The sequence below is a fragment of the Hippocampus bargibanti genome, linkage group LG12, assembly GCF_051943395.1.
Source record: "Hippocampus bargibanti isolate YZ-2025 linkage group LG12, ASM5194339v1, whole genome shotgun sequence".
Taxonomy (NCBI): Eukaryota; Metazoa; Chordata; class Actinopteri; order Syngnathiformes; family Syngnathidae; genus Hippocampus; species Hippocampus bargibanti.
The window spans coordinates 12,700,764-12,802,500 of NC_142745.1; the positions used below are offsets into that span (position 1 = coordinate 12,700,764).

Genomic DNA, 101,737 nt, shown 5'->3' on the forward strand with positions numbered 1-101,737 from the left:
ATCTGTGGGGTGAAACCATAAAGCTCTTTACACACTTCACAGTTCCTATACAAACACACCGCATGAGTGCCAAAGAACATTTTTTGCAAAATAATAGTTTCCATTTGTAGTCATTGGATTGGATTAGCCTTTATTAGTCTCGCAGTGGAGAAATTTACATCTCACAACAGCAAAGTGATGAAAGGAAAGGAAGAAGTAGAAAAACGAAATATGTGAGTTGCTGTAAAGGCAGCCACTCTCGTGGCGCCATCTTAAAGTCAAAACAACACCAAAAAACTAAAACTGAAAACACAAAGAAACAGTCATTCAATCTTCAGCACTTTGTGCACCCTCTTTATTGTATGAAGCAAATCTAGGTGAACAAGATGCATCCTTTTCACCAGTGGCCGTCATGGTGAAATGTGCACGTCTGCTACAAGCCAAGTGTTAAAAGCAAACACCAAGCTGTATAGAATCCATTGACAAAAGAGACTGTCTCAAATCTCCGTGCCACGTAAATCCGCTTCAATTCCAAGCCGCAATCCTCGTTTTTTTTTTTTTTTTTTTTTTACTTGTGAAATTGGGGTCTCAAGATAGAATCAGGGTTCAAAATCGGGATGCCAGATTGGGAGACGGTTTAAAATTCGTGTTTTTAAGACTATATATCAGATTTTAAATGTTTTGATTACGGTGTTGGCGTTTAAAGCCAGGATTGGTCTTTCAGGATTCAAACACAGAATTTACGATTGGTGAGGCTTCTACACTAACCGCCACTCCATCATGCCGGCCTCATGTGAGCGACCGCGCGCAGCCCGATTGCCGATAAGCACTTGAGCCGATGCTGATCTTCCGCTGAGCGCAGCAAAGTCCCCCTCAAGTCTCTCGTCTGGTTCACCTTACAGACCCGAATCTTCTCACCTCCCAACCCTAAACCTCAACCACTCCTGTCCTTGCTCCCCATTGGTCAGCTTCTGCATCAGGTGGGTTGAGACGACGCCCGCAATCCTCTCCTAAATCGGGAAAGGAAAATACTCCCAAAGTTGTTTACTGCCGTCGATCCAGACCAAAGGTCCGATCCCCCTATCAAAGGGTTGTCTTCTCCTGAAAGGCTTTCGGCTTTGGCAGAGGGGACTGAGCCAGGACCAGGATCATGGGGGCGGGAGCGAGTGCCGAAGAGAAACGCTCCAGGGAGCTGGAGAAGAAGCTGAAGGAGGATGCCGACAAAGACGCCAGGACGGTCAAGTTGCTGCTGCTTGGTAAAAGCCATTCGCACGCAACTCGGACATAGTCAAGACGCTAGGACCTGTTACAGTTTACGAATGAAATGAATGAGTGATTTCAAAAAGTTGCAAATGGATGGATGGATAACTTACTAGATGGACACTACTAGATGGACACTACTAGATGGACTTACGAGACGGATTTACTACTAGATGACTTACTAGATGGATGGATGGATGGATGGATGGATGGATGGATGGATGGATGGATGGATGGAATGGATGGATGGATGACTTACTATAGGACAGAGGAACCACCTGAATTTTCTTAGCTAACTGACAGACAGCTCATGATGATAACGCCAAATATTGAATTAGTCCAATCACTGGTATTTAGATGTTACTATTATATGATATTGGATTGGATTAGCCTTTATTCGTCTCACAGTGGATACATTTCCAGTTCACAGCAGCAAAGTGATGAAAGTAAGACGAAAGGAAAGAAAGAAGTAGACAAACAAAATACAGGAGCTGCTGGAATTGTATGCATCAAAAGTAAAAATGCTCATCTGTGTTAGCTCTCAGTCGTACAGGAGTGGTCCATCGATGAGAAGGTTTCTTCAGCCGTCATCTGTACTTTTTGAAGGTGTCGGACGTTTCGCTTCTTATCCAAGAAGCTTCGTCAGCAAACTTACTTGTAGTTTCGGCCCTATATAGATCCCTAGTGTCCAGACGTGGCGGCGCCGGACACAGCTATGATAGGTCCCTACTCTCAGGTTGGGGGAAGCAGAGGACCACTCCCTAACACCTTCAAAAAGTACAGATGACGGCTGAAGAAACCTTCTCATCGATAAAAATGCTCATGACAAATGAAACGTTGCACGTTGCCATTCTAAAGGTCATCAACGATAAAAAAAAAATTCTCAAAATATAGAAACAAAATATTACATTTTTTTAAATGGGGGATTATGATATAAAACAATAAAACATGATTAAAAATACAGTCACCATTTCCAACCATAACTCATTCACTGCCATTCACAAATGTATCCGGGAATTGAAACTATGATGTAGAGTCATTTTGAATTTGTTCTGGTTTTCGTTTTTCTTGCTGGGGTGCCAATAAAGTGCGGGCAAGACCTCTGGCAATTTTCTGTGCTTCCATTGTGTATTGTAGTCACACGTGTTCAACCAACTAAGATTATAACAGCGTTACATTTTGAAATATGATAACTTTTCGATTGTGTCTATTCTCGATCATGAATCTACAAAGCATTTTATCTTGTTTTATTTTTGACAAGAATCATGTTTGTTTTGTGTAGGTGCTGGCGAATCGGGGAAAAGCACAATTGTCAAACAGATGAAGTAAGATGTTTATCTTTTTCATATGAAATAGTAACTGGATATTTGGAAGACGTTTGGAATCATTTTTGCAGATTTCCAACAGTGTTGTGATTATTATAATGCCATAATTTCCGGACTAAAAGGCACACCTGATTATAAACCTCACCCAGTACTGTACATTTATCAAGAAAAAAACCATGTTGTACATACATAAACCGCAGCTGTCTCTAAGCCGCATGTTTATAAAGAAAGACGGTAGACAGAAATAGTTTTAATAATGTACCTTCACTTTTGTTTCAAAAAGGTGCCTATTACGCGGCAGCAACACAACATGCATTACGGTAGTAACACGGCGCGAACAGAGCTGGTTAAAAAAAACATGCCGCTACAAGTGAGACAAGGCAGCTACACGTTAGCATTCGCTAACAGGCCTGGGTACAAAAACCTACAGAAGAAGACACGAAAGAAATACGTTAGCAGACAAAAGTTGCTCTTTGCATACGGCCAGTTTTGGTAAATGATTTCTCGCCGCTGGTTATCCAGCGTAGTTACGAGTGATGTGTCGTTCGCGAACGAGCCGGTTTTCCGAAGTCAACGAAGAGAGCCGGCTCCTAACAAGGAGCCGGAAATTGGAGCCGACTTTTTTTGTCCTCTATACCCCGCCCCCAGTCTTCGGTTAAAGCCGCACGTGATTGGTCGATATCCGTGGTAGAGGAGGGTGGGGAAGAATTACAGACACATGCAGCAGTGAGGAGAAGTGTGGAGGGGGGGGGGGGTAGGGTAGATATGTGGACAAATGTTATTACATTATGCTGTTATTATTATTCAATGAGTATATTTTTTACTAGTTGGTATGATAGAATTATTAATATGAAAAGCAAATTAGTGACAGCTGATCCTCACACCAGAGTAACCGGAGGGAAAATGAAAGTTAGCACCCACTAACTCGTATAACACGTACACGTATAAATCTAGCCATATAAATAAAAATATTTGATATATTGTATTTTTTACATGAGTAATTCATTTTTCACATAATTTTACAGGATTTTTGGTAGTTAATTAATTAAAGCAACAAAAAAAAACTGAGGAGCCATTTGGGAGCCAAAAGAGCCGGATCTGTTTAGTGAGCAGAGCCAAAAGAACTGGCTCTCTGAAAAGAGTGTCTCACTCTCATCCTTAGTGCTCGAGCGCCCCTTGGCGGTCGTTAGAAAAAAAATGCACGAAATGGCCGCATCGTTGCATAAACCGCTGGGTTTAAAAATTGTGACAAAGGTCGTAGTTATAGTCCGGAAATTACGGTAACGATTGCCAGATGCAGTCCAAACCAATGTTTTATTTTTTTTTAATCTTTAGAATTATCCACCAAGATGGCTACTCTCTTGAAGAGTGCCTGGAGTTCATCTCCATCATCTACAGCAACACCCTGCAGTCCATCATGGCCATCGTGAAAGCCACGTCCACGTTCGGCATCAATTACGGCCACCCGGATCAGCAGGTGAGAGAGAAAAAAAATGAGCCGGAATCACACTGTGAGTATTCCTTGCTCTGTTTTTGATTTTTTTTTTCAGGATGATGCCCGGAAACTGATGCATCTGGCGGATACTATCGAGGAAGGCACCATGCCCAAGGAGCTGTCTGATATTATCTTGCGCCTGTGGAAGGACTCGGGCATCCAGGCGAGCTTCGACCGGGCGTCCGAATATCAACTCAATGACTCGGCTGGATAGTAAGTATGACTTGTTCACAAACTGAAAGTGAAAATCGTAAAAAGAGAAAAACAAGACAATCAGCTCTACCTCTCTCTCTCTCTCTCTCTCTCTCTCTCTCTCTCTCTCTCTCTCTCTCTCTCTCTCTCTCTCTCTCTCTCTCTCTCTCTCTCTCTCTCTCTCTCTCTCTCTCTCTCTCTCTCTCTCACTCACTCACTCACTCACTCACTCACTCACTCTCTCTGTCTCTCTCTCTTGCTCTCTGTCTCATTCTCTCCTCTCTCTTCATCTCTCTCTCTCTCCCTCTTCTCTCTCTCCTCTCTCTCTCTCTCTCTCTCTCTCTCTCTCTCATTCGCTCCACCCCTCTCTTCACCTCTCTCTCTCTCCTTCCCATCCCTCTCCTCCTCTCTCTCTCTCCCCTATCTCTCACTCTTCCCCCTCTCTCCACTTTATCTCCCCATCTCTCCTCCCCTCTCTCCCTCTCTTTCTCTCCCTCTCTCTGTCCCTCTCTCTCTCAGCTACCTGAATGATTTGGAGCGTCTGATCCAACCAGGTTATGTGCCCACCGAGCAGGACGTGCTGCGCTCCAGGGTGAAAACGACCGGCATCATCGAAACTCAATTCTCCTTCAAAGATCTCAATTTCAGGTGCGAGGAAGAAACGAACGCTCCACAATGTCAAAAGCGTTTTTGTTTTTTTTTTTTCGATTACGGTTTCCGTGCCTCTCACGCAGGATGTTTGATGTCGGCGGGCAGAGGTCGGAGAGGAAGAAATGGATCCATTGCTTTGAAGGGGTCACCTGCATCATCTTTATCGCTGCTTTGAGCGCCTACGACATGGTGCTGGTGGAGGACGACGAAGTGGTGAGACGCTTGGAAAGCTTCGCTTCCAAACAGTCATTCCGCGTATCAACTTTTAACATCTTAACCAACTACCGCTATTAAGATGGAGGAAATCGCTACTCCGAGCTAACTTATTCATTTTCTTCTTCTTCTTTTCCTTTCGGCTTTTCCCTTCAAGGGGTCGCCACAGCAAATCAGTGTCCTCCATTTTAATTCACAAAAAAATAAAATAATGAAGTAGAATAGCACACTGGCAGTCTATTTTCCGCCCTGGCAGTTTATTTTCTCCACAGAACCGAATGCACGAGAGCCTGCACCTGTTCAACAGCATTTGCAACCATCGTTACTTCGCCACCACCTCCATCGTCCTCTTTTTGAACAAGAAGGACGTGTTCGTCGAGAAGATCAAAAAGGCTCACCTAAGCATGTGCTTCCCCGACTATGACGGTAAAGTCTTAGTCAAGTAAATAATTTATAGTCTGGAAATGACGGTAGTTACTGTGTTGAACTACAGTTTTCATTTATGTTATTTTTTCTTAAAGAACATTTCAGGGTCTGGACAGTTTCACCTTTACTTAACTTTACTTTTGTTTTTTTTAAACACATTCCTTCCTTCACTCATCATGTGCTTCTTTCCATGTCGCTACTTTAAGGTCCCAATACCTACGAAGATGCCGGTAACTACATCAAAGTGCAGTTCCTAGATCTAAACATGCGCCGAGACATCAAGGAGATCTACTCACACATGACCTGCGCCACCGACACGGAGAACGTCAAGTTCGTGTTTGACGCAGTCACCGACATCATCATAAAAGAAAACCTTAAAGACTGCGGCCTCTTCTGAAGGAAATTAACTCATGTGAGTCCAAGCAGGGTTCCAAAAGTGGGATTTCAGTAGGATTTTAAAGGACAACCGACGCCTGCGGACAAGTTGTGTCCATAATTTGTCAAATAGCTTCAAATGACTTCGACTGAGCGTATTTTACAAAGATTCCACCGCATATAACTATATTTTACGTTTTAAGACTCGCGCTGAATATTCAGGAAGTCTTGTTTTCGAGTTGGTGATGTGACTTCACGTCTGGAACCGAGAAAGCCACACACAATGCATTTTGGGTACTTTGTTTGGTCTGAAAACTTTGTGTTGATGTCGAAATTAGAAGGAAAACACATAGATAACACGATGGTGAATCGTTGTGTGTTGCACCAAGACTACTATTTGATACTAGTTGACACTAATTCCCAGCAGACAAATCAGTCCATTTCCAACGGAGCTTGTGCGCCATCTTGTGCATGTTCCTGGATGCTACACATGCGTCCTGACTCCTCAAAATGACACGGAGGGACTTCTTTAATCGATTGCAAACATTTATGCTTTCCTCTTCAGAACTATTTGAATCATATTCATAACTGGATGAGAAACAAGAAAGCATCTTCTCGGAATCTGAAGCCATTGTTTTGGTTCTAGAGCAAGGCAAGACGTATTGGCGTGACGTCACGAACAAGGGGGCGGGACCTTCTGAAACTCGGCATCTCCGAGGTCATTTTGAAGTAGTTTTGGGACACTTTAAGTCATTTTTATTGGTGTTTTGCATTTGACTAAAAATATCAGCCTGCATGTTTTGGGTATTTTAGATGCTATAAAACGTTTTTCTGATGTCAGTTAGGAAACATAAAAATGGTGTCGGTTGTCCTTTAATGTACTGAATTTTTCAAGCTAAGGTTTTAAACAACAGTTTGAATGAAAATGTTAACGTTTAGAGTTTCAATGGTTACAATTAGGTTTTCAAGGCTGAAATCTAACCAGATTTTACATCATATTTTCCTACCGCTAACCTCAATTTTTTTCCCCCCCTCCAGAATTGTGTACAAATACAATGTGTGTCATCTACTGAGTGGACATCATCTACTGAGGGCAATAAACCGTCCCATCATAACACCTGTAAGAAGTCTTAACTTTCACTTCTTTGGATTGAACAGAAATTATAAACAATTTTCTCCCTTTGTGTTTTTTGTTGTTGTTTTTTTGTTTTGCTGGGAGGCTATGCAACTTGTAGCAGACATCCAAATAAACGTTTCTTGCTGAAATGCACATATGCACTTCAACCTCTTGTAGACTAATAATTAACTCACTCACTGCCAGATGATGTGCAAAAGTGTGTCCACTCCAGTGCCAGGGTTTTTGTCATTGTCACTTGAATTACCGGACCCACATAAAATTGAGTTTTAGGACTACATCAACATTCAATGCGCCGTAAGAAACCTTAGACTCTCTTCTTTCATCAGAAAAAAAAATGAGTTAATTCCTAAATGATCCGGGTCTGGAGTTATATGAGCTTGAAATGAGGGTGGCTGTCCAAAAATAATGCATTCCATACATATTGCTTTATATAGCGCTTGAACAAGAGCTGAAGCTGGAATAAATCGCTAACATAGGAAAAAGGGAAATTCTGCCCCCTTGTGGCAGGGAAAAACATTACCAGAGGTCTGGCCAGCGCTTTATTGGAACCCCAGCAAGAAAAACCAAAACTAGAACACATGTAGCTCTTTTCAATTCCCTAATTCCGGAATGGCAGTGAATGAGTTAATACTTTCTTTGTATAATTATGGAATAGATTTTTTTTCTTTTTTAGATATCCTAATTTTAAATTTAAAAACCAAAGTCGACGCAACCAGATCAAATGCTAAACAGTCCCGTGCAGATATAACTGTGTAAAGCCCGACTTCCAATATTAAAGCTTCTGTAGCGAAAACCATGTGACCAATATTGTTTATTTATTTGTATGTTTGAATGGGAAAGAAGAAATAAAGAAAGCAAATTAGAACTGCTGTGAAACCTTCTGAGCCAAGAATACTTTTTTTGTGTATGTCGGAGGGGAGTCCTGGGTGGGTTGGATGGGCCGACAGGCGAACCTGAGTCATTGCTTGGGGCCTCCTAAATACAGGTAACCTCCGACTTACGACCAGCTTGACTTACGACCACCCATACTTACGACCACGACCTCCATTTTAAAAAAAAATAATTCTACAACTGGCACTGATACGCACTAGTCGACAATTTTGGCCAGCCACACACTCTCACACAGCAATTGACCGTGTGATGGCACCAGAGGGGGGAGTTCCGGGTTGAGTGAACGCTGGCGCATGTGGCTGCCGCTGCTCACCCGCAGAAAAAATATCCTATGACTGTCAAGTGTCCTTGAGAGTTCTGAAAGGCGTTTAGAAATGAAATGTATTATTATTATTGTTGTTATTTTGCCTCTGAGTCTCTATTCAACATTTTGACTGGATTTCGACTTACGACCATTTGGACTTACGACCGTTTGGTCAGAACGGAACCGGGTCGTAAGTTGGATGTTACTTGTATCTAATGGAATGCGATGAATCGAATTTTCTTCTTAGGGCTTTCAATCAGGTACTTAGGAGAAAAACAACAACTGAAGCTGTAAGAAAGCGCTAACACGGAAAAAGGGGAAATACTGCCCCCTTGTGGAAGTGAGAGAAAAAAACATTGCAGGAGGTCTGACCAGTGTTTTATTGACACACACATACCCCCACAAGAAAACTAAAACCCGAACAAATTCGGGAACGGCGCTCCACGTCATATTTTCAATTCCCGAATAAATTTGGGAATGGTAGTGAATGAGTGAAGTTAGTGATTCAAGTCCACGTAACGGTTTTAAATGTGGGTTTCAACTCATGATTAGCGTTTCAAATGACATTTTGAAACCAACCTCTACACTTCAAGTTTTGGCTCAACCTTCAAACAATCCGACTAAAGACTCTCAAAATAACAGACACTGACTCAACTGTGCTCTGATTCCTCTGCAGCAAGTTTACTCAGCAAATGAACACATTTGACAAAAAAGTGCCACTTCAAAAGAAAATAATAAAATAATACCATATGGCCTTAGAGGCAATAACTAAGACATCATTTTGTGAGATTGTTCATCAATTTGTTTTTCTTTCAACCCTGAGTCAATTATATATCAAGCAATGACAATAGTCCACGGATATCGGGGGTGGGGGGGGAGAATGTTAGAAAATGTTTGACGTCAAAACTATGGCTTGAGTTAGTTGTAAACATGAGGATGGTCACAAAAAAATGACAGAAGGCACTTCTAAAAAAAGTGTTCAACATGTATCTGTTTGCATTTGATTTGATACATTATCGAGAAAGAAATGAAAAACTCCACAACAGAAGCACAATTTAAAGGACAACCGACACCATTTTTTTCTTTCCTAACTGACATCAGAAAAACGTTTTATAGCATCTAAAATACCCAAAACACGCAGGCTGATATTTTTAGTTAAATGCAAAACACCAATAAAAATGACTTAAAGTGTCCCAAAAGTACTTCAAAATGACCCCGGAAATGGCGAGTTTTAGAAGGTCCCGCCCCCTTGTTCGTGATGTCACGCCAAGACGTCTTGCCTTGCTCCAGAATCAAAACAATGGCTTCAGATTCGGAGAAGATGCTTTCTTGTTACTCATCCAGTTATGAATATGATTCAAATAGTTCGGAAGAGGAAAGCATACATGTTTGCAATCGATTAAAGAAGTCTTTCCGGATCATTGAGGCGTCTGGACTCCAATGTAGCGTCACAGAAAATGCACAAGATGACGCCCAAGCTCTGTTGGAAATGGGCTGATTTGTCTGCTGGGAATTTGTGTCAACTAGTATCAAATAGTAGTCTTGGTGCAACACACAACGATTCACCATCGCGTTATTTGTGTGTTTTCCTTCTAATTTCGCCATCAACATGAAGTTTTGAGACTAAACAAAGTGCCCATAATGCATTGTGTGTCGCTTTCTCGGTCAGGGGCGTTCCAGACGTGACGTCACGTCAGGCATTGTCATCAACTCGAAAACAAGACTTCCTGAATATTCCTGAGTCTTAAACGCAAAATATAGCTATCTGCGGTGGAATCTTTGTAAAATACGCTCAGTAGAAGTCATTTGAAGTGATTTTACACATTATGGACACAACTTGTCCAGAGGCGTCGGTTGTCCTTTAAAACAAGGGATACAGCACTTGTGGTCAACTACAAACAGGCACTGAATGCTTCATCTAAAGACAGACAGACAGACAGACAGACAGACAGACAGACAGACACACACTTGGAATCATTCCGTAAGTGACTGGTACACTGAAACTAGCAAAAAAAAATAGTGAAATTATGTTCAAGTGGAAAAAGCTTCACATGGTAGTTTTTAGTGCACCTGAGCAAATAGGACTCACAGTAGCCCTACCATTTGATCGATCTGCCTCATGTAGACGCTCTTCAAGGGCAGCGTATAGCGTCGCGCCTCAGGAATGCGGATGCACTGCGCGGGATGACCACCAAAATATTATTCGGGATCCAATCCAAATTGATTTTTCATGTGTCATAAACTAATTGTCATCATCCAGATTGTGACGACATCAAATAAACACAGTGATATCTTGGCTTACAAACTTAATTGGTTCCCAGAAAGTGTAAGGTGAAAAGTGTGTAATCCAAACAATAATTTCCCATAGGAAACCATTAAAATGAGAATAATCCATTCCCAGGTCCCCATAAAACATAATTTTCAACTAAATAAGCCTTAAAACTACACACAATATACCTTATTTAATGTATAATAAATGTGCTATGGTATTGTAATTAAAGAAATAAACTACTGTATAAAGTCGTTTTATTTACCTTTGTGATGGCCGTTGGTGGCCTGATGGAATGGATAGCTTTTTGCATCGTGTCTCAAGGAGCTCTGGGTTGTACATCTTAGAAGTTGTGATATTGCAACAGCAACAGATGCAGGCAGACACACTAGAAACATCATTAATAGCTGGTTCTCTTGCTTGTCTTTTCTCTGCTGTCTACACTATGCCTTTGAACTATCAATAAAGTTGAAACAAGTCCAAATTTCACTGTGTTTTCGATCTATTTTCCCACCATTTCACTTTTGGTTTTTTTCAGTTTTGTTTTTTTGTTTCAAGCTCTGTCGTCTCCCTTTCGTGTGTGTGTGTGTGTGTGTGTGTCCTATACCACGGATCTTGACCAATCACGTGCGGCTTTAACCGAAGACTGGGGGCGGAGAATAGAGGGGAAAAAAAGCTGGCTGCCATTTCAGGAGGTCCAAGAACCGGCTCGTTCGCTAACGACAAATCACCGTGTGTTTCCCAAAAATAGTTTGTATGCCAAGATTATATTCTCGCGAATTTAACATTCGTAAGGCCAAAAGTTCGTTAGCTAAGGCGTTCGTAAGCCGAGGTATCACTGTACATCAAAACAACATCAACCAAGATGCGGAATCTTACATTGCTGGTGTTTTGAGAAGGTTGCTCAGTTGTTATCGTCTCCAACGGCGCGTCGACTTCACGCGGACATTTTCTGCTTACTCCTTTCTCCCGGAAGCGCTTGTCAACGGGCATCAAGTGACCCTCGGTAGTGAAGATGTATTTGTTAGCCGATTTGTGAAGCGGGTTGTCCTCATCAAACAGCTGCAATAAAAAAAAACAAAAATGATTCAATCGGGTTTAACATGTGTGGAATTGTGAGTGACAGGTCGTACCAGATAAAGATATTTGCACGTCTCGCTGAGGAAGAAACTCTCCATGCGATCTTCTTTGGATTTGTGAACAACATGATGGAGGGTGGCGTAGCCACATCTGGAAACCACGCAGATCACATCAATGCCATGACAGTTAAAGAGTGGCGCGAAACCGCAAAGGCACACACCTGACTTTGGTATTTTTTTCAAGGCTCTGAAGGATGTCCATTCCAACGTGTAAGTAAAAAGGGTTTTTGGTCGCCTGCAGAGGCAAATCAAAATCAGAATCAGAAATCCTTTAATAGTCCCACAGTGAGGAAATTTGCCATCGACAGCAGCGAAATTGAAAGGGGTGGGGTGGGGGTTGAAAAGAAGGAAAAAAAATCTGAGAGTGAGAATGACAATGAATACAAGTGGTTGAATTTTGAAAAAGGAAATACGGACATACATCCAAACATATACAGTATATACATATATATAAACACATATGTACATGTATACACATATATGTACATACACATATATACACACCCACACACATACATATATATACACACACATACATACATATATATACACACACATACAGCTTCACATATAGACACACACGTACACATGTGTATACACACATATATTCATACATATCAATATAAACATACATACATGCATACATACACACACAAACACATATACACACACACATGCACACGTATACACACACGTATACACACGTATACACACATATACACACGTATACACACATATACATACGGATACACATATACAGACCTACACACGCACGCGTATACACACGTATACACACACATATATACATACATATCAATATAAACATACATACATGCATACATACATACACACAAACACACATATATACACATACACACCAACATACATACATACATACATACATACATACATACATACATACATACATACATACGCGCGCGCGCACGTACGCACGTACACACACACACACACACACACACACACACACACACACACACACACACACACACACACACACACACACACATACATACATACATATACAATCCTGTATTAAATTGCAATATATATTCAAAACACTTTATGTTGGATGGCAGGTCACCTGGTAGAGCAAATAGGTGGACTCCACCAGCTCCGGCCTGAGCGGGTAAAAAAGGACATCGGGAGCTTGCCGCTGCCAGTTGTACCTCTCTGGCAAAGCTCCAAAGCGCTTCCAGATGGCATAGTAGAAGGCGTGGAGGCAAATGGCGTTTTCCACATCACCATTTAGCACCTAAAAAAATTAAAAAAGACATTTTCTTTGGATTTGTATCACAAATTCCATCATGTTTTAGTATGTACACACGCTGACCTGCAACCCGGGAAAGAAGGCCTGCAAGGAGTCAATCCACGTGTTCATGATCTTGCCGCTCATCATGTTAACGTTGACGTAGATAGGCGGGTCCCCTTCTCCTTCATTACATGATTCTCGCCTATTGGAATGTCAACAACATGCTTGTCATACAGCTAACCAGAAGGTTACAACTTCGCTGTCAACTCTCGAGTCCTCACCCTCGCCTCAAGTGGTTCTGGATGCTGGCGTAAGCAGCTTGAAACATGATGTAGTCCTCCTCCTCGCCAAAAAGGATGTAAGACTTGAGCAGGTACTCATAGAAGGAGTCCATGCCCGCGCCCAAACCGCTCTGCTTCCCCACCCAGTGTCCCGTTTGGATGTTGACAATGTTGCCTGATGAGAAAAAGCAATTGTTTGGGTACTGATAAAGCGCTGGCCATGTTCTCTGGCACTGTTTCTCCTTTTCTACAAGGGGGCAGCATTTTTTTGTGTTTGTATTCAGGAATTGAAAATATGACGTAGAGTTTATTTGGGTTTTGTTTTTTTTCTTGCTTGGGTGCCGATAAAGCACAAGGAGGCAGGGTTTCCCTTTTTTCATGTTAGCGCTTAGTTCCAGCTTCAGCTGTTGTTAAAAGTGCTATATAAACCAATTGTATTGTATTGTATTGTATTGTATTGTATTTTGGACAGCCACCTTCATTTCAAGCTCATATAACTCCAGACCCATATAACTTAGGAATTAACACTTTTTCTAATGAAAGAGGACAATCTAAAGTTTCTTACACTGCATTGAATGTTTATGTAGTTCTAAAACTCTAGCAATGTTTTTCTCTTCCACAGTTCTCGTTTTTTCTTGCTTGGGTGCAGATAAAGCACAAGGTGGAAGCATTTCCTTTTTTCTATGTTAACGCTTTGTTCCAGCTTCAGCTGTTGTTAAAGCGCTATATAAACCAATATGTATGTATTGCATTGTATTTTAGATGGCCGCCCCCATTTCAAACTCAGATAACGCCACACTCATATCATTTAGGAATTAACTATTTTTTCTGATGAAAGAACAGAGTATAAGGCAGGGGTGTCAAAGTCATTTTTTGCCGCGGGCCACATTGTAGTTATGGTTTCCTCTCGAGGGCTGTTATGAATTTTGGGAAGCCATTCGATGTTTAATCCCCTCCAAGTATTAAATATAGAGCGCACAACAAATTAATGGGTCACTCGTTTTCAAATCTGGAGTCAAGAATAATGACTGTTATTGTGGTTTACATCCAAAAATATGACATTTTGGTGAGGCTTTTAGCAAGCATCACGGAATTTCACAAGTTTGATTTGCTTTCGCGGGACGAAAAAAAAACATGTGATGGGCCGAATTTGGCCCCCAGGCCTTTCATAGGTGTCAAAGCCTTGTGGTCTCTGGTTTCTTACATATAATTTACATATAATTTGTTTCTTACAAATAAACCAATATGTATGTATTGCATTGTATTTTGGAAAGCTGCCTTCATTTCAAGATCATATAACTCCAGACCCATATAATATAGGAAATAATAGGTTTTTTTCTGTTGAAAGAAGAGAGTCAAGTCTTTCTTACGCTGCATTGAATGTTGATGTAGTCCTAAAACTCAATATTCTGTGGGTTCTCGGATTTCGTGACAATGACAAAAACCCCGGCAATGGAGAGGACACATTTTTTGCACATTTGGCAGTGATTTTCTCCCCTACCTAGCAGACCAGTTTCATTATTCCTCAGTTTCCAGAGGGCTCTGACAGCTTGTCGAGCCATAGCTTCAAATGTGAAATCTCCCGTTAACCGGCTCAGAATTCCAAACTCCACAAGCAGCGAACCAGCTCCCGCAGTACATGTCTCGTTTATACTGCCGGAAGGCACTCCGGTTTTTAGATTAACCTGGATTAAAAAAATAAATAAATACAATTATGAGAAATAAAGACAATCGAATGTGACAACCTGAGATGTGTTGAACTCACCCTGGGGTAAGGGATACCTGTGCTAGTGTTCTCAAAGGCGGGTAACAAACGCATGGCCAGGTCGTGTGCCAAGCGTAGCAACTGGTTGTCATAGTCCTCAAACTTCACTCTTCCAAATGGATGTTTGGAGTCCGTCAGCAGAATGTGAGCCGAGATCAGACTGCCTAAAATCCTTCAGAAAACGAGACCAATAAAAATAATCATTCAAGGAATAATAATAATAATCATAATAATATAATAATAATAATAATAATAATACATTGTATTTATAAGCACCTTTCAAAACTCTCAAGGTCACTTTACAGTCAGAGGCTAAGTTTTTTCTGTGGGGGAGCAGCGGGAGGCCCACGCTACAGCCTTCACTCACCGGTAACTCAAGTAACTCAAATGGATAAAAAGCTAGCTAGCTAAGAGATAGCTAATAATAATAATAATAATAATAATAATAATAATAATAACATAATAATAATTTACAAGCGCTCTTCAAAACTCTCAAGGTCACTTCAGAGTCACAGGACAAGTTAGATAGCTAGCTAGATAGCTAGCTAATAGATAACTAGCTAGATAGCTAGCCAATAGATAACGAGCTAGATAGCTAGCCAATAGCTAGCTAGATAGCTAGATAGCTAGCCAGCTAGATAGCTACATGTACAACTCTTTCAATCATCGTGAGGAAGCGCTAATGATTCTTCCGACAAATTTCTCCACTGTGAGACAAATAAAGGTAAATCCAATCCAATCCAAGGAAGTATATTAAGCTTTTTCAGGAATGGTCCATCGATGAAAGGTTTCTTTAGCCGCCAGCTGTACTTCTTTGGCTAGCTACCTAGATACCTAGGTAGCGAGCCAGATAGCCAGGTAGCTAGCTAGCCAGCTAGCTAATTATATCTATGAACTATCTATTAGCTAGCTAGCTCGCTTTCTATAATAAATAATAATAATACATTTATTTTGAAAGGGCTTTTCATCGCACTCAAAGATGCTTTAAAAAAGCTTAAAAAGCAAAATAAAATGTACGCCTGAAGACAAGCATACAAAATTGACATCAAAATAGATCTAAAAGGAAGCATGGGTAAAAAAGACAATTTTGTAGTATATAGTCCAGGGGTGTCCAAAGTCGGTCCTCGAGGGCCGCCGTCCTGCCTGTTTTCCAGCTCTCCCAGGAGCAACGCACCCGATTCAAATCATCAGGACCATTTTGATGCTGCTTCAGAGCTGGCTGATGAGCTGATCACTTGAATCAGGTGTGTTGCTCCTTGGAGAGCTGGAAAACAGGCAGGACAGCAGCCCTCGAGGACACCCCTGATATAGTCCAATGGAAAATAGTTAACGATCATGTTGGCAAACTAATAGCTTATTCATTAAAAAGATACATTGAAAGATACATACATACAAAACTACATTGTTGCAGATTACTCAACGATGATCAACCAACTCCAAAGGTATTTCTGAAACTAAATGTCATATTGTCCTTGTGGTTTTGTAGCAGGTACCTGATGTTGGCCTCGAAAACCTGCACCGTTGAATCCTTGTCAAAAGAAACGGTGTCGATAACCAGTTGGACGGCCCGCCGGAACTCTGTGACATTTCCAAGCACCTGGGGAAAGAACTCCCAATGAGATTTTGCGAGAGAAGGGATTCATTAAATTATCCACACAAAAAAAACACTCACCAGCAGTGTGTCCAAGGCATCAATGAGGGTTAGCGAGTAGTTTCCCAAAACGTCATTGATGTTGATGTTAGAGCTGTCATTCAAAGCAAAAATAGTCATGAAACAATCATTGACAGAGAAAGTATGAATCTGACATATGAAATATCAATCAATCAATTTTATTAACCAACATGTTGCTATTTTAATCACCGATGAACAGGGTAAATCCTAAATTACTTTTGGCAAGAGAAGATGAAGAGAACATGCATGATTTTTAGAACATGGGAGAAAGTCAGAACACAATTGATGAACTCGGTACAATTATCACAGAGAAAGCACCTACAAGGGATTATTCCTAAAGATGGTGAAAGAAGGTTACATTCCTCAAGTGTTAATGCTGATGAAACCGGCCACTCCATTCCATCACGCCATCAACGACCATCACAAAGGTAAATAAAACCACTTTATTATACCGTACAGCTTATTTCTTTAATTATAATACCCTAGCACATTTATTATACATAAAATAAGACATATTTTGCGGAGTTTTAAGGCTTAGAAAATTAAGAAGTAGAAAATTATGTTTTATGGGGACCTGGGAACGGTTTATTCTGATTTTAATGGTTTCCTATGGGAAACTAATTTTTGGGGATACACACTTTTCGCCTTACACACTCGGTCTGGGAACTAATTAAGTTCGTAAGCCAAGGTATCACTGTACATTAAAAAGTGTGAACCAGTAAAACGGTGGGTTTGAATGTGATACAGTGGAAATTTTGTACAGATGTTCCTCAACTTACGAACATTTGAGTTAGAATAACAGTAAAACGAACATTTTTGTTTTGTTCTTATATGTCATTGTACTACAGTAGGTGTGAATTTATTTTACTACTGTTAGAGAGCGTCTGTGTTTTATACTTCCCGGTTCAGTGTTTGACTTAAAGAAACATTCCATACAAAATAAAGCACTGAAGCAACTTGCGAACAAATTCACTTTACGAACGATCGCTCAGAACGTATCTTGTTTGTAAGGTGGGGAGAGTCTGTATTGGTTGGCTACTTGAACGAAATAAACTTGTTTTGATGCATATAAGTTATAGGCACGTTCAATGTATTAATTGCGTTATAGTATAACACAATTAATACAGTGAACGTGATTTGGTAATTCCACCGTTATCATGATTATATACAACATTCATTCAAATATGAAGGGGTCTGTCTTATTCCCTAGATTTATCGTTGCCTGCCGAACCAAAATGACCAACTCACGGGTTGTGTACGTCAGGACCCCTGCCCTCGCAGTCAATTGGGTTGAGTTCGTCTTTGGGGAAAGCATATTTCATGTAGTTGTCATAACCAAAGTAGAACATTTCTCTGGCCTTCTCCTTCATTGTGGTTTTCAGGGTGCCCGGGAAGGAGCTGTATCTGCGGACGTAATCATCCTTGTTGCCGTCGAAAAAGCTCATGTAGGACCTTTTTGAAGACTCGCCCACCACCACGGTAAATGTCCCGGTAGTGTCATCATGTTTATAACCGCTTATCCGCTTGGACCACGAGTCGCCTTGACCTTCTTTCCTCTCCCCAGTCGAGGGCTCATCGGCGTCGCCGTCGCTGTGGCTGGTGCCCAAGCTAACGTACGCTCCAAGTCCGAAGGCGAGCCATAAACTGACAGACAGTCTCAACACGAGCAGACCGACTACGATTGACCGCCATTGCATCTTTGCTCCGGCTCGCTATAAAAAAACATTATTTATGTACGTACACCTGCGTAGACGAAACGAAACCGATAACTTCGACTTGTATCAGAGCAGCTTGTGGAAAGAAGTGTCCAGATCTACACATTTCCTGTCAACAAACCAGCCCCTCCCAAGATCCGGGCCAGTGATTGGAAGTCAGAGTATGACGTTACCCCTTTTCGTGAACTGATTTGTTCCTGAAAGCTGTCAATCACGCGCATGTGCTTTTTCGCTACACTGCTGAGTCGTCTAGAACACGCGAAGCAATAGGAAACACCTTAAAGCGTGACAGACTGAGACACGTTGCATTTTATCTACATCCGGGGACTCCGGGGTCGACTTCCCTGAGTTTTAGGTCAGCCTCAGAATTGGCAATACGGTAAATTAACTCAAATAAAAGTTGTGATTTAATTGCTGTATTTTTTTACGTGTCTACTAAAGATGTAATCCCCATTCAATCATACACGTACACAATATAATAATTTTCCAAACCATCTTCTGGGTTAGCACATTAGCTTCACAGTGCAGAGATTTATTTGTGCTGCATATAAAAATAATAATTTGGGAAAACACTTATTGAAATATTTGTTCTTTGGGTAATAAGCATTTTGGTTATGAATAAGATGCATGAATCCCTAATGGCCCATTTCCGAAGCAGTGATTTTTGATAAGATGCAAATTTCAATCTTTTATGTACAATAATTAAACCACTTTTAAAATAACTAAAATTTCTTCTTTTATGCTTCAAAATAAATATATTAAACATATGTTTGACATTCAACATTCAAAAATAAATTTTTGGGTGGTCTAAATGAAAGCAAGAAATATGGCGGAACTCTTGGTAATGTATACTAACAGGGCCAATTTAAAGAAACGGGGATGATGAAGGGTCAAATTTCTCCTACACCATCCAACCGAAACCATCTTTTTGTTTCAGAAAAAGGTTTTATAGCAACTAAAATACCCAAAACACGCAGGCTGATATTTTTAGTCAAATGCAAAACACCAATAAAAATAACAAAATGACAAAGTGTCCAAAATCTTCTACAAATCAGCTCGAAACTGGGGATTTTCAGAAAGTCCCGCCCCCAGTTGGTGACGTCTCGCCAAGTCGTCTTGCCTTGCTCAAGAAACAAAACAATGGGCTCACGGAGTTCAGATTCGGAGAAGATGCTTTCTTGTTACTCATCCAGTTATGAATATGATTCAAATAGTTCTGAAGAGGAAAGCATAAATGTTTGCAATCGATTAAAGGAGTCCTCCCACATCAATTCGAGCTGTCAATGACAGCAATGTATTTTTTCCGTTTCCGTACCGCTTATTCCACATTAGGCTTGCGGGGGTGCTGGAGCCAATCCCAGCTGTCTTCGGGCACGAGGCGGGGGACACCCTGAATTGGTTGCCAGCCAATCGCAGGGCACACAAGGACAAACAACAGTCACTCTCACACTCACACCTAGGGACAATTTGGAGTCTTCAATCTGCCTGCCATGCATGTTTTTGGTTCCACACAGGGAGGCCGGACCGGAACGCGAACTGGCGACCTCTGCACTGTGAAGCCGGTGTGCTAACCACTTTACTACCGGGCCGCCGACATAATGTAGTGTCCCAGAAAATGCAAAAGATGGGGCCGAAGCTCCCTTGGAAATGGGCTGATTTGTTTGCTGGGAATATGTGTCAGCGAATATTAAATAGTAGTCTTTGTGCAACACACAACAATTCACCATCGCATTATTTATGAGTTTTCCTTCTAATTTCGCCATCAACACGGATCAACACAAAGTTTTCAGACCAAACAAAGTACCACAAAATGCATTGTGTGTCGCTTTCTCGCTTAGGGGCATTCCAAACGTTACGTCGGGATCGTCATTAACTCGAGAACATGACTTCCTGAATATTCAGCGTGAGTCTCAAAACGTAAAATATAGCTAAATGCCGTGGAATCTTATTAAAATACGCTCAGTAGAAGTCATTTGAAGTGATTTTACAAATTATGGACACAACTTGTCCGGTGGCGTCGGTTGTCCTTTAAGTTAGCCATAACACACTTTAACAAGAAAATAAAACAAGAGTTTTGTTCATATATTAAAAATCAGGCCTTTAATTAATACACTGAAGTGATCTGTGTTTTTAAATCCCCCATTCGGCACATTTAGCATGCCATGTTGCACAAGGCACTTTAAATGTCACCACTCTCATGGCGCAAAAAATAAAATACGATTGCTGAGAGGCTTACTTACAACGCAGACTACAGTATGCAAACCAACCCTGCAGCAACATTGTTTTTGATCATTCAGACTTTAAATAGAATCACATATTCATATGAGCAACTGCGGTGAAAAATCATACAAGCTGGATACTATTCGTACAGACCTGCTTGACTGCATAATTATCACAAATAATATACAAGGAAGGATTAGCAAAAAGAAGGCTGCTTTACCATTTAAACCAATACATTATCGTAAGTCACATCGTACAAATTTACAGGACAAATAATGCCAATTACATGTCATTCATTTGGTACCAGGATTACATTTTTGGGGTAGTGCATTCCCCAAGTTTGTGGGTGATGGTGTTGGTACAAATGGAAAAAGAGAAAGAAAATAAACAGAAGAGTGCATCTGGTGAGTTAAGAACAAAGTCGATGTGGCATGACGGTTACATGGCAAACAGCTGGCATAAACATTTCCTCCCCTCATTGTTTTCAGCTCCTCCGGGACTTCGAATGCTGAATGAGCCACTGAAGGGTGATGTCTGAAATGTGCACAGAAAACAAACTTTCGTAAATAATTGCATTTTTTTGCTGAAAGATGGAAGATTCTTTTTTTCCCTCAACTCACCAATGTTGTCTTTTTCTTTGCAAGACACTGAGTAACAGCATATTTCCCGATCTTGAATGGCCGCCAGATTCCTACAAAAGGAAAAGGAGCCGTTTGGACAAAAACGTGAAAATATGTATACTGCTTAAAAAACAAATGTACAAAACCAGATTTTATACATGTCAGTTTTAAAGGACAAACGACGCCTCCGGATAAGTTGTGTCCATAATTCGTAAAATCACTTTAAACGACTTCTACTGAGCGTATTTCACAAAGATTCCACTGCATGTATCTATATTTTACGTTTTAAGACTCGTGCTGAATATTCATAAAGTCTTGTCTTTGAGTTGGTGACGATGCCTACCGTGACGTCAGGTTGGAACGCCCCTGACCGAGAAAGCGACACACAATGCATTTTGGGTACTTTGTTTGGTCTGAAAACTTAGTGTTGATGGCGAAATTAGAAGGAAAACACATAGATAACGCGATGGTGAATCGTTATGTGTTGCACCAAGACTACTATTTGATACTAGCTGACACAAATTCCCAGCAGACAAATCAGCCCATTTCCAACGGAGCTTGGGCACCATCTTGTGCATTTTCTGGGAGGCTACATTGGAGTCCAGATGCCTCAAAATGACACGGAAGGACTTCTTTAATCGATTGCAAACATCTATGCTTTCCTCTTCAGAACTATTTGAATCATATTCATAACTGGATGAGGAACAAGAAAGCATCTTCTCCGAATCTGAAGCCATTGTTTTGATTCTTGAGCAAGGCAAGACGTCTTGGCGTGAGGTCACGAACAAGGGGGCGGGACCTTCTGAAACTGAAACTTTCTGAGGTCATTTTAAAGTAGTTTTGGGACACTTCAAGTCATTTTTATAGGTGTTTTTCATTTGACTAAAATATCAGCCTGCATGTTTTGGGTATTGTAGATGCTATAAAATATTTTTCTGTGTCAGTTAGGAAACAAAAAAATGGTGTCGGTTGTCCTTCAAATGAATATTTTTTGGCCATTATTGTGCAGAACTCTTTTATAAACTATAGCAATGCCCTGAAGTACTGACTTACATTTTCTCAATAAGCTGTTTTTCATCCAAAGCTGTGGGTAAGTCTCTTTTGTTTCCAAGAACCAAAACCTATTGAAACAGACAAGCAACGCTTGGTAGAACAGGTCACCAGAGTCTTTTATGAGGGGCCGGTGAAAAGAGGAATACTCACGGGGATCCCTTGCAACTGAGGTTTGTCTAATAGATTATGAAGCTCATTCCTTGATGCCTCCACTTTATCTCGATCTGCTGCATCTACCATGTATCTGGAAATGAGCACCACAGAACAGGACGGTTCATTTCAGCTCCTGAAACCCTCACTTGCTTTCAAAACACCCAACTTGATATGTTTAGGTCCCTTACACTGAAACAAAAAAAATGCCAGGATCATCAAAAAAGTTGCTGATTCACTGCCATTCCAGAATTTATTTGAGAATTGAAAATAAGACGTAGAACGCCATTCCCAAATTTGTTCAGGTTTTGTTTTTCTTGTTTGGGTGCCAATAATGCGCTAGCCACGGCCTCTGGCAATGTTTTTTTTTCCCTTCCACAAGGGGCCAACATTTCCCTTTTTTCCCATGTTAGCACTTAGTTCCATCTTCAGTTATTGTTAAAGCGCTATATAAACCAATATGTATGTATTGCATTGTTTTTTGCACAGCCGTCCTCATTTCAAGGTCATATAACTCCAGACCCATATAATTTAGGAATAAACATTTTTTTCCTCATGAAAAAAGAAAGTCAGAGGTTTCTTACACTGCATTGAATATTTATGTACAGGTAACATCCAACTTACGACCGGGTTCCGTTCCAACCAAATGGTCGTAAGTCAAAATACATTCACAATGTTGAATAGAGACTCGGAGGCTAAATGACTCGCAAACTCCCCCCTCTGGTGCCATCACACGGTCGATTGCTGTGCGAGAGTGAGAAGCTGCCTGGTTGGCTAAAATTGTCGTACGTGTTTCCGGCCTGCTAGTGCGTTGCGATGCCAGGCGTAGAATTCAAATGTTAAAAATAGGGTCTGGAGGTCGTGGTCGTAAGTACGGGCGGTCGTAAGGCGAGCCGGTTGTAAATCGGATGTTGCCTGTAGTCCTAAAACTCAATATTCTGTGGGTTCTGGAATTTGAGTGACAATGCCAAAAACCCTGGCACTGGAGTGGACACATGTTTGCTAATCGGGCAGTGAATGAGTGAATTTTGAGTAAAAAAAATACCAAATATCAAACAGTCTCCTGAAGTGTCCCATAAAGTGGTTCTGTTTGAATCAAAAGGTCAGCTCCCTAAATACAGAAGCACACTTACACAATGGCATTGACTCCCCGACAGTAGCGCTCCCACATGCTTCGAAACCGCGGCTGCCCTCCAATGTCCCAAATCTGCAGGAAAAAAAAGATGTTTGTCATTCAATGACTTCCTCTTGCTAAACAGCGCAATATTAATGTTTGCAATAAAAGCAGGAAGCTGAAAACACATACCTTGATGGTGACATTTCCTTTGGTGACCTTCCTCATATTGAAACCAACTGTGGGAATCATGTCTTCGCTGAAATGGCCTGACTGAAAGGAGACATAGATAAATTGAAGGCTAAATCTCGGTGTTCTATCTAACGTATGTTATTACACTGAGGGCAAATTATATATAAAGTGTTGATAAATTGCTATAATTTGTTACTACAACAGTTTCAAGAGTGTCACTGTGTTGTGAACACAGAAATCGTTCATTCATCTTTTTGCTCTGCGTGAGCACGACATCTAGTGTTCAAACAGACACATTACACCCACCCACACACATGCAGCACATGACAACCGACACGTGGTCACCTGACACAAGTAAGTGGAAATGAATGCAACGGTCTTGTGACTGACTGACTGAAGGAAGTCCCACAATTACTTGCTGAGTGGAACAGAACCCCATTCTGAGCAAACAATTTCGGGTCCAAGTAGATCACACGACTAGGAGGAAGAGGTTACAGCAAAGTGTAACCTGGGTTTCCCCTCGCAGTCTTATATTGGTATAATAAATTACATCAACAATATATTACAATAAAACAGACCCAGACAATGATATGAAAATGATTGAGCTATCACAGAAATTCCAAGAGTAGGAAATGGAGGTACGTCAGCTACAGCAACAATGGATTGTTCATTCATCGTGTAAATTTTATATTAATGATTATATATTATTATATTATATTATTAATTTTATATTAATGAATTGTTCCTCTCCTGTTAATATACTTTATTTTAAGCATACAATTATTTTTGCAAAAATATCACCAATCTTTCTTGGAGAAATGTCGTACATTTATAGTATACATTTTTAAATAATACTTTTCTCCAATAAAATTGTTTGAAGTGTTCTCTTAAATGAACGTTTTTAACATGATAAAATGTTGCCTTCTTTATTTTAAATTGTGTAATGAAAATATTTTTTCACAAAAATATCCTACTTTTTCATAAAAAAACAAACCTTGTTGTGAAAAGATCACGATTTTTAACCAGGCTGACTTTACTCCTGTAAAGTACGGGAGCGAAAACAATTTTTTTAATCTCAAAATATGTGATTTTTTTCCCCCTGAAATACTGTATATGAAACATTTACTTTAAAATATAGTACCACTCAAAAATATAGATCTCTCGTAATACAACTACAATGTTTAAAGGACAACCGACGTCTCCGGACACGTGTCCATAATTTGTGAAATGGCTTCAAATGACTTCGCCTGGGCATATTTTAATAAGATTCCACTGCATTTAGCTATATTTTACGTTTTAAGACTCACGCTGAATATTCAGGAAGTCTTGTTTTTGAGTTGGTGACGAGTCCGTACGTGACGTCAGAAAAGGACCGCCTCCTGACCGTAAAAAAGACGCATTGTAGCGTCTTTACATCACGTCAATGTATTTTGCTGTACTGTTTTTTTGAAAACCTTGTGTTGCACCCAAAAGCCGCCAGCAGAGGGAGTCCAAGCTCCATGGAAGGAATTTATCAGCCTGTGGAAACGTGCTGATTCATTCCTAACAGCTCGGGCGCCATTTTTCTGCCTCTTTTGTGGGACGTTACATTGCAGTCCAGATGCCTCAAAATGACACGGAAGGACTTCTTTAATCGATGGCAAACATGTATGCTTTCCTCATCAGAACTATTTGAATCATATTCATAACTGGATGTGTAACAACAAAGCATATTCTCCGAATATGAAGCCATTGTTTGGATTCTCCAGCAATGCAAGACGTCTTGGCGTGACATCACCAACTAGGGCGGGACTTTCTGAAAATGCCCAATTCGCAGCTCAATTTTTTGCAGATTTTGGACACTTTAAGTCATTTTTATTGGTGTTTTGCATTTGAATAAAAATATCATACTGCGTGTTTTGGGTATTTTAGATGCTATAAAACGTTTTTCTGATGTCAGTTAAAAAACAAAAAAGTGACATTGGTTGCCCTTTAAAACAATGTGAAAAAGTATGGGACTCTTCTCAATGCAAATCGTGAAATTAGTAAAATTAAGCACTTAAACTAGTAAAATTAAGCACTTAAGCAAAAAACTAGACTTTAATAAATACCAGTAATCTTAAATTTAAAGGCCTTTTTTTAGAAATTACGGGGTTAACCTTGAAAATATGTGCGAAACTAACTTTATTCGAGTAAAAATCCACATTTAATTTGTTTTTTTTCTTCTCATAAACAGGTGGATAATTAACAGTCAACAATAAACATTACTCAAAGATCTGCATTTCTCTCAACAATATACATTTAATGTCCAAATATTACATGCTAATTTGAAAAATAATATCAAGCAAACAACGAAAATATGAAATTTAACTCTCATAGCGTCATGGCTTTAAAAATATATACATTTTTAAACAATTCACGTTAGAGAAGAATCTTGATAATATAAAATTAGAGAAACAGTTCTTTGGAATTGTTTTTCTTCCAAACTTCAGTTACATATCCACAATGACACAAAATATGGACATTGATAGTTGAAAACGTGAAACTTGTAACTCTCGTATATCATTCTTTTGAAAAATGACCTTTTCTTAAATATATGTACTGCTTTTTATGTACCCATTTTGTAATGTAATGTATAGTATGTTGTTTTTATTTTTATTAAAATGTGTCGTTTTATGTTTGAGAGCACCATACTCATCCCAAAGCAAAACAGCTTTATCCTGCTAGCTAGCCTAACTCATAGCAAGCCATGAGACGCGTTTATTTGCATATGATTTGCTGTTATTACCGCAACGGGGTAAAATAATGTGATCTTTATCGCATATTACAAGGACGATTTCTTTCGAGTCATCGTTCTCCCGTTATTAGCGTTGTTGTTAGCATTAGGCTAGTTAGCCGTAGCTCGCAGGTGGAGACTTACGGCGATTACGTTGACGAACGTCGTTTTTCCCGAATCCTGGAGGCCCACCAGGGTCAGCTCCATTTCCTCCTTCCAAAAGAGGGACTTGAACCAGTCTAAAAGTCGGTTTATTAACGCCAGCATCTTGGGAAGTCCGTAGTGTTTCTCCTCTTCCCTCCCCGTTCGATGTTTGGTTGTGCTTTTCCAGCTCAGGAGGGGAAGAAGGGCGGGGAATTGGGAGGCAGTCAGACCGTCATGTGATCACCGGTATGGTGCAGTCAGGGGGTACGCTAGCGCCCCTACAAGCGGAAGAAGGAATTAGAGGTAAAAGTGGGCCCAAAAAATTCAGCAGGAGCTCGAAGCAAATGCGAAATTTCACGTCATTCGTGAAGGAAGACTCGGGAGCATTTATAATAACAAATGAAAGCCTTTGTAACGAAATCTAAGTTAAACAAGACTGTATAACCATTTACATATTTTATATTTCTGTGGAGGTTACATTGACCAACTGTTTTCTATCGTGAACGGAGTTTAAAAGTTAACGGAAATTTTAAGGTCATCCGTCATTTTGACGTGTTGGCAAATATTAAATGTGAAAGCTGCTCTGTCAACTACTTTGAACTACAGTAAAGTCTTGTTATGTCGATAGTACTGCTTATTACGATACTATTTCTATGAACGCAAGGAGAAAATTTACATGCCGCAGGATCGGATATATCGATAGTCCGGTTATATCGATATTTTTTTCCGAATCCCGAGAATATCGATATAACGAGACTTTACTGTAATTGAAATGAAACGACAACTGAACAAGAATGAGAACCGGCGACATCCAACACAAATGGATGTGTTCTCTTCAACTGGAACTGTATCTTGCTTGGGTTCTTTTTTGTTTTTTTTGGGGGGGCAATCCCTTTTCCATTTCCACATTCTTGTTGGAAGCAGCAAGCAGACACCGTCAGACGCTAATTTGCGCTTTCTCCAAGCAACCGCAATTCCAAGCTGGCAAAATCAAGGCATCCGAAAGCTTTCAAGTGTGCTTTTCAGAGCGCCGGCAAGAGCAAAGCGCAAAAGCCCGCCGAGCTTCCTGCTCATCTACGGAGCCCACGAGCGCTGGTCGCGCCGGTAGCGCCGGCGTCATGTTCTCTCTCCCAATCACGGGGATGAGCGCGAGGATTTCCTTTGGCGTTCTTTGGAGTCGGCGTGGACTGCCGGTGCCGTGCGGAATCCCTTTACTGAAAGACCTCACGAGTCTTAGGCCTTAATCTCATGACATAATATGTGTTTTCATCTGTTTCATTTATCTCTGTCTCTTTCTCAATATGTAAATAGTACAACTTTCCATACACATGTATATCATATTTTGTCCCACCTTTTGTCATTAGTGCATTTTTACCTACTTTAAATATCACTGTTGCCCCGTTAGTGGTTGCCTTCTTTACAGACAAAATGTCTTGGGGGTATGAAGGAATGTATAAAGCGTCTTTCAGCGTTGCTTTATGTCTTTGTCCTTTGATGTCTATAAAAGAGACCTCAGCATCTCCCCTTTTATGTGCGACTCCGCTGCATTGTGTGCCGTCCGCCAGCTCCACACGGTGTCTTTCCGGTCTGAACGTGCTGTCGAAAGTCTTGAACATGGTCATGACGGTGATGATATGCGAAGTGGCTCCCGTGTCCACCATCAATCCTCTCTCTCGGATGTTGCGACCCAACTGCTCCCTGGATCTGGTCTTGCCGTCCCTCATCTTGTGCACCTTGTCAGTGTCGCCATTTTCTGACGCTTTCCTGGCGTCATCTCGTCTGTCCTTGTCCTTATGCCTGCACGTTGCGTCTTTTTGAGTCTTGCTTTTGCAATGACTGCATCATGTCTTCTGTCGACATTCTTTTGCTTTGTGGCCTTTGATTCCACACTTGAATCACACTATGCTTGTGTCATCACTGTGCTGGTCACGGGTGTTGGTTTTGGTCGTGTGTCACCCACTCCGACCCTTTTTGCGTCTTCATCACACTGTCCCCTGACTCAGTGTTCAATTTCTCAGTGGCTTCAAAACTCCGTAGCTTCATCTTGAAATCTGCAAACTTGATTTCATCATTTGAATGCGCTACATGGATTGCAAATGGCTTGAAACTTGCTGGTAGTCCTTTTAATACCATGGCAACAAGTAGTCCATCTCCCAAAGTTTCACCCGCATTTCGGAGTGCTGTGATGGCGGTTCCGGCTTTGATGATATAGTCTGTAACACTTTCATCGTTCCTCTTTTGAAGCGACGTGAGCGTGGTGTACAGATTTATTGTCCGTGGTTTTCCTTTCCCGGCATGATATTCTCTCAATATCTTCAAAGACTTTCTTCCATCATCAGGTGCATCCCTCATTATTAGTGAGAGGCTCTTGTCATCAAGCATATTTATCAATTCGGCATACGCATCGGCATTTTCTCTGCATCAGTAGCCATTTCGGAACTCGTCGCCGGCTCGCTTAGCACGGTCTTCTTTAGTCCCAATAAATGAAAATGTCCGAGCATTTTTGTTTCCCATATCTCGTACTTATCTTCATCTCCGTCGAATGCCAGTCGAAGGTGCCTGCTTGCCCTTCCTTGATCCATCTTGACCGCTGTTTTAGCCGGTTAGCGATAGCCTCGTTTGCTCACCGCTCTTTCAAGTCTGGATACACTTCTGGTTTCACTTTCTCTCCCAAACGTCTCCTGGGCCCATAACCTGTTGAGATCTTCAGCGCTTTCGCGATGCATTTGGGAGAATAAAGAGTCGAGATGGTCCTCTTGTTTAGATCATACAAGTAGGATATTTATTTGCCAGAGCCAGAGAGCAGCCGCTGCGCTCATCGTCGTACGACAAGTCAAAACGCATAAACATACACTGGCTTTTATCGCTGTCAAGTCACGTGATGTCGCGTAGTGGCTGTCTTAACACGGTGTATACCGAATGGTACTCATAATTGACAAATTAGCGTTTTTTTTTCGTACAGATTTTCTTGTACGGCGTACATGTCTTAAAATGCATAATAAATGTACTTTGTACGGCAAAAACGTGCAGGTTGACAGGTATGTTCTTTTAAGAACCCACACACGCCGAGCATGCATCATTTCACCACAGGAAATCTAGACAACACGAACACTTTGACTTGTTGAAAGTCAAAACAATCGAACCACTTCCGTTGAGATCTGACTTGAGCCAGTGTTCTATTGTTTTCTTATATTATCTAATATTTTCAATTCCCGAATCAATTCCTCAATGGCAGTGAATGAGTTCATTTATAGAATGGTCAATCTGGTGCAGAACAAAATTCACTTACTAACTTTGCCAGTTTTATAATTGGCTCTTCATTTATGTCCGATGGTTATTTGTCCAAAACATGCACATGTTGTTTGACATTTTCCGTTCAACATAAAAGGAAGAGACCAAAAACCCCACACTCATTCCTAATAACATATGCAGCATATGAATTTACATGTCTTGGCAGACTCAACATAAACTCCTCATGTTTATGGAGCAAAGTTGTAGAGAAAAATGCATGAGTATAAACATTTTGTGAAGCGGAAAAAACACATTTGATGGAATTCAGAAAATTCCCCAAGCCCACACATTGTTGAAAACACACTAAGCACATAAGACAACACAACATTTGTGACAACAGTAGAAGAAACTGCAGCAACTTTAATATCCATCCAGTAGCAGTTAAGTGAGGTTGGACACAACATGCAGACATCTTGGGTCATTCTCACCATAATATTAAAAAAGAAGGTCATATGAAATTGTGACCGTATACTGTCCAAGTGATTAAGGCTCCTTTGGATTCAGGTTGCAGTGAGTGCCATCGCCGATTTCTTCAACAGGTCTGCTGTACAGCGAATCGCCTGATAGAAACATACATGATAAGGAAATCCTTTATCTGAATGAATGTAATTTTGCTTGGCTTCGAAGCACCTGTAATATTTCTGGGATTAAAATATGTTTCTGCTGTATGTTCATATTGGTGTGCAAACATGGGACATCAAAATCAACCCCATTTTGGATAATAAATACATTTTTTTTTTCTGCTTTTTGTTCAGCTTGGTTAGTTTTTTGTTTTTGTTTTATGTACAACTTGTTTCACTCTATTGCTTTTCTTTTGGTTATTAATATGAGCTTTATCTATGATTATAAATGTTGTGCATTATATTAAAAAAAAGTACATTCTGTAAAATTCAAATCATGACGCAATTGGTAAAGCTGTTAAAATATCTAAATCAGATAAGAAATTAAGAACTGACCATTTTTAAACCCACAAAGATATGAAAAATACATTCAACATATTCAAAAGTAAAATATTAAAAAAATATGTATGTGTCAAAAATATTGACTGTATTACACAAATAAGAATTGACATGAATGTTCAAAATTGGGAAAAAAATGATGAGGTGCTAAAAGTGGGTTGAAATGTTACAAAGTGGAAAAAACTGGGAAACTCAAGAAATAAGTTACATTTTGTTTACAAAGGACAATGTCAAAAAATAAATCAGACAGGATGTAAAAAATATCAGGATGTGTGCACCCCAATTGATGTGGGAAGCAAATCCAGGCTTCTAAATGAACAAATCATATACCTATTAGGTTGAACTTTTTAACATATCAAATTGCCATAAACATACCTGCTCTACGTTTCTTTGCAACACATATACCGGTGTGAGATAAAGTCACAAGAAGAATCAGAACCAGCAAACCACATCCGATGCCAAGGATGATACAAACATCTCTTTCTGGTGAGGAATGAAGTCGTATTTCAGCTAACAATGTATTTTTTGACATCCATTATTGCAAACATCAACACTGTATTAGATGTGGGAGCTTGTTGTTATGAACTGAGACCAAATCTGATTGTGATCCAATAGACACAATAGCACACATAGACAAAAAAGATGGCAGAAGTCATCATACTATATGTACAAAAACCCTAATAGGCAATGACCATGCTGTTTTTTTTTTTTTTTGCTTGCCAATTTGTTTGAGACAGAACTGCCCATTTTTACCATGTTTGTGGGAGAAAGTGTGAAAACAAGTGGCTCCTACTAGTAATTGGTAATTTAGAGTCTGAAGTTCAGAAATAACATTTTCAATCTTAAAGTGAAGTATCTTCGGGTCTGCCATATTGGTATTGACTTGTCTTTGAGATAAAAGAAATTAAGAGTCATAAATCTGTTATACAAATGACGCATGTCAAAGTTGTCCAAGATTGATTTTACATTCACATACCATGTCTACGACAAACTGCGTTATGGGTTTTGTTTCCCGGAAACTGCACCACAAGTCCTCTCTTGCTGCACCTGTTGACCAAAAAAAAACCACATACTTATGACTGTCATTCGGTCATATTTAGCTAGTCATTTTACTTACTGTATCCGTTGCCTGCAGATATTCATTTTTACGTCCAAATATTCATGATCGCGGCATGGCTGGCACTTGTACGGCATTGGTCCTACATAATATCATACAGATTTGCACATTTGATTGACAGCTCATTATTCTTTTTTTTTCACTGTTGTATTTTTCACGTTTTGATACTGAAATATAAAGTGACTGAATGACTGTGTAAGCTCTCAGTCGTACAGGAGTGGCCCATCGACGAGAAGGTTTCTTCAGCCGTCATCTGTACTTCTTTGAAGGTATCGGACGTTTCGCTTCTTAACCAAGAGGTTTCGTCAGCAAACTAAAAGCCAGAGCTACCAGCAAAATGTTAGTTCGCTGACGAAACCTCTAGGATAGGAAGCGAAACGTCCGACACCTTCAAAGAAGTACAGATGACGGCTGAAGAAACCTTCTCATCGAAACTGACTGAATGGAAATGCAGTATCATTAAGAAAGAAGAAGAGGATCAAGAGGGGCGTGTGTAATCATAGATTAAAAGTCACCAATGTATTCATTCTCTATCCATCTATTTATCCAATAGCTAGCCAGCTATCCATCCGATAGCTAGTGTCCGGAATGTACCCCCAAAAGAAATGTGAGTTTCTATACATGTGCATATATATACAGTAAAGTCTCGTTATATCGATATTCAAGGGAGTCCGAAAAAATATCGATATAACCGGGACTATCGATATATCCGACCCTTTTTGCATGTAATTTTCTCCGTGCGTGCATAGAAATAGTATCCATATAACCGGGACTATCGATATATCCGATATCGATATAACGAGACTTTACTGTATAGCATTTCAAAATTGACCTTTTATATCAAACTCAAATCATCAGTCTTACCTGTCTTAACCGCCTTCTCGCCAACATCACACATATTTTCCACACACTGTGAGCAGTCATCATCCGAACACAAGAAACCAGGGTGACACAAACATTTGGTGTTTGTGGTTGGGGAACATTTCTCTTCATATTCTGTCCAGTGACAAGAAATGCAACCACTTCCTGTGAGAAGTCTTGTTCCCATATCCTGTTTTTTTTTTTCTTCAGAAATCATTTTACTCTGGTTTGTTTATCGATAATCTTCTTCTTGGCTGCCATGATTTTCACGATAAATTCTTACCTCTGTGGGCTCCTTGGCACAACTGACATGGCGTACATTTGTTAAAGGCGTTATAATGTTGAGAGAAGAAGTTGTCAGGACATGGGCGGCATACAGTTTCTGTTGTTTCTGTGCAGAATCCCTCCAGATATTCCCCTTTGTATTAAAAATGGCTTAATTCAAACTTTTGTATTCATTTTGAAGGCATCAATTGACCTGTGAAGAAAACATTTTAACTTATTTTAATAGAACATCTTACCTGGTGGGCACATTTTGCAGCATCTCCCATTCATAAAAGTTGTCCGTGAATCAGAACAGATTATACCTATGGCGTATTTAACGATCCAAAAGAACACAACATAAAGAGCTGCTAAAGACCAGTGAAGACAGACCATGATGGACTGAGCTCCACTTATGAGTGAAGTTTTTTTATAGTGGCTGTGGGAGGAGTCTAAGATGGTCGCTTTCAGGGTGGGAAAGGACATCTTTTTTTATCAACAAAAAGTCTAAACTCCAAACTAGGATCAGTACTTCTGTGAAGAAAAAGCTTACAGTAGGATAGTTTGTTCAATTTCAAATGCAATTACATATGGAGAAAATGCCTATGTAGATATTAATATGCTTTTTGACCCTGTGATGGTTTTCCAGAGAGCACTCTTTTGAAAATAATATGGTGAGCTCTGGCGCATCTGGTTACCGCTGCTCACCTGCAGAAAAATATATCCTGTGACTGTTACATGACAGTTACATGTATCATTTCATCGCTTTGCTGCGGTGAAATGTAAATTTCTCCACTGCGAGACTAATAAAGGCAAATCCAAATCCAAATATATACTTGTATTCTGTATTTTTATAATTATCACTATGTACAGTTCTTTTAATGAAACATTTTGTGCAGTTGTACATTTCAGTCTTCTTTCACCCCAGAGGGGCGAAAAGGTCGGCTCCTATGGCTCCCTATTAACACCAGGACGCAGTCGTTCGCTTCACAAAGCTGGCTCTGAAAACCGATTCGTTCGCGAACGACACATCTCTCGGGTACAGGTCGATTCCTGACCTTGGTAACAAATTATGGCTGAAATGTGATTACATTCTTAAATACGAAAACACACATATGAAAGCAGCACAACAGGGGGAAAGCCAGGAAATGAAGCTGAAAGACAATTTGGAATTATTTAATAAGAAGTCATGGACAAAATATAATGCACATTATTCTGGTATTCAGATGTTTTTAGGCCAGCAGAGAAGGCTTTGCGGGCTCTGACGGCCAACCACTGTTATACTGCATACCTGTATATCTTGTCAGTTTCACTCTGAGTTGTTTGTTGGTACTGGTCATTCCATTACAAGATTAAAACTGATGCTCACACGCTGCTTCGTTTCTTCAAGCTTGTAACATTTTGTGTGACGCAAACTTCTGTGAGTGGAAAATAATCAGAAAATACATTATACTTCTCGAGATCGAATATGTGAAAAATAATCTGCACATGTTATTCTGTTAACATATTTCCCGTTTGCGACGTATATAAAGTTTGACTATTTTAATTTTATGACACGATAATACAGGATTACTGTCATAGTTTAAAGTGGGTTATGGAGATGGTTACGACTCCAGCCTTCGTCATACGACATGTCGTAAAAACCAGCTGGGCGAGGTAAGGCATCGCTGAGCAAATATGAGAGCATTTCTTGATGTTGGACTTTTTGCATGATTTGCTGTCACGTCACACGCCTTCGAGTAAGTGGACAACACTCATTATCTTTATTTTAGCTTGCATTTCGTTTGACTGCTGCGCTGCGTGAAGTACGCATGTTCCTGACCCAAATCCAGTATGTGCATGCGGCGTTCGCATGCGTAAGTAAAGGAAATGAATAAGTGCCTTAATGTTGCAGCGGTCTGTCAACCGATTCTGTTTCCAAAATTAAGCGATGCTGGTCACCGTTTTCTGCGCGCCGAGGGATCGCCCAGAAACCACATTCGCCCTCGATGTTTCCCCGGAGCTTGAACTGAGAGACTTTGTGGCACTTTGTGAACTCGAGTCGGGAATCCCGGCGGGGGAAATTCAGGTAAGGACACCCGCCGGCGACGGGCAAGACGCCGAGCTAGCATAGCATTTGGCTAGTTAGCCCTACCGGCTCTGCTAGCATGAATCATACTTTTTCTTGTGCTTTGGAAACCAAGCAGCGTTGAAACTCGCCAACTGTATGTCATTTTTTATTAGGCGTTCGTAACAATACGTACTCGGTCGGTTGCCATTCTATTTTTTGGGGGGAGAAAATCACGTCGTTTACACACATTTTCGTTGGATTCACGTCAGACGGGCACGGATCTGTTGGTAAAGGCTAACGGCTTAACGCCGTTATAAACAAATGGCCTAAAGTAAAAATGTCTGCTTCAGATAATTATTTTCATAAAAAGTACTTGAGGGGAGAAAAAAACTAAAATTTTCCAGTGCTTAGTATCGGGCAAATAAACTACATTTTAAGCCCGTAAACCAGGGTATGGTCATAAAATAGACAAACTCAAATTGGATTGCATCATACCAAGAGCTGCCTCTAATATTGCAGTTGCCTCTTTGGCCATGACCGAGTGTTTGTATGGAGCAATGCAGTTCCACCATATGAACCCCTACACAACCACAATAATAAACATTTTCCATAGAGCTTTGTCGATGTTAAAGGTGGTTATACTGTTGTGGTTGGTTGCTGTGTGTTTACAATCTTTTTTTCCTTTTTGTCTTTTAAGATCTCCTATGGAGAGCAGCTCCTAAAAGACCCAACACGTGCCTTGGGGACCTATGGTGTTAAGGATGGAGATGTGGTGGTCCTCAGGCAAGCCGATAGAAGGCCGCCAACCACTCAGCCTTCCTTCCCAGGTGAGAACATGTCGTGGAATACATGATGGAGTTTGTTCTTGTGGTCTGTACAAGAAGAGCAAATCAGAGTGAGAATGAAAGCCATTTCAGTAAAACTTGAGAACTTCTTAATTTATACTGAAACTAAAGTGCCACTCATAAGAGAGGAGCTAGCGGAGTGTTTTTGTGCTATTTAATATGTAACAACATGATGATTGCTTCATAAATGCGTGCTCAGCCTGAAATATACCTCAATGTCATATTGGTGGGACTTTTGCTCATACATGAGATCACCCATGTTAAGAAAGTTACATTGTATCCTCATTTGTGTAATGCTGTAATACTGAGCTGATCTGGCAACCCAGCCACTACGCGACATCACATGACTTGACAGCGATAAAAGCCAGTTTATGTATATGTGTTTGACTTCTCGTACGACGATGAGCGCAGCGGCTGCTCTCTGTGCTCCGGCAAATAAATATCCTACTTGTATGATCTAAACAAGAGGACCATCGCGAAAGCGCTGAAGATCTCAACAACCCATTCCAAGTTTATGCCAAGCCATTTGTTTTTTTGTTGTTTATATCCTTGGTCTTAAAATGGGCCTTTCTTTTTCTCATCTTATCGCGGTCTGGTCAACTTTCCACTTAAATCACAGGTAGTTTCTGTTTTTACTTCTTGGTGCTGCTACATCAATGTTTCAAAATATGAGCACACTAGCAACCAGGCTACCGTCAATAGTCCGTGTTGCTCTGGGACCCTTTCTTACCGAGCAAGTTGCTATGTAGAATGGTTTAACTCTCATCCCTGCCACACAAATGTGCCTTGCATTGGTGTGGTTAACAGACTATGGCACATTCCCAATTATATACGTGCAAATTTGGATGATGCCATTGTGGCCGGAATTAAAAGTGAGGGCTCCTTGTGTTTTTATTGTTTTTGGCAATCAACCCTTTGCTGTTGTCAAATCTCATTAACCTTCTAACTTTTCATCTTCTCACCTTGTAGGTCTGCCCCGTATCGACTTTCGCTCCATCACAGTCCCCGGCACTTCGACTTCAACCGCTCCCCATAGTACCATCAGGCCGCGGCAACAACAATCCGCACCGCCGCCGCAGAAAGAGCAGCAACTACCACCACCTCAGCCACAGCCGCAGCAGAACGCGCAACCTTCCAACCTTAACCTCCCGGCCTTTCGCGGTTCCTCATCTCAGGGGCTTGATGACCCCGCCTTACTTCAGCAGATGCTCTTATCCAATCCGCATGAACTCTCCCTCCTGAAGGAACGAAACCCTCCGCTTGCAGAGGCTTTGCTGAGCGGAGATCTCGGTAGATAAAACTGCTGTGATGACATTCAGTGAGCCTTTACTGTTTTCAGCAATTAGGGACAAAGCCACGTAAGGAGTAGGAAACTTCAAACACAAAATTGAACGCCCAATAAATGGTTACAATTGCCTCTGGTGGTAGTTTAAACCTTAAAAATTCCCCTCACTACATTCTTGAAACACCTTAAAGGACAACCGACACCACTTTTTTTGTTTCCTAACTGACATCAGAAAAACGTTTTATAGCATCTAAAATACCCAAAACACGCAGGCTCATATTTTTAGTCAAATGCAAAACACCAATAAAAATGCCTTAGTCTCCCAAAACAACTTCAAATTGAAACCGGAAGTGGCCAGTTTCAGATGCTCCCGCCCCCTTGTTCCTGGTGTCATGCCAAGACGTTTTGCCTTGCTCGAGAATCAAAACAATGGCTTCAGATTCGGAGAAGATGCTTTCTTGTTACTCATCCAGTTATGAATATAATTCAAATAGTTCTGAAGAGGAAAGCATACATGTTTGCAATCGATTAAAGAATGTATTCCGTGTCATTTTGAGGCAGCTGGAGAGAGATGTAGCACCCAAAAAAGGCAGATGATGGCAACAAAGCTCCGTGGAAATGGGCTGATTTTTTTCTCCTGGGAATTTTTGTCAGCGAATATCAAATACAGTAAAGTCTCGTTATATCGATATTCAAGGGAGTCCGAAAAAATATCGATATAACCGGGACTATCGATATATCCGACCCTGTTTGCATGTAATTTTCTCCGTGCGTGCCTAGAAATAGTATCGATATAACCGGGACTATCGATATATCCGATATCGATATAACAAGACTTTACTGTACTTGTTCGATGCAACACACAAGGAATCACCATCGCATTATTTATGTGTTTTCCTTCTAATTTCGCCATCAATACGAAGTTTTCAGACCAAACAAAGTACTGCAAAATGCATTGAGGTGATGAAAGGACTGCTACAGTGTGTCCTTTCTTGGTCAGGGGCGTTCCTTCCATGACGTGAAGACTCGTCACCAACTCAAAAACCAAACTTCCGGAATATTCAGCGCGAGTGTTAAAACGTAAAATATATTTATATGCGGCGGAATCTTTGTAAAATACGCTCAGTAGAAGTCATTTGAAGCTATTTTACAAGTTATGGACACAACTTCTCCGGAGGCGTCGGTTGTCCTTTAAATCTAAGTCAGACTTCTTTCAGCTGTTCAAAAGTAAAAGATGCACCCAATATTTTATTTCAAGCTTGTGAAAAAAAGACTACTTTCTCGGCCGTTATTACATTTGTCTCAGAGTTAAATATGACTTAAGTCATTCAGAAACTCAGAGCCTTGCTCAAATGTGCAATTTGGTTATTCAGAGTGCTCCAAAAAAAGGAGTGCCAGACCTCACTTTGGACTTGGAACACGGTGTATCCAGTGTGAGTGACCTTACGGGTGTGTTCTCAATTAAACATACCACCACCATATTCACCAGTGATGGGACATTGTGGCTTACAAAGAACAATTAAGAGAAAAATAATGTTAATGTTGATTGGATTAGCGTAGCTTAATTTAGCCAACATTTCTTAACATCCTGTTTAAAAATCTCATTGATTTTGTTACATGGCAATATTTCAAAAAAGGACATTAAGATCTGTCATTTAAAAACTGATATTTTTTGCTCACAGTTTTCAACCTGTCAGACTGTCATATGTGTTCTTCTGTGTATGCCATCAGCTAATCTTGGCGTAAACGTTTTTTGTTTTCAGAGCGTTTCACCAAAGTGCTGCTGGAGCAACAGCAGGATCGAGCCAAACGGGAGCAAGAACGAATACGACTGCTGACTGCCGATCCTTTCGATTTGGATGCGCAGGCTAAGATCGAGGAGGATATCAGGTTTACTTGGGTTTTTATCTATCAATGGCAAGAAAACAAATACTATAATACCTCGGCTTCCGGACGATTTAGCTCATGAACTTTTTGCTTTACGAACATTAAATTCGCGAAAATGTAATCTTGGCATACAAACTAGTTTTTGGCGGACAAACCAAACCACACAGCGCCACGGTGGCTGGTGGACTAGTTTTCGGCAGATGAACACCAAACCACATGGTCGAACAGCGCCACGGTGGCTGACGGACTCGTTTTCCACACCCCCTTTGAGTGCAGACGTGGGTTGCTATCGAGTGGAGTACTTTTGCTATTATGGGACCAAAAAAGACCCGACCACAGGCCAGTGTTAAGCCGAAGAGGACACAAAAAAATTACGGTCGAGCAGAAGGAGACCATCGAAAAACACATACGAGGTGTGCATTTGTGTCACTTAGCGTACCAGTACGCTAAGTGTGGGAAAGGGTGTTTCTGTGTTGTCTAAGCAACAGTCTCAGGCAATAGAAGAGGTTGAAAAGGTTGATTTGGATTAACGAAAAGCAGCTAGCAGGGGACCGTGTGAGTGAGGGTGTTATCGCTGAGAAAGCACAGCAACTTCACTCGGACATCAAGAGGCAACTACATCAACGACCATCACAAAGGTAAATAAAATGACTTTATAATACAGTACAGTTTATTTCTTTAATTACAATACAATAGCACATTCATGATACATAAAATAAGGTATATTTTGTGTAGTTTTAAAGCTTATTTAGTAGAAAATTATGTTTTATGTGGACCTGGGAACGCATTATTTTCATTTTTAATGGTTTCTTATGGGAAATAAATGTTTGGCAGATGAACTTTGCGCCTTACACACACACTTTCTGGGAACCAATTAAGTTCGTAAGCCGAGGTATCACTGTATAATGTATATTTTTATTCTGGTTCAACACTGGAATCTTTACACATTCCAGGCAGCATAATGTCGAAGAAAATATGACGATTGCCATGGAGGAGGCCCCAGAAAGCTTCGGACAGGTTGTTATGCTCTACATTAACTGCAAAGTCAACGGGCACCCTGTGAAAGCTTTTGTGGACTCAGGTAATTCTTGTTTGGTCAAAATGTAATCAGTTTCAAAAAAATTAATTTCCACACATGTATTTATTTAATAAGTTTAAAATCAAGGCGGCCCGGTAGCCGAGTCGTTAGCACACCGGCTTCACAGTGCAGAGGTCGCTGGTTCGCGTCCCGGTCCGGCCTCCCTGTGTGGAGTTTGCACATTCTCCCCGGAACCGCGTGGGTTTTCTCCGGGTCCTCCGGTTTCCTCCCACACTCCAAAAACATGCATGGCAGGCAGATTGACCACTCCAAATCCTAGGTGTGAGTGTGAGAGTGACTGTTGCATGTCTTTGTGTGCCCTGCGATTGGCTGGCAACCAATTCAGGGTGTCCCCCGCCTCGTGCCCGAAGACAGCTGAGATAGGCTCCAGCAACTCCCGCGACCCTAATGAGGAATAAGCGGTACGGAAAATGAGATGAGAGAGAAGTTTAAAAGCATGAAACGGGACTCCTATCCTCAAACTTCCTCTCTTGTGGCCTTGCATTTAGAGAGCAATTTAAGAAAATTGTTAATTGCAACTCAATATCTGTCTGAAAAATTTCTATTTAATTTCTTTGCCTGAAATCATCTGTCATGTACAATTAGAATCAATCTTAGCTATCTCTATACTTTTTATTATTTTGTTTTGCTCTCAGGTGCCCAAATGACCATCATGAGCCAAGCCTGTGCGGACCGCTGCAACATCATGCGATTAGTAGATCGCCGCTGGGCAGGCATCGCCAAAGGAGTGGGCACGCAAAAGATTATCGGCAGGGTTCATTTGGGTGTGTATTTTTGGGTGTCGTCGTTTGCTGAGAAAGACGGTACAGTACTGCGTCATGTGCTGACAATTCATGATGTGGCACTTGTGTCCATTCAGCTCAGGTTCAGATTGAAGGGGACTTTCTTCCCTGTTCCTTCTCCATTTTGGAGGACCAGCCCATGGACATGCTGCTCGGCCTGGACATGCTCAAAAGACACCAGGTGCAAGCCACTTCTCCGCCACTCTCAATCCCTGATTTTAGGATGCAAAATCTAACCCTACACCCAATTTGACTTTATTGTCATGTAGTGCTCCATCGACTTGAAGAAAAGCGTGCTTCTCATTGGCACAACAGGCACCGAAACACGCTTCTTGTCTGAGGCCGAGTTGCCTGAATGCGCCCGGCTGGCATACGGGCCTGAAGGACGTGAGGAAAACCGCCCCGAAGAGATAGCGGATAGGGAGCTGGCGGAAGCGCTTCAGCGATCCATACATGAAAGCGGTATGCTTGGTTTCTGCAACTATTGGCTTTTTTGTTTTCCTTTGAGCACCCACCCCACCACAACACCCTACCTACACCCTCTGTGAGAATGACCATTGCATGGGCCACATCAATGTTATTCCTACTGTGTCACATGATCATGTCATGCCATCACCTGAGATAGAGGAGGCCTCGATTTATGAAAACAGGTATGGACATGCAAAACAACTGAGTTCCACAGCTCAATTACGATGTTACATTTTAACGTTGAATTATTATGGCTCAAGTTGACGCTTTTATGTAAGCATTTGTTTACATTTGCTGATATGTATAGTAAATGTAAAGAAGTGGCAATATTAATAATAATAACAATAATAATATAAGCGCCTTTCAAAACTCTCAAGGACACTTTACCGTCACAGGATATTTTTTCTGCGGGTGAAAAGTGCTTTTCATTTCAGAATCAGAATCAGAATCATCTTTATTGCCAAGTATGTAGAACACACAAGGAATTTGTTTCCGGTAGAATTTGGAATTTGTTTCCGGTTTACTACATTTATTAACATATGTAAATAAAATAAAATGATATCTGTAGAAGTTTATGCTGAGAAGGAAAAAATGCCTAAAAGCTTTAATCTCAGGCCAATTAAAGGAAATCCCAGAAGCAGAAAAAAAACAAAAGTAGTTAGACTTCTGTCATATCCTAATTTGAGGGAAATAAATATTTTTTGTAATTTACTCATTCACTGCCATTCCCGAACTTATTCGGGAATTGAAAATATGACGTGGGGCACCATTCCTGAATTTGTTTTGTTTTTCTTGGGTGCTGATAAAACGCTGACCATTGCCTCTGGCAATGTCTTTTTCTTTCCACAAGGGGGCAGCATTTCCTTTTTTTTCATGTTAGCTCTTTGTTCCAGCTTCAGCTGTTGTTAAAGCGCTATACAAACCAATATGGATTTATTGCATTGAATTTTGGACAGCCCCCCTCATTTCAAGCTCATATAACTCCAGACCCATATCATTTAGGAAGTAACTCGTTTTTGTCTTTTGAAAGAAAAGAGTCCAAGGTTTCAAACGCTGTATTGAATGTTTATGCAGTCCTAAAACTAAATAGTCTGTGGGTCCTGGAATTCAAGTGACAGTGACAAAAACCCTGGCACTGGAGTGGACACATTTTTGCACAGGTCTGGCAGTGAATGAGTTAAATAGAAAGTAATTATCCATTCATTCATTCAGTGAGGAATAAGCGGTTCGGAAGATGAATTTATAAATATCCATGTTGACATGTGTATATGCTTGAACTAATGCCTGCTGTGCCAACATCCAATTAAACCAGGTGTGTGGTATGTTCATATTTGTTTGTAGCTTGTTTAATTCTTTAAAGGATCTCACCGAGAGCGTCACCTCAATTTTGAAGGGGTCTTCTTAGTACAACAACATCAATGAGGCTAAAAAGATGCAAAAACAAGTGATTTTGTTTGCTGCATGTTATGAGTGCCACGGCTAACTTTGTCCGTCCCTTTGCATGATCTGTGTGGTGTGTGCCTTAACCATTGAGCAGGACAGCAATGATGCAAATGGAGACAGCTGGAGAGGGGCCAAACAATCAGGTACTGCAAAAAAACTCAGAAGCCATTACCAGTGCTGCAGTCCATTTTATTTTTCTATATCTTACCACACCGAGTATTATTTGATTTGTTTTTTTCTGCTACTTTATTTGGGTGTATTTTTGCATGTAGCTTGAAAATGGTTTAATGGGTCCTCAAGAAACTAACTTTAGTAAATGTGCAAACAAACAGTGGAGTCTCTGAGGTTGAACCGAATTTATTTTGATTTTGAAAACTGTTCAACCCATCCAAACATTCTCTTGTTCTTGTCTTCATTTGATTCAAGGTATCACGTTTGATCTTAGAGAAAATATTAGATACAAGTCTATGCCATGCTGCGTTTTGTTCACCACTTCACACACCTTATTCATTGATGCATTTGAAATTATGATGTAACATAAACAATGGAAAAAGAGACTTCTTGATACCTTTCAATGAGGCTCCACCTTGTCATGTTTGTCCTTTCTAATCTCTCCCCCCAAAAAAACTCCACAGAAGGGACAGACTACCTCACCGCAGCCGCCGACATTGTCACTACCCACAGCCTCAGACCAAATGTCCTCAAGCGTCCATCTCCAGAACCCAGACTCTGATTCCTCAGAGTTCACCCAACTTGACCTTCAGGAGCCTCAGGAGCAGCTCAAGCATCACTCTCTGGAGGATCACACTGACCTTGTAGGAGAAGCCCTGGCACCTGGTCAGTCAACTGAAGCCCCCGCAGGTCCAGAGACTGGGGAGAAGGAGACTACAGAACCATCCAAGTTGGAGAACAGTTCAAACCTCCCCTCTCCAGAAGTAGAACACAGTCAGCCCATGGAGCATGAGGCAGCAGGGTCCGAAATGATGAATCCCTGCCAGCCAGACTCTGTTGAAATGGACTCCTCATGCAGGGATCAGCCTGGGGGCTCTGACGGTATTCCATCTCTGGCCGCCGCTCTTTTAGAGCTCCATGAACTGCTGCTCTCCAACAAGTGTGGCGCCCCCAGCCCCTCAACACATCCAGAGGGGGAGGATCCAACACAAATTAGATCAGAACCAAGCAATGCCAAAGCCAAACCAGCTGTTACCAGCGAGAGAGAAGGTGCAGACTTTTCAGAGGGCGGTCTGGAGTCTCCATCCAAAGCCAGAGGCTCCAACATTTATCATCCAAAATCACAGAGTCCTCCAGAGTCCCCTGCTGAAGCCAGAAACCCCCGAATTTATGATCCAGAGTCGGCAAATCCTGCAAAGTCTCCAATTGAAGCCAGAGGCCCAAGCATTTATAATCCTGACTCTGCAAGTCCTCCAAAGTGTGACGGGGGATTCAAGGAACCCCCAGAAGGGCAGCAGGAGAGCGGGGACGTGAACGGACCAGCCTCGGACACAAACACCTCGAACAGTCTTGTCTCTGGCACGTCCGCCTCCCGACAGGTCGGAACCTTTACAGAACAATTCCCAGCCGAACATATCCAGAGAATCCAGGCTGCAGGTTTTTCTGCGCATGATGCTACAGAGGCTCTAGAGCAGGCGCACGGGGTTGTGGAGCTGGCTCTGCTGGTGCTCCTGGCCCGCAGCATCACTGTGCCCACTTAAGACTCCAAGCCTGCCCCCCAACAACATCTTGTCTCGTTTTATTCCCCTTCTTTGAGGGGAACATGTCTTAACAGGGATATGCTGTCACACTGTACTGATTATCCTTTTTCTTGACCTAGCTGATATTTGTGGTGGGTATCTGCATGCCGACATCTCCGGCGAGCATCCAACCCATTGGTTTTTTATGATGAATTGATTTTGTTTTCTTTTGTCATCCATCCATGACCCATATATCGTTTATTATAATACCAAAAACAAAAATACAGCCTACCCTTTGTTATCCTGAAGCAGGGTATCACACATCTTTTTTGTTTGTTTTTTTGGTTAGAAACCAACTTTCAATGTCCATCTTGGCACACCACAGACAATCGTGAGTCTATTCCACTTTCAGTCTCAAGACCGGTCAGTGAGAGTCAGCATGGTGCCGTCGGACATCCAAACCGCTGGAGAATACAAACAAAGATTGGTCATAGAAATAAAAGAAGAACGCAACTTTCCAAATTTGCCACCACTGGCCATCAGAAAATCAGCTCTTTGCAGAATTTGATTGCAGGGGGATCAACAATTCTCTAATTTTGCCAGATTATTGGTTGGGGTGTACCTCATTCTGATTGTCAGCACTGACCATTTTTGAGAAGGATGAGCAGGAACAATCACTGAAAAACACCATATCTTTCAGGCTAATAAGCAATCCGATCTTGATTGAACAACGCTCAAGCCAGGGTTTATCTTGCTTTAAATGATTACTCCAATTAATTGATAGCATTTTTTTCATCAAAATTGCCTTTTCTTGCTTTTTTGAATGGTAGTGTACCAAGTGTTGCTGTTGTATCAGTAAATTCTCTTAAAAAGTTGCCACAATACAGCAGATTCAACAAGTTTACAAATCTACCAAAAAATAGTGCACAGATATCCGAAATGGGTGTTAACCATTTCATGTCAGATCAAGACAGGTGCACGTTTTTCCTGTGCATTTTTTTCTTTTCTGTTTGATAACATGGCATGAAATTATGAGTCATCACATGGCTTTATGCGAGACGTCTGGCTACAATCTGTTTGTTTCATTTTAATCTTGTATGCGATTTTGAATGACAAATAAAACCGGGATTAGTATTTGTATACTCTGTATCCTTGTGTAGGCGTTTGTAGAATTAAAAAAAAAAGCATGAAACGTGTAAAATCACAAATGTAGGTCGATCGAATAACTTCGAAAACTCACCGCACGTGTTGTGCGGCATTTGATTGACTTGCCATTTAATCAGAGGGACGATGGTCGTTGTGAAAACAAAATGGCTGACCCTGACAGCGCCGACCAAGCCAGCTGCAGCAACACCATCTGCGGCATAGGTGAAGACGCATTCGCTCAACTGCTTGCCTACTTTGAAGGCCCTTGGCTGGTAGAAGGAAATAACATCGAGTCTCAACTTCCAACTTTGACCACGACAACGGAGCAGCCTGAAGAGTCTTTAAGTGGCGCGGTGGAACAGAGTCAGAATAGCAAGTACGACCTTAATAGGTGAATTTTTTAAATATGTTTTTTTTTGCCTTCACTTGCAAAACTTGAACTAAGATCCTCGTGCTTTGTCCCGCTCCTATCAGGTGAAATGCAAAAAAAAAAAAAAATATTAAAATAACAATCGCGATCTCGTTTAAGCGTTCAGAATTCCCACCCCGCTGTTCCGTAAAAAAATTGCGTTTTGGCAGAGCATACATCCAAAATCCTTGAGAAAATTTTGTGGACAAGTTTTGTTTGTTTGTCTTTCACACACGAGCCCTGCTGTCACAAATTGATTCTGCTTTCTCGCAGCTCAACTTTACGAGTTATTTTAAATCAAATAATAGTGAAAAAACAACACACTCGTTTTACTGAAACTACATAATGGTATTATTGGGATATTTGTAAGAAGCGAATCATTTATTTCCCATTCTTGTGCACTTGTAAATTTCTTGTTTTTTTTCCTCGTTATGCTAACGAAAGCTCGATTTACTATTGGTCTTGCAATACACGTGGGAGGTATAAAGTTGCAGACAAATGACAGTTTATTTAATTAGTATTCTAATGTGTTCGTAATAAGGAAGTTAGGCCTTCAGGAAAAAAAAAACATGTCAAATTTTAAAGATAAACAGGTGCACTGTTACGACAAGCAGTACTTATTCAAATATCAATCTACGTTGTCGCCAGGGGTTGTGTATGATGTGTATGCCAACGAGTCTGCTGTCAGTGCCACATGCAGAAATGTCATTTGTCATTCCAAGTCCAGAAAGATCCCCTCAGCCCACCCAACACACAAATAAATATACAAACAGCCACAGTTTGTGCTTTAGCTACACGCCAGGTGCCTCAAGGCAAGCCACCATGGCTAAAGCTAACTGCGACAGGCTGCACTATTGGACAAGCACACAAAGTCGTTTGATGAAGTCTTCCCTCCGAGCCTGGGAAGTAAAGCACAGGGATGTGATAAATTTGTCAGATATGTACATGAACAATTTAATAAATCATCTTGTCTGAAAAAGTTTTTAATCTTAATCAACTGTCTTTTAGTCCTCCTTTATTAGACATATCAACAGCCATGAGGTCAGTTGCCGCAATGGGAATGTGGAATTTTGGGAAAATGCTTTCCATGCCCAAGTTATTTTGGACCCCAGGAGATGAAGAAAATGCATCTCCTTTGTTTCCTCCAGAGGATCCGGATACAACAGAAGAAGAGTAAGGTGTTGTGAAAAACTAGTTAGACCTATTTGGGATGTCATTTAAACCAGTTGTGCCTTCAGGCCTGTGCAGGGGGATGAGGTGCAGGAGCAGGAGGAAGAGCAGCCGGAGGACCAGCAGCAACAACAGTCCATGGTGTCCTTGCAATCAAAGTACATTCACAAATGTAAGTGTAGTTATATTTTGCACAGCTACATACCGTAACAAGAAGCCTTTACTAAATTGTGAACCTGTGTTAGGTTCCAGTGCGTCCGTAATCCCTGTGAGGATTAAGTGTTTTGAAAATACTGTAGGTGGATGGATGTTATTTTATGGTTTTACTGGTATAGTCAATGAATTTTTGTAAACTGATCGTAGTACCACTTTTTTAAAATCTAAATGTTACATTGAGGAATACTGGTAATATTCTTTGAAATGACTTGTTTTTTATGTGTAGGCCCCCTCTACCAGGAGTATTGTGTACAGGCGGTCAAAGACGACCTCCAGAGGCTCAACACCAAGACCTCTCTCTCTGAACTGATTGCTCCCCAGTACCTGCAGTGTCTGCAGATCCGTCTCAGTCACCAAGAGTCTCCTCAACAGAGCTCACCTGGGTTAACCTCACCCACTTCTCCGGATCGCCGCGTGATTCGCGTGGCACCGTGCACACTGTGGCAAGAACTGGACGAGGTACAGGCTACCGGTCTGCTCTGCAGTCTGACGGCCCGACAGATTCAACTTCAGGAGGTTAGACGGAGTTCTCGGATATCATTTGGTTAAGTGGTGGTCTGCCCATCTGCCGCAGTTCTGTAGTCCAGGATTGGCACAGAGATAATAATTTTGTAGTCTTCATTCATACTCTTCTTCATGGTGGATTTGATTACTCTAAATTGTCGAAGTGTATGAATGGTTGTTTGTCTACATGCGATGCATGTCACTCCTAGGACTTCAGTACTGCTATGTCTGAATCTGTCCACAGCTGGGAGTGTCGTGTGATTTACGACATGTCCACTAGACAGAGCTGTTGACTAAGAAATACTGTAAATTGCGACTTGAAGAAACTTAAGAAATACTATGATTAAACTGTTCGAATTTTTACGATGAATGTGTGCTTCTAACTAGCCAATTGTGTGACTAGCCAATTATAATTTCTGAAAACTCTTCACGTTTGCAACGCCTGCAGGCGTTGGGTTGCCAACTCGAAATCTGATTGGTTAAAGCAACAGTTTCGTTGACACTTATTTTATGCTCAAAGGCCTACAGAACTGATTGTGAAGGCGTCTTCTGACCCTGGTAACAAATGATGGCTAAAATGTGATTGGTTAAATGCTTAAATACGAGAAAACGCGTCTGGAAGCAGCGCAATAGGGGAAAAGCAATGAAAGGAAGCTAAAAGACAATTTTGAATTATTTCATAAGAATTCGTGTACAAAATATAATTCACATTAGTCTGTGATTCAGATATTTTTCAGCAGAGAAGTCCGACCACTGTCTACATATCCTCTCCAAAAGTCAACTAACATAGATTCCAGACCCTCATGAGAATAAGTGCTATTGAAAATAAAGCAACAGTCCAGCAAGGGGGTAGCCCATTGTACTTTCAACCACCCCCTTGTGTTTTTTTTTTCCTCTCGCAGTCAATGTTTGAGTTGATCAGCTCCGAGGCCTCTTACTTGAGGAGTCTGGGCGTCGCTATGGATCACTTCTGCTCTTCCAAGGCACTCAAGCACACCTTGTCCCCGATGGAGCACCATACTTTGTTTTCCAACATCCATCACATCAAAGCCACGAGTGAGAAGTATGCTACACCTTATACTTAACTCAGTCACTGCCAGATGTGCAAAAAATGTGTCCACAGCAGTGCCAGGGTTTTTGTCATTGTCACTCGAATTTTAAGACCCACAGATTATTGACTTTTAGGACTACATAAATCATAAATTCAATGCAGCGTAACTTGGATGATCTTCTTTCATCAGAAAAAAATAGTTAATTCCTAAATAATATGGGTCTGGAGTTATATGAGGGCGACTGTCCAATATACAATGCAATACATGCATATTGGTTGATATAGCGCTTTAACAACAGTTGAAGCTGGAACTAACATGGAAAAAGGGAAACTCTGCCCCTTGTGGAAGGAAAAAACATAGCCAGAAGCCATGTCGAGCACTTTATCGGCACCCAGACAAAAACAAAGCTGAACCAATTTAGGAATGGCGCTCTACGTCATATTTTCAATTCCAGAATAAATTTGTGAATGGCAGTGAATGAGTTAGACTGTTTGATTGTCTCTTTTTCCTTATTGGTGAGATGTTGCTTATCGATATCTTTTAAAATGTATGCTTATTTTGAGGTTTCTCATGGATCTGGTGAGCCGCCTCGGCAAAAGTGTGTTGTTATCACATTTTGGAAGCATTATACTTGACCACTGCCCGGCCTTCCGCACCCACTATGTGCCCTACATAACCAACATGATGTACCAGGAGGCACTTATCAAACAGCTGTTGTAAGTGTGCCGTCTTTTACCGCTGATTCCATGGACACGAGTCCTCATTCCTCCTCTTCCATCTCAAGACAGCAGAACCGTGACTTTGTGTCATGTCTCGAGGAGCTCGAGGGCGACCCAGTGTGCCAAAGGCAGCGTCTCAAGTCCTTCCTTGTCCTTCCTTTCCAAAGAATCACTCGTCTTAAACTCATTCTAGAGGTAATATCCATTTGTATTGCATTAGAGAGTGATACCTCAGCTTACGAACTTAATTGGTTCCCAGAAAGTGTGTGTCTTCCAAACATTAATTTCAGATGGGAAACCATTAAAAATGAGAATAATCAGTTTCCAGGTCCCCATAAAACAATTTTCTACTAAATAAGGCTTAAAACTACACAAAATATACCTTATTTTACCTATAATAAATGTGCTATTGTATTGTAATTAAATGAACTGTACTGTATAAAAAGTCATTTTATTTACTTTTGTGATGGTCGTTGATGTAGTTGCCTATTGATGATATCTGAGTGAAGTTGCCGTGATTTCTTGGTGATAATATCCTCGCACAAATGTCCCCTGCTAGCTGCTTTTCGTTGATCCAAATCAACAGAACGTTTTCAACCTCTTCTATTGCCTGAGACCGTTGCTTAGACAACACAGAAACACCCTTAGCCACTCGTAGCAATAGTCGACTTAGCATACTGGTACAGTGACGCTAATTCACAGAAACGCACACCTAGTTCGTGTTTTTCGTTGATCTCCTTTTTCTGCTTGACCGTAATTTGGTTTCGTGTCCTCTTCGGCTGAACACTAGTCTGTGGCGGGGTCTTTTTCAGTCCCAAAAAAGCAAAAGTATCCACTCGGTAGCAAACCACATATGTCACATATACACTCAGAAAAAGGATGTGTGGAAAAGTAGTCCGGCAGGCACGGTGGCGCTGTTCGGCCGTATGGTTTGGTGTTCTTTTGCCGAAAACTAGTCCGCCAGCCATTGTGGCGCTCCGTGTGTTTCCTGAAAACTAGCTTGTATGCCAAGATTATATTCTCGCGAATTTATTCTTCGTAAGGCCAAAAGTTCGTTAGCTAAAGCGTTCGTAAGCAGCTGTATCACTGTATTTTAGACAGCCGCCCTCATTTCTAGCACATAACTCCAGCCCTGTAAAATATAGGAATTAACTATTAGTTTCTGATGAAAGAAGAGAGTCTCGGGTTTCTAAAAGTCAATATTCCGTGCGTCCTGGAATTTGAGTGGAAATGACAAAAAACCCTGGCACTGGAGTGGACACATTTTTGCACATCGTCTGCCAGTTAATTAGATATTGCACCCCCTAAATGCTTTTTGGCTTTCCCCTTTAGAATATCCTGAAACTGACTGAAGTGGATTCAGATGATGTGTCATACCTTCACAAGGCAAAGGATGCCATACATGAGGTACTGTTTCTTTAATTCCATTCAATTAAAGGAAAATAAATTCACAGCTCATTTCATCCTTTTTTTTTTTGAGCCAGATCGTGATGGAGTGCAACGAGGGGGTTAAAAAAATGAAAATCATCGAGGAACTTGTCTCCCTTGAGATGCTGCTGGATTTTGGCAAACTGAAGGTTCGCCTTCATTTTTCTTTGTAAGACTGAGGAAACGGAAAAATCCATTTTTGTCCCGACGCATATGGATGCTACCTTTTTTTTATACATATTACCACAATACACTTTATTTAAATTGCACCTTCGGTATATGGTATTTTTATCCCTCAGCTTCTCTTAATGGTTCTTTTTTTTAAACAAACATTTTAATCTTAAAATATAATTCAAAATATGTACTTGAGTTGTTGGTTTGCTGTTTAACAGTTTTCTTCCATTAAAGCAGGGGTCGGGAACCTTTTTGACTAAGAGGGAGCCATAAAAGTAAAATATTTAGAAATGCCACATAAATGGGCGCACGCACGTGATTTCAACAAAATATCAGAATATATTATTTAAAATAACTTTGTGCTAATACTTGCCATTAATATGAATAGTTTTTCGTTCCGCGTGATTGGTAAAAAAAAAAAATCCAGCCAAACGATCGGAATGAAAGTCAATTTACCGGGTCCATAGGCGAAGCTACTGCTAGCTAGCCTGCACACTGCTCATTCGGTTGCACGCTTGCTTTCTGCAGTCTCTCACAGAGGTATAGTGATGCTAACGTTAGCATGGGGCTTGTCAAAGGGCCACTGATATTCAACTGTTTCATTCATGGTATTGTTTCATTGCAAATTAGAATCACTGCAGAACTTTTTCTCTCCACAAAGGCGAATTCAACCTGAAGTGTACATACTCGTGATTTTATTTTTTACTCGTCAGGCTTATTTAAAAAGGGGGCGTTTACCTGCTTCGACATCAACAGCCATAGGTCAGTATCATCCAATCGAAATTGCGCTTTCCGCCAACTGCCGCCCAAACAGGAAATGAACAGTGCAAAAGCGAGAATATGGATTTAGTTTTATCGGCGAGCCAGATGTAATCATCAAAAGAGCCATATATGGCTCGGGAGCCATAGGTTCCCGACACCTGCATTAAAGAATGGCATTTTTTTTGTACATGAAAGCCCAATTGACAGAGTGGCCTTAATAAACTCAATATAGGCTTTTTTTATTAATAAGCTGGCATCTTTTATGCCTGCATTTATAATAATACATTTAATTTCTAAGTGCCTTTCAAAACTCTCAAGGACACTTTACAGTCACGGGATAATAACTTTTTTTTGTGCAGGTGAGCAGCGGCAGCCATTCGCGCCAGCGTTCACTCTACCTGGACGTAACACAGCAGCAAAGTTAGAAGTAGAAGGAAAGAAAGAAGTAGAAAAACGAAATACAGGAGCTGCTGGAAACTCTTGTGGGGCCATCTTGAAGTCAAAAAACAAAACTAAATAACAAATAACATGACAACAAAGACACGGTCATTCATTCTTCAGCACTTGCTGTACCCGCTTTGTGACATGAAGCAGTTCTAGATGAGAGAGGTTGATTTGGATTAACGAAAGCAGCCAGCAGGTAACAGCGTGAGATACATACAATATTTAGTATTTTCTCACCCAATATCGGTTGCGTTGTACTGAACAAGGAACTCCCCAAATTAAAAAGACAAATGTGCAGCCCAGTGTCAAAGCTTAGCATACTAGAAATCACAGTTCCCCCATTAAAAATTGAGATCTAAACAATTGCTTTGGATACACCTGAAGAAATATAATTTCTACCTTTTCAGGCAATTCCTCTCGTCATAAGCGGACGTTTTTTGGTGCACCAGGGTCCCTTGAGCCTTCTGACTGTGGAGACCGGCTCTAACCCCAGAATGCCCCTCACCGATATCTACCTTCACCTATTCAACGATTTGTTGATCCTCTCCTCGAAAAAGTACTTGACTTTGAATTACCTTAAAGGACAACTGACGTCACTTTTTTGTTTTTTAACTCACATCAGAAAAACGTTTTATAGCATCTAAGATACCCAAAACATGCAGTATGATATTTTTAGTCAAATGCAAAACGCCAATAAAAATGACTTGGTGTCCAAAATCTACAAAAAATTGAGCTGCGCATTGGGCATTTTCAGAAAGTCACGCCAAGACGTCTAGCATTGCTAGTGAATCAAAACAATGGCTTCAGATTCGGAGAATATGCTTTCTTGTTACACATCCAGTTATGAATATGATTCAAATAGTTCTGAAGATTAAAGCATACATGTTTGCAATCGATTAAAGAATTTATTTGTGCCATTTTGAGGCAACATTGGGGGGAAATCTCTCACCCAAAAATAGAGGCACAAAATGGCGACTTCCTGTGGCCACCTCCGTTTCCACAGGCTGATAAATTTCTCATATGGCGTTTGGACGCCCTCTTCTGGTGGCTTTTAGGTGCAACACGGTTCTCAGACCAAACAAGTACAGCAAAATACATTGACGTGATGGAAGGACCGCTAGAATGCATCTTTTTTTACGGTCAGGGGCGGTCTTTTAGTGACGTGACGTACGGACTCGTCACCAACTCAAAAACAAGACTTCCTGAATATTCAGCGCGAGTCTTAAAACGTAAAATGTAGCTACATGCGGTAGAATCTTTGTAAAATACGCTCAGTAGAAGCCATTTGACAAATTATGGACACAACTTGTCCGGAGACGTCGGTTGTCCTTTAAAATGTACTTGATAACTTTCCACTATGATCAAAGACTAAATGACAGTTTTCACATCAGGGAGCAGCGCTTCGTGGTGGAGGACCATGCAAAATTCCCCACGTATGTTCGTGTGGCATCTCTGAAAAAGGAAGCCCTTGGAGCTCATGGCCTACCGCCGGAGTCCTTCCTGTTGCATCTCTCCCGAAGTCGCACCGGAAACGCAACCGCCATGATACTAGTTGCGCACAGCAGGTACAAAAGGGGGGTTGTAGGGTGCTTTTAGTGGGTACTGTAATCCCCTGGGTAGGGACTGAGCCCATTTAAAAAAAAAATGCTTAAAATTGGATATTAATACAGGTGACTTCCGACCAAACGGTCTTAAGTCGAAATCCATTCAAAATGTTGAAGATTGACTCTCAACCCACCCATCCTCCTGTGGTGCCATCACACGGTCGATTGCTGTGCGAGAGTGAAATGCTGGCTGGCTGGCCAAAATTGTTGTATGCGTTGCTGGCCTGCTAGCGCGTTGCAGTGCCAGGCATAGAATTAAATTTTTAAAAATAGGGTCTGGAGGTCGTAAGTCGAGCTGGTCGTAAGTCGAGTGTTACGTTTACTTTTAACGAAAACCAGTGCCAGGGTTTTTGTCATTTTCACTCAAATTGCAGGACCTAAAGAATATTGAGTTAGGACGACATAAACATTCAATGCAGCATATGAAACCTTATTCTGTCATCAGATAATTCCTAAATTATATGGGTATGGAGTTGTATGAGTGCGGCTGTCCAAAATACAATGCAATATTGGTCTATATAGCGCTTTAACAACAGCTGTAGCTGTAACAAAGCACTAACGTGAATAAAAAGGAAATATTGCCCCCCTCGTGGAAGGGAACAAACATTGCCAGACGTCCGACCAGCGCCTTATCGGCACCCATCGCAAGAAAAAGCAAAACCTAAACAAAGTAATGTATGGCTCGTTGACCACCATATTTCATGGTTAAACTTTACATAAGAGTTATGTGTAAAAACACTATTTGTGACAAAAGGCAGAATAGTCACTCAACAATAGAATTTGAAACGTAAGTGCAAAATCATACTGGGTCATCTGCGATTACTGTACTTGCCTTGTTCGGAGCTGTTCATATGAAACTGTTTGCTTTTGGCTACAGGTCAGACAAGGAGCAGTGGCTGACGGTGCTCAAGAGCAGTGACTGATGTATTATTATTTTTAATATTCACATCCTTTGTGCACTTTGGTGGCGGCAAACTAACACACTAAATTACAATTGAAATTCACCTGAAAAAGGCAATCCCCCGTGCCTTTATATCTAAGCACATCTATAGCTAATCAATGTGTTGGGGTCTTTTTGTGGTCACATTGGCACATATTTTTGGTGGTTTTAAATGATTTTAATGTTTATTCAGATTGACTGCTAATAAAAAATGGTATCTCATATTGTGTGAAGAATTTCAGTTTAATGGTGAAAGTGGTGTATGCGAGGTTATCAATTATGTAAATTAGTCCACCGTTGTATTGCACATTTTCAGAAAGGCCCAGATAAAATATTTAGTAGTTGGTTTTGCTCTCTATAGGTAGCGTGGAACTTTTGTGACTGTTTCTTCTTAAAGGACAACCGACGCCTCCGGACAAGTTGTGTCCATAATTTGTAAAATAACTTCAAATGACTTCTACTGAGCATGTTTACAAAGATTCCACCACATATACAGTATCTATATTTTACGTTTTAAGACTCTCGCTGAATACTCAGGAAGTCTTGTTTTCGAGTTGATGACGATGCCTGACGTGACGTCACATTTGGAACGCCCCTGACCGAGAAAGTGACACACAATGCATTTTGCGCTACTGTTTGGTCTGAAAACTTCGTGTTGATGGCAAATTAGAAGGAAAACACATCAATAACGCGATGGTGAATCGTGTTGCACCAAGACAACTATTTGATATTCGCTGACAAATTCCCAACAAATCGGCCCATTTCCAACAGAGCTTGGGTGCCATCTTCTGCATTTTCTGGGATGCTACACATCGATCCGTCCTGACTCCTCAAAGTGACCCAGAAGAAGTTCTTTAATCGATTGCAAACATTTATGCTTTCCTCTTCAGAACTATTTGAATCATATTCATAACTGGATGAGTAACAAGAAAGCATCTTCTCCGAATCTGAAGCCATTGTTTTGATTCTCGATCGAGCAAGGCAAGATGTCTTGGTGTGATGTCACGAACAAGGGGGCGGGACCTTCTGAAACTGAAACTTTCTCAGAACATTTTGAAGTTGTTTTGGGAGACTTTAAGTCATTTTCATTGGTGTTTTGCATTTGACTAAAAATATCAGCCTGTGTGTTTTGGGTATTTTAGATGCTACAAAATGTTTTTCTGATGTCAGTTTGTTAAACAAAAAAATGGTGTTAGTTGTCCTTTAAGGTTTTATTCACTTGATAAAAGTGAAGAGAGTCATAAAAGTAGAATTAAGGTGTCTATAAAAAACATCACAAAATGAACATCAACAATTCTTTGAGATTACCATATTTTCCGGTGTATTAGACCCACTTGAGTATCAGGCGCACCCCCAATGAATGGTGTATTTTCAAACCCTTTCCATAAGGCGCACAGTCAATGAATGACAAGTTTTTCAAAATAATATAGACATATATAAAATGTTTCCAAATATAAGGCACGCCACATTATAAGGTGCTACGGTAGAGACTTAGATTACACACTACTTCCTAAAAGTGTAAATGGAGTCGCTGGCTGCTGACAGTAGTTGCGAGACCTGTTGTGGCTCAATATTAGTACTTCACATATAAGGTGCACCTGCGTATAAGGTCACAGGGTAATCTTGTGGGTGTATTAAAGGCTTTCTGATTCAGATTTGATGAAAATTAAGGTTTTTGGGTGTGCCTTATACACCGGAAAAAAAATGGTAATTCGTTTTGTGACGACAGATACTTGAGCACACCATAATATTCGTTATGGATAAGGATAAGACACACTCGTTTACTAACGGTGATTGTTTGGTGGCAATCGGCTCGTAAGAAGAAAGTAACAGTTCTCCTTTTCCAAAGTATGCCTTGTCTTAGACTTGCTGTCCAGCTATGATGCAATCCTGATGCCACAAACTTTCTGCCAAACTATTGAAGAGGGGCGCGGTAACATCCAGACTGTCATCGTCTTCACCGCAGCCCATGCGGAACACTGGTAAACACCATGTCTCCTGGAAGACACCCACATCCTTCTCTGAGACATCGCAATGCATGAACAGGTCAAATCGGAGCAAAACGTTAAGGAAAATGTTATGTTTTTTTTTAAAAAACAATATGTAAGAGTGCACACCGATGTGTGATGGATGGAATGTGGCTGTGTTGAGCGTCACAACTATGAATGAAGGATACTTTGTCCCGACCACCATAGTCACGACTGGGCTCCCGGATGACTCCTTCCATTTTGCAATTTGATTGGCGAGATCATCAAAAGAGGTCCTGTCGGTGAAGGAGAAGAGGAAGAGAACGGCATCCACCTTCTCCTTACAAGACTGGAAGGAAAAGAATAATACATGTAATTTCGAAGCGCCTTTCAAAACTCTCAAGGACACTTTACAGTCATGGGATTTTCTTTGTGCGGGTGAGATAGTTTGACCTATTTTTTTTCATTTTCTTTACGATGTAATAGTTATTGATGTACATTGTAAAGGACAACCGACGCAGCCGAACAAGTTGTGTCCATAATTTGTAAAATCACTTCAAATGACTTCTACTGAGCGTATTTTACAAAGATTCCATGGCAGATAGCTATATTTTACATTTTAAGGACTCTGTTTTCAAATTGCCTGACGTGACTTCACGTCTGGAACGCCCCTGACCGAGAAAACAACGCACAATGCATTTTGGGTACTTTGTTTGGTCTGAAAACTTCGTGTTGATGGCGAAATTAGAACGAAAACACATAACACAATGGTGAATCGTTGTGTTGCACCAAGACTACTATTTGATACTAGTTGACACAAATTCCCAGCAGACAAATCAGCCCATTTCCAACAGAGCTTGGGCGCCATCTTGTGCATTTTCTGGGACGCTACACATCCGTCCTGACTCCTCAAAGTGACCCAGAAGAAGTTCTTTAATCGATTGCAAACATTTATGCTTTCCTCTTCAGAACTGTTTGAATCATATTCATAACTGAATGAGTAACAAGAAAGCATCTTCTCCGAATCTGAAGCTATTGTTTTGATTCTCGAGCAAGGCAAGATGTCTTGGAGTGACGTCACGAACAAGGGGGCGGCACATTTTGAAACAAACTTTTTGAGGTAGTTTTGGGACACTTTAAAGGACAACCGACGTCTCCGGACAAGTTGTGTCCATAATTTGTAAAATGGCTTCAAATTACTTCTACTGGGCGTATTTTAATAAGATTCCACCGCATATAGCTATATTTTACGTTTTAAGACTCGCGCTGAACATTCAGGAAGTCTTGTTTTTGAGTTGGTGACGAGTCCGTACGTGACGTCAGAAAGGGACCGCCTCCTCACCGTAAAAAAGACGCATTGTAGCGTCTTTCCATCACGTCAATGTATTTTGCTGTACTGTTTTTTTAAACCATGTCTTACACCCAAAAGCCGCCAGCAGAGGGAGGCAAACTCCATGGAAAGATAGTATCAGCCTGTGGAAACGAGCTAATTCATTCCTCACCGGAGCTGGTTGCCATTTTTCTGCCTCTTCTTGGGTGAGACATTACCACCCGCCCGTTTGCCTCAAAATGGCCCAAATAAATTCTTTAATCGATTGCAAACATGTATGCTTTGCTCATCAGGACTATTTGAATAATATTCATAACTGGATGTGTAACAAGAAAGCATATTCTCCGAATCTGAAGCCATTGTTTTGATTCACAAGCAATGCAAGACGTCTTGGGGTGACGTCACGAAAGGGGGGGCGGGACTTTCTGAAAATGCCCAATTCGCAGCTCAATTTTTTTTGCAGATTTTGGACACTTTAAGTCATTTTATTGGTGTTTTGCATTTGACTAAAAATATCATACTGCATGTTTTGGGTATTTTAGATGCTATAAAACGTTTTTCTGGTGTCAGTTAAAAAACAAAAAAGTGACGTCGGCTGTCCTTTAAGTCATTTTTATTTGAGTTTTTCATTTGACTAAAAATATCAGCCTTCGTGTTTTGGGTATTTTAGATGCTACAAAACGTTTTTCTGAAAAATTGTGACAAAACAAAAAATTGTGTCGCTTGTCCTTTAAGTACATAATGCATACCGGGAGCAGATGGTCAAATCGTCGCAATGCATTTTCGCCACAGTCCCACAGTTGGAAACGAAAGAAGAGCACTCGGCCACTTTCTTTCAGCTTGACTGGCCAATAAACTACTGTTGTCTCAATTCCTTTGATGCAAAACAAAACAAACATGACCGTTTTTCAACTCATTCACTGCAAACATTTTGCAACCAAGTATTAAAAAAAAAGATCATATTTATAAGTGTGAGCTTGTCCCATTTCCTTTGGTCACTTAAAATGTACATTGTACATAAAATAGGTTGCAATTCCAACACTGTTGACCGGATTTTGATGTAAAAAAAACCAAGATAGAAATCTGCACTTCAAGCACATCTTGATTGTTGAAATGTGAAATCCAGTGCTTTGTTATACTAAAATGGATTGGCAAAATTGCGTAAATGTCAAAATATTTTTGGACATGACTTCACTTTAAAGGTACAGAGGGGTCTACCTGTAGTTTCGTAGTGCGTGGTGGGTACTTTGAAGCCTGCCAGGCGTGCTGCAAGGGTACTTTTACCAACCCCACTCTTGCCAGAGAGGAAGATCTTGTAGTGCACCGTGTCCACGGGGACATGTGGAGGCATCACCGGAGACTCCAATAGTCCTGTACACACAAATGTCGATACACAACTCAAATAATTCGCCGGACAAATTTGACCATGGTTTTATTTAAGTGTTTTTTTTTAATGTTTTTACCGAAAATCTTGCGCTTCTTCTTGTGTCGCAACTTGGCGAAGTATTCTTTGCTGTCTTTGCATCGGTGCCAATCAGCTACGATGACAGAGCCAGGTTTGGGAGCTTGAGTCATTTTGTTTCACGCTAGTTGCTAGTGACTGAGATCTTATGACGTCATAAAACAGCGCCAGTGTTGAGTTCATTCATCAAGTGTTCGTTTTTGTCTTTCACAGAGTGCGTTTAGAAGGCACTTCATCTCGTTACATTCCTATCTCCCCGACCTGTTCGTGGTGTCATTCTGGAGCTTGCTCAAAGCATGACTTGCCGAATCCCATGAAGAAAACGGATCGACTCCTAGATTCGTCACTACTGCCTCAGAAAAGCCAGCGCCAATAAAAGTAAATACTGTACTACTAAAAAAATGATCGACGTATTGTAAAAATGAGATTCGCGTGTTGTATCAACAATTACTACTAATGTACTATCAACTGTTGTTTCCATTTACGTCATCGTAAAAATTATCCCTTTGGACACCAGACTGTCCTCGTTCCATAACGCCGCTAGATGTCGGTAAGTCCCTTTTCAATATAAAATGCTTACACAGCTCACGTCTGGTAGAGTTCAAGGGAATACAAATTGTACTAGAAAAGTGGATCATCCACCGATCCCCTGTTTTCCGATATGTTTTATACTCACTGGGGGCTCGGGGGTGCTGGAGACCATGTCACGAGTCGGAGGACACCTGAAACGGTTGCAGGCCAATCGCAGGGCACACATAAACAAACGATTCGATATCACTCTCACACCTACAGACAAATTGGAGTGTTCAATCAGCATTCCATGTATGTTTTTTTTTTTTTAATGTGGGAGGAAACCGGAGCACCCGGAGAAAACTCACGCTGACCTGGGCAGAACCTGTCAACTCCACATCGGAAGGCCATAGCTGGAATTGAACCTGGCACACAGAGAGCTACACAGAAAATGTATGATAATGACGATGATTATTCTGATTATTATTACTATTGTTATTATTGTTGTTTGTTATATTTATATTTTGCGTGTTGTTATATTTATATTATGTGTGTAAAGAAGCCATATTGTAAGCTCCCATTTTCCAGCAACTTTTATACGTGTTCTGCTTTTAAGATATTCTTTCACTTTGAACTGCCTATATCCTACCAGAACCAACGTACAAAAAAAATGCATTGGCAGTATTGCTTTTACATCTCATAAAATATGATGACCGTGACACATATTTTCTCTTTGTTTGGCTCGGAGAAAAAAAAGCAGGTGTTTCAGGCATAGCATCACTCGGTATTAAATTATACACTGTATAGGGTATCTGAGCAAGCCTTTGCATGTCTGACCTATAAACTTGTGAACTTTATAATGGCTTCCTAAGGCAGTAATACCAAAAATTCCGAGCTCGATACTGAGATGTATAATTCCCTAAAGAATGCACTTTGTATGGCGGTGGTGTAGCATTTCCATCAAACAAGTCTACCATGACTCAGAATGTATCCGAGGCGATTATGATACAGTTCTTTAAGACCCTAAAAGACCTAAAATTTTGGGGCCATTTAACAGTTAGTACAATGTAGAGGAAAATATATATGAAATATATTTCCTCTCTTCACTTCTTTTTATTTATCTAGCTATCCTGCTATTTAGCTAGCTCACTAGCTATCGAGATAGCTATCAGCAATATAGCTGGTTAGCTAGCTACGTAGCTAGCTATATTAGGTATATGTCTATCTATCTAGCTATCTATCTAGCCGGCTATCCATTAGCTATTATTAGCTAATTGGCTAGCTTTCTATCTATTTGAGTTACTTCCGGGTTGAGTGAACGCTGGCGCGTGTGGCTGCCGCTGCTCACCCACAGAAAAAAAATATCCAGTGACTATAAAGTGATCTTGAGAGTTTTGAAAGGCGCTTATGAATGAAATTTATTATTATTATTATTATTATTATTATTATTATTATTATTATTGTTATAAACAAAGCCAATAATATCATAAAGTGACAGAATTATTACCATATTTTCCGGTGTATAAGGCGCACCCCCAGAAGTTAAATATTCAAACCCCATCATGTTACAGTGGCTTAACTAGCTAGCTATCTAGGTAGCTATCTATTAGCTATATGGCTATCTAGCTACCTAGCTATCAGCTAGTTGACTAGCTTTCTATCTATTTTAGGTGTACCTTATAGACCATATTGCCACAGACAATAACTGAGAAGTTAAATATTGAAACCCAATCGTATTATAGTGGCTTAACTGGTTCGCTGGCTATCTAGGAAGCTATCTATTAGCTATATGGCTATCTAGGTGTCTAGCTAACTAGTTATTAGCTATCAGCTAGTTGGCTAGCTTTCCATCTATTTGAGTTGGGCTTTTAGGTGCGCCCTATACCCCAGAAAATACGGTGTTATTCCATATTGTCTCAGAGAATAACTGAGAGGTTAAATATTCAAACCCCATCATATTACAGTGGCTTAACTTTTTGTTGTTGTGATAAATATGATATTTAGCACAGTTCAGTCAAGAGACTCGACATCCAGGCTGCCCACGAATGGCATGTGCATACCACTGCTAATTCAGAGCGACCCAACAGCTTTCCTACCACACCCTTTTTCAGAAATAGACATACAAATATGTACTTGTTTCATTCTACACATCCGCAGAAACAGTTAACCGCCCCAAAGAACTGTTGGAAGAACTTTCACCTATATCCACATTCAATACTTAATCCATCTGGGGAATCTCCTAAATTTCCTTGTTTTCGAGAATGGAAAGGTCAAGCGAGGTGATGGAGAGAAAAATATGTGGGCGGCAGATTTTTCAGCGAGGATTTAACACAATTTAAGCGGGGATTGCGCCACTTCAAAGCACCTAATCTTATTAAATGTGTGACCCATGATCCCTCAGGTGACAGGGTATAAATAACCAACATGAATTTAAAATGGATATTACACATTAATAATAAACACTATTCAATGAGGAGCGTCAACGCAGAGCGCAGATGCGTATGTGGAACTGTCGCGGCTTGGAATTGAAGCAGATTTACGTGGGACCAGGAGATATGAGACGATCTCTTTTCATGAATGGATGCTACAGCTTCCTGTTTGCTTTTAACATTTAGCTTGTAGCTGATGTGCATATTACACCATGGCATCCCCGATCCACTGGTGAAAAGGAAGCTTTGATTCTCTCCTCTTTCATGTAGAACTGCTTCATACAACAAAGAGGGTGCAGAAAGTGCTTGGATTGAACAATAATAAATAAATAAATAAATAATACATTTAATTTCTAAGCAACTTTCAAAACTCTCAAGGTCACTTTACAGTCACAGGATCAGTTTTTCTGTGGGTCAGCAGCGGCAGCCACAGGTGCCAGCGTTCACTCAACCCGGAATAATTCAAAAAGATGGGAAGCTAGCTATCTAGCTAATAGGATGCTAGCTAGCTAGCTAATGTTTCCTGACTCAAATAGCTATCTATATTGCTAATAGCTAGCTCTCTAGGTAGCTGGATAGCTAATAGATAGCTTGCTAGCTAGATAGCTAATATGTTTCCTGACCTGTCCAGTTGCAAATGGCTGAAGAGTTGCTAGCGTGCCCAGATAAAAAGGCTAATGTCAATCACAAGAGCCATCTGAATGACTGTGTCTTTGTGTTGCAATATTCTGTTTTTTTTTTTTTTTTTTTTGACTTTCAAGATGGTGCCGCGGGAGTGGCTGCCTTTACAGCAGCTCATGTATTGTTTTTATACTTTTCTTTCCTATCCTCTTCTTTTCATCACTTTGCTGGTGTGAAATATACATTTCTCCAGTGTGAGACTAATAAAGGCTAATCTAATCTAATTCATCTTCAAAGTCATCGTTGAGCACCATTTTGTTTTGCCAAATATCAGAATAGACCTTAGAAAAATAAAATGAAATACAAGACTGGAGTTTTGGAACACAGAAACAGACTGCCTTTGCCAAAGCCAAGTAGAATGTCACAGCTACACGCAAGAGTATTCCGTCAGCGTGGTGACATTTCCTTTCGTGTCTCGGTTTACACTCACATGCAAAAAAACTGCAACAATTAGGCCAGGTTTAATTTCTGTAAACATGAGACAAAATTACTTTTAATCATTTATATTGAGCCAACTAGCTAATAGTTAATAGCTAGCAGGCTACATAGCAAGCTAGCTAGATAGCCATATCGCTAATAGATAGCTACCTAGATAGATAGCAAGCTCGATAGCCAATAGATAGCAAATAACTAGCTATATAGCTAGCTAGTTTCCTTAATGTTGTGCAAGATGAGTTTTCATATTTAGCACCATTGCCATTATAATATAACTAAAATGAAAACAATAAAGACCCATAAAGGTAACACTTGATTTTATTTACAATTCAAAAATCAATGGCCGGACGTTACATGCTCAACATTAAGATTCTTCCTGTTCTAACAACATCATCATAAATATAAAATAAAATAAATATTAAATAAACATTTCCAGCTGTATTAAGACATGTAAACAAATAAGATCATTTTAACTAAGACATAAGATGGAGCACAAACTACACCAAGTCCACTATGGTGTGATCCTTTACCCTGAGCAGAACAATCGTTGCAAATCGTTCCATTACAGAACATACAAAAATATACGTTTTGATCTTGAAAACCCTTAATCACAAAGAGCCTTATTCAGATAGTCCAACATGCTTAGGTTCAACATGGCTATACAGTTCCTAAGTATTGTTTTTCCAGTCTTATTTCTGTGAAGGTGGCCTCCAGGGTCCAGATCAGTCTTGCCACACTGCATTTTTGTATTTATTTTATTTTTTTTACAGCAAGGGGAATCTACCCCCTTGCACTTTCAGTCCTCGTCGTCCACAAGGTTGAATGTGGCCTGGTCGCTTCGATCTCACGTCGAAATCTGGAATTTCTTCAGTCACACTGCGAAAACACTGAGGGAGCTGCATTCGTCTTTCAGTCCCAGGATGCTGTAAGCTATTCTCTTCATGTGGCCTGGCAAGCGGACTCCAATGTTCCTGATGTCTCTGCGTGGAAAGGAAGGAGACCGTTTAAGTTTCTGAGACTCTTACAAACTGAACAGAGCATGGTTTCAAAACTAGGGAGTGCAGATGATGTCAAAGGGGGAAATCCGCTTCAATTCCAAACCGCGGCAGTTCTACATACGCATCAGCGCTCTGCACTGACGCTCCTAATTAAAAAGTGTTCATTGTTTGCTGGCTATCTAACTAGCTGGCTATCTAGCTGGCTATCAATTAGCTAGCTATACAGCTAGCTATCTATTTGCTATCTATATAGCTGGCTATCTATTAGCTAGCTATACAGCTAGCTATCTAACTAACTAGCTGGCTATCTAGTTGGCAATCTATATAGCTGGCTATCTATTAGCTAGCTAAGTAGCTAGCTAACTATTTGCTGTCTTTTAGCTATCTAACTAACTAGCTGGCTATCTATTAGCTAGCTATCTATTTGCGGTCTAACTAACTAGCTGGATTTCTATTAGCTAGCTATCTATCTTGCTAGCTATCTATTCTCTGGCTATTACCTAGCTAGCTAGCTAGCTTTCTATCTATTTGAGTTATTCAGGGTTGAGTGAACGCTGGGCGCCCACAGATAACTAGCTGGCTATCGAGTTGGCAATCTATCTAGCTAGCTATTAGCGAGTTTTCTATTTGCTGTCGATTAGCTATTTAACTAACTAGCTAGCTATTTATATAGCTGGCTTTCTATTAGCTAGCTAGCTATCTTGCTGGCTATCTATTCTCTGGCTATTATCTAGATAGGTAGCTTTCTATCTATTTGAGCTGGCGCGTGTGGCTGCCGCTGCTCACCCACTGAAAAAAAACTTATCCTGTGACTGTAAAGTGACCGTGAGAGTATTGAAAGACGCTTATAAATGAAATGTGTTATTATTATTATTTAAAAAAATCCAAGAAGATCCTTATATTCCCGGCATCCATGAAACTAAATTATACCACATTTACCGCAATTTCCATAAGAATTCAAGTCTTGCTTATTTTTGAGGATAAAGTAGTTTTTTTTTCAAAGAGAAAAGTTGAAAACTTCATAAAAAGCTATATTGTGCTAGTCATTTTTGAACGGGAAAACATTTGTTATTTTCACCTTTTGTTTCATTGGCTGTCGGTCCCTAAGCACTTTTTAAAATGACACACCATAACCAAGTTCAAATGCTATAGCTAGCAGAACCAATTAAAAAACACTTGTGGATTGTTTTGGTGAACAAATGCTTGTTTCCCGTTTGTACTTACTCGTGCTTCAAGGTGAGGACCTGCTCCATTGTGGAGACCCCCGCCCGGGCAAAGCTGTCGTTGTACTGGCTCATTTTGATGGATTCCAACCACTCGGGAACCGACCGGAACATGGTGCCGTCGCAACCGCTGGTGCTTGGCAGGCGGATGGACACCCTGGAAAAGGACACCTGGGTCACTCACCGTCCACTTGAATGCATTTTCACCATCTTATTTCACTCATTCGGCGACATCTATCAGTGGTGGGCCGGCAGGGCCTTCAAGGCCTTCTATGCTGGCCTAAAAATATCAGAATCACAGACTAACGTGAATTATATTTGATGTGATATTTTTGCTCATGCAGCTCGCTACTGATACAGTGTGCTAGCTCTGGCCAGTATGCTATTGTCACTAGCGGCTTGTAATCAGAGCAGTTTTCGTCAACTATGATTGGCTCGTGCCTCGCAAATCAAAGTTTGTGAAAATCTGACGTTGGCCAACGCCTTCAAGATGGCGCTAGTACCCCTTTTGGGTTGCCAACTCCAAATCTGATTGGTTCGAGCAACAGTTTGATCGACACAGTTGATGCGACACGGCCTGCAGAACAGATTGTGAAGGCATGCAAGACATTAGTGAGCTCTAAAAGGGGGGTGAGGGGTTTTGTGGCGACATCTATCAGTGGTGGGCCTGCAAGGGCTTCTATGCTGGCCTAAAAATATCAGAATCACAGACTAACGTGAATTATATTTTGTCCATTAATTTTTAATAAATAATTCCAAATTGTCTTTCAGCTTCCTTTCATTACTTTTCCACTGTTGTGTTTCTTCCAGATGTGTTTTCGAATGTAAGCATTTAACCAATCACACATTTCAGCCCTCATTTGTTACCAGGGTTAGAAATCGACCTGGATGCCTTCACAATCCGTTCTGCGGTTGATGAAACTGTTCTTTTAACTAATCAGATTTCGAGTTGGCAATCCAAAGCTGATGCTGGAAGGCGCTGGAAACTTCAGTTTTTGCAAACTCGGATTGGCTAGTCACTAGCCAATCATAGTATCACCATCTGCTACAGATAAGCGCATACTGGCCAGAGCTAGCACACTGTATATGTAGCGAGCTGCAAGGCAAATATATTATTGAGTTGATTTAATAGAGGTTTTGTCAACCCAAAATGGCCGAAGGAGGAGAAGAAATGGAGTTGGTTGGAGATTTACTGTTAGCGCCATTTTCAAGATGGACATCATTAAGAAAGGTCGGACAGCTCCGAAGCTAGCAAACAATAGCAAATATTGGAATTTTATGAGGTTATTATGAATCCACATGTTCATAGTAAAATTTCAAAGAGTTTAATTACAGTATTTAAGTTTCTTCAAGTCTCAAGTTATTTCCTGGCTAACGGACGTGTAGTAAATCACACCACACTCACAGCTGTCCATTGATTCAGACATTGCACTACTGAAGGCCCACCATAGACATCTATAATACACTGTGAACAATAAAAACACTGTACTGTAGAGCCCAACATTTGTAGCAGTTTAGTATCCCCCAAACAAATAGTGTGTTGATTTTTTTACTCTATTTTCATGGTCATACCGTGGATCAAAATCTGCGATGGTGCTCAAAGACTCCGGACTCTGGAGGAGCTTGTCCAGTATGTTGACAATGTCGATGAAGCGGGGTCTTTTGGATCGGTCGTGCAGCCAACACTGGAGCATGAGTTGGTAAATGGCCGAGGGGCAATCCATGGGAGCGGGCAGCCTGAAGGCCTCGTTGATGGCTTTCATGACCTGCCCCCAAAAAATGGCGCTCTTTACTAGTCACAAATTGGCCGTTTTAACACGAGCGCTGGAGCCTCCCCACTGATTAAATATAACAAGCAGTCACGCCGACGAAGGGGGTCGTTAGCCAACGTTACCTCATGGTTACTCATGTCCCAGTAGGGCCGCTCGCCAAACGCCATCACTTCCCACATGACGATGCCAAAGCTCCACACGTCGCTGGCTGACGTGAACTTCCTGTAGGCGATGGCTTCGGGGGCTGTCCAGCGGATGGGGATTTTACCTCCCTGCCATGACACAAAGCAACAATGAGTCATACGGAGAAGACAATTCAGATGCGGAAAGACCTCTTCAAGGAGAAGTCAAGTCTAACACATTCTGTCCAATAGCTTCGATGATGCATCCCCACGAGACTTGCGAACACCACGTGACAAAACCCAGAAAAGTGCTGAGTTTTGATGGTCATTAACCGAACGCTTTAGCACACCGACGTCATTCTCATTTGACAGAAAATGGCCAAATGAGGCAAAATGACTCACCAAAACAGATTTTTCTGTCTATCTCATTGACTGCCAGACGTTGTGCAAAAAAGTGTCCACTCCTGTGCCAGGGTCTTTGTCATTGTCACCAGAATTCCAGCACCACAGAATATTGAGTTTTAGGACTACATAAACATTCAATCTTTCATCGGAATAAAAGTGTTAATTCCTATATTATATGGGTCTGGAGTTACATGAGTTTGAAATGAGGGTGGCTGTCCAAACACAATGCAATACATACATAATGGTTTTTATAGTGCTTTAACAACAGATGAAGCTGTAACAAAGCGCTAACATGGACAAAAGGCAAATGCTACTCCCTCGTGGAAGGGAAAAAATATTGCCAGAGGTCTGACCAGCACTTTATCGGCACCCCACCTCAGCAAGAAAACCCAAAACCGGAACAAATTACAGAATGGCGCCTCATGTCATATTTACAATTCCCGAATACATTTGTGAATGGCAGTGAATGAGTTCATTCATATTCATACACTATATGAATATTGTTTTCATCCTGTGGTGTCGCATCAAATATATTTTTGTCAATAATTTTTTGGACTTGACTTTACCATTAAGACTAAAGAAAATGGATGGTTGAAATAGTTCTGAAAATTGCCCATGTCCACCTCATTCTATGTCAATGAGACAAAGTTAAGTTAGGATCTTTATTTATTTATGTATCCATGAATGTATCCATGTATCTATGTATGTGTCCATACATGTGCTATGCATGTATCTATCTATGAATGTATTTATGTATTTATTTATTTATTTATTTATTTATTTAAACCTTCCAGGGTGCTGCTACTGAGTGACTTTCTATTCTTTAAAAAAAAAACCACAACCAAGAGTTGACAAGACTTACTCTGGTTGTGTATGTCCCCTCGGCATCGTCCTCCAGGACACGTGACAGGCCAAAGTCGGACACTTTGCACTCCAAGTCGCTGTTGACAAGGACGTTCCTGGCCGCCAGGTCTCGATGCACGTAATTCATGTCCGAGAGGTACTTCATGCCGGCGGCAATTCCGCGCAGCATTCCCACAAGCTGGTAGGTAGGAATCTCACCGTCGCGGTCCTGTGTGGTAAACAAGTGCGTGGAAAAAATAATAATTTTTACACAATCAGAATCAGAAAGTCTTTAATAGTCCCACAATGGGGAAATTAGCACTCTACAGCAGCAAAATTGAAAAAAATCTCATAAAACATGGGACTCAATATCATTCCAGAGGATGCTCAGTTTACGACAAAATTATGATAATCGATGTAACCCTTCCCTGCCATGGACACCGAACTACAGCACTCAAGGCTTTTGGATGCGTGTTTTCGTATTTAAGCAATTAACCAATCACATTTCAGCCATCATTTGTTAGCAGGGTCAGAAATCTATCCGGGCGCCTTCACACTCAGTTCTGAATGACCTGTTGCATCAAATGTGTCGCTCAAACTTATGTTCCAACCAATCAGATTTCGAGTTGGTAACCCAAAAAGGGTACCAAGGCCTTCTTGAAGGCGCTGGTCAACGTCAGAGTTTTCAGACTATGATTGGCGAGTCACTATCCAATCAGTTTGCGAAAACTGCTCTGATCACAAGCCACTAGTGACAATAGCATACTGGCCAGAGCTAGCACACTGTATCGGTAGCGAGCTCCATAAGCAAAAATATTGTGCTGATTTAATAGTAGTTTTGTCAACCCACAATGGCTGAAGGAGGAGAAGAAATGGATTTGCTTGAAGATTTACTGTTAAAGCAATTTTCAAGACGGACTTTAAGACAAAATGGAAGTCATTAAGAAAAGTCTGTCAGTTATTTCCTGGCTAATATATGTGGACTACCCTCTAGTGGACTTGTAATAAATCACGCCACTTTTTCCAGTCTGCATTGATTCGGACATAGCACTACTGAAGCCTTGCGATGAAATCCACGACCCGCCACTGCTTTTCAGTGACCTATCGCGGTAGTAAATGTCATCATTGTGATGAATTTTGACACTCGTAGGGCATGGATATAAAGCAGTCAAATGAAATGTAGTATGTTTGGCGGTAACTGAGCAATTAATTATTATTATTTTTTTAACACCACTGCAAACTAATTCATTGTGCGGCAGTTTTTGTTATGTTGAGATGTTGAGGCCGTCAACAATAGTCTGGTCAAACGCATTTGAGATCTCATCGGTACCTTAAGATAAATGTCGAGAGCTCCGTTTTCCATGTACTCCGTTACTATCATGGCGTGCTTGACTGGAAGAGGAAAAAAAAGAGAGATTCATTACTTGGACTTTTTAAAATTAATATTTTTTTATTCTGTAGTTTTCGGCTCACATTTGGTGACAACCCCCTCCAAGCGGATGATGTTCGGATGTGAGAACTGGCCCATGATGCTAGCTTCGCTCAGGAAGTCTTGCCTCTGCTTCTCAGAGTAGCCCGGCTTGAGGGTTTTAATTGCTACGGCGACTTCACCTCGACCGGAGGACTTCATCACACCTCGGAAGACTTCACCGAACTCTCCTGGTTGACAGTTTAAAATGCACGGTCACGCTCGGAACAAAGAGCCATTGTGGAATCTGACGTCAGCCATTTTGACACTAACCCACGCCGATGACTTTTTGCTTGCTGATGGCATTCGGGTCGATTTCCGTGACAAACTTCTGGATGGCGATGTTGGGGTCCTCGTACATGTGCGGGTCCACGTAAGTCTTAAGAGGCTTTAGCTGATCTGTGGGGATAATAAATGATGCTGAGTTTTAAGATCGTGGAACTGTCTTTAAAATTCTAAACGGATGTTGGAATTGAGTGCCTACCTGATGAAAAGTAAGGATCTTCGGGGCCTCCTCGACGATGAGCTCTCAGTCTCCTGGGTGGGAGGTAAAAAAATACAAAATTGAGGCGGTGCATATAATATAGACTGGAATGTAAAAAACTGAAATTTGGTTGGAGAAGATCGCTTTAAACCAGGGGTGTCAAAGTCATTTTTTTGCCAAATGCCTCATTGTAGTTATGGTTTCCTCTCGGGGCCGTTATGAATTTGGAGAATCCATGAGAATGGTTCATCCCCTCCACATATTACATATCGAGCGCACAATAATGAATGAATAACTAGTTTTGAAATCTGAAGTCAAAAATAAGGACTGTTATTGTGGTTAAATTGGACAATTTGATAATTGGCTTCAGACTTCAGCAAGCATTGTAGCACTTGACATGCTTGATTTGCCCTGGCTGGCCGAATAAAATGATGTGGTGGGCCTTGACTTTGACACCTGTGATGTAAAAGATAAGCCAGCTAGCTGAATGGAAAGAGAGCTAAATAATTGAAATGCTAGCTAGCTTAATCACTAGCTAGCTCAATCGCTAACTAGCTAACTCAATCACCAATTCACTATAGTTTTATCACTTGTTTTTTTTATAAATTTATCTGTGATTACAAAATGCACTTATAAATAAAAGATATTATTTTTATTATTATTATTATTATTACTAACCAGCTAGCTCGATCGATACCTAGCTAGCTTGATCACTAGTTACCTCGATTGCAGCTAGCGCGATAGATGAACATAGAATTTCACAAGTTTGATTTGCTTTCGCGGACCGACTAAAATGATCTGGCAGGCCAGATTTGGCCCCCGGACCTACATTTTGACACACATGCTCTAAACCTTCCGACATGTATACAGTAATCTCAATTTTTCCCAGGGTTCACATTAAAAAAAAAGATTATCATAAAACTGAAACTCCACCAACGCCAAGATCCTGAACCCTTCCCAAAAAATGAGTCATTCCATGGTTGAAGCCTGAAATTACGCTCCCGCACTCTTTAAATGCATTCTAAACCAACCTTTTACGAAGCATTACGACAGCCACAACCACGAGCAGAACAACTGCCACTCCGGCAACTGCTCCCATCACCATGGTGGAGGGGCTCTGGATCTGAGATTCCGCTGTTAAGTAAATAAATAAGTTTGAGAGCAAGCAAACATTCAGAGAGATGGCTAATTCAGAGCAGGGGTCAACAACTGCGGTCCTCGTGGGATTACCTGCCTCATGTTTTAGATCTGAGGTGCCCAACCTTTTTTAACTTTGCTGCTGTGAAATGTAAATTTCTCCACTGCGAGACTAATAAAGGCAAATCAAATCCAATCCAATCCATGCCTGTATGCGTATGTATGTGTGTATGTATGTATGTATCCATTTATCTACCCATGTATTTATTTGTTTATTAATCCATTTATTAATCCATGCATTAATCCATGTATTAATCCATGTATTAAGCCATTTATTTACCCATTTATCCATTCATTTAGTCATTCATTCATTCATTCATTTATCCATTCATCCATTTACCATTTATTTAATATATTTAGGTGTGTGAAAGTGAAATTGATGCATTAGGTGCCAGTGTAATAATAATAATAATAATAACAATAATAATAATAATAATAAATCAATTATAAGCATTTTTCAAAATTCTCAAGGTCACTTCACAGTCACAGGACACGAAGACAAAATGATGTAACAATAATAACAATCCTTCCTTCACTCATATTTCCCTCCGACTCGACACACCTGATTCAAATGATGAGCTGACTGATGAGCTGCTCGTTTGAATCAGGTATGTTAGAGGGGGAAAATATCGAAAACAGGTGGGATCGCGCCCTCGAGCACTGGAGGTGGTGACCCCAGATTTAGAGTCTGTGTTTTTGGAACGCGCGAGGAAATCGGAGTAGCTGGAGGAAAACTACGCAAGCACAGAGGAGAATCCAAACTATGTTACCTAGAGGGGATGTATGGAACTCGTACTCCGTGCTGTAGCTTCCCGGGTTCCCTTCAGGACTGAGCGCCTGCACCCGGAACAGGTACGGCGTGTCTGGCGTCAGTTCATTAACGTACACCGAGTTCTTATCCAGGATCAGGACCGTGTAGGTGGTGACGTCACGCTCCCCGTCATCGACCTTCAAAGGAACAAAAAGGTCGAAAGGTGCAAGAGAATTAGGATTGTTTTCTCAGGGAAAGCTTGGAAGAGACTTGATGATGGAATGTGGTAAAAAGCACTCTGTCTTACTTTTCTGCGGTACATGAGCTCATAGCGATGACTGATGTGCGCCGGAGGTCGGCGAGACAGAGCCCAGGACAGGGTCAGGCTGGTGGGGCTGCGATCATCCAGATGGATCAACGCCACCTTTGGGGGATCTGGACGGATGGTCGGCGAGAGGCATAGAACAAAAACAACAGGAAGTGACGCATCTCGGAATGAGACTTTTTGGGATTCAGTGGGTGGCCTGAATTTCTCTTGTGGGGAGAGCGAACAAATATCTTCAAAACATTGTCTTTGGGTAAGAGGGTGACTGGCGAAAGCATTTCGACATTAAAATCGGCTATTGTTACAAGAATTATTTTTGGCAGCTAAACTCATTCACTGCCATTCCCAAATTTATTCGGGAGTGGCCGATAAAGCACTGGTCAGACCTCTGGCAAAGTTTTTCCCTCCCACGAGGGGGCAGCATTTGCCTTTTGTACAGCCGCCCCCATTTCAAGCTCAGATAACTCCAGATACATATAATTTAGGAATTAACTATTTTTTTCTAATGAAAGAAGGCAGTCTAAGATTTCTTACGCTGCATTGAATGTTTATGTAATCCTAAATAAAACTAAATATACTGTGGGTCAATTTGAGTGAAAATGACAAAAACCCTGGCACTGGAGTGAACACATTTTTCCACGTCTGGCAGTGAATGAGTTAATTACCTTATTGTTAACGGCCAAATCATTCATCAGGGGACATTTGTGCGAGGATATTATCACCAAGAAAGCACGGCAATTTTACTGAGATATCACCAATCGGCAACAACATCAACGACCATCTCAAAGGTAAATAAAACGACTGTTATACAGTATAGTTTATTTCTTTAATTACAATACAATAACATTTATTATACATAGAATAAGGTATATTTTGTGTAGTTTTAAGACTTATTTAGTTGACAATTATGTTTTATGGGAACCTGGGAACGGATTATTCTCATTTTTAATGGTTTCTTATGGGAAATAAATGTTTGGCAGACCAACTTTTCTCCTTACACACACTTTCTGGGAACCAATTACGTTTGTAAGATGCGGTATCACTGTATTTGCTCTTTATATCCATCACTGTGTCTGGTTTACTTCCAAGCTTAATTTAAAATAAACTCTTTCTGAGTATTACAGCGCCATTAATATTGCTGAATGCAACTGCACTTTAAAAAGGTCAAAATCTGCACACAAAAAATGTGCCGATTGTTCAACCTTAACAATAACGAGATGAAGATAAGCTTAAGAGAGGAAACAGGAAGGAATCAAGTTTAAAATAAGCGTTAGCTCACCAGTATAGTCCAAAGCGGTCGTGATGCTAGCGGTGGGTCTTGCGGCGCCATATTGGGACACCCCGCTGTGCGTTTCCACCGTAAACGTGTAGTTGAGATGCGAGTCCAGGTCGTAGACGATGACCTCGGTGCGCTGGAGGTCGACGGGGCCGGGTTCGAAACTGACTTTCTCGCTACAGGGAGAGCACGAGGCCCTATCGCACTGCTCGCACAGGACGCTGTAGGTGAGGTCGGGGCGGCCCCCCGTCACCAGGGGCGAATTCCAGGACAGATGCAACCGGCCGTCGGCAGACAGCGTGGTGGCGATCAGGTCACGCGGAGCGCTGGGTGGGGCTAGAAAGGGGAACTCCCAGTAGTTAACCCAAACATCTCCGGTATCTGCGTTACGGTATCGGTCAGCGGAAGGAAGTCTTACCGGAGCAAGGCGACGTGGGCGAGTCTGACGGCGAGCGGAAGAAACCGTCCTCGCATTCGCAGTGGGTGGCGCCGGCCGCGGAGGGCTTGGTGTTGTCGGGACATACTTGACACAGCTCGATGCTCACAGATCGTTTGAAGTATCCTGGCTTGCATTCTGTGTCAAAAAAACAACAAAAGGATTTTAGGTGAAGGGCGCACAAAAAGGTCTTGGATGCTGTCTCTTTTTCCAAAAGTGGCTTCCATGACGCCCTATCCTTTATCAACAGACAGGTGTACTTTCATATCAAAATTTGGGCTGATTTTGCACATTGATCCTGCCCAGTGCTTAACTCACTCATTGCCAGACAATGTGCAAAAATGTGTACACTCCAGCGCCAGGGTTTTTGTCATTGTCACTAAAATTGCAGGACCCACAGAATATTGAGTTTTAGGACGACATAAACATTCAATGAGGCATAAGAAACCTTAGACTCTCTTCTTTCATCAGAAAAAAAGTCATTCCTAAATTATATGGGTCTGGAGTTATATGAGCTTAAAATGGGGGCAGGTGTACAAAAGGCAAATGCTGCCCCCTCGTGGGAGGGAAAAATACGGCCAGAGGTCTAACCAGCGCTTTATCGGGACCCATTCACAAGAAAAACCAAAACCTGAACAAATTCGGGAATGGCGCTCTAGTGTATCTTCAATTCCCAAATAAATTTGGGAATGGCAGTGAATGAGTTAAGGTGCCAAAAAAAAAAAAATAATCTCAAGTAGGTCCACACACCATAAAATGATTAAGGAGGCACAGCGAGTCTTACCCCATCATGAACTCACATTATAAAAATCAATTTAGGTTGTAGTATTGTATTTTCCGGCGTACAAGGCGCACCCCCAATGAATGGTGTATTTTCAAACATTTTCCATATATAAGGCGCACCTAACTATAAGGGACACCCTCATTAAATGAAGTTATCAAATACTGTATAATATATATATATAACATTTTTCAAAATAAAAGGCACACCACATAAGGCACACCGGACTATAAGGAGCACCCCCAATGAATGGTATATATTCAAACTATTCCCATATATAAGACGCACCGGACTATAAGGCAGTTTTCAAATATAATATATAAATATACAAAGGTTTTCTAAATATACGGTGCACCGGAGTACAAGGCGCATCCCCAATGAATGGTGTATTTTTGAATTGTTTCCATATCTTCCATACCACATTATATTCCATACCATTATAAGGCACTACAGTAGACGCTAGGGTTACGCACAACTTCTTCTATAGGGGGAAATGGAGTCGGTGGCTGATTTAAGTGAGGGGGAAAACTAACAGAAGGAATGATGGAACAAAAGAAAAAAAACAATGAAAGCAGTGTGTGGTGTGTAATGTTGCGCCTAACAGGAAGCTTTTTGTTGAGAGTAACCTATAATCACAGAGCTTTTGTAAGGCCAGGAATGAATAGGGCATTTCCCTCCGCAATGTGCCCCCACTTGCCTTCTCCACCGGAAGGCCTGGTCTCAGGTCACGCCTTGACGAATTGGCTCGGATGACACCCCGAGCATTCAATCCATCGAGTTATACGATCTGCCTTCGAAAAACTCTGAACTCTCCATGAAGGCCCTCTGGTGGCATCCTCGGTTTACGATGCCTCTGGCATACAACTTTCGAGGTTCCACGCAATGGACTCGTTTGTTCAGCTGTGCAAGTGTATATTATGAATTGTCACAAGACACGTTCAGTTCTTGCAGTTACTAATGTCATTTTTTTTTTCATTTGATGATTACACCCTGAATTGGACCAGAGTTCGTACTGTCAACAAATAGTTCCTTTGGCCGGTCCAGCTGGACATTCTGCGTCTGGATGGAGCGTCATATGTGAAGAAAGGAGCGTCATATGTGTAACGGTCGTGGCTTGGAATTGATGCGGATTTACGTGGGACAGGAGATGTGAGACAAACTATCGTCAATGGATGCTAGTACAGGTTCGTGTTTGCTTTCAACATTTAGCTGGTAGCAGACGTGCACTTTTCACTGCGACGTCCCTGGTCCACTGGTGAAAAGGACACTATGATCCTCTCTTCTTTCATCTAGAACTGCTTCATATAACCGCAATGAAAAGAAAGGAGCGCCATATGCGGAACTGTCGTGACTTGGAATTGAAGCGCATTTACGTGTGACGTGCACATTTCACCGTGATCTCCCAAATCCACTGGTGAAAAGGACACTTTGATCCTCTCATTTCATCTAGAACTGCTTCATAGGACAAAAGAGAATGCAGAAAGTGCTGAAGATGGAATGACTGCATCTTTGTGTTGTCATATTTATTATTTTTGTTCTTTTAACTTCAACAAGATGGTGTCACCTTTCCAGCAGCTCCTGTATCTTCTTTTTCTAATTCTTCCTTTCCTTTGCTGCTGTGAAATGTAAATTTCTCCACTGCGAGACTAATGAATGTCATCATGACTGCAATTATGACTTAATACAGAGCCATTTGACTCAAGAGTACAACTTTGGGCGACGTCCTCGTGCAAAGAAACAGAACTACTCTAGACAACACCTATTCCCTGTAATCGAAGTGTTTTTGCCAAAGGAAATGGCACATGGGACGCCGTTGGCATGCCATGATGAACATCTTAGCCAAAGCGATAAGCGAGCGGCTTTTCCAGGGCACGGGAGGTTAATGAAAACGCCGACTGAACAAAAGTACCCGTCATAAGGACTGCGCGGACGGTCAAAGACTGATGTTTCCTCTCTTTCCTCTTCTCTTCCGTTCGTGGCAAATTATGACAGGCGGGGGTGAAGAGTTAAATGAGGGGGGATGGAGAGGAAAGAGGAAGAGGATACACAGTTGGAGCTGTTTTCCAGTGTTCATGGAAGAAAAAAAAACAATAGCTGCACACTTTGTATGTCGAGACCATCTCTTCGGTTGTTGCACTTGGCCGGAAGTTTTTTTGTCATGAAGTTTTTTGGTCCAGCATATATTGTACCGTATTTTCCGATATATAAGGCGCACGGGAGTATAAGGTGCACCCCCATCGAATGGTATATTTTCAAGGTTCTTCAATACATAAGGCGCACCTTCAATGAATGAAAACAGTTGTTCAAATATAATCTATAAATATGTAAAGGTTTTTCCCAAATATAAGGCACACCACATTATAAGGCGCTACAGTAGAGGCTAGGGTTACGCACTACTTCTTCTACAGGAAGAAATGGCTGGTAACAATAGTTGCGAGACCTGTTGTGGCTTAATACGACTTCACATATAAGGTGCGGCGGTGTATAAGGTGCAAGGTCATCTTTTGAAGAAGATGAAGGCTTTTGGATGCGCCTTATACACCTGAAATACGGTAGTTTGGTCACGCTGGAAGGGGGCAGCCCTTCAATTTGTGGTCCCTTCCCAAGGTTTCCTTTTCCCTCCTTGTACTTCTCAAAAGGCTTTTCTTGAGGTTTTCCATACCCTCTTGGTAGGTTTGGACCATGGGATGTCAAGGATTTTTGTGAACTCTGGTCTGGTGGAACCCTTTGAGACTCTTTTGTGATGGAAAGAAACTTTAACGGCCACAAAAAGATGTGGCAGATTGGGTTTTGTGACGGATGCTGGCCCCTGTCATTGTCAAAAAATAGTCACCTGAACAAGTCTGGATATCAGAATCAGCATATTTTGTTGTTGTAGTCGTTGCACGACAACAACCAAGAATGGGTGGTCATCCGTTAGCTATATGGCTGTCTTGCTAGCTATCTATTGGCTAATCTAATAGATATTTGAGTTACTTCCTGTTGGTTATATAGCTGTATAGACATCTAGCTAGCTATCTACTGGCTATTATCTTGCTAGCTATCTATCTAGCTTGCTATCTATTGGCTATTAGTTATCTGGCTAGCTTTCTATCTATTTGAGTTACTTCCTGTTAGCTACATAGAAGTATAGCTAGCTAGCTAGCTATTGGCTATCTATTAGCTAGCTAGTTTTCTCTATTTGATTTACTTCTGGGTTGAGTGAACGCTGGCACGTATGGCTGCCGCTGCTCACCCACAGATAAATTTATCATGTGACTGTAAAGCGACCTTGAGTTTTGAAAGGCGCTTATAAATTAAATGTATGATATTATTATTATTACTTGACATGACGGTATCGTTGCTGATCATTCCAAAGCATACCACGGTCAATCGGCACTGGACTGCTTTACAGAAATGCGGCTCAAGTATCACCATGGTGAAGGATAAGCGGCAGGTTGAGTTGAGGTTGAATAGAAGGCCTGAGAAGAAGAAGAAGAAGGGATGCGGACTGGAGCACCAAAACACAAGTTCTCTCTGGGGAGTCACTCAGCAGGATGGAAGGGGTCACGGGGGTCTCTTCGCATGAGAAAAGGAGGCCAGCCCATTTTAATCTAGAGCCTGAGTACTAGGACTTCTGTCAAGGCGCAAAGAAACTCTGGGCTCTATTCATCTATTGTCTGGCAAGACCGGACCGAGTGGTGCCATAAATAGGTTGCATGCATTAGTCATTGCCGCTTGTAAAATGGCGCCGTCTGCGCAACCCTGACAACGCACGCACAGACCAACTTGCGTTTGGACAATTGACTCACCGCCGAAGGAGTGAATTCAAATGGTGCCGTCAACTTGTTGCTGGAACTCGCGCCTCTAATTGCCCCACGCTCCCTTTAGCCGATGGCGCACACTTGAAAAGGACTCGCGTTGCGCACCGCTGCGCCGGTTAATTGAATCTGGGCTTTTGCTGCCATTGTTCTAATGAGTGGGAACACGGATTAAGTCGGCTGGTTGCGTGTGTTAACTACCGGATGAAAGGGCCCGAGGGAGGGAGGTAAAGCACGGCCTATGTAACAGCTGTCTTGTTGCTGCTCCGCTAATCCTCTCGACTAAATTGCACTCCACACCTAACGAAGCAGCCACGGAAACTAACCTCGCCTTCATGCGCCAACTGCGAGACAACCTGCTCATTTGTGTCAGTCGGCATTCCTTGTCAGCCAGCTTCCTTTTCCCGCAACAGATGCGCTTTTCATTGCGAGACACATGCGGGATCGTAAGTCTTGTGGAATATCACTTTCGCGGACACCTAAACCCTCCCGGAATGAAGTCGCCGCATTAGCGTGGAACATAACGCCTGCGGTCTTATTCGCATATTCAGATACAGAACAGCACAATTTGTAATATGGGAAATGCATTGGGAAGTTCCTTAATGGGTAACAACCCAACTCTGATACCTAAACAAAGCAAAATATGTTTATTACCTGATCAAAACTAATGTTTGGGCAGTGGTGGACCGTCTGGGTCTGCAAGGCCTTATCTGCTGGCCTAAAAATATCGGAATCACAGAGTGATGTGAATTATATTTTGTCCATGAATTATTATTAAACAATTTCAACTTGTCTTTCAGCTTCTGCCTTTCATTACTTTCCATCTGTTGCGCTGCTTCCAGAGGTGTGTTTTTGTATTTAAGCTTTTAACCAATCACTTTTCAGCCATCATTTGTTACCAGGGTCAGCTCTCCACCTGGGAGCCTTCACAATCAGTTTTGCGGGCCTTGCCGCATCAAATGTGTCGCTTTAACCAATCAGATTTCGAGTTGCCAACCCAAAACGGGGTATTAACGCCTTCTTGAAGGCACTGGTCAACATCATTTTCACAAACTATGATTGGATTGGATTGGATTTGCCTTTACTAGTCTCACAATGGAGAAATTTACATTTGAAAACTGCTCTGATCACAAGCCACGAGTGACAAGAGCATACTGGCCAGAGCTAGCACACTGTATCTTGGCAAGTTGCATAAGCAGGTATATTATATTGTGTTGATTTAATAGCAATTTTGTCAACCCACAATGGCTGAAGGAGGCGAATAAATGGATTTGGTTGGAGATTTATTGTTAGTCATTTTCAAGACGGGCGTTTCAAGATAAAAATGGACATCAGTAAGAAAGATTGGTCAGTTATTTCCTAGCTAATGGTACCATCTAGTGGACTTGCAGTAAACCCCATCATACTTTTTACAGTCTTCAGTGCTACAGTCTGATTCAGACATAGTAAGACTAAAGGCCTAGCGATGAAATCCACGGCCCACCACTGCGGTTGGGTGAGAAAAGCAAGAAACGGGCATGGCCTGGTCACTTGTCAATTCCAGAACAACCAACAATTCAGACTCCCATTTAGGCCAAGAGAAAATGTTCACTCTTCCATTCCATGAAGTTAACGTGTATGTTTTTAGAATGTGGAAGGAGGCCAGAACTGATTTAAAATTGCTCCTAATGTACAATACCAACCGAACTCCTTGCTATGAAATCATTCTGATCCCTCATAAATATTTCCTGTCTTCCTCTCACTAGCTATTCAAGCACAACGTCTGTTTCCGGAGCTCAGAGTCTGTCAGCAAGCAGTCAGAGGCGAGAAGCATTCCTCTGCGTCGGACTTCCTCCACCCTCATCCTGCCCACGAGATTGAGTGGAAACGCTTCAATTTTCTTTGAAGCGCCTACCCGTTGCCTCTATGAATGATCCGTTCACGTGGAAGACGCTGCCAGTCAAGGTGACTGGAAAACAGCAGGAGTCATAAACCTCAGTCTTGACTAAGAGAGGCGTGCCGGGGCCCCATCCCTGTAATCTGCGGTTATGGTTGCCCGGGTGATGGACTGAAACAAAATACTGGCGGTGGGGGGCGGGACAAGAATACGCTTCAGGTAGGCGCCCAAGACAAATTCACACGAGCCTTCCTTTTGAGTCAATCAGTGTAGCAGGTGACGGCAGGGTGAAAGAATTCCTTTCAGAAATCCCGCACCACCCGTACCCTTCCTCCCTCCTTCCTGTGCTCTCCACTGTCCTCCCACACTTCCTCCACACCACACCCCGGCATGCCAAAGAAAGACTTTTTTTTCACAGCACATACAGTAGGCTCACCGCAACTCTCTTTTTAGTCTCACACCTCTGTTTGTTTTTGTTTTTACAATGATTCCGCCCCTCTTTCCTCAGTGGATGACATAGCTTAGCATTTCTTCATACTTAGGACGTCTGGTTCAACATAAATTTCCAACCTTATAAATGAAAAAAAAAATGGAAGCTGAACATTCTCTTCAAGGCACTTTTGTAACTCGGGTACAGACACTCCCCAATTTATGACCATTGGAGTTACGAATAACGGTACAGTATGTAAAAAAATGTTCAGACAGAGATGGTGTAAATTACATTTTGTATTGCGCACCATTTTACGGCTGAGCTTGAACGTGTTCACGTTCAAGGTTTCAAGGGCTGGACGTTTAAGTGACGGACACCAAGTCTAACCAATCAGCGCACGGCTATGCTGAAGTGTTGCCAACGAGTTTAGGCCACGATCCACTGACCTGTTACGAATGGCTGTCTAGATAGAGTATGTGGGCGGGAACGAATTCCCTTCCTGGTTGACGATCCAGGAGTAGCGATACAAAACAAAAAGTAACGGCGGCACGTATTTACCGAATTACCAGCAGCTTCAGTCACGGCTTACTGAAGACCCAAGGATATATGTCGTACTACAGTAGGTGTGTACTTATTTGACGACTGTTAGAGCGTCTGTCTTTTATACTTCCCCGTTCAGTGTTTGACTTAACATACATTCCATTCAAAATATAGCACTGAAGCAACTTACGACCACAATTCACGTATCTCGTTCGTAAGGTGCGGAGCGTCTGTACTCAAAGCGCTTCACACCGTTACCACATTCATTTACGGATAATGCAGCATTAGGAGAAACTGAGGGTTCACCATCTTGCCCAAGGACACTTCGATAAGCTTGCGACAGATGGAGCTCGAACAATCTCCCGCCGGGTTGGGAAACAAGCGCTCTACAAGCGTTCCACATTCTCATCTTTGTACTCAAACAAAAGATGACATGAGGTTGTAATTAAAATGAACAATAAGTTTGTGCAAGTGCAAATGCTTATTTTTCAAACAATCATCAAGGGGCCATTAAAATGTTGGCTTCCTATTTTTTTTTCTCCACATAACGCAGGTGCAAAAAAATACACTTTTTGGAGGCGTTCTGCTTCTTTTCCCAGCTTCAAGCAGCTCTTTCATCCCCACAGAGGACTTGGAGCATTGTTGTTCTTTTCCCGTATAAGTACAACGTGCTAAAAGTAGAGCTCTTTTGTGGCGTGATGCAGCATACGTCTCCCTCAACCACATCAAGCCTTGGCTTCACTTTTTTTACCAGATCTGACGGCAAGATGGCCAAAGGAATGTGACAATCCGGAAATGAGAAAATATTATAATCCATAACTGCCTCCGATCTAAATTAAGAGCAAAAAACTTTAGGCACCCTCCCTTTTTTTATGCCCACTTTGCCCGAGCATGACTTCCTTGAAGGCATTTGGAGGCTTTGAGCGTAAGACCTCTCAAAACAAACCAGACGAGTAAATGAACATTTCCTGCCAATGTGGCGGCATCTGTAATGACTTTTCGATTGGACTTTGTACGTCACGAATACGTGGCACGCCACCGGCCTTCCTACCTTGGCACGAATCGCCGATGGCTTCGTAGCCGGCCAAACACTGGCACTGGACCACAGGAACCACCCACTCGCCATCCGCGGTGCAGTAGATGTGCGGGGTGGACTGACTCACGGCGTTTTCCACGCAGGCGCCCTCCACCTCCCGCAGACCATCGGCCACCGTCTCCGAGAAGGCCGCAAGGCTCTGCACGGTGGACGGGCACGTCATGTAGTACACGCGCACCGACAGGATTCCCACGCAGGCGCCCATGTCCTGGAAGGCCAGATAAAAGCCTTTCCGGGACAGCGGGCCCACCGTCTTGGTCTCGGTGTTGACCAGGAGTACTTGGTCTCGCGTGACTTCATCCGAAGCGATGGTGGCCACCTTGCGGAATTGGCCCTTGCGTAAGTTGGTGCCCACGTCGGCGTCCGTTTCGTAAATGAAGAAGTTAAAAGTCTCCTTGCACGAAACGGAGGCGCCGCCGAAGCTGTTGCAGTCGCGCACGGTGAAGCGGAGCTCCACCGAAACACGGGTGGCGCCCGGACGCCGCTGGATGAAGGTTGTGCGTAACCAGTTGTCCTGGTCCACGGCGTCTACGTTGCACACGCTGTAGGTGTAGAAGAGCGAGCCGTTCACCACTGTTTGGACTATTTCCCACTGAAAGAGTAAAAATAAATTAACGTTACTTTGAGACTGTGTTTCAGAGAGTTATTGAGGCATAATACTCAAAATGCAGAACATGGAAAACAAAAGAGCAAAAGTCAAAGTATTGATTTAAGACCTGAAGTAAAAAAAAAAACTTTGAACATTACTTAAGCACAAAAAGAAAACATTGATAATAATAATACATTTAATTTATAAGCACATTTCAATACTCTAGATAGCTAGCTAGATAGCTAGCCAGCTAGATCGATAGCCAGCTAGATAGCTAATAGATAGCTAGCAAGATAGCTAGCTATATAGATAGCTAATAGATAGCCAGCTAGATAGCTAGATAGCTAATAAAGAGCAAATAAGATAGCTAGTGGAAGCCAGTAAACAATTTTGAACACTGAATACAAAAAGAACAATTCCTTTGAAATGACTGCACCCAATTTGTCGGCTGGTGATCTTTTGCTGACAAAACAATTGTTCAGACACAACCAAAATGCCAAATTAGGCAATGATTGAAAAAAAAGACACCTTTAACCTGGTAAAGATGCATCTTTGTTCAGGATGACAAAAGGAGAGGAAAGCCAATGTACAATCAGACATTTAAAAAAGTCTAAAACACACACACCCATCTAATTGATGGGTTTTTGTGACATACACACAAAAAAAGAGATAATTTCTAAACATGTTCCCACCATGACTCAACTACAATGTTTTCAATGAAACCAATTTTCAAAAGCTCATCAGAAAAAAACATAATGTCGGAAAAAAACTTTTGAACCAATCCATCTTGGTCTTATTTTTTGACCTCGCAAACATCTGCCACAGGGATGTGTAGACTTCTTATAAATCCCCTCAGTACTGTTACTTCGCACCACTTTAGATGTGACCCTTCTTCTTTGGTGTACGAAGAAGCAAATAGAGCGCAGTTTTGAGCCAGAGCTTCTTTTCCACGCGTTAGCATGATTGGCCCAGACATGTGTCGACGTGTTGGTTTTCCAGTCACGCACGCACACACACACACACACACACACACACACACACACACACACACACACACACACACACACACACACACACACACACACACACACACACACACACACACACACACACACACACACACACACACGCACGCACACACACAGACGGGGCCTGAGCGAGAGAGAAAGAGAGAAGAGAGAAAGAGAAAGAGAAAGAGAAAAAGAGAGAGAGAGAGAAAGAGAGAAAGAGAAAGAGAAAGAGAAAGAGTAAGAGAAACAGATAAAGAGAGAAAGAGAGAATGAGAGAAAGAGAGAAAGAGGGGGTGACAGAGGGGGAGAGAGGGTGGGTGAGTGAGAGACATAAATATAGAGAGAGAGTGGGGTGAGAGAGTCGAAGAGGGGGAGAGAGAGACAGATAGAGAGACGTAGAGATAGTGAGAGAGATAACAAGAGAGACAGAGGGAGAGAGAGAGAGAGAGAGAGAGAGAGAGAGAGAGAGAGGCATAGAAAGAGAAAGAAAGAGAAAGACAGAGAAATAGAGAGAGATAGAGAGAGAGATAGACAGAGACGCAGAGAGACAAAGAGAGAGAGATAGACATGGAAAGAGACAGAGAGGGAGAGACAAAGATTGAGAGAGAGAGAGAGAGAGAGAGGGAGAGAGAGAGGAGGGTGGGAGATAGAGAGAGAAAGAGTGGGGATCGAGACGGGGAGAGAGAGAGAGAGGAAGAAAGAAAGAAAGAAAGAAAGAAAGAAAGAAAGAAAGAAAGAAAGAAAGAAAGAAAGAAAGAAAGAAAGACAGTGAGAGAGAGAGAGACAGAGACAGAGAGAGACATAGAGAGAGACCGAGAGACAAAGAGAGACAGAGAAACATAGACAGAGACCGAGAGACATAGAGAGAGACCGAGAGACATAGAGAGAGACATAAAGATTGAAAGAGAGAGACAAAGATTGAGAGATAGAGAGACAGAGAGAGAACAAGAGAGAGAGACAGAAAGAGAAAGAAATACAGAGAGAAAGAAAGACCCAGAGAAAGACATAAGAGAGAGAGAGACAGAGAGAGAGAGAGAGAGAGAGAGAGAGAGAGAGAGAGAGAGAGAGAGAGAGAGAGAGAGAGAGAGAGAGAGAGAGAGAGAGAGAGAGAGAGAGAGAGACACAAAGAGAGAGAGACTGTGACGCACACCGAAATCCAACAAACACTACTGCGGAATACCGACTAACATTTGTGGCCGTAAATTGCGCTTTATAGTCGCTGCCGCATTGCAATTAAAGACTTTGGAGAGAGACGGCGAAGCAGTGATACGTCGAGAGAGGCAGTCATTTTTCACGACTCGATTTTTCAATTCCCGAAAAAAAATGGTAAATGGCAGTGAATGAGTTAATAATAACGTTAATAATAACAATGTTATTTACAAGCACCTTTGAAAACACTCAAGGACACTTTAAAATCAAGAACAAACAACCAAACCACAGCGAGAACTATAAACAATCAAAGAAGACATTAATTTTAATGGAATATGTATGCACTTACACACACACAAATATTTTTCTCCAACGAGTTTTACAAGTTTAAGACACAACACAGAAATGATTTATTTGTAACGACAAATTGTTTATATTGAATGGGAACTAACTAAAATGGCATTTGACCAAGGGTGTGAATACTTTTTCCATTAACTGTTCATGACCCTAACATGAAACCATTTTATAACAACATAATGAGCGAAGGTGATAGGTACAAAGTACACAGAGATAAAAACAAACTTCCGACACGCAAGGCAAGGGAATCCCGGGACCAATAAAAAACACGTTTTCGGCCTTGCACTGTCACCATTGTGGGACAAATAAAGGTTTTCTGATTCTGATTCTGAAGTCTGCTGTAATATGTCTCGGTGGGACACGTTAGCTGGATTGGTTCAAGTGACACAATTACGGTGTTTAGCTCTTCAGTGGCACAATCGGAATGTGAGTCATGGCATATCGGATATCATTCCAAGCGGAATCAAACCGGATGTGAATCAAAAACTATCACATATTGGATAATTTACAATGTGAATGCAGTAAGCAGACAGATTGGATATAGCATGTGTATTGCGATACATCAATCATTAGCGTAGCATATAACATACAGTCGGTGCACATCTGCCCAAACACAAAGCACAAATCAACACGTTAACAAATATCAACTGTCAATCAAAACTACACATAAATCGGCGAGAAACGTAGTTTAAATATTCCACAAAACAAAATTGCTACTTATTTCGAACCGATAAACACTAAGGCAAAAATTAGTGCATCCAAAAGATAGGCTGCCAAATGAAAAACAAAGTAATGTAGTTTATTCAATACATTGCAAAAATGAAAATTGGAAAGAGCAGTACATTGGAGAGACTAAATAAATTCTCAAAAAAAGACGATCAACATCGCAGGGATAATACTAGTGGGCCTCAATCGGCAGTACATATGCACCTAAAAACTAGCAACCACTCATTTGATGACAACGAGGGTAAAATCTTAGCGAAAGAACATAGATGGTTTGGAAGGGGAGTAAAAGAAGCAATTTTCATAAAAAAGCTAAATCCTTCATTAAACCGATATGGTGGGTTGAGGTTCAATTTGAATCGTTCGTACAATAGCCTGCTGAGGCAACGTAGGTTAGGCAACATTAGTAATGCTAATGAGGTGATACCGGAGGGAGTGGGGCAATCAGGCCAGTCGTTAGTCAGGAATGTAGGAACAATCGGTGGGGCCGCAGGGAGTGGTCCTCTGCTCCCCCCAACCTAAGAGTAGGGACCTATCATAGCAGTGTCCGGTGCCGCCATGTCTGGACATTAGGGATATATAAATGGGGCCGAAACGACCAGTCAGACTTTAGTTCGCTGACGAAGCCTCTTTGATAGGAGGCGAAACGTCCGAAATCTTCACTTTTGTACAGATGACGGCTGAAGAAACCTTCTCATCGATGGACCACTCCTGTACGACTGAGAGCTTACACAGACATAACTGGATGTGTAACAAGAAAGCACATTCTCCGAATCTGAAGCTATTGTTTTGATTCTCCAGAAATTCAAGACGTCTTAGCGTGACGTCACGAACTGGGGGCGGGACTTTCTGAAAATGCTCATTTTTTGCAGATTTTGGACACTTTAAGTCATTTTTATTGGTGTTTTGCATTTGAATAAAAATATCATACTGCATGTTTTGGATATTTTAGATGCTATAAAACGTTTTTCTAATGTCAGTTAGGAAACAAAAAAGTGACATTGGTTGTCCTTTAAATCAATAGGGGAAAAAATCTGCACCAGACAATTAAAAGCTATATCAAATGCAGAGGCGGATCGTAAAAGCCTGCAAAGCCTTCTCTGCTGGCGATGTTAAGTATATTGTGTCCATGAATTCTTAGTCAATAATTCCAAATTGTCCTTCAACTTCCTTTCATACTTTACCCCTGTTGTGCTGTTTCCAGACGTGTGTTTTCGTATTTAAGCATTTAACCAATCACATTTCAGCCATCATTTGTTACCAAGGCTAGAAATCTACCTGGGCGCCTTTACAATCAGTTCTGCGGGCCCTCTAGCATCAAATGTGTTGTTCAAACTGTTGTCTAACCCAGTGATTTTCAACCACTGTGCCGCGGCACACTAGTGTGCCGTGAGAAACTACCCAATGCCCCTTTTTCAAATTTAAAATTTTACAAACATTTATTAATCATTTTCTGCCAATATTATGTCTTTGTCCTATGTCCGCGCTGAAAAGACTGGGAGGGTAATTTAATATTCGTCCGTGTGGCAACACGTCAAAAATTGCCTCTTTCCTGCGAGATGGTTCGTGGTGTGCCGCAAAAAATGCCAATGAAAAATAACGTACCTGGTTCAAAAAAGGTTGAAAAACACTGGTCTAACCAATCAGAGTTAGAGTTGGCAACTCAAAACGGGGACCAATGCCTTCTTGAAGGTACTGGTCAACGCCACAGTTTTCGCCAACTCTGATTGGCTAGTCAGTAGCCAATCAGAGTTGGTGAAAACTGCTCTGATCACAAGCTGCTAGTGACAAGTGCATACTGGCCACAGCTAGCACACTGTATGTAGCAAGCTGCATAAGCAGGTATATTATATTGTGTGTTGATTTAATAGCAGTTTTGTCAACCCACAACAGGGGAAGGAGAAGAAATGGATTTGGTTGCAGATTCACGGTAAAGGCCATTTTCAAGACGAACTTTTCAAGACAAAAATGGACATCATTAAGAAAGGTTGGTAAATTATTTCCAGGCTAATGATACCCGCTAATGGACTTGTACTAAATCACACCAAACCTTTTTCAGTCTGGATTGATTCAGACATAGCACTACTGAAGGCCTAGGGATGAAATCCACGGCCCGCCACTGGTCAAATGTAACATTTGCACTATCCATGTCATATCGTCAGAGTAGACACCGTCATACTGGACGTGTGTTACATGAAATGTATGTTTATTTTTTTTATTAGATTGCTGTATATTTACAACACACATACATCACAAACAACAACCAGAAGAGAAAGTCTTTGACCCCGATGTTTTTTAGAAATGCTGTGCAGGATATAAATACTCACCCCATTCTCGTATGGCACCGTCAGCCAGCCAAGCTCTCCGCCTGAAGACCTCATGTCCAGCAATACTTCTGTAGACATACGCAGAAATGTCTTATAAACATCTTATTAATCCATCCACACCGGCATGAAAAATACTACTGTGGAAGTACCCAACTTACATTTGTGGCATTGAAATTAAAGACTTTTAAGAGATGGAGACGCGGCGACGAGTCATGGGGTTTAAGAATCTTTGAGTATTAGCATGCTGGCAGTACTAATGCATTTCATCACTTTATGGGACATGAATAAGGGGCTGTTAAAATGAGATTTTCAAAAAAAGTGGAAATATAATTACTGGGGGTCCTCTGTTTATGACGGAACTCGGCATTTTAAGGTTGAGAATGGCATGTGGCAATAGTATGTGGGTATACTGTACAATGCAAGAAGCCACTCTCAGGAACGGATTGTTTTATAATTATGAATGTAAGTATTTTGCATATTCAGTTTTGTTATCCATTGTTAAATCTTGTCGTGGATAGTGTAAATATGTTTGTGAGATAGCTTGCATAATTGCTTGTTTTTAAGAGCTCTCTGGTTTTCATGTTGGTTACACATCAAATACAGTACAGCAGTCCAAACTGATGTCCAAATTAATTGTTTTTGAACATCAAATTATATACTTTTTCATTTAAAAGTTTCCAAATACTCAAAATCAACAGTATTAACAGGAAAGTATGCTATTGATATCTGTAGTCAACCACTTGTCTTTGTTTCAATCACATTCAAATTTGCTTTTACTTTGATAAACAGTGGGAAACAGTTTTGCATATTTATTTATATTTGCATACAGACATTTTCCAGAACCAGTAACTAAACAATATGTTTTGTTTGTGCATTTTCTGCAATGTTATTTTGAAATAATGTCCTGTCTTTGGAATAAAAGGATGGAGATGTATGTAGACATTTGCTTTATTTGATTCTTTGATTCACAAAAAGCAAAATATTGATTTTTTTAAATAGTTAGTTGCAGTTCAAAAAAAATGAAAATGGATAACTTTATTGGCTGGTAAATCTTCATTATTTTAGATGGGAGCAGTCTTCATTTCGGCAATATAATAACTTGAGTTTTAATCTACATTTGTGGGTGCAGGGGGGGGGGGTGGAAACCACAACATTATTCTACTAATATTAAAACTTTCATCTAAAGAAAGTATATTTTTCGGTGAAAAATAAGTTTGTCAAAACTATGACCATTATCTCAATCTTGACTATTGCCACTTTCAGGTTTGTTTCACAGGTCCTCGCTATCAACCCAAAATAGCAAAACTGGTCTTCAATAAAAATATTTTAAAAAATACATAAAAGTAGAATGTAGATTTTGTAAATGTAAAGATGTTGTGTATCGTGTTTTTTCTCTTTTTTGTACCACTGGAAATACAACAAAAGCCAGCGCACGTGCTGCGTTCACGGAACCATCATCTTTTATGGCGAGTTCAGAGGCCGCATGCCAGCCCCATTGACAGTCTAATCAACCATGTCGGTGTGATTCAACACGCCATTTAAGCATGAAGAAACATCTTTAATCGTGTCACAGAAAGGCGGCGGGTCCGCCTCATATTTTGTGGCGTTTGAAGTGAAACTACAGTAAAAGGGAAACATGTCGGGGCATCCTGCACAGGTGCTCCCACGCCCCGAGGCTCACTGACGCCACTAAAAAACTATTTCCATGTAAAACGCCTTTATTGTAGACCCAAATTGTCTGTAAACGGAGTTGTATCGCTTTACGTGACGTTACTTCGGTTGAAGTTACAAAAGTTACTTTTTGACGAAAAGGAAAGCAGTGATAAACACTTTTTTTCTTGAGAACTTACTACTGTAGATGATTATAACGTCACACCGGACGCTGACATTCCGAAATCCTGACTCACGCGTGAGGCTAAAAACCAAGCATTAATTTTAATTTTGCAAGCAAAAGTCACTCACTTTCTCTCGACTGGAGGCTGAAGAACATGGCGTTGACGAATAAAAACATAAATAAAAAAAGGCGGCGGTGCTCCATGTTTGACGAAATGAACGGAATCCTTTTGACTCTCTCCCAGCCTCCCACTGACTGAGTGACTGACGAAGTAAAGCACAAGCCAGCAACGCCAACTCAGCCCGTTGAGAAACAGGTGGCATTAGGGAAACGTCATTCGCCCCGCCCCCTTACGTCAAAATGAATGCGGAAGTGCCCCCAATTTGGACATTGGAGGGCGGGGCTAAATCAGGCTCACGAGGAAGCCAGGTGGTCATTACATGACCGACTGACATTCATCTTTGGTTCATTTATCTTCACATAACACATCACGGAATTCAAGGAGGGAATATCCGGGTCATACGATTATAAAAGAGAAAAAAAAGAGGAGCGTGAGATTGAAGATAACCTCCACGGAAAAAAAGTGTAATATTGTTGAGAGTTGTCAACTTTTTAAAAAAGTGTACTTACTCGAGTACAGTACTGTACAGTAATAATATTACAGGATTATGTATCGCTGCATATTTTCTACATATTTATCAGGATTAAAAACAAATCTGTATTGCCCACGTGGGTGAATACAATATGTAGACTTTCTTTAGCATCATATAATCTCGTGAGATACAAATGGTACTTATTTTAGATAGTAAAGTTGGAGATGAAAGTACTAATTACAGTATATGGACAAACCATCTCTTTTTAGAAGTCACATATTTTCAATACTTAATTAAATACACTTAATTGGTTCCCAGACAGAGTGTGTAAGGTGAAAAGTGTGTATCCCCAAAAAACATTTCCCATAGGAAACCATTAAAATGAGAATAATCCATTCCTAGGTCTCCATAAAATATAATTTTCAACTAAATAAGCCTTAAAACTACACACAACATACCTTATTCTATGTATAATAAATGCGCTATTGTATTGTAATGAATGAAATACACTGCAATGTATAATAAAGTCACTTTATTTACATTTGTGATGATTGTAGATGGCTCTTAATTGACACCTGTTGCTTTCTGACTTGTGAGATCTTACGAAACTGAGGCATCACATTATCATTCATCATGTTGATGATTCCCATAGCCAGAGTCTTTTCTAGATGGAACTGTTCAATAAAAGCCGGCACATCATTACACTTAGCAAATCAAATCCTGTGTGTTGAGGAACTCATTGTGGTCAGCAGCAAGCTCCTCGATGTCATCTGCATCCACTTCACGTCCCATGTTCTGTCCAATGGAAACAATGTCCAAAACAACAGAGTCATGACGATCAAATCCTTCAATGTCCCTCTCAAGGATGGATGCGGGCCACAAATTCTTCCATGCTGCTTTCAAGGATCGAAGGGTAACATCATACCTAGCCTTTTCTGTCAGCTGAACACAATGATACACATTGGAATGGACTTAGCATATCCGCTAAGCGTCTAAATCAGACAAACGCACACCTCGTTCGTGTTTCTCACTGATCTCCTTCTTCTCCTCGACCGTAATTTTCTTTTGTTTGTGTCTTCTTAGGCTGAACACGAGCCTGTGGTGTCTTTTTCGATCCCAAAAAAGCAAAACTATCTGTAAAAAAACTCCTTGGAGGCGATCGATGTGTCTCTCTCTCTCTCTCTCTCTCTCTCTCTCTCTCTCTCTCTCTCTCTCTCTCTCTCTCTCTCTCTCTCTCTCGACGTGTGCATTCAGAGAAATGGGGTGTCGAAAAGCGGGCCGGCGACGTCTCTCTCTCTCTCTCTCTCTCTCTCTCTCTCTCTCTCTCTCTCTCTCTCTCTCTCTCTCTCTCTCTCTCTCTCTCTCTCTCTCTCTCTCTCTCTCTCTCTCTCGCGCGCTCTGGATCGACTTGTGCATTCAGAGAAAGGAGGTGTGGAAAGGCAGGCCGGCTGGGGCGCTTTTCGCTCATGTGTTACTCCGCCAGTCGTGGTGGGGCGGTGTGTATCGCGAAAAGTAGTGCGTAATCCAAGGTTTAATTTTCATAAATTTAACATTCGTAAACCGAAAAGTTCGTAAAGCAAGGCATTCGTAAACCGAGGCCCCACTGTACTATGAGAAACGTGTATGTAGGAGTATACAGTGGGACCTTGGCCTACGCACTTAATTGGTTCCCAATCTTTTTCAACCTCTTCTATTGCCCCTAGACCGTTGAATTGGATTGGATTTGCCTTTATTAATCTCGCAGTCGAGAAATTTACATTTCACAGCAGCAAAGTTATTAAAGGAATGAAAGTAGAAAAACAAAATACATGAGCTGCTGGAGAGGCAGCCACTCTCACGGCGCCGTCTTGAAGTCAAAAGAACAAAAAAAAAACTGAAATAACAAATAACATGACAACACAAAGACACAGAGAGGCATTCATTCTTAAGCACTTTCTGTACCCTCTTTTTAAACAAAGCAGTTCCACATGAAAGAGGAGAGGATCAAAGCGTCTCTTCACCAGTGGATCAGGGACATCATGGTGGAATGTGCACGTCGACTACAAGCTAAATGTTGAAAGCAAACACGCAGCTGTAGCATCCATTGACAAAGAGATTGTCTCACATCTCCTGTCCCACATAAATCCAAGCCACGACAGTTCCACATACGCATCGGCCCTCCTTCTTATCGCGGGCTCCCGTTGCTTAGACAACACGGAAATACCTTTAGCAACACAACGTCTTTGTTCCGAAGGATGGTAGTAATGGTTAACTTAGCATACTGGTACTGGGCTGCTAAGTCACACAAAGTTTCTCAATTACCTCCTCCTTCTCCTCGACTGTAATTGTGTTTTGTGTCTTCTTCGGCTGAACACGAGCCTGGGGTGGGGTCTTCGGTCCCATAACAGCAAAAGTAGCCGTAAAAAAATCCTTGAAGATGATCGACGTGTGCACTCAAAGAAAGGGGGTGTGGAAAGGTAGGCCGGCTGGGGCGCTGTTGGGTCGTGTGGTTTGGTGTTCTTCCGCCGAAGATTACTCCGCCAGCCGTGGTGGGGCGGCGCTCCATGTGTATCCCGAAAAGTAGTGCGTATGCCAAGGTTTAATTTTCATAAATTTAACGTTCGTAAACCAAAAAATTCGTAAGGCAAGATGTTCGTAAACCGAGGCCCCACTGTATTGTTAAAATAAAATAATTTATTTTGAAAATCAAACTTTGTTTCCACTTTGGTGATATATACTGTATGTATAGATGCATGATATGTAAACGAATGTAGATAGAAACGAGTTCAAGTAACTTAAAGGCATAATAAAGCAATCAACTGTATCTTCCTAAAGCACCTTATCAAAGGCATTAAATTATGAGGTTGACATCATACGCTAATAAAACAGAGGAAGAGATTAACATCCCTAAAACACGTCACTTCCAAATATTTGTGTCAAATAGACAACAACAGTCCACTTGAAATGGAGATGGACTTTAGGAGAGCTGACCTGGCCATGTGACAGGAAAATTATGCCCCACGCCTGTGCTAGATAATGGTGACTAAAATCAATGTATTACAGCAGGAAGAGTGTGTTGTGTCACCACACTATCCATCAATATTACCAGTACTCTCAAACACATTTGACAATACAGTACAAAAAAATACACACAGCCCACTATTAACTCTCCACTAATATATATTTATAAGTACATATCCAATGTGAACATCACACAAAAGGTTACAGAGTTTTCAATCAATTCTTACATCACAATTGCAAATGGATGCAATTAAAGTATTGATACTGTGTTGATCTATTAGTTATATAGCTAGTTGTCTAGCTGTCTATCTATAAGCTAGCTAGCTTTCGATGTGTTTGAGTTCCTTCTGGGTTGAGTGAACGCTGGCGCGCGTGGCTGCCGCTGCTTACCCACAGAAAAACTTCTCCCGTGATGGAAAAGTGACCTTGAGAGTTTTGAAAGGTGCTTAGAAATGACATTTATTATTATTATTATAAATTTAACCTGAGATAAACTTTCTTGTAACTTTTCAATCATCAAACCGTTCAAAAGTATCTATGCTTTGGTCACAAGTGTTCAAATTGGACAATATTTTGAGGAAATAATTGCACAAAGGAACCGCAGGTGCCACCCCCCTCATCAGTCTTATCATTCCCACGACTGGCAAAGAAGAGGTCAAGTAGGGGGGAGGTGGCCACTGTATGAATATATGACTACTAATGAGACCCTCTTCATAAAAGAGCCTTTGGGTATGAATGTGTGTTCGCAAAGACAACAGGGATAACACAGTCGCCTAGCAATTTTGAGAGGAGGAATTTTAGGAGTCAAGTCCTTTCTGTGAAGCGGTTTGCACTTGGGAACAAGAGGCCCTCTGCACAGACGGCCAGCGTGACAAAGCCCCCCACTCTTTAAAAAACAAAAACAAAATATCAACAGACAAGGTGGATATTGTCACATGCACATTAATCAAACAACAGCACCAGTAAAATATGTTGCTGGGAGGAAAAATACATGAAGTGAAGTGATGAATGTCGTGGCCAAAAATGCTGAAAAACGATCCGTATCTGTTTCACATGACACACAACAACACAAAGTGACAAAAGAAAACACAAAAACAAAAACAAAAAAGCTAACTGCTGCCGACTCGGGCGGCATCTTTTTGTAACCTTAATCAAAACCCTTCACTCTTTGAAGGACAACGACACCATTTTTTTTGGTTCCTAACTGACATCAGAAAAACGTTTTATAGCATCTAAAATACCCAAAACACGCAGCTAATATTTTCAGTCAAATGCAAAACACCAATAACAATGACTTAAAGTGTCCCAAAACTACCGCAGGTGAGCTTGAAACTGGGGAGATTCAGAAAGTCCCGCCCCCTTGTTCGTGACATCACTATGGGCCACACACTGCCGTGCTCCAGAATCAAAACAATGGCTTCAGAGAGTTCAGATTTGGAGAAGATGCTTTCTTGTTACTCATCCTGTTATGAATATGATTCAAATAGTTCAGAAGAGGAAAGCATAAATGTTTGCAATCGATTAAAGAAGTCCTTCCGTCTCAATTCGAGCCGTCTGCAAGCGATGAAAACGGTGAAGATTTGGACTCCAACGTAGCGCCCAAAAAACCACAAGCTGCGTTTCGTCCAGTATATGAAATGGGCTGATTTGTCCGCTGGGAATTTGGATTAACCTACACCTTCTTTATGCGTGTTACCGCAATTGGCTGCGTCACACAACGATTCACCATCACATTATATATGTAGTTTTCCTTCTAATTTTGCGATCAACACAGTGCTTTCAGACAAAAAAAAATAAGTACCATAATACTTTCTCGGTCAGGGGGGTTCCTGACATGACGTCACGTCAGGCATTGTCATCAACTCGAAAACAAGACTTGCTGAATATTCAGCGTGAGTCTTAAAATGTTAAATATAGCTATACGAGGCGGAATTTTTGTCAAATGCGCTCAGTAGAAGTCATTTGAAGTGATTTTACAAATTATGGACCGCAGCTTGTCCGGAGTTGTCAGTTGTCCTTTAAAATGAACCCATGAAAAATGGAGCTTAGCCAAGCTCTTATGTTTGCATTCCGTGTACTTTATAAAGATCATAAGAGACCCTCGCTGAGTGCCGTTCTTGCTTTTTAGTCGTTTACTTGACAAAGAATAGATCACCCTGTCCTTTTTTCTTAAAAGAGCAAGCAACCTAAAAGCATTCATTATGGTGCAGCTGCTCTCACATCAGCAAAGTCCGCGGCGTCATTCTCGACGTGATGAGCGACAAGGCCACAAGCCACTAATAGACTTAACCCAGCTATGTGTGAGTCATGCCGCCGCATTCTCACATTTCCTTTCTTCAGAAGAGAGACACTTGTAGGAACATGCTCTTGCTTTTGTCTCGTAACGCAACAGCGCTCACGGAGTGGTCCTGACACTGGATTCCATTTGGCAAAGGTTGTTTTCAGGTGGGGGCGTGTCAAAGACCACACACATACCTGTCAACCGGCCGAATTTTGTACGATTTTTTTGCAAATTTTTACATGTGTACGGGAAACGCAGAAATGTTAATGTCATTTTGAGATATTGTTGATTCTGTTTTCGTCATTAAATATTAGCAGTAATGTTAATTTATACAAATACTGTACAGTGATACCTTGGCTTACGAACTTAATTGGTTCCCAGACAGTGTGTAAGGTGAAAAGTGTGTATCTCAAAAATTCATTTCCCATAGAAACCATTAAAATGAGAATAATCCATCCCCATAAAAAAATAAATTAAAAATTAAAATTATTAAAAAAAAATAATAATAATAATTAAATTCAATTAAAATTTATTTTCTAAGCCTTAATACACAATACACAAAATATAATATATATATATATAATATACACAAAATATACCTTATTTTATGTATAATAAATGTGCTATGGTATTATAATTAAAGAAAAATAATAAAGTTGTTTTATTGACCTTTGTGATGGTCGTTGATGGGTTGATGGAATGGAGTGGCCGGTTTCCTCAGCATTAAACACTTGATGAGGAACGTAACCTTCTTCTTTTACCATCTTGAGGAATGATCCCTTGTAGGTGCTTTCTCTGCGATAATTGTATCTAGTTCCTCATCAATTGTGTTTTGTTTAGCTGGGTTGATAGGTTTTTGCATCAATTATACAGATGGCTTGTGCAGTTTGTTTGTGGCGTCTGATTGATGGGATATTTTAACCTTGCAGTCTACACTCTGCCTTTAAACTGTCAAAGTTGAAACTATGTCACTGTCGTCTGCCTGTCTCTTTAATGTTTAAACCACCTCCCCTCACTTCTGTGTTCTTGACCAATCATGTGGCTTTAACGGAAGACTGGGGGCGGGGAATAGAGGATAAAAAAAAAAAGAGTCGGAAGCCATTTTCTTTTTGGAGAACGGCTTCACTTTCTCTCTGTCTGTAAACCCCACCCCCCTCACTGCTGCATCCTTGACCAATCACGTGGCTTTAACCAAAGCTTGGGGGCGGGGAATAGAGGACAAAAACAGTCGGCTGCCATTTTGTTGTTAGGAGAACGGGTTCGTTCACGAACGACACATCACTCATTGTGGCAGCTCCGTGTGTATCCCGAAAAATAGTTCGTCGGCCAAGGTAAAATTTTTATAAATTCAACGCAAACCGAGAAGTTCGTAAGCCAAGGGCTTCGTAAACCGAGGTATCACTGTACTGTATCGCTACTCGTAAAAAAAAAAAAAAGTCTCAGGAAGAAACAAAAGTTCCGAGAAGACAAGTTCCGGTCAGGTGGAATTTTATTTTGAAATCAGTTAAATTAAACGTTTAACTGTGTTTTTTTTCCGCTGTAATATCATTCAGATTTTTTTAAATAAACATTACACATCGTGAGAACACAAATTCAAATTATTTTTTTACTGTGGACAAATTTAATTTATCCACAGCAAAAAAAAGCCACAATGCTCTCCAACAAAGAACATACTTGATTATTGCGAGAAATATGTTGTCACTTGTTAAAAGGATTCATGTTTACATGTGAAATTTTGTTCATAAAATTGCGCAATGGAATTTGACACACGCCCATGTTTTTTTCTCCGTAAGTAAGGAAAAATGGAGCCGTTAATAAGGTCACAGTGTCTCGCAGGTAGACAGGTATGCACACAGAATGTGAGGAAAATGTGTAACACTTCCACATACTGCAACCACAATGAGCCTCTGTGACTTGTTTGAAGATACAGTGTTGGAGTTTTTTTTTTAAGAATGCGCCGCTCTACAAGTATATACATGTGTTCAACCTGAGATTATGATGTCATTGTTTCAGTATTGGCTTGAACAGTTTCACAAAACATAAAAAAAAATAAAAACAAATGGGTGGTCCATTCATCTGCTTTATGTAACATTTGTCATTAACTCATTCACTGCCAGACGATGTGCAAAAATGTGTCCATTCCGGTGCCAGGGTTTTTGTCATTGTCACTTGAGTCAATGCAAATTTAGAAGCGCATGTTTTCAATTGGTGCCCTGCGACTGCCTGGCGACCAGTTGAGGGTATAGTCTGCCTTCCTTATATGGTATGGGAATGAATGAATGAATGAATGAATGAATGAATGAATGAATGAATGAATGAATGACATGTTCGCAGCGCAGGGAAACTCCCATGTTGCTTTGAAAAGTGGCGCACCTCAATGATCGTGGTTAGTGCGAGAAAGCGTGAGGGGCAGTCGGGGTGAGGGGTACTGAATGGCGTGACGTTGCCACTTGGAGCCTCTGCTCGGTGACCCACAAAACACAGATCCATGCCCTCGCTGGGAGGTACTTTTTTTGTGCTGTCATCGTCCCTCAGAAGCTCGTGATGAGGGGGGGTTGTTAAGGTGGGAAATGTGGGGGTGTTTAGAGTACTCCTAGGCCTCATGCCCTGTCAGCTCAATCAAAAGAAACTTTCATTGTGTGTCGAGCGTTTGCATTCTTGTGTGTTAGAGGGGGGTGTTAACCTTTGGCACCCCCCCTGACAAGTTGAGGACAACAGAAAGGACTTGTTGTGATGAGTTGTGCACGTTAACATGCTCTGAGGTAACGCCTCACGAAAAGCGCTACAAGGACAAGAGAAAGCGTTCTAGTCAGGGTGCTTGAAATTGGAGTGGCCGTTCATGCCAAAATGCAAAGTGCGCCAGCTAATTTGAAAGTATAGCTCGGGATGTGCTGAGATTGTCAATCATGTGCTTATTTTTTGGGGTTGTGGGGGGGAAGCATCATTGTAACAAGTGGAGAAGGGCAAGGCAATATGGCCTTGAAATTAAATCTTCTCAAATGAGTAATGTGTATTTTTTTTAATAAATAAAAATAAAATTAGAATTGAAGCGGCTTGACGTGGGACAGGAGATGTGAGATCATTTCTTTTCGTCAATGGATGCTACAGCTTCCTGTTTGTTTTCAACATTAAGCTTGTAGCAGACGTGAACTTCTAAGATGTACAACCCAGAGCTCCTTCAGACACTTTATGCAAAAAGCTATCCATTCCATCATGCCATCAACGACCATCACAAATATAAATAAAACAACTTTATTATACGGTACAGATTTTTTGTTTAATTACAATACCATAGCACATTTATTATACATAAAATAAGGTATATTGTGTGTAGTTTTAAGGCTTATTTAGTTGAAAATTATGTTTTATGGGGACGTGGGAACTGATTATTCTCTATTTAATGGTTTCCTATGGGAAATTAATGTTTGGAATACACACTTCGCCTTACACAGGTTTCAGGAATTATAGGATTATAGTCGAAAACCGATTTATCGCTGTACATCATTAAAAAGTAATAATTATGCGTAGAACTAATTATTTTTTTAAGTTAGTCGTAACTAAATCTATGTTTATGAGCAATTCTATCCCAATCACACAAATGTTGTAATTGAAAACCGCATTTGAGAAGAAGGCAGACTGTACCCTCAACTGGTCGGCAGTCAGTCGCAGGGCGCCCAATTGAAAACATGCGCTTCTATATTCGCATTGACTCATGTTACATCAAAGCACAGTTTAGTCATAAACAAAGGATTAAGTGCCAAGTGTCTTGTTTTAAATTTGCCTTTTGAGCATTCTCAACAGCGTTACATCACCTCACAAAGGCAAGAATGGTTTAAATCGTAATCTCTGTTAATTGCGCTGCTTTACGATCTGTATTCAAATAAGTAAAAGGTTGTGTATTCAGATTCCTTCCATGCTGGGTTCCTATAATCCGCCCTCGTCTGGCAAGTCGAAATGTAATGGATGTTTGGCTGAGGGGCCTAATAAAGATGACAACACACATTCATATGCATTTGGCTTGT

General features: G+C 41.1%; 8 protein-coding genes across 11 annotated transcripts; 3 read left to right on the top strand and 5 right to left on the bottom strand.

Moving 5' to 3' along the window:
* The first annotated feature begins 1,004 nt into the window (after positions 1-1,004).
* On the top strand, positions 1,005-7,850 carry gnat1 (guanine nucleotide binding protein (G protein), alpha transducing activity polypeptide 1). Its single transcript, XM_089009253.1, has 9 exons — positions 1,005-1,235; positions 2,522-2,564; positions 3,900-4,041; positions 4,115-4,272; positions 4,771-4,899; positions 4,986-5,115; positions 5,388-5,541; positions 5,748-5,953; positions 6,955-7,850. Exons 1-8 carry the CDS (start codon positions 1,130-1,132, stop codon positions 5,936-5,938), a joined length of 1,053 nt encoding a protein of 350 aa, XP_088865379.1. The 5' UTR covers positions 1,005-1,129; the 3' UTR covers positions 5,939-5,953; positions 6,955-7,850.
* Positions 7,851-8,909: 1,059 nt separating this feature from the next.
* edem1 (ER degradation enhancing alpha-mannosidase like protein 1) lies at positions 8,910-18,461 on the bottom strand. Its single transcript, XM_089009252.1, has 12 exons — positions 17,894-18,461; positions 16,646-16,718; positions 16,467-16,570; positions 14,974-15,145; positions 14,710-14,893; positions 13,209-13,383; positions 13,009-13,129; positions 12,760-12,930; positions 11,819-11,892; positions 11,652-11,748; positions 11,398-11,580; positions 8,910-10,424 (listed from the first exon to the last, which is right to left on the bottom strand). Exons 1-12 carry the CDS (start codon positions 18,340-18,342, stop codon positions 10,335-10,337), a joined length of 1,893 nt encoding a protein of 630 aa, XP_088865378.1. The 5' UTR covers positions 18,343-18,461; the 3' UTR covers positions 8,910-10,334.
* Positions 18,462-20,441: 1,980 nt separating this feature from the next.
* On the bottom strand, positions 20,442-29,434 carry arl8ba (ARF like GTPase 8Ba). Its single transcript, XM_089010559.1, has 7 exons — positions 26,609-29,434; positions 23,710-23,790; positions 23,537-23,610; positions 22,404-22,497; positions 22,254-22,321; positions 21,201-21,271; positions 20,442-21,114 (listed from the first exon to the last, which is right to left on the bottom strand). The coding sequence occupies exons 1-7, from the start codon at positions 26,729-26,731 to the stop codon at positions 21,065-21,067; spliced, it is 561 nt and encodes a 186-aa protein (XP_088866685.1). The 5' UTR covers positions 26,732-29,434; the 3' UTR covers positions 20,442-21,064.
* Positions 29,435-30,241: 807 nt separating this feature from the next.
* tnfrsf18 (tumor necrosis factor receptor superfamily, member 18) lies at positions 30,242-33,493 on the bottom strand. Of its 2 annotated transcripts, XM_089010557.1 has the most exons (7): positions 33,358-33,493; positions 33,120-33,254; positions 32,840-32,971; positions 31,976-32,057; positions 31,835-31,905; positions 31,234-31,341; positions 30,242-30,459 (listed from the first exon to the last, which is right to left on the bottom strand). In XM_089010557.1, the coding sequence occupies exons 1-7, from the start codon at positions 33,491-33,493 to the stop codon at positions 30,383-30,385; spliced, it is 741 nt and encodes a 246-aa protein (XP_088866683.1). In that variant the 3' UTR covers positions 30,242-30,382. The 2 variants fall into 2 exon arrangements, with proteins under 2 accessions (XP_088866683.1, XP_088866684.1); XM_089010558.1 differs by lacking the exon at positions 31,234-31,341.
* A 1,240-nt stretch (positions 33,494-34,733) lies between these two features.
* On the top strand, positions 34,734-44,955 carry ddi2 (DNA-damage inducible protein 2). Its single transcript, XM_089010062.1, has 11 exons — positions 34,734-34,836; positions 35,026-35,165; positions 35,845-35,974; positions 36,962-37,282; positions 39,041-39,167; positions 40,118-40,245; positions 40,899-41,027; positions 41,123-41,226; positions 41,315-41,507; positions 42,407-42,414; positions 43,592-44,955. The coding sequence occupies exons 1-11, from the start codon at positions 34,791-34,793 to the stop codon at positions 44,666-44,668; spliced, it is 2,403 nt and encodes an 800-aa protein (XP_088866188.1). The 5' UTR covers positions 34,734-34,790; the 3' UTR covers positions 44,669-44,955.
* A 142-nt stretch (positions 44,956-45,097) lies between these two features.
* Positions 45,098-56,269, top strand: LOC148890519 (rho guanine nucleotide exchange factor 19). Of its 2 annotated transcripts, none has more exons than XM_089010057.1 (12): positions 45,098-46,184; positions 47,211-47,375; positions 47,441-47,544; positions 47,815-48,104; positions 48,995-49,155; positions 49,708-49,860; positions 49,929-50,058; positions 51,196-51,270; positions 51,348-51,440; positions 53,079-53,227; positions 54,063-54,236; positions 55,153-56,269. In XM_089010057.1, the coding sequence occupies exons 1-12, from the start codon at positions 45,958-45,960 to the stop codon at positions 55,196-55,198; spliced, it is 1,767 nt and encodes a 588-aa protein (XP_088866183.1). In that variant the 5' UTR covers positions 45,098-45,957; the 3' UTR covers positions 55,199-56,269. The 2 variants fall into 2 exon arrangements, with proteins under 2 accessions (XP_088866183.1, XP_088866184.1); XM_089010058.1 differs by having other exon boundaries at positions 45,098-46,169.
* A 556-nt stretch (positions 56,270-56,825) lies between these two features.
* Positions 56,826-61,257, bottom strand: cplane2 (ciliogenesis and planar polarity effector 2). 2 transcript variants are annotated; one of them, XM_089010060.1, is made up of 5 exons: positions 59,976-61,257; positions 59,731-59,883; positions 59,262-59,386; positions 57,392-57,531; positions 56,826-57,236 (listed from the first exon to the last, which is right to left on the bottom strand). In XM_089010060.1, exons 1-5 carry the CDS (start codon positions 60,085-60,087, stop codon positions 57,173-57,175), a joined length of 594 nt encoding a protein of 197 aa, XP_088866186.1. In that variant the 5' UTR covers positions 60,088-61,257; the 3' UTR covers positions 56,826-57,172. The 2 variants fall into 2 exon arrangements, with proteins under 2 accessions (XP_088866186.1, XP_088866185.1); XM_089010059.1 differs by having other exon boundaries at positions 56,826-57,268; positions 59,976-61,245.
* Positions 61,258-64,329: 3,072 nt separating this feature from the next.
* epha2a (eph receptor A2 a) lies at positions 64,330-92,122 on the bottom strand. The gene is made up of 17 exons (XM_089010093.1): positions 91,970-92,122; positions 90,008-90,075; positions 83,808-84,444; positions 75,312-75,467; positions 74,897-75,229; positions 73,600-73,727; positions 73,312-73,489; positions 72,376-72,478; positions 71,345-71,397; positions 71,134-71,259; positions 70,866-71,051; positions 70,723-70,784; positions 69,412-69,621; positions 68,145-68,294; positions 67,823-68,016; positions 66,252-66,407; positions 64,330-65,009 (listed from the first exon to the last, which is right to left on the bottom strand). Exons 1-17 carry the CDS (start codon positions 92,043-92,045, stop codon positions 64,901-64,903), a joined length of 2,925 nt encoding a protein of 974 aa, XP_088866219.1. The 5' UTR covers positions 92,046-92,122; the 3' UTR covers positions 64,330-64,900.
* Positions 92,123-101,737: the final 9,615 nt, after the last annotated feature.

Excerpts from the sequence above, each read along its gene's own strand:
- gnat1 (XM_089009253.1), top strand. The coding sequence starts at position 1,130 with ATGGGGGCGGGAGCGAGTGCCGAAGAGAAACGCTCCAGGGAGCTGGAG. Across the intron at positions 1,236-2,521 it reads GGTCAAGTTGCTGCTGCTTG|GTGCTGGCGAATCGGGGAAA; the intron begins GTAAAAGCCATT and ends TGTTTTGTGTAG. Across the intron at positions 4,042-4,114 it reads ACGGCCACCCGGATCAGCAG|GATGATGCCCGGAAACTGAT; the intron begins GTGAGAGAGAAA and ends TTTTTTTTTCAG.
- edem1 (XM_089009252.1), bottom strand. The coding sequence starts at position 18,342 with ATGCAATGGCGGTCAATCGTAGTCGGTCTGCTCGTGTTGAGACTGTCT. Across the intron at positions 11,749-11,818 it reads GAAAAAAATACCAAAGTCAG|ATGTGGCTACGCCACCCTCC; the intron begins GTGTGTGCCTTT and ends CGTGGTTTCCAG. Across the intron at positions 10,425-11,397 it reads CTTCTCAAAACACCAGCAAT|TGCATCCGCATTCCTGAGGC; the intron begins GTAAGATTCCGC and ends CATCCCGCGCAG.
- arl8ba (XM_089010559.1), bottom strand. The coding sequence starts at position 26,731 with ATGCTGGCGTTAATAAACCGACTTTTAGACTGGTTCAAGTCCCTCTTT. Across the intron at positions 23,611-23,709 it reads AAGGAAATGTCACCATCAAG|ATTTGGGACATTGGAGGGCA; the intron begins GTATGTGTTTTC and ends TTTTTCCTGCAG. Across the intron at positions 22,322-22,403 it reads CTCAGTTGCAAGGGATCCCC|GTTTTGGTTCTTGGAAACAA; the intron begins GTGAGTATTCCT and ends CTGTTTCAATAG.
- tnfrsf18 (XM_089010557.1), bottom strand. The coding sequence starts at position 33,493 with ATGGTCTGTCTTCACTGGTCTTTAGCAGCTCTTTATGTTGTGTTCTTT. Across the intron at positions 32,972-33,119 it reads GTGCCAAGGAGCCCACAGAG|AATATGAAGAGAAATGTTCC; the intron begins GTAAGAATTTAT and ends GTCACTGGACAG. Across the intron at positions 32,058-32,839 it reads CGAGAAGGCGGTTAAGACAG|GACCAATGCCGTACAAGTGC; the intron begins GTAAGACTGATG and ends GATATTATGTAG.
- ddi2 (XM_089010062.1), top strand. The coding sequence starts at position 34,791 with ATGTTGGACTTTTTGCATGATTTGCTGTCACGTCACACGCCTTCGA. Across the intron at positions 34,837-35,025 it reads GTCACGTCACACGCCTTCGA|CGATGCTGGTCACCGTTTTC; the intron begins GTAAGTGGACAA and ends TCCAAAATTAAG. Across the intron at positions 35,166-35,844 it reads TCCCGGCGGGGGAAATTCAG|ATCTCCTATGGAGAGCAGCT; the intron begins GTAAGGACACCC and ends TTGTCTTTTAAG.
- LOC148890519 (XM_089010057.1), top strand. The coding sequence starts at position 45,958 with ATGGCTGACCCTGACAGCGCCGACCAAGCCAGCTGCAGCAACACCATC. Across the intron at positions 51,271-51,347 it reads CAAAGGATGCCATACATGAG|ATCGTGATGGAGTGCAACGA; the intron begins GTACTGTTTCTT and ends TTTTTGAGCCAG. Across the intron at positions 53,228-54,062 it reads TTGATCCTCTCCTCGAAAAA|GGAGCAGCGCTTCGTGGTGG; the intron begins GTACTTGACTTT and ends TTTTCACATCAG.
- cplane2 (XM_089010059.1), bottom strand. The coding sequence starts at position 60,087 with ATGACTCAAGCTCCCAAACCTGGCTCTGTCATCGTAGCTGATTGGCAC. Across the intron at positions 59,387-59,730 it reads CACGCACTACGAAACTACAG|GAATTGAGACAACAGTAGTT; the intron begins GTAGACCCCTCT and ends TTTGCATCAAAG. Across the intron at positions 57,269-57,391 it reads ACTATGGTGGTCGGGACAAA|ATTTGACCTGTTCATGCATT; the intron begins GTATCCTTCATT and ends CGTTTTGCTCCG.
- epha2a (XM_089010093.1), bottom strand. The coding sequence starts at position 92,045 with ATGGAGCACCGCCGCCTTTTTTTATTTATGTTTTTATTCGTCAACGCC. Across the intron at positions 72,479-73,311 it reads GTTCCATACATCCCCTCTAG|CGGAATCTCAGATCCAGAGC; the intron begins GTAACATAGTTT and ends TTTACTTAACAG. Across the intron at positions 68,295-69,411 it reads AGGGGACATACACAACCAGA|GGAGGTAAAATCCCCATCCG; the intron begins GTAAGTCTTGTC and ends GTGTCATGGCAG.